Source organism: Poromitra crassiceps (assembly GCF_964638095.1).
Source record: "Poromitra crassiceps genome assembly, chromosome: 12".
Classification (NCBI taxonomy): domain Eukaryota; kingdom Metazoa; phylum Chordata; class Actinopteri; order Beryciformes; family Melamphaidae; genus Poromitra; species Poromitra crassiceps.
Genome location: NC_139632.1, coordinates 26951266 through 27095444, shown reverse-complemented (window position 1 = coordinate 27095444; position 144179 = coordinate 26951266). Strand labels below are relative to the sequence as shown.

Sequence of the window (144179 nt, the reverse complement as noted above, 5' to 3'; positions counted from 1 at the left end):
AATATTGAAATGTTCGACAATTGCAGGTTGTCTTACCATTACACATTATTTTAGATCTACCTTTTATATCTATTTCGGCTCATTTAGTTGCTATTTAGTAGCGAAATGGAGGACCCAATTGCATGCTGGGAGTGGACATTCACAGGCAGTAAACTTACAACTGCTATTTCCTATGGGAAGCTGGGTGCTGCTATGTGTTGTGTCTGTTTGAGCGAGGGAGTCAGAGAGAGAGAGAAAAGGGTGACTCAGAGGCAGAAGAGCACTGGCGCACTGAATAGGCTTGGTTTCAGAGAGAGACAGAGAAGGGTGACAGGGGAGAGGCACAAGTGCACTGGCGCAGTGAATAGGCCTGGTTTTCAAAGGCGCAAAGCGCTAAATTTAAGGCAGGTGCCAAGATATCAGTACGCCGAGATTTAAGGCCGACACGCCCACTTTGGCGCATTCAGGGACTCCGCCACGCCCATTCGGCCTAAAGCGCATTTGGCAGCCTAAAGCCTATTGATATTTTCCCGAAACAGGCGCAAGGCACGTTTTTTTGCGTTTAAGGCCCGTTTTAGCGCCGAAGGCCTGTGGGAGAATAGGGACCCTGGTGCCCTGAGCCACACTGAGGCGACCGGAAGGACAGTCTGCACCCGGGGACAGTCTGCACCAGGAGGACAGTCTGCACCAGGAGGACAGTCTGCCACAGGAGGACAGTCTGCACCTGGAGGACAGTCTGCACCCGGGGACAGTGGTGCCGGGAGGACAGTCTGCACCGGGGGACAGTGGTGCCGGGAGCAGGGGATCAGCTCTCTCCCCCTGGACTGAGTGCTCACTGGCTCTCTCCCTCTCCCCCCCTTTCTCTCTCCCTCTCTCCCCCTCTCTCTCCCTCTCCTCTCTCTCCCCCTCTCTTCCTCTCTCTCCCTCTCTCTCCCCCTCTCTCTCTCTCCCTCTCTCCCGGCCCCTTCCCAGACGCAGGGTCGGTCAGGCTCGGTCCTGGGAAGCGGCGAGGTCCGTCGGGCAAGAGCCTTCCCTATACTGCCCTCATTCCAAATGAAAGACAGGTGGTATGGTACAGGTTGTTAGTCCATATAACACACAGGAAAGTTGCAGCACAACTCCAGAGCAGCCTTCTCCAAAACAACTGAAGTCAGTGTGGGCCAGTTCTTCAGAGTTCCAAATAGATATCTATTTATTACACCATCTAATATTCACAGTATGATTGTTTGGCTGTTTTTGCTTTGGAACTCTGAGCTCCCCATTGACTTCAGTGATTTTGGAGAAGGCTGCTATGATGGTGCTGGCAACCTCCCCGTGTGTTTTCTGGACTAACACATCTCACCTGTGTTTCATTTGGCGTGAGGGGGAGGAGATGCTGATGTGTGGGTGAACTATATCTTTAAGTCAGTCAGTTTGAAAGCTGGACTGTGCTGAAACCTGCGGTGGCGCTGACACACAGAGCTTTTGAAATGTGCAGTGCACACGCAAACAAACAAGTGCACGCATTCACATACAGGTGTGCGTGTATGCACACACACACACACACACACACACACACACACACACACACACACACACACACACACACACACACACACACACGCTGCTGTGCACCTAGGGGGCTGAGAGAGGACGGAGCAGCCCCCAGCCACGCAGATGGACCACCAACACTGTGTGTGTGTGTGTGTGTGTGTGTGTGTGTGTGTGTGTGTGTCAGAGTGTGTATGTTTATCCCAGATACACAGTGGGGGGAAACAGGCAGGTAGCAGCCAGCAAATACAAATGCATGCACACACACACACACTGTCCAAAGCTTCCTTCCCAGTCGAGCCCCACGCAGTGCTGTTGTCTGCCCAGTCCGGTTGGGCTGCTGGGGGTGTGAGGGGGGGTGCGGGGGTGGATCTGGCCCTGGCCTGATAAGACCCCATCCACCCCCTCACCCCCCATCTGTCTGTCTGTCACTTACACACCTCCCTTCACCCACTCACCCACTCACCCACCCGTCCGTCCGTCCATCTCTCCAACCCACAGGCTGCCCAGGCCAGTACAAACACCTGCTCCCTCTATACCCCGAGCCTGCAGCTCTGGCCAGAGCCCCTGAAAGCCTGCAAACTGAAAGTCAAGTGTGCTGCAGCAAAATGGGGAACACTTTGGAGATGTTATTTCCCCACGTAGCACAAATAAATAAAACATTAGTTTTTAACATTAGTACTTTCTTTCTGAATGTCCACCCAAAAAAAATAGGCCAAATATTTCATAACAAATGAGATAAGGAGCAACTGAGGCATGTGAATGGAATTATTCAGATGGAACATTTGAGCTATTTCATTGCATTGATTAAGATGCCCCCCCCCCGCAGCCAATCACCGCAAGCGTGCTTCGATTTAATGTGACGTGTGATTGGCCCACTACTGCAGCAGCTACAACCCATACAGTCTGTGGTGGTGAAGTGGCACGGGGTTGGTGATGGAGTTGTGGTGGTGAAGTGGCACGGGGTAGGTGATGGAGTTGAATGAATTAGAAAATGAATGAATGAAGTTGGTGGAAAAAATTATCGAATGAAGTACTCTATTGGTATCAGTATTATTTTAAGGGTACTGCTATTGGTACTGATTTTTTTTTTTTTAACGACACCCAGCCCTACTCTACGTTTTTTTATTCTGTTTTATTCTCTCTTTTTTTTGTGTGTGTGTGTGTGTGTGTGTGTGTGTGTGTGTGTGTGTGTGTGTGTGTGTGTGTGTGTGTGTGTGTGTGTGTGTGTGTGTGTGTGTGTGTGTGTGTGTGTGTGTGTGTGTGTAATGCACAGCAATGTTATGGCTTTCTGTTCAGGTCAATCAGCTAGAAGTAGCATTTAGTTGTTCAACAGAATTCACTTGATGCAAATGTATGCACAACAACTGTTTTTGGTGCAGGGGCACTGTAGGAACCCCTGAACCCTTGCAATTCAAACAGAGTCAAGTGTGCTGCAGCAAAATGAGGACCACTTTGGACATTTTATTTACCTATGTAGCACTAGAATAAAGCATTAATTTTCTTCCTTTCTGAAAGTCCACAAAAAAGGCCCAACAGTTCATAACAATTGATAAGGAGCATCTGTGACATGTGAATGGGATTATTCAGTTGGAGAATTTGGGCTATTTCATTGCATTGATTGATTAAAAAAAAACTTCAAAATTCTAAAGCATAACTTATTAATGACACAAGAAAATCAAATTCTAAAGCATAACTTATTAATGGCAAAGTTTGAATAAGCCAAATTCAACAAATGTGAGCACACACAATCCAAAAAACTACTTAGGGCCAAGGCCAAAGGAAACTGCAGAACTGCTTTCTAAAGTTTAAATAAGGAAATGCAATGTCTTTACACTTTGCCAAGACCCCAAAAATTTAAATGACTGGCGATGATTGCGGCTCACTGTATTTTCTACCACAACAGACTTCTTTATGAACATTAAAGGACATGTCTTGCTACGTTCAGTGTGTGTGTGTGTTTGTGTGTGTGTGTGTGTGTGTGTGTGTTTGTGTGTGTGTGTGTGTGTGTGTGTGTGTGTGTGTTTGTGTGTGTGTGTGTGTGTGTGTGTGTGTGTGTGTGTGTGTGTGTGTGTGTGTGTGTGTGTGTGTGTGTGTGTGTGTGTGTGTGTGCATGTGTGTGCGTGCATGCACGTTGCGGGTAGAATCCATGTAATTCGCCCATTTGTAGTCAACCGTTGCTCTGTAAATTACCGCTACATAAAGATGCTGCTGTTTGGCTGGTCAGACCTTGCTCTCTGCCCTATACACAGTATGCCTTATACAGTCAGTCAATAACACCTGGATATGAAAGATGGCTCGCATCACAAAACACACACGCACACACACTTTTCTAACCCCCACAGACAATCTTTCGCAAACAAACTTACTGACCGTGACCGTCGGCGGAGAGAGCCCGCTAGGTCCGTACGAGAACAAAATGTACGAGGAGAGATGAAAGGAAGGAGAGAGGAGAGAGAGCTGAAGAAAGCACGGTGTGCGAGCACCATGGCACAGCGCTGAGAACAGGGTGGAACCATTTCTGAAGAAAGTGTGTGTGTGTGTGTGTGTGTGGGGGGGGGGGGGGGGTGGAGAGACAGCAAGAGAACTAACTTTCTATCTAACTGACGATCAGGACAGACAGGAGCAGCGAAAGGAGAGGTTGTGAACCATATGAAGGGCTGAAAACAAGGAAAGAAACGAGAAGGAGAATCCAAAGCAGATGGCGGCAGAAGAAAACGGCTTGTGCACCTTGACACAACGGTGAGGGCGAAGCGATGGAGAGATGGTAGAGGACGGAGAGAAGAGAAGAGACAAGTTAACCTAAACACAAAGCTAGTCTGAAAGTTAAAGATAAACCTTGAGAGACCTAGACACAAAAGTCAGTGCATCACCAACAAAAAGGACAAAGAAATCTGAGGCCGAGAAGAAATGGGAGACAGGGAAATGGTAGCTGGAGGGCCTGGAGGATAAACCATAATAACCAATGGGATTTGATTTGGGGGCTGAGCGCTGCTCGCATGAGAACAGAGAGAACAAGCACTGAGGGACCATACAACTTAGATGACTATGGACAGAGGGACAAAGCACCAAGGTCGGGGAGAGAGAGAGAGAGAACAGGAAGAAGGGAAGGCCGAGAAAGAATGAGACAGCGGTGAATAGAGAGAGAATCAGAGAGACTGAACTCGCTAGAAAAAGACAGAAGTGAGTGAAAGCCAAGCGAGAGAATAGAGAAGAGGTGAATGAGAATGAGGTAAAGAAGAAAGAAAAGTGAGTGAGGTGTGAGTGAGCGTGTGGTCAAAGAAGCCTTGAAACAGACCAGGATGAAAGAAAATAAACAAGCTAAAGGTGTTTGTGTTTGGGAGTAGAGAGCAGCAGCGGATGCGGAGAGGTGGAGGTGTTTGTGAGTGGAGTGGAGAGCAGCAGCGGATGCGGAGAGGTCCTCCTTCCAGGAATGATGTTTTTTCGCCAAGCTCTTCCTGAAGCTAAACAACGCACTGAATCGCTGTCATAACAAAAGCCATCAAACCTTGGCTGGCCTGAATGTGTAACACTGAAGCATGTGTGGGGGTGGAGAGCGTGTCTCTCGTATGTATGGGGGGGGGGGGGGGGGTCAAAACATTGCAAAAAAGTTTTTACGCTTTGTGGAGGTGGAAAAGTTGGTGTATCGATAAAACGTGAATGCAATTTAGTGCAGTGGAAACAGATGAAGCGAATCTTCCGCTGTCTGGTTAACCAAACCCTCAGGTAACCAAACTCCATTCAAAAACCATGCACTGTCAAAAGTTAATAGAACGTGACGAAAGGTTGTTACGAATCAGTACTAGCATGCACGCTACATGTCGGCATACACTAAATACATTTGTAAAGTTTAGACCGCCTGTCGCGCTGTGTTTTAAGTGAAGACTTAACAGGCGACTCACTTCTAGAATTGACATTTTATTCACTTACAGTAACTGCGGTGGATTATATGTATGCCGAATTGAAGAGTGGTGCCTGGTAATCCATTTGATGGTGTAGCTGTGTGGATAATCAAAGAAAACTTTAAATTTACAGGGAGCTCGGACGTATCTGCCTGCAAGGCACTAACGTTCGCATAATAGTAGTGGATGGAAACACACATGATTTCGCATTTTCTTTTGCAGATTTTCTGAAAATCTTTCTAAAATTTGCAATACATTTGGATGGAAACCTAACTAGTGATTTGAGACTTGACTTGAGACTCGTCTTCAAAAGACTTGAGCCTCAACTTGGACTTGAGATTTGGGACTTGTGAACAATCATTTGTTTTATTTTATTTGGCGCATTAACATGAAGGGAATGTCTAATAATAATAATGTCAACTAATCGATGCTGATACTGTACGCTAATAGATAAGGGAGTGATAATACACTAGATGCTTTGAATTCCTTAGTTGTATCTATGCAGTGTTCTAGACCGGATGGCAGACCAAACTGGCATCCAGCAGGTGATAGATTGCTCATCCATAAGAGACTTGAATGGACTTGTGACCAAAGACTTGAGACTTGAGCATCTCTTTTGTCTATCCGTGTCTGTGAGTGTGTGTGTGTGTGTGTGTGTGTGTGTGTGTGTGTGTGTGTGTGTGTGTGTGTGTGTGTGTGTGTGTGTGTGTGCGTGTGCGTGTGTGTGTGTGTGTGTGTGTGTGTGTGTGTGTGTGGACTGCCCACTTACAGAGACATCTCCCCAGAACTTGGCCACATCGTAGTCGTTGGTGCGGAGGAACTCGGTGAACCAGCCGATGGACCGCTTGCTGCCTTTGTCGGCCGTCTCATCCCGCTCAAAGTTCTCGTTGTGTTTGTTGACTGAGTAGTTGGTCAGATGCATGTAGAGCTGGCTCTGTGGACACAAGAGGGAGGGCAATTATCTATTAGACATTGACATCTGTCCATATCTCTGTCTGTCTGTCTAAAGGGCAGTTTGTAGTACAGTGATTTATGATCACCCGATGAGCATCGCTGAACGTTCATTATTATTGTCCAATGGACATCGATGAGAGAATATCATGTCCAATGGACATCAACATCGACGATGGAATATGATCATGGTAGGTCGCAACCATCATAAATCACTGTACGATAAAACTTCCCTTAACGATACCTATCCCTATTCATTTTGACAGCAGTACAACTTCACTGGCTGGCTCTTTGTATATCATGTATAGGAATACAGCAGTGGTGGATGCCATGCTGAAAGCCACACTTGAGTAAAAGTACAGATATCTTACCAGAAAATGTCTTTGGTAGAAGTTTTCTGATATTAAATGTACTTGTACTGTATTGAAAATAAAAGTACAAGTAAATGCTGGGTTAAAAACTAGAAATGCCGCATCACGGTTATATGCCAACTTACGTTGAAGGTTGAGTTCACCCAGGCTACAGAAGACCTACATTGTGCTTATAGCAATGCTACCCATGAAGGTGCTCTCTACTGTCATCTTAGGTGCATCAGTGATGCCCATAATCACAGCAAACAACGCCCCCGTGGGTATTGAGGCTTTTATCCCCTGAGATCACATACTGTACCACCGGATGGGTAACAAGCAATAGTAAACATGTCGTCTCCCAGCAGTGATGTAGTTCCTTGGGTCAGTCAGTATAACCTTGTCGTCTCCCAGCAGTGCTGCTCTCACTGATGATGTCATAGACATTGTGACATCCCAATTTGCTCGAGTGTAACCAAAAACAATTGCTCGAGTGACGTCACTGATGATGACGTAGACGATGATGTCATAGACGATGATGTTACAATGTCTATGACATAATCAGTGATGATGTCACAATGTCTAATTGCCCGAGTGTAATCAAAAACGTGACCAAAATGGCAGAACCCACTTACTCCCTTTTATATAAATAAAGGATGGGGATGTATTTTTAAATAGGCTAAACCTGCAAAATAGGCAGTCCCCCTATAGTTGAAGTTGCTATAGCGCCACCATCTGGTCGACACATGGGGGTCTGGCCTTGCCTGAGGAGTGGGGGGTGATGTGCTTTCTCTGGGACTTTACATTGGCACATTTGGGACATTAGACAGTGTGACGGACGAAAGAACGAACGGACCGAGACCAATCCCCCTTGGTCTCTGACCGGTGGGAGACAATGGATGAAAAGTTTTCTCCCAAAATGTGTAGTTAGAATACAGGCGGATACAGAATACAGGAGAAAGCAAAAAAGTCACTAACTAGAGATGGAGCAGTGAAAACAGAAAGCTGTGATTTATGGGAATAATCAATGTTATGCATTAAAAATTTAGACGTGTAGCTTATCCAGAGCACCTTACGAGTGCAACAGTAGAACAAGCACATTCCTAGATGACCAAACTTTCAAGCATTCAATAGAAAGAAGTGCACGAGGCGTAGTGCCCGGCTTGGCTGGAACACACCATTGACCAGTTGGGCTGAAACCCTCCGTTGTATAATCCTCCATTTGAACACTTGAACATCTTTCACAGTGGAAGACAATAGATCCTTGTCTTTGTCCTTAGCCCACAAGCTAATAACGCTGCCTGTGACCAGGCCACTCAGCCTCTGATGGCTGTCTGGAAGTCACTCTCTGTGGGATTGAGCATCATCTCCATGGCATGACTCACTCCATCATCTGTCATGCACTGGGTAAGACAATACGCACTGTGTCACAGGAGGCAGCCGGTGTGTGTGTGTGTGTGTGTGTGTGTGTGTGTGTGTGTGTTTGTGTGTGTGTGTGTGTGTGTGTGTGTGTGTGTGTGTGTGTGTGCATGTGTTTGTGTGTGCGGGCGTGTACTGTACATACAGTAAATGAGCATCATGCCTGATGTAAGATATGTGATCCCATATGATGTGAGTGTGTGTGTGTGTGTGTGTGTGTGTGTGTGTGTGTGTGTGTGTGTGTGTGTGTGTGTGTGTGTGTGTGTGTGTGTGTGTGTTTGTGTGTGTGTGTGTTTGTGTGTGCGTGCTGTGGTTGAGCAGGTGCAGAACCTCCAGGCAAATATCACCGGCCTGATATTACAGGAGACATCTGGTGTGTGAACGTTTACGCTCAGCTGTGTGCATACGCATATGCATACCGTGCGTGTGTGTGTGTGTGTGTGTGTGTGTGTGCGTGCGTGCGTGCGTGCGTGAGAGAGATTGTGTGTGTATAAGATTGGCCTTGCAGTTGTCTGCGTTGTTGTGTGCGTGGGTGTTTCTGTTATAGGGAGGATAAGGCATGGTGTTTTGCGGTATGTGTGTAATTTGATTCAGGGTTCCTACGTGTCCTTGAAATCGTTGAAAACGTTTGTCAATTAGAGAAATAAATCAAGGCCTTGAAAGTTTTTGAAAATAGATATAAAGCCCAAAAGCCCTTGACTCGACTTCTCACAGAAGAAAATGAGGAGTATCCTAGCAGATAGCTCACAGCCTTTATTCAACCAGTTGGAGCCTCTGAACTCCTGGCGGCGCTAGAGAGTCCCTCTGGCAACTCAAAATGTATTAAGAAGTCCTTCATCCCAAGTGCCATCAGTATTCTTAACTCTACAAAGTGACCGACAAGCTTTAAACCAACAGACATTGAAATGAACTATTTTTAATGTGTAATGTAACCTTGTCTATGTGTTTGTCTTACTAACTGCCTGCAGGCTTCCTGTGTGTGTGTGTGTGTGTGTGTGTGTGTGTGTGTGTGTGTGTGTGTGTGTGTGTGTGTGTGTGTGTGTGTGTGTGTGTGTGTGTGTGTGCGCGTGCGTGCGTGCGCGTGTGTGCGTGTGCGTGTGTGTGTGTGTGTGTGTGTGTGTTTTCCATCCTGGTGGACAATAAGGTTCTATTCTATTCTAATATACACGAGTCATTGACAGTGCTTGAATTTATATATTTTGTGCATGTGCAACATAACATAACATAACAATAGAAATAGAAATTTAAGTTCTTTTGATCTTCTTTTATTTTATCTTCGGCTATTTTCCGCTGTCTGCATGTGCATCCAATTGTTTCACGCGCCACCTGCCTCCAGAAAGTGTGACGGTCGTGTGCGTGCATGAGTGACTGAAGTCGAATGCTGCAGGGTAAACAGCAGCAAGCAAGCGAGAAAGCTAACGTTAAGCAAACCTTCAGCTACGCATGGAAAATATAAAAATGTTCAGTGTTGTAAAATTAACCTTGAGCAGTGTCTCAAACTATGGCGTGTTGAGTCCTTGAATTTGAAGGAATTGGGCCTGGAAAGTCCTTGAAATGGATGTTTAAGAAGGCGTGGGAACCCTGGCGATTAGGTATAGTTGCACATGCCAGTGGTGTCTCTTCCTGGGAGTGCAAGGTGAAGTCTCCCACCTGGACTACTTCAACGTTCTTCTGGCTGGGCTACCTCCCTCTGCCATCAGACCGTTACAGCTCATTCAGAACGCTGCTGCAGCCCGTCTGTGTTCAACCAACCTAAATCCTCTCATGTCACTCCCCTCTTCCAGGCCCTTCACTGGCTTCCCATCTCAGCACGCATCAAATTCAAGACTCTGGTTCTCGCCTACAGGGCAGTACAGTGACCAGACTGCCCCGTACAGGGCAGTACAGTGACCAGACTGCCCCGTACAGGGCAGTACAGTGACCAGGCTGCACCTCCTTATCTGCAATCTACGGTCAGGTTCCAAATCTCGCCTCGTTCCCTCCGCTCCTCCACCCTTGCAGGTGGCCTGGCCCCTCCATCGCTACGCGGGGTCAAAAGTGGCTCATCCCGGTCGCGACTCGTCTCATGCTTGGAACGAGCTCCCCCCTTCTGTCAGCCCATCTTCCAGTGGAGACTAAAAACACACCTCTTCAGGCTACACCTGGACGCTCCTTGAACTAACCACTCTTCTTAAAGAAAAGGCTGCTTACTGTATTTCTTCAAATATTCCTTCAACTATTAACAAATGCTACTTGATCCTTTTTAAAGCTCTTCGCTGATGAAGACTGTGATGCACAGTTGATTGCACTACTGTTGACAAAATGTGCACTAGTGTAAGTCGCTTTGGATAAAAGCATCTGATAAATGATGTAATCTAATGTAATGTGAAGTCAGTGTGTCTGCTTTGTAGCCATGCATGCCCTATATATCTGCAGTGCATGTGATGTGTGTGTGTGTGTGTGTGTGTGTGTGTGTGTGTGTGTGTGTGTGTGTGTGTGTGTGTGTGTGTGTGTGTGTGTGTGTGTGTGTGTGTGTGTGTGATGTGTTGTGTGTGCGCCTCACCAGGTTAGCCTCGCTGGGCGCGTGGTACTTCTCGGTGCCCATGCGCACCAGGCCGTCATTGTACAGGAAGATGCGGAGCGGGTCACAGGAAGTGACCAGGATGTAGATGCGCAGGTCAAACTTGTAGCCCTCCATGAGGAAGGGTTTGTCCAGGTACTCCTGCACAATGAAGTGCTCCTGGGCTGGCAGCTTCTCACAGTTACGGATCAGAGAGATCCTGCATAGACACAAACCTTATTAATCCTCGGGGGGGAAATTGGGGTGTCGTCAGCAGCATAATAAAATATGGCGTAGTAAAGACAAAAAAAGATAATTAAAAAAATGATAGATGGGAGCATAGCAGGAACCATGAGCGTGACTGATGGCGTTTGCCATTGTCTTATAGGTGTTAAGGAAAAGAAACTGACCCAAACAGTATACAGATTTTATGTTTCAATGCCATATTTCATTTTGAAGACATCTCAGAAAGTTGGAGGCATTTGTCTGAGATGCCAAGCCTGCCTCGTCAGGTGATATTTTAGATCTCGTTCAAAGTCCTCACATCCCAAGACTGACTTTTCCAACAGAGCCAACAGAGAATAGGCATGGAGGCATGGTGTTGTCATAGAATTAAAGGGACAGGAGGGTCACTTCAATTACATTCCAAGAGCCCACTTTGTTACATAGAGAATCAATACACTTTCATTTAAATAGTGATCATTTCTAATTGAAAAATCAAAGTGGCCATATGTTTATGTTTTCACCCATTGATACCTGATGCAGCATTTGCGTGTATATCCCTCATTTGTGTGTATCCCTTTAAGACCGCGAACCGCGTCTTAAAGGGATACACACACAAATGCTGCATCAGGTATCAATGGGTTAAAGGGCCACTTGGCCAATTTGTCAACCAGCTTTGTATCATTACAAAATCAATAATATATGCAAAGGAACAATGTTTAACTACCCTCCATGTTGCCTGGACTGAGAGCTCCCTATTCATTCACATAACTTCCTGTTCCAAATGTTGTCATAATTATGTCATTTGGAGCAGTTTTGCCATGGTGTCACTATTACTGTCACTATCACTATTATTGCTCTCTCTACCTTAATTCACAGAACTTCCTGGTCCAAAAGACATCATTGTGACCTCATTTGGATCTGAAAGTTCTACGAATGTACAGTGAGCTCTCGGTCCAGGCAAAATGGAGGCAAGTTCAACATTGTTTTGTTTGCATATACTACAGATTTTTTAATCATACAAAGCTGATTGAAAATCTGCAAAGTGGCCCTTTAAGTTCAATTTGCATTCATTTTGCTCAAATGTTTTAGGCTTTGCATCTTTCTGATATGGCATGTACTTCTTTATGTACCTTATGTACCTGTGGAACGAATACCCATACTGTTCTTGGCCATTAAAGTTCCTCTTTCAGAAAAAATAAGGTATTTAAACATATACAGCTGTATTCTTACTGTACATGTAGTGCATCTTCCATTTAGATGAAGATATTTAGCTCTTGTCCAATAAATTTGAGGAATATTCAATCCCTAAATAACCACCATTACAAGCAATTGTACAGAGTGCAGGGGTCAGAGTCACAATGCTCTGAAATAGTCCTGTGACCTTCCAGTGCATGCAGATCCTTGGAGAACCTTCATTGAAAACATATGTAATGTGAGCTAAGCATGCCTCCAGTCTTTTTCGAGGAGAACAAGTTGTTTGGCTCTGCAGCGCCTCGAACGTTCCAAAATGTTGTTTCTATGTTCATTACCAGGGCTTATTCTAAATAAAACAGTTGAATAAACAAATCTACACACAAAAAAACAGACAGGTACACAAACGCCGGCTTGTCCGAGGCAGCATCTGGAGAACGTTGTGATTTTGTGAAGCCAAACCATTCCGTCAGTACATCACATGCTGTTTGCGGGCTCTGCTGGCTCTGGGCAGGCTAATAGGAGCAGACGTTGTGCTCCGCTTCAACCTCTACTCCAATTCACTTGCTTTGGTCTCATGTCACTGCCACTCAGGCCTTATAGTACGCAGGCCAATGGTAGCTGGACTCAAGGACCAGTGTGTGGGTTAGTTTGTCCATGTGCGTGTGTGTGTGTGTGTGTGTGTGTGTGTGTGTGTGTGTGTGTGTGTGTGTGTGTGTGTGTGCGTGTGTGTAGGGAGGGGGTGAGGGGTGGTGTTTCCCCAAACAATCTGCCACTATGTGCAACCCCCCAACTGCCCAAGTCCGACCTCTAGCACCATCACTCAAAGTTAGGGGCAGACTTGGGCTAAATTGGTTACATGCCCGGCCTGGACGGGGCCCATTATGCACATTGGAGCAGGCACACTCGCACAGGCACAGACAATATCTGGCCGAGATGTAGAGATGTAGAGATGTAGAGATGTAGAGAGTGGATTGTTTCAAAAAGTACAGTCTGAGGCATTGAGGTATGGTGGCACCGAGCCACCGGAGGGAAAACTGCAAAACATTGTTCTGCTCTGTGGCTTCGGTAATCGGCAGCAGATCGTATCTTGGGAGGCGGTGTGTGTGTATAGTCTCTACGTTGTTAGAATTTAACCGAAGCGTTCACCTGCTCGCTCGACGCTAATGAACCACAAACGTTGGGACATTGTCGATGAGCCGCTAAGTAGGCTTCATTTGTCAATTGTCAAGGCAGGAAGAGAGCTAATCTGGAGGAGGATCAGGTATTGCCTTTCAGATCACAATGAAACAGGGTCTTAGATCAGCACTTCTTCCCTCAGAGGCAGATAACAACACAAGTGGTGCACTGTGGGTTGCTACAGCTTTATCAATCACTCACTCCCCATCACCGTTACAGCTAAGACTGCTGTGTCATAGCTAAGACTGCTGTGTCATAGCTAAGACTGCTGTGTCATAGCTAAGACTGCTGTGTCATAGCTAAGACTGCTGTGTCATAGCTAAGACTGCTGTGTCATAGCCCGGCACTTAGCTGGGCCATCTAATCAAAGCACTTGAGCGGAGAAGAACAGGCAGAAGGACGTTGATGGGAGGCTGGCCGATGATGCGAGGGGCCGTCCTAACAGGCAGGCAGCCAGCTGAATGATGAGGACATGGTTAACAGGGTGTTAGTTAGCCGAGGACGAGCAACCAGCTGAACGATGAGGACAGGGTTAACGCTGTTAGTTAGCCGAGGATGCGCTGAACGATGAGGACAGGGCTAATGCTGTTAGTTAGCCGAGGACAAGCATCCTCCTAACAGGCAGGCAGTCAACTGAACGATGAGGACAGGGATAACGCTGTTAGTTAGCCGAGGACGAGCATCCAGCTGAACGATGAGGACAGGGTTAACGCTGTTAGTTAGCCGAGGACGAGCATCCAGCTGAACGATGAGGACAGGGTTAATGCTGTTAGTTAACCGAGGACGAGCATCCAGCTGAACGATGAGGACAGGGTTAACGCTGTTAGTTAACCGAGGACGAGCATCCAGCTGAACGATGAGGACAGGGTTAACACTGAGTGCGTTTACATGCAGACAATAAACAGTTTATTAGCGGATTTCTGGAGTTACCTGATTATTCAAATGGTCATGTAAACAGCATAAACCGATAAGCTTTATCCGTTTATGGCCGTTATCGGGTTATGAATAAACCGATAAACATACCTAGGTTTTTGGCCAATAACCTGTCTTTTGAGTGCATGTATACAGCGTATCAGGTTTCTTGTGGGTTTATACATCTGCGCATGCACAAGTTGCATGTAAAAAGTTGAATTACCGCCGCCTTCTGGAGAGAAATCCGACTAATTGACTGAATCATGTAAACCCGGGTTTTTCCTATTGTCGGATTATTAAAGTGCATGTAAACGCAGAAATCAGATTATTGCCATAAACTGATTACTCACAGTTATCAGTTTATTGGTGTGCATGTAAACGCACTCACTGTTAGTTAGCCGAGGACGAGCAGCCAGCTGAACGATGAGGACAGGGTTAACGCTGTTAGTTAGCTGAGGACGAGCATCCAGCTGAACGATGAGGACAGGGTTAACGCTGTTAGTTAGCCGAGGACGAGCAGCCAGCTGAACGATGAGGACAGGGTTAACGCTGTTAGTTAGCCGAGGACGAGCATCCAGCTGAACGATGAGGACAGGGTTAACGCTGTTAGTTAGCCGAGGACGAGCAGCCAGCTGAACGATGAGGACAGGGTTAACGCTGTTAGTTAGCCGAGGACGAGCATCCAGCTGAACGATAAGGACAGGGTTAATGCTGTTAGTTAACTGAGGACGAGCATCCAGCTGAACGATGAGGACAGGGTTAATGCTGTTAGTTAGCCGAGGACGAGCATCCAGCTGAACGATGAGGACAGGGTTAATGCTGTTAGTTAGCCGAGGACGAGCATCCAGCTGAACGATGAGGACAGGGTTAACGCTGTTAGTTAGCCGAGGACGAGCAGCCAGCTGAACGATGAGGACAGGGTTAACGCTGTTAGTTAGCCGAGGACGAGCAGCCGAGGAGAAGATGACGTGATTGATGAGCCGGGGTGTCAGGTAATCACGGCCCACTCTCCCCTGCCTATTTAATTTTGCACCGGAGGGGATCTCGCCTTTTGAAGCCCTGTGAACACTTTCTTTTTGTTTCCCTTCTAACAAGCTGCGCTTCAGACACAAACAATAACTTCATTTAGTCGGCCGACGGAAGAATACATTAAGGCAAAGGGTGGGGGGATACATATAACTTAATTTCCTGCCGCGTCACGGCATGCAAAAATATAGAGAAAAATCTAATATTGCCGTGGAGCGGTCGAGCTAAACTCATCATCGTTCACTTTCTTAATGTATCGTAATAATTCAGCCTTTGCCGGCGTTTATTCCTTAATAAATAAGAGCTTAGTGAACAGTAGCATGGAGTCATACATGTAAGTAGTGCTCACATTATACCACAAAGGACACATTCAAAGAGAGGGAGAGGGAGAGGCAAAGACCATTTGTACCTCAATACCCCCACCTATTGGTGCTGAAGATGAATACAACCCAAAGTATTTCCTCATACAGCTCATACAACTCTTCAAAGGATAGTGTAAAATGGGATCTTTTTTTATATATATTTCACAATCTGACCAGTTTCCACACCCTGACGTACTCAGGAGAGCCATGTGCAATGTCCAAAGCAAAAACATCATAATTCAGTCAAATCAGAATATTCACAGTTTGGGATGCCTCTTAGTTTTATCTTATAAAAGATACATATTCACACAACCAAAAACACACTTGAATCAGAGTGTCTCAACATCAAAACCACTTGGAGTTTAGTCTCACTTATGAGGCCTGGACTTCCAAACAGGTCAAACAGAAGCTGAAAAGATTCTGTGTTTACGTTAAACTGCTTTGGGAACCAAACGGGTCAGGTTTGCCTCATAGGAAAACACAAGTCAATGCCACTAAGCTTAGATTATTGTACAGACTATTTAGTATAGTGTTCTGTTGGTGACCCCTTTCTAAACGTTATTTGAATAGTTTTAATGCAGAAAACTGACACCGATCTTGTGGTCCATGTAGATTAATAATTAAAAAAGATAAATAAAAGAATGATTTGTTAATATTATTTGAAGCTGGTCAAGGACAACTGGTCAGATTCCATTATAATGAGTTCATTCATTAGAACCCTAGTAGAGTTCAACTTGTCATTGAAGAGCCTGCGTTTATTGTATGTACACATTTTTACAGGAACATGAAATCTTAATTGCCTCATGGCTCTAATTGGCAGTGTGGGGAAAACATGGCAGAAAAACCGGGCAAAGAATTGTGACGCGAGTCGTGAGGTGACATCTCACTCCATGTGATTTCCGCTGTGATATTTGTGCTCAGGCACCAGGCTCACCTTTCGTCTGATGGAGAGACACTATTGAGAGAGCTGGTTCCCTGCAGCAGCCGGTTTGCTCCAATTCCTAGTCTGACGGGGTCTCATAACAGGATCCAATAATCACATGCAGAGACCTTCAGGGAGGGACTGTGTGTGTGTGTGTGTGTGTGTGTGTGTGTGTGTGTGTGTGTGTGTGTGTGTGTGTGTGTGTTTGTGCGCGCGCGCTTGTGTGTGTGTCCTCCACTGGCGGCGATAGCCACTGATTTATGGCGAGGGTGACCATCGAGGAGAATGGGGCCAACAATGAGATTCACTTCACCCTCTCAGCTAAAATACGCAATCTGGTGCCAGCTGTGATGCTATCTCCACAGACGCCCGTGTCAGGGTCGCGTGCCTCTTCGTACTCTGTGGTTTGCTTTGTTTTGTTTTGTTGTGCTTGTCCTCTATTTGGTCTATCGCCAATTTCCTCCTTCACTCCATCACTCCCTCCCTCTCTATCACTCACTCTCTCCTTCTTCCTGCCTCTTCTCCACCCTGCGCCTATCAGTCTCTCGGTCAGCGTGTTAGATTGCTACTAGCCCCTGACCTACCCGTGACCAATGACCTACCCGTGACCCCCTGACCTACCCGTGACCCCTAACCTACCCGTGACCCATGGCTCCGTTGGCGGGTTTGACGATGAACGTCTTCTGCTTGCGTTTCCTGCGCAGCTCTTTGACGTAGTTCTGGAACTGGGTGTACTCGGCAGGGAAGATCCAGGTTTTGGGGCTGAAGCTGTACTCCTGAGGCTGGCACTTGATCATTCTGGAGAGGAAGGAAAAACATTACGGGGGTTTGGTCTCGTACTTACAGTATACAGAAGTACAGTAGCAGCTTCTTCTTGTACTTTAGAGCAGTGACATCTTGTACTTTTGTGGCAGTATAGTGGCATTTTGTGCTTTTATGGGAAGGCTACACATTCTTGTGTACTTTTTGGAGTGCCGACTGCAACACCAAACTTTGACTTACTTTTATTTTTGCACACCCACAGCTGAATCAAAGCTGGAGGTTTTTGTGACTTTTTGTGGCGTTTTTGAAGGGAAGTCAACTTTGTGTAGGAATTAAGGCATGATAAATATGTCTTCCGGTTTCCACAGCAAATTTTGTGTTTCCACCTCTAACAGAAAAAGAAAAGAAAATCTGTGGGCCTTTTCCTTAACATACTAAATACAGTGTTTGGATGTAAATGGGTTAAGACAGATGACTGAAATTCCTTATTTTTCGGTACATATTTTGTATCCTGAGATAATAGCTTATTATGTTAATGTCTTGTCTGGTAAATGGTGAAAAAAATCTCTACAAATAAAGTGTTTAAAAAAGAGAGAGAGAGATGACTAAAAACTTACTTGGACATGTTTCTTGCCAGGCAGTCTTTGCGGCAGATTTCGCCCATGCCAGGGAAATGGTTAATTCTCTGCAGAGGGACAGGCAGACATAATAATGTTGTTAGGGCCATTACGCCAGTCAACTCCACCCCGGCCCCTCCCATTACGCCACTCAGCTCCGCCCCCGCCCCTCCCACTACGCCACTCAGCCCCACCCCCGCCCCTCCGTCAAAATGAGCACATTAAAGGCAGCAACCTGAAGTGTGCGTACAATGTTCTGACATTTATGCCCAATTACAGACTCAAAACAAAAAGGTGAGGCTGAGACCTTTCTTAACCCTTATTTAGGATACCACGTCTTTTTCTTTTTTTTGTGTATTTTAAAGGTTGGGGAGGGAGGAGGGGAGGGGGGGGGGGACGCGATCAATCTCAACTCCGAGGGGCCGAGGTAATTGGTTCTGCATCGCGGGCTCCTGCAGTGACAGTTGAATGAATTGCTTTGAATGCGCCGGAGGGGGGGTTAAGGAAAAACTCTGCGTTTTCTGTATTCTTTGACCAAATGAGCCTGAACAGGGGCGTTAATTAGGCTCGTATGAACTGAAACTTGACAGCGAACTTCCAGCGTAAATCACTAAAAGAAAAGCGGGAGACAAAATGAAAAGAGAGAGAGAGAGAAAGGGGAGAAAAAGAGGAGAAAGCGGAGTGCAAAAGGAATCTGTGATTATTATCCAAACGAGACTGACATAATTAGGGATTCGGAAGAGATCGCACAATTATGCCGATGCCGAGAGCCGGCGTGGCGTGCGAGAGGAAATCAAAACCAATTGTTGAGGGACTTCTTCTTCAGAGAAATAATCTCATGAAATGCCACGGCGGAGCGAGGGAGTGAGTGAAACCAATCGACGGCAAATCAGCAGCTCTCTGTGAAACATTAGCCGCGATGCTACGCGCTTTGAGCCTTCAGAGTATTTGTAATGTCCAATCTATTTAGCTGAACCCCTGCCGCCCCGCTCTCCTCAGAAGCCCTCCTCTCTCTGACTAGCCGGCCATTTAATCGATCATTAGTGTCCAGTCTAATCAAATAGGCACGGCGGAAGATGGATGGCGAACACATGGAGCTGGAGGGGGAACAGCCAAGTTCACTCAGCGGGACAGCGAGGTCAAGCAGAGGTCAGGCAGAGGTCAGGCCACTCTCAGACTAGTACACAGGCCTCAGACAAACCCTTGTTGTTTAGCTGCCTCACATCAACAGCACTAGTCTTTGAACACCCCCACCTCATCCCCTCCTGCTCTCAACTTGTCAGACTAGCTGTCAGTCTTCCCATCTGTCTCTACAGAAGTTCTGTCGTTCCCTCTCCCCCCTCAACTCTCGCCCCCGAACCTCCCTCTCTGTCTGTCTTGCTCGATCTGTCTGCCTCTCTCTTTTTTTCTGAGGGAGGTGGGGTGGGGGAGGTGGGGTGAGGGTGAGGGAGGTGGGGGTGAGGGAGGTGGGGTGAGGGTGAGGGAGGTGGGGTGAGGGTGAGGGAGGTGAGAGTGAGGGAGGGAGGTGGGGTGAGGGTGAGGGAGGTGGGGTGGGGTGAGGGAGGTGGGTTGAGGGAATTTGGGTGAGGGAGGTGGGGGTGAGGGAGGTGGGGGTGAGGGAGGTGGGTTGAGGGAATTGGGGTGAGGGAGGTGGGGTGGGGTGAGGGAGGTGGGGTGAGGGTGAGGGAGGTGGGGTGAGGGAGGTGGGGTGGGGTGAGGGAGGTGGGGGTGAGGGAGGTGGGGTGGGGTGAGGGAGGTGGGGTGAGGGAGGTGGGGTGGGGTGAGGGAGGTGGGGTGGGGTGAGGGAGGTGGGGGTGAGGGAGGTGGGGTGGGGTGAGGGAGGTGGGGTGAGGGAGGTGGGGTGGGGTGAGGGAATTGGGGTGAGGGAGGTGAGGTGGAGGAGGTGGGGTGACAAAGAACAACAACTCGGCTACAACATGCAGGGCACTTGCGGCGTTCCAAAAAAGTTTAGATATTTTTTATCTCAGTGCGTGCACGACGCGTCAGCATCGAGCTCGCCGCGTGTGCATGTGTCTGCCGCGCGACCCACGCCCGCATTAACATGAATTGATTTGAGTGCGCAAAGGTTGCACCATGTGTACCAGCCCTTACAGTGTACATGTACATGTACACCAGCCCTTACAGTGTACATGTACATGTACACCAGCCCTTACAGTATACATGTACATGTACACCAGCCCTTACAGTATACATGCGGTTTTGCACATTGCTTATAATGCACTTCTACACACACCACAAACATTTTCTGTGCATATGGATGGCCATCTGTGGAGTGTGATACAATGCATATTTGCACATAATTTTTTATGCTGTAAATGCACAGTACCATATCCCTGTCATTGATGCTTTTCATAATGGTTCTACCATTTCATGCTGTACACATTGATATTTTTCATATTGTTATATGTTTACATTATATTCATACAAACTTATATTTCTCTCTAGGACGTTTTTCCTATTTAGTAAATCATATTTAAGTGGGAAATTAGTAACAACTGAAAGCAAATCCATACATATAAGTAACTCTTTACCATACTTTGAGTCAGCTGCATGCTTATACAACTCCAATCATATTCTAATGTTTCTTTGCTGTATATATTACTTTTGCTGCCTGTCAGAGGAACAAATGTGCCCACGGGAACAATTAAAATGTGATCTTGAACTTAAAAACTTGCATCTTGTTGTTCTTCTTGTTTTACTTGAACTGTTTAGATATTCAGTTATGATTTCATGCCCATTGTACCCTTAAACCCAATCAAATAGTAGTTTATAATTTTCGAGCAGTTTCCGAGCATCAAAAAATAAGTAATGTTTTATGAAAACTTTCTTTATGCAAGTGCGTGTTTTTGTTTGACAACAGCACTATGCTCAGGCTGAATGAGCTGAATGTGTGGTGGAGAGATCCTGTATGTATAGTATACTGTAGAATGTATGCCTTGTACTGTCCCTCTGCGCTGTATGAGGGCCTGTTTGTCAGCATGTTGTGTGTTACTACTGTAGATACTGTATGTCATCAATGTGTCTCTGTTTCAAGGACACAAACTGTGTACATTTATTGTACTTGTCAAGTAAAGTGACCGTGATTCCGGTGACAGGGATAAATTGATTTTAATTTAATTTATTTTTCAAGGGATGCATTCCATCTATCTATATATCATCATCATCAGTAAATGGGAGCTGGGGCTGGGGCTTTGTTTCTCTGTTTCTCTGTCCCACTGTGATTGTCCCACTGTGATGTCATAAATCCCACTGCGACATCATCCGTGATGTCATAAATCCCACTGTGACATCATCAGTGATGTCATAAATCTGACATCATCAGTGATGCAGGTCTCATTGGCCACACAGCAGCCGAGTTGCGGGCAAGGCTACAACAAGGCCAGCTCGACGAGCTGCAGGGCGGGCGAACCTAGGAATCGAGCGCGCGAGATGCCTAGTATAACTAAAGTGAATAAACACTACAGTTATGATTCAGATTTTCATCACAATTCACCGCACGCAATTAGAAGCTTTGGCGAAGGGTTCACATCACAGTTTCAAGAGGTCTAATAGGATTTTCTCATTGCAAAGGCCGACAATACTTAGCTAGGAATGCTTAAAGTTTGAGCTTTAATAAGTTCAGGGAATCTGCAGGACATCTTGTGGTGTTTATCCAGCCCTAAGCCAAGGAGTATTTGAAGGAAGGGATTTGGCTTTATTCATTTAGAGAAGATTCCATAAGCACAGGGGGTTAAAGCAGCTATTGTGTCGCTTTCATCAGTCAAATCCGTTTCTGCTGGGGCACTGCGCCGCCCGCTTCACCTCACAGGCATCACTTTCACCTTTTCTCTAAAGGAAACAGTGGGGACAATCCCTACCTAGTGATACTGTTACTGTACACCAGGGATGATACTGTTACTGTACACCAGGGATGATACTGTTACTGTACACCAGGGATGATACTGTTACTGTACACCAGGGATGATACTGTTACTGTACACCAGGGATGGGCAACTGGCGGCCTCTGGAGCCAAAAAAACTTTTTTAGGATGGTTAGGGGGGAAAACACAGAAAGCATGTCACATACCTGCCGGCTGCCAACACTCCAAATTTATGCGGTACTCTCCCTATTTTTAACACTTTCTCCCTCTGTGCTCCCATTAAACTCCTGATACAAATCAAATGGCTGTAGTGGGCTTAGTTTTAAAGCCAGAGCATCATGCCATGCTAGCTTGTCAGGAGGGGGGCTAAATAACGCTAGAAAGTTAGGCTAAATTTTGGTGCAGGAAAAACTGGCATGGCCATTTTAGCCTTTCTGATGCTATTGCATAGTTAAATCAGCAAATTTTATTTCATGGGGGGGTGATTTTCTTTTGTATCTGCAGTGGAAGTGGTCGCTTGGAAATTTGGTACATAGTGGTACTTGGTCTAAAAGGTTTTGGAACCCCTGGGGTAGCCCAACCCTTAATAAATGCATTTGAACATAAACTTTGATTCCCAGCATATATTTTGTTCAAATTAGTAGCTATAATTGGGTAATTGAGTGATAGGGCTACAGTAGCCTATCCTACTGGTGGAAGTGCACGGTCACAATCTGGCCCTCTGGTAATGGGGGGCATCGTTGGCCTCTCTCTATCATCAAAGTTGCCCCTCCCTGCTGCCCACTGTTGCAGGCAGGATATTTGTTTATCCACGGAAAGTCAGCTGAGCACATATGTTCAATTTCAGCAACATTCCTCAGTGCTTCACGTTTACATAGTTACACACGTTCACACCTGGGAGCTGCCAAGTACACGTCTTCTACTGTTGGCCGCTGAGCAGCTCTACAGGAGCACTGGGGTTAAGCTGCAGGTTTTCACAGTCAGACCGGGTATTGGATCTGTCGACCTGGCGGCCACAAGCTGTCTTCTCTAACCTCTAGGTCAGTGGTTCTCAAATGGGGGTCCGCGGACCCCCAGGGGTCCGTGGCACTTTGCCAGGGGGTCCGCGAAAAGTTTTCAGGTAAAAAAAAAAAAAAAAATTTAAAAAGTTTTTTTTTTTTTTTTATAAAAAAAAAAAAATGCTAGATGTTACTTATTCCTTCTCAAACTACTTCCTACATGGTGCTAGTCTATCAAAATATCTTGGCTGTCATTGATTGTGTTGCATAGTGGTTTTCTGTACTGTTGACAAATTGTGATATTGTAAGTCGCTTTGGACAAAACAAAAGCGTCTGCTAAATGACGTAATGTAAATGTAATGTAAAAAAAAAATGTATATATATTTTTTTGCAAAATAGTTCAACGAAAATAGTTTATGCTTTAAATCTAAAATGGTTCATGGATTACATTCTAATAACAAACCTATCAAATTAAAAGTCGAGCATGTTACCGTGGAAACAATTAAGCTTAGCCCAAAATCACAAATCAGAATGAGGGGGTCCCCGGTATATTTTCTATCTTGTAAGGGGTCCTTGGCTGAAAAACATTTGAGAACCTCTGCTCTAGGTTACCGCATCCCCAGCAAGGTGTGCTGACGTAAGAGGGAAGCCTCTAACCTCTAGGTTACCACGTCCCCCCAGCAAGGTGTGCTGACGTGAGAGGGAAGCCTCTAACCTCTAGGTTACCGCGTCCCTAGCAAGGTGTGCTGACGTGAGAGGGAAGCCTCTAACCTCTAGGTTACCGCGTCCCTAGCAAGGTGTGCTGACGTGAGAGGGAAGCCTCTAACCTCTAGGTTACCACGTCCCCAGCAAGGTGTGCTGACGTGAGAGGGAAGCCTCTAACCTCTAGGTTACCATGTCCCCAGCAAGGTGTGCTGACGTGAGAGGGAAGCCTCTAACCTCTAGGTTACCACGTCCACAGCAAGGTGTGCTGACGTGAGAGGGAAGCCTCTAACCTCTAGGTTACCGCGTCCCCAGCAAGGTGTGCTGACGTGAGAGGGAAGCCTCTAACCTCTAGGTTACCATGTCCCCAGCAAGGTGTGCTGACGTGAGAGGGAAGCCTCTAACCTCTAGGTTACCACGTCCACAGCAAGGTGTGCTGACGTGAGAGGGAAGCCTCTAACCTCTAGGTTACCATGTCCCCAGCAAGGTGTGCTGACGTGAGAGGGAAGCCTCTAACCTCTAGGTTACCACGTCCACAGCAAGGTGTGCTGACGTGAGAGGGAAGCCTCTAACCTCTAGGTTACCGTGTCCCCAGCAAGGTTTGCTGACGTGAGACTCTAACCTCTAGGTTAGCGCGTCCCCAGGAAGGTGTGCTGACGTGACAGGGAAGCTGTGCTGTGTACCTGGTAGTTCCTGAGCTCAGCTATTTTTTCGTGCTGCACGGCCGAGTCGTTCCAGATGAGGTTGGCAGTCTCGTCTTCATCACGGGTCTTGATAAACTCCGTCTCTCTGATGGCTATACGAACTGGGGGGGGAGACAATAACCACTCACATTAGATTGTATTTTATTGATAGAATAACCCGTTGATTTGAGTGACTTCATACACTGAATTTAGAAAAAAATAAAAAAGGGGCAGTGTTGTAGTACTACTCGAGTAATTTTCAGGACTTGTGACTCGACTTGGACTTGAGGACTGATGACTCTGAGTTGGACTCCAGCATTCATGCGATAAGGACTCCAACTTGGTAATTGATGAAGATTGTTTTTCTGTTTTTGTTTTTCGAATAGGCCCTAATAATTTGGCATAAGATATTGATAGATATATTAATATCGTGACATTATTCAATTTCGTGCATGTTCAGTAACTCCAGACTCGGACTTGGACTAGGACACTGCCAAGTGGACTGCGTAGCCATATTCATGATGAGGAATCAACTGATTGTTGTGAAAGCAAAATGAAAACAAGATCTGACTTGGACCCACTTTCCACATCAATGTTCCCACTTTCCACATCAATGTATCATGGACCCACTTTCCACATCAATGTTCCCACTTTCCACATCAATGTTCCCACTTTCCACATCAATGTTCCCACTTTCCACATCAATGTTCCCACTTTCCACATCAATGTTCCCACTTTCCACATCAATGTTCCCACTTTCCACATCAATGTATCATGGACCCACTTTCCACATCAATGTTTCACTCAAACATTTTTCCAGAGTGAAACTCTGCATACATTAAGAGCCAGATGATCAAAAATCTCACAGCGATATTTACCATTCGTGGAATGGGCTGCAGAGCAGCCAGTCGTAGTGCCGTAGTTCTTCAAAAAGATAAATGAATGGTCTGTAATGCATTCAAATCCCACTGGAAAGCCCAAAGTATGAGAGATAGGTGGCAAGCGCATTTGGACATTAATCCAACGACTATTCATTATTCAGTGACTAATGAAAAATTCATATGCCCTAACGAAACAAGGTATTAATTAATTTCTTGGAAGCCTTCACAAACCTGGAGACGGCTTGCCTAATGTTGCGTGATGGCACTTGAATGGGAAAAAGATGTTTCCGCTGCGACTTCATCCATCTGTTGACGTCAGCGGAGACTAATAGCGTTTTGCTAACTGAAACAGCGAGGGTTTACATCGCAGTAGGCCTATGCTTACATTAGCAGCATGGTCTTAGTCAGGGCTTTAGAGTACACGGCTGCAATCACTCCTGTCTTACACGTCTCACTAAATAGACTTCCTATGGGCCAGAGTTTCCATCCCCTTCTCAGCGGGTGTAAAGCAAATCTTCAACAGCATATTCCCTGACCTTTAACCTTTATCTGTAATACTATAAATCCTGAAAAGGAAAAAAAGACAGGTGCAAAAAAAAGACTAACAACTGAATGTACAGCCCATCTGGCCCTTAGTGTTAATCTTTCCTCAAAACAGCCCCGAGCTGCCCTGAAAATGGCCGCTGTGAGGGTCTCGTCACAGCGAGCGAACCGGCTCACAGCTAGACTCCCATCTACCTCCACGATCCAGACAGCCCTCAACGTCTACACGCTGCTGCTGACGCCATGTTTTCATAGGTTGTAGTTCACCCCTGAGAGCGCTCCCGCCACACAATATACTGAATATCTGAGGAGTGCTTACGTAGTTCTTTTAGCCCAAAAACCCCCTCACTGCCAAGTTAAATCACCTCAATAAAGATTTATTTATCTCCTCGCAAATGGCTCAACTGTCTCCGCGTGTACAACGGTTTGACTGGACTGCAGCTCGAGCCTCTATGAGGTCTCATTGAGGACATTACAGAGCAGTTCATATGATACACCACAGCAAATTAGATTTGATTTGAGAGGATATTGTGGATGGATTTGCAGTGGTTTGAGGGACTGACGGGGCCTTGTTGAGAAGCGTTTCTCACTTTATGGAAAAAGCAGCTACGAGGAACTTTTAACTGGTTATGAAACAAAATGTAATAGTGATGCCTTACCTACATCAGCAAATTAGACCATCAGCGAGGAGATTGGCGATTGCTATATTGTTTTTCTAAATGCCTGTGTGTGTGCGGGTGGTGGAGTCAGTGGGACTTCCTGTGTTCACGTCCGTGTGATAATCGTCATTTTTGTTCCTGGCAGCGAATGAACCAATAACATCAATCTTATGCAGTAAATAAAACAGCGGGGGAGGCTCGATGTTCAGGCATGCTCTGAGAAGAGAGACTCGGTTTTCAGGAAATGCAATCTTCGTTCCGGGAGAACACTACTGCTTTTGTCCACAGGGTTTGCTAAAGTCAACACAAAATGAAAGTTCCTCATAGCTGCTTTAATATACAATGTTGGTCTTTCCCTATTACGATTTTTTTTTAATGAAGAACGCCAAAGCATAAATTCAGAGGCGGAAAATACAGAGGCTTTGGAATAAATACAATGGGGTTGCATCTGACCTGGAGTGATGTGAGAAGTGTTTTCTGACAGTGTACAATAAGAAAAGGCATTAATCATTTACAGTATGCTTATGATATTACTGATCTGAGTACTGTCTTGCTAAAGGAAAATATGCATGAATAAATGAAATAAAATGACTATGACTGCTGACACTACAGTACAACCACTTCAACTACTGACACAATGTTTCATTCTAGACTTGTGTGCACTTACTAGCGTTATGCCAAGAGACGACTTTCTTGTGGTTACTATGATAAGACACATTAATGAAAGGATTTCATCACTGGCCACAAAGGAAGCCTCTTGCCATCCTACACTAGCTTCTCAGCTGAGTCTAACCCTACGATGAAAAGATTTCTCCTCTTTGCAGGCGGACTTATCTCGTACAGTAGCGTTTTCCTTAGCTCCTTTTCAAGCCTGCTTTTAATTTGTGTCTCACATCTTTATTGTTCGTGCTGTTTTATTGTCTGAAAGGTTCTTGTTGCTCTGATCTGAAAAGTTGATTAGCATTAGATTTGTGACGGCTGCCATACCAATCTCGTATTTGGTGCCGGCCACGTTGGCGGTGATGGTGCCTTTCTTCTTCTTGGTGCGCACCTTCCTCTTCCCGCTGCTGTGGTAGGAGGAGCCTGTAGACAGCACGTTCAGGGGGGACGCTCTGCTGTGGTAGGAGGAGCCTGTAGACAGCACGTTCAGGGGGGACGCTCTGCTGTGGTAGGAGGAGCCTGTAGACGGCACATTTAGGGGGGACGCTCTGCTGTGGTAGGAGCCTGTAGACGGCACGTTCACGGGGGACGCTCCTTGATCCTCTGGAGGGGATGACAGCATGCAAGCAGTCTAGATACAGTCACACAGCTCCGGGCTCGGGGGGGTTACAGCTCTTCTAATGCCTTTCTCTGATTTCAGCAGGGGAGTTAGTGCCTTTTGCGTTTGTGGCTAGAGTGTCAATGAATTAGGAGTCTAGTTTCTTGTGTAGCTGCTCTCATGATTTTTTCATCATTATCTGTGTGTGTGTGTATATGTGTGTGTGTGTGTGTGTGTGTGTGTGTGTGTGTGTGTGTGTGTGCGTGCGTGCGTGCGTGCGTGCGTGTGTGTGTGTGTGTGTGTGTGTGTGCGCACACACGTGCGTGCATGTGCGTGCGTGTGCAAGTGTGTGTGTACTGCATCATAGACTGTAAAAAGAAACATGTTTCATATGCATGTACATGTGGGCATGTACTAGAGTTTGGCAATATATATCGATATCGTGATATGAGACTAGATATCGTCTTATATTTTAGTTATGGTGATATGGCCTAAGTCTTATCTTTTCCTGGTTTTAAAGGTTGCATTACAGACAGTGATGTCATTTTCTGAACTTACCTGACTGTTCTAGCTGTTCTATTATTTACATTTCACTTAGTCATTATATCCACATGACATTACTGATGATTATTTATCAAAAATCTCATTGTGTAAATATTTCGTGAAAGCACCAACAATCGGGGAAGGAAACCCTGTCGTTGCATCTTATTTTAATCACAGTCTTGTTTTAATACAATTTTAATAAAATGGCTTGTGACATCTCACATGTGGCTTTGACGTACAACTGAACATTTAGCCCACTTCATAGAAAATACAGAGATATTGTGTATCGCCATTCAGCCTAAAAATACAGAGACATGATGTTTGGTCCATATCGCCCAGCCCTACCATGCACATCTGCGAGCCCGCCAACCATGTAGCAGTGTGACCCGTGTGTGAGTCCCGGGAGAGTGGGACGCCTCCTAACTCACCTCCATCGTTGGGGGGGGAGGGCATCTCCGGGGCCGGGGGGGATGGAGGGGTCGAGCCCAGCTCTCTGCCAGGCTTGGCGGGCGGGCCCTTGCAGCAGCACCCCTCCGGAGGCTCTCTCTCACAATAGTTAGTCTTCCCTGTCCGGGCTGTGTGGACGATGCGGTTCCGGACGCCGGCCCCAATGGATCATCTGAGCCGAGTGGGCTGGGGGGTGGGGGACACGGGGGGTGAAGGGGGGAAGCGAGAGGGCTTCTCGAGGGTCCACACGGCCCCGGCTTATTTACAGCCCCCAGAGGAGAGAGGGAGGGAGGGATGGACAGAGGGATGGATGGGGATGCCTGTGGAGGAGGAGAAAAAGAGAGAAAAAGAGAGAGAGAGAGATTTATTTATTTATTTATATATTTTTTATTATTATTATTATTATTTATTTATTTTTTGCAGCTGCAGAGTAGTAGTAGGAGGCTGATTGCGGTGGATTGCAGTGCATATTGCATACTCTAGTGTGGATCAGTGTGCGTTTTCCCTCACCGGAGTGGATAGATATGTGTTTGATGTAAAGCAGCAGCAGCAGCAGCAGCAGCAGCAGCAGCAGCATCGGCGGCAGGCAGCACATGGGCCCTATCACAGGCTATATCAGTCACTCTGACACTGACCGTAACGCTTCAATAAGAACACTGCAGCGCTCAGGCTAGCAGTAACCCTAATGAAATAATCCAATGCCGTGTGATGTCCACTGGGCTAATTGGTATTCTACAGAGGCGTTGTGAAATATTAATGTGCTTGTCAAGGAAAGGGTTTGCGGCATCTCTTTGTGTCAGCTGTGTTTCCTTTCCTGGCTGGAGCTCCATCCATTCCAACAGATGGCCTTTTCACAGTGATTATGAGCAGAGTGCTTCAGGCTCTTACCAAAAGGGTGGGAAATTAGCACCACTCATCAGCCAAATGCTGCGACTGTTTGGCTGCGGTCAGTTAGTTTGTCTCCTCTTCCAGCCACTTTGGCCAGCAACCAATCATCATTGAAACGTCCCGTTAGAAGATTCTAAAAATACTGTTGGCTGAGGCGCCACAGTGCCTCAGTGGTTAGCACTCTCACCTCACAGCAAGAAGGGGCCTGGGTTTGAATCCCAGCCCTTTTCTGTGCAGGGTTTTGCGTGCTCTCTCTCTGTGTGTGTGGCTTTTCACAAAGGTGCTACAGGTTTCCTCCCATATTCCAAACACATGCAGGTCTTTGGACAATCCAATGCTTCAATTGCCCATACATGTAAGTGTGAGTGAATGTGCGTCTCTGTGTTCGTGCCGGCAACCTCTCCAAGGTGTTTCCCAGCCAGGGTTTCCCCCAGTGTAATGCAAGGCCGGGCCAAAGTTCACCCCCCTCCTAAAGTTGCCTAATTGTGCCTATGGAAGCGGTGCCATAGCTTTTTTTTAATTCTTGATTGCTTCCGTGATTCTGTTATCACAGTTAAGATATGAATTTTGCAGAGCCAACATGAAGCGGTTACGCTACATTTACAGGAGGCTGTTGCAGTGCCTCGCTTGCATTTCATAAAGAGATCAACAGTGGCCTCTAGTGGTGAGAATGTACTGAGAACAGTGAGAAGCCACTTTCACATCTACCATTGTTTACCACACGCACGCGCGCACGCACACGCACACGCACACGCACACACACACACACACACACACACACACACACACACACACACACACTCACACACACTCACAAACACACACACACACACTCCTGTACATGTACATATAGACGTCGTATACACACAAGACGACTTGAAAAGCAACGGCATCGATTTGATCAACATGGGCTGGACAAAATGAGAATGGGAAAAGAATGCGATGGCATTAGTGGATCAGTGTGTATTAGGGATGCACCGATATGAAAATTTTGGCCGATGCCGATAACCGATATTAACATTGCTGTTATGGCCGATAACCGATATTTACCGATGTCGATATGATCTGTATAAAACCACATTTTTATGATCATCACATTTTGTACATACTGAAAAACACATGTTAACACTGAATTTGAAAAAGTTATGCATTTCTTTATTTGCAAAGCCTTTGGAAAAGCCCATAAATCATAGATTTACTGCATTATTTCATATCAATGTGAAGAATTTGGCTGATAATGATAACCGATATTAACATTGCAACATCTGACCGATACCGATATGACCGATATGTTAAAAAATGACTAACATCGGCCGATACCGATATGATTGCCGATATATCGTGCATCCCTAGTGTGTATCCTGCCTGTCAGCGCCTGTTGGGCTGCCTGTGGTAAGCAGAACACATTGATCCCGGCCGGGGAAGACAGAGGCTGGACTGAGTTGTGGGGAGAGGAGAGGGAGAGAGTGATGAAGTGGGCCAAGCTGTGCTGCTGACACCGCCAGCCCCCCACCCCCGGGTGGTGTACCAGCTCTCACACTATCTCTGTTGAAACACTGGACGTTGGTGTCATACAAACCCTGAGGAGCAACGGATCTGAAAGGCACAAATGATGCGCCTAAACACCTACTGTAGCCTATATGCACACAATTGGAACACATGAGCACTTTCATGCGAGCAAGCTGTGAACAACACACCATGCACCACAGAGTAGGGCTGCACAATTATGGCTGAGAGGATAATCCTGATCTTTTTTCCTCGATATTACGATCACAATTATGAATCTTGATCATTAATTTGTGGAACAAATTTAGGGTGTGTTATACAGTGGATATTCTAAACTATTATTTTTTATATATATTTCTGATATACTTAACCCATTGATACCTGATGCAGCATTTGCGTGTATATCCCTCATTTGTGTGTGTACCCCTTTAAGACCGCGAACCGCGTGACGCGGTTCGCGGTCTTAAAGGGATACACACACAAATGCTGCATCAGGTATCAATGGGTTAATTATACAATTATTAATTGTGGAAACTACAATGTTTTTAGATTTTGCACAGTGCAAATATTTTGCATTGAGTTTAGGCTCAAAAATTAAAGTCATGCTACCGTGATACGTGAAATAAAAGCACTTTTGAAACTAGAGATTCAAAGTTAGAGAGGAACATTTTCAATTACTTTCACAGATAATGTTCTTTCCTTGTGCCTTCTTAGAATAAAACGTCACCACATCATGTGCTTGTGTGCTCGGCTACCATTCGCCTATTTCACTTCTCACCCAATTCACTCATTGTGTGTCTAAAAGGCAGGAAGTAATACAGGTGCAAGCAAGACATTAATTTGGGCCTCGGCACAGGAACACCTGAATGGATTGGAAGTTGGAAGCCCTCATTAGTGTCTTGCTTGCACCTGTGTTACTTCCTGCCTTTTAGACACAAAATGGGTGAATTGGGTGGGAAGTGAAATAGGCGAATGTGAGGTCACAGCTGAAGCTCTGATGGCACACTGACTGATGGATGGTCCAAACAAACAGAGGTTCTCTCAAGTTCTCTTCATTTGTCTTAGTGGTAATGGTGGTTCTCAACCACAAGATGGCCTACTTCCGCTTGCATTGAGAATGAAAGAGGTGAGCTTTCAATGTAATGAAACCTCACACACAGATCAGTTGCACCTCCACCACAGACATACATCACTGACTGACTGGTAGAAGTCAAATTCGGGACATCCTGGTGGCAGACTGGGCAATGAAACATACCATGAGTTTGTGACATCACAAGATTGAATTCAGCTCAATGACGTCACATTAGTCACGTGTAAACCTCTCTATCTTTTTGTAAACTGCCCTATCGAATGAAGAAGTAATGCTCTAAAATATTTAAATTAAATCTATATTTAAGACAGACTTTTCAAAGTATGCATTGCCTGTAGGCTGTAAAGAAAAGGGTGATATTGACCATTAGTATACTTCTATAGGCCATATCTATGAGTTGCTTTCTTCAGACATATTTTGATGATTTTCCCTCCTTGCAGCTTTTAATATATAATTTCCGGATCTAGAAGAGTTGCTTAAGATCCTGCGTGGAATTCAGCCTGAGATTCTGAGAGTCTAATTGTAAAGATTACTCACCATGGGGCACCCAAGTGGCTCACCTGGTAGAACGCGTACCATAAAGGCTTAAGTCCTTCCTGCGGCTGGCCCAGGTTTGAATCTGACTCCTGGCCCTTTGCCGCATGTCATCCCCCTCTCTATCACTATCTTTCCTATCTAAATACTGTACTGTCGTGTCCAATAGAGACAAAAAGAAAAATGTTAAAAAAATATATAATAAAAAACTCACCGTCCCATTTTACTGCTAGCATTAGAAAATGCCATCACAATTAATTCCACCGTGATTTACTGTACCACAAGCCTTTCTGATGAGGAGAGTATAATCCGATAATCCTCTGGTGCAGTGGCAGTTTGTCTACAGCAGAGGGAGCCAGAGTGCTAGCAGTGAGTGTGGCTGGGTGGCTGCTGAGCTCAGCCTCTCCTCCCTGCCACACAGTAAAGAAAGGCCTCTTTGTGGAGAGTCAGCTCATCTGCATCCCTCTCTATGTTACAGCCCGTCAACTCATGACAAATGGACAACTGTCTTTCAGGGTAAAGTGCTATGCTGAGTTTCCCCCCTGCCTATCCTGCACGTGCAGACAGTGTGTATGTCACATAGTGTCACGGACTGTTGTCAATCTACTTGGGTCACTATCAGAAATGTTAACTGAAACACTACATCACATTCAATTAATGAAAAAATTACCTGTATAGGGATCTTAATGATTAAATGATTGATTCATTAAGTTATGAATTTGATCGATCGATCAAACATACATTAACCGATTAATCGCCAATGTAGGCTATATGCTATTTTCTCATGTTTTGCTGAAATGCTTCAACAGTGGGGGGCGAAACATTGTGTACAATGTTGAAATACAGCATGTCTACAAGCACAATGGCAGCTAATGCAGGAAGTTTGGTCCGTTGATTAAAACTTGTTGAGTAGCCCTGAAGACAGGTGTAAAACCCCACATTTTGTATTTTCTCATTTGTATGTAAAAAGGTGTAATTGATTGTTAACATGACCAATTAATCAATTAAGGGGAAAAAATGCATCCCTACCTGGAAGTATAGGAAGTAGAGTGATGGTTCAAAACACAGCCAATAAATTAATCTTCACATAGACAGATATTACCCTCTTATTACATGGCAAAACCACTAAAAAAAACAGCTCTCTCTTATTTCAAAGGCAAAAGCACAAACGGCACAAATAGATTTGCAAGAGACGTGCCAAAGGATGAGTTGAACTGAAGCAGCAGACTCTATTCATGCACGACAAGCAGTGACACACCTGTGAGACGAGTCCCTTCAACCGCCAGCGGTACGTCCCCGGGGGACTTGTTTTATGCTCGTCTCCCCGCCTTACAGGAAAGTGCGTCTTCAAAGCAGACGTCAAACATAGAATCAATAGTGAGGCTCGTGGAAGCACCGCTTAGCATTGCATCACGCTGAGTCAGTTAGAGTTACAGTCCCTTCTGTACATGGTACACTCTGGTCAGAGTCCTTTCTGTACATGGTACACTCTGGTCAGAGTCCTTTCTGTACATGGTACACTCTGGTCTGAATGAGCAGGGTTTGCAGTCGGAGTCCTTTCTGTACATGGTACACTCTGGTCTTTACTCTTTACAGCAGTGCCGTGACCTGCAGGTATCTATAGCCATTAGAGAGCGGAGACACGGGCTAACTACAGAGGCATGCTGGAGTACTGCACTTCCCTGACAGAAGCAAATGTAAACAAAAGCATCTTCAGGGAGAAAGGGGCCCTGGGTTCTTTTGTAATATGGATCGTCTAATGGCCTTAGTTGCCGCTGGGCTTTTTCCTGCATTTAAACCAAGCTGGGCAAGAAACGTAATACTTGCATTTAAAGCACAAGGGGCCAGAAACAGATATGCTACTTGCAGGGTTTCTTATGTAAACACTGGCTCTCCTTCTATCTCTATCTATCTGACCACTACAGTCACATTGTCTACTCAGGAAAAAATGATAGCTGAGTTTGCTGAATACTCTGACAAGAGAGTAAGTTGGTTGGTTTAGAATTGCCAGTAGATCTAAAATTAGCCCAAAAGCGGTGACCCGACTCTGGCCTGGTGCTATCTTCCAGTTATGAGGAGGAGTACGTGTGGGCAGTGTCAGCCCACGGGTACTGAAATGCACCAACAAACAGCTGAACGCCAAACTGAACTTTATCAGCAAGAATCTACAGTGAGACAGGCTAAAGATGGGCAAATGCAAAATTCAGCCAGTGCCTTTAACACTTCAAACTTAAACTTTTATTATATAACACATTAGTGACATTCTCGTCTGACCTTGTTTTCTATAAGACAAAGTGGGGCAGAAATGTTTCAGTGAACAAAAACTGTGCTTGTGTCTGTTAAAAACCACGGCACTATTACAACAAAGTACGCTTTGTACACATTGGTGGATTATCAGCACAGATGAATATGGACTCAAGCTGTTAATCAAACGCTTATCTTAGCTTAGCTCTAACTGCTTATCTAATCCTGCATGATTATTGTCAGATTGGATTGGGTTTCAGCAGGGGCCTACAGTCAGATCATCTTGCGAGGGTCTAAATCAACTGGAAAAGTCACTGATATTAAATATGGAAGGTCCAGGTCCTAATGAGTAAAACCTACATTAGGCTACCTACCTGGCAAAGCAATCCACTGGTAAACACATATAGTACCTGCTGCTGGAACTGCTGGCTTTACAGTCATGCATTTACTATTTCCCCATATCATATTTTGCCAAGTACAAAGCAGAGAAATGTAGTGCTTATGGCATGTAATTTCAGCATGTAAATCTGATAAATGATGGCATATAAAATCATGAATTAGGCTTACTCGCGGAGTACCCATGCAGTGTATTGGGCTGCGCAGCCATTGTTAGCTCACTCACTCACTCACTCACTCACTCACTCACTCACAGACAGATTTTGCAATCTTATAATTCTCATTCTGATACCCGTTGGAGCACACAATCACTGGCCATTTAGTCAGGCCTCGCTCACAGAGTTGGCATGCAGGCTCTTCTCTCTCCCCCCAGATTGTTTTCATAGTCCACTTCCATGGCTGATTCCAACTCCGCTCAGCTGTGCTCCTCCACTTAACTGAGCTCCATCATTAGCTAACGAATGGAGCTCTCAATGGTGCTGAACCTGTGTTGACTGATTTTGGCCACTAATTAGACATTTTTGCCCATTTAGTCAGCCCTATAGTAATTACCTAATTCAAAAATCTGGTTAGGTCACCCACAAGGGTGCTCTTTAGTCTTTACACTTCCTGAAAGATTGAGTGCGATTACATGTAAAATGGCATAGCTGTGCCTGTGGCCGAACATAATTTGCTCACTCACTCACTCACTCACTCACTCACTCACTCACTCACTCACTCACGCACTCACACACAGACACTTTGCATTCTTATTATAGGATTTAGATAAAGTAGAAGCCCAGCCCGGCTTCATTCACCTCCACAAACAAATAGGCCTAAGCGAAGCCTGACTGCAATCATGATTTTCTCTGGCATCAAGGATGCCAGAGAAAATCAACAACAAAACCTTGCTTCTATTTCAGAGTGCCCCCCCCCCCCCCTCCCCCACATGTATAACTGCAATGCTGACTGCATCAGTGCATGCATGTCTGATAATGATCCTAAAACTTCAGGAGGCCAACTGTAGCCTGAATAAAGTCACAGATTAGTCATATCATATCACCCTTGATAGCCTTATCTCTTATCTGGGATATGTCCAGGAAGTGGGATGCCATCCAGAAACCTCATGTCACGCTGTTATGATTATGTAATCCATCTGCCATGCTGGGAATGGTCATCTCCAGATGGGCTGCTATATCATAGTGTGTGGTCTGTTAAGTAATGGCACGGTAGCCTACAAACGGGTCATCCTAAATCAAATAAAAAATACAATGTTTGCAAATACCACATCCTCCATGCAGATACAGTATAGTAACCAGGTTCAGGTCACTATTGGAAAGGATCTAGTCTGCGATCTTGAAAGAACTAGAACTGAGCAGGAAAGCCTGGCAGGCAAGAGAGATCTCTGAAGGATCCTTACAAAACTACCCTGAGCTAAGAAGCTATGCTACTAGAGCAGCAAGGGGAACTGTCACAGAAAAGCATCCAATGGTATCTTCCAGATCACTGGAAGGGTAGGCCATCCCCTTTTAGAAATGTATTTTAGGATTAACGCGCTTGGTTTCACAAATCCTGCATGTAATTCATGGGAATGGCACTTTCAGGAAATTGGTTGCGCTTCTAAATTTGATGACACAAAGCCGGCCTGATTGATATAATTTTGCGGCTAGCGAACAGTAGCTAACATTAGGTCGCTAGCCACTTATATAGCCCATACTATATAGCTAGGTCAGGTGGAAGGATGACAGACAGGGGAAGAATCTGGCAATGTGTTAGCAACAATCACAGCTAAGGCTAACGTTACTGCAACGTTAACCTGCCGATCAAACACCAAGGTAACGCTAAGGGTCTAGTACAAAATGAACAAAGCAAACAACAAATTCGTGAATGAGAGTCTATCTAATAATTCAAAGAAAACAGAAAGACACTGCATGCTGCTAGCTTAGCCAAGCTAACTAGCTAGGATGGAGAGGCGAGAGCAAAGTAGCCCAGTTAACTTACCTTACAGTATTTCCAGCACTGCCCCGGTGCAGTGCTTGCTTGTCTGCGCCCGAACGACACAAATCCTAAACTCCGATATTATGACAGACGCTTAGGAAGGTATTGGGTGCCCATTCCAAGCAGTATGTTCAATACTGTTTCATTGTTTTAACGGCGTTATAGCGACAGCTGACGTTGGCTCATTTACAGAGTACAGACAGAAAATCAGTATCTTGTAGTCGTATGCTATCCGGATCAAACCATTCAGTCCACGGGGGGCGGAGTGAAGTGCTGAAGTTTGCATTCTCATCAGTCTTATACAACCCGTGGCGTTTTTTAACCTTCGGGCTTACATTTTATGACAGCACATACTTTCAACTTTCGCTATTTCTTAGAGCAAAATACATTTTCCCACATTTATATTTGTACACCTATAGGCCAGCATTTAGGTTTCAGTGCTGCTCTTCACAACACGCTGATACAAACACAGGGACTACCTAGCAACTGTGTCGCTGACCATGGTGCTAGAAACCAGCCCAACCTGCCACACACTTCTTATTACCTGCTTTATCAGACACTACTATACACACAGATGTTAATTTGTTTTATATTTGGACAAAGCCTCTCTCACACTTTTTGAAGTATTTATCTTTCATCTGTTCTTTTTTCAAACAGGTTTATGGGCTAATTTGGATTATTCTTATTTATATTCTTATTGTTGATGGTGGTGTTTTGCATTGAAATAAATACCAAAATTAATAAGAATGGTTTTCATTCTGTGAGACTAGGAGCAAGAGGATGCTTTTGTTTACATCTTTTTTCTTTCTTTCTTTCTTTCTTGTACCTAGGTCTATCTATTATGTAGCCTATTTATTTCAACACTATAAGTGTACGCATTCATTTCGTCAACACAACCATCTCACATATTTATACATTTGCATAGATTAACAGGGATTTAGAATGTAATAACTCAATTAAACAGAGTAGGCTATGGAATGTAATGCAAAATATTGATCCAAGGAGAGTTGGCATGACAGTTTGTAAGAGTAAATTCTGGTTTTAGTCGTATGTTATGAAAACAATCACTTCATTATGTAATAACACCCACATGTTTTTTTAATAATCTGCCACATTTTGTAATACACAGCTTGAACACAATATGTAATAAATGTCCCCACATGTTATAGGCTAATACATTATTATTAGTATTGTATTACAACATGCGTTGCACCTTTTTATTATGGTTATTTTTGTAATAACCACTGCAATTGGCTATGTAATAATTCATTACAAAATGTGGTAAATATGCATTTTCCCGCATTTTGTAGGCTAATAAACAGCAATAGGCTGTCATTTATTGCATTCAGATTGTTTATTACAAAATGCGGCAGATTATTACAAGGTTGTTATTACATGAGGTCTGCATCAGAGGTGGGTGGGGGGGGGTAGTCCATCGACAGCTATGGGGTCTCTGAGCGTCACCGCCACCTAATGGGCAATTCGTAACAATGACCTTTATGCATCCTACTACAGCAATGTAGGTGAGATAGGGAGCCCAGGCATCAGTCCTTGTTAAATTAATGTGACACTTCATTGATCCCTGCAGGGGTCAGCAGCACAACACACCTGGAGCTGATGGATACAGTGAATTGCTCAAATACACCATATGGGAGATTTTGCTGACATGGGACTTGAACCTGGGTTGATGGGTTGAAGGACAGTCTTGTGAAGCAGAATGCCACCCTGTGGCCTTATTGCAGAAGAATGCACAACTTGCTAAATCACAGGGATCAAACGGTGGAAGCAAGGTCAGGCTCATATGGAGGACCCTGTGCATGTCCTGAACAAAATAATCCCTTTGTCATGTCAGCTATTGTTCCAAATATGGATTCTTTGTAAAAAATGTTTTACAACAGATTAATTTGGCAGCCTGCTCCTGCTTCTGCTCAGTCAGGGCTACTTGCTGAGGTGCGGTCCTTCGTGAAGTCATTGCTTTTGTTGTGTTCATGGACTGTCGGAATTTGGGAATGTTATAATCTCCAATCTCCATTATGAACGTTATGAACATAGCTACATAACCTATACTGAATAAGTTAATAACAGTAATATATAGGCTACAGTCAATGTGAATAACCTAATAAAGTTGTAGATAGGCTACGACCATGGAAGTTATATTACGCTATGACTTGACTTGGAAATTTTCTACGAGTTGCTGAGATGTGACATTTAGGGGGCATGGCATAAAGACAAACATAGATAGATGAAAGCTTTGCCAACAATTGATGGTAAAACATTTTTTTTCATTAAGTTAATTATTGCAACAACTTTGGGGAAATAACTTGTTTAAAGTATGTTGTGTCTGATGTGAAGTAAGTACAAACCCTCACCTGTCACTGCATAAATAAAAAGTCAGTGCAGCTTGATGTGTAGATAGAATAGTAGGCTATTAGAAGCCATCAAACAGCTACTTTCAGGGGATGTCTCGTTATTGTTTCCGTCCAAATAGACTTGGATGTGTGACAAGTATGATTTACGTAGTAAGTAGAGTATTTACGACTACCAGTCTCAAATCAAAGAGTTTACGAGGAGCGCATGAAGGCAGCATTTCAGCCAAGTCGTTCCTACGGGTATTCCCATATGACGTGAACGCAGCACAGAACGACAGGGACAGGGACAGGCAGGCGAAAAGTCTGGATAATGTTGTCATTCCAGCGGAGGCTGATTTGAACGACAAGGAGAGGAGAACTGTCGACAGGGGGGGTTAGCAGAGCACGTCGAGGTTCTGTTCACAACAAGACATTGATGTTGTTGTTAGCCAACCAGCTAACACAAGCTGAAATTTGTTAGCTAGCTACAGAGGACCCTGTTAATCTCCACCATCATCGCTCCTAGCCAGCTGTGTGTGTATCGCCCTGTCTTCCTACGATGGGAAACGCAGCGACTGCCAAGAAAGGCAACGAGCAAGAAAGCGGTGAGCACCTGCAAATCATCTAGCTGGCGAGTTAGCTAGCGATTTTACAACACTAGCGTTAGCTTACTAAACATAGTGGAGAGCAGCCTTTAGCTGTTGTTAGCCAACGTTAGCTGGAACATAGGCTGCAGAGAACCATGTTTGGTATGGCAGCTCGCACGGTGCTAGCTCACTAGCGACGGATTGTCGATGCTTAGCCAACTTGGAAAGATTAACGTTACTGACATTACTAAATGTATGTGACATCAGTAAAGACAAGTGACAGAGTGGGCTGTGTCGTCTGTTTCTCAGCAGTACATTCAAAGAGAGCTCCATTGTTCAAATGAAATGAAATGATGTATAGTTACGTTAAATATGTTAAAGCTTGTTAGAGGTTAAGTTAGCAAGGTACATCGCTCGTGTTTGCTTGCTTGCTATGCAAAGAGGTCGCTGGCTCCAGCCAGATAACATCAGCAAACATGGGGTTCTACTAGCTGCAGTGGAAGGCCTGGTCATTGCTAACAACAGGTACTTGATAACGACAGACAGCCAAGTTGGCTAGAAGGCTGCTTTTGATGTGGCTAAACCAGGATTATTGTAGTACAACGCTTTCAATATTGCTTAAATGCTTCATATTCAAAACAAGGGCTGCAATATAGCTTAGCTAGCTTTCTGGAAAAAAAAACTATTTTCAAGTGAGCTGTCAACAAGTTTACTGTGAATCAAAATGTCATGCCTAGATCATGGTTTTCTTCCATTCACATTAGCCTCTTGTGTTGTAGTTGTGTTGATGCTAAATAGTACATCAAGGAATGGTAGCTCCCCTCCTAGTTAAATAGTGCACCTGTTGAAAAGCAAGCTTGCAATTCAAATTGCTCAGTCCCTTGAAAGCAGTAGACAGAGGTCACTCTGTTATTTTTTTGTCTGCATTTGCCAGTAATGCCCAAGTTAATCCACTAAAGGTGACATGCTTAGTAGTCTATCTGGAGAGGACTGATCTTGACCTGTTTTCTGATTGGCAGTTGTCCGTATAGACACACAGACCTGTGACACCAGCCACCTGTAGCTTTTACAGGGAGGGGCTGAGGGTTGTCTACAGTAACACCAACTGCAATGCAAACAGTAAGCTAATCCAAACACTTTAAGGTGGCATTGGATGACAGAGGACAGATTCCAACTCACTGTGCTCAATTCAAATTTTTGTCATTTACATTTTAGGCATTTATCAGACACTCTTATCCAGAGTGACCTACACTAAACAACAGAATACACAACAATCAAATAAACCTAACTTCCTAGATTGCCAGCGTTCAAAGCATGTAAGGGTCAGTTGATAAGGGTGACTTTAAGCACAGTGGGAAGTTCTCTGAAGAACTGCATTGTTAAGCTTTTACCACCAGAGAGCATGATCACCTGAAGATAACTTGTCTGCAGGCTAGTTAGTGTGGGTGTTACAGGGCCTGCCATTTCCTCATCAGTACCCTGTTTATTTTATGCGCCCTAGCTGTGGTGTTTTGACATTAGACACACAGTCCCTTAATGTGCTTCGCTTGTTTTGCGTGCTCAAAGCTAATTTGTGCATGGTAAAGCTACAGATGCAGTCGACTGACACAGCATAGTGAGAGTAAAGTAGACATGCAGTTGGCCACTCAAACTGAAGCACAATACTTGAACAGGAAGCTCAACTGTGTGTGGTTAGCCAAGCATTGCAGTGAGTGTACTCCGCTGCATACCGGAAGCTTATATCCTTCCATAGCCTTCAGTCAGAAAACTGCCATTTGTGTGTAAACGGCAGGGAATTGAACTCAAAATGGCTCAAGGAAACAAACTGGATGATTTGGCTAGTCGGCTGTTCAGCAGATATCGCAAAGGCAACCAAGAGCCGAAAGGACAAGAGTGCGAGGTGCCTCATGTCTCTGAATTCACCATCATTTGGGATAATTTGAGTAAGTGTAGTGTTGCTGTTGCTGTTGCTGTTGCTTTCACATTTAGCAGGTGTCAGCTACCCTCTGGAGCTGGATGTATTTTTTTACTACAATTCGTTTAGGGTTTGTCGTTTTCTGTTTGTGGACAAATTGTGTTTAATACAGTAGTTTCCAAAAAGCTTTCGAAATAACTTGATTTCATTTGGCCTCATTTGCTTCATCGGGTCTTTAAACTGCAAGAGGCAAGCCTGCTTTCACCGCCCTTCTTGTTTTTAGAAAAATGCCATTGAGTCTGATGTTGCTGCACTAATTATGGATCAACCAGAGAGATCCATATCTATGTAGCTTAGACATAGCTAGTGATCTTTGTCATTATCTACTGCAATAATTGTAAAACAACCGCTTTTTGGTGCGTCAGTTGTTCACCTCATCTTAATATCTATGTCCTGTGACTCCTGTCATTTTCTATGTACTATCTTCCAAATATGAAATCTGTTTTCTTTGTTAAAATGTCTTTTCAATCACTGTTGTTTTTTGCTTCTTTGTCTCAGATGTTTTAGTTTTCAACAATATTTTGGGCATCCGGGTAGTGCAGCGCAGCGGTAGATAGATTCCCTGCCTACCAACACGAGGGTCGCAGGTTCGAGCCCCCGCGTTACCTCTGGCTTGGTCGGGCGTCCATATAGGAAGTCGGATTAAGGGTGCACTAGCGCCTCCTCTGGTTGGTCTGGGCACCTGTTCGGGGGGAAGGGGACCTGGGGGGAATTGCGTGATCCTTCCACACTGACTACTTCCTGTCGGTGAAACTCCTCACTGTCAGGTGAAAAGAAGCGGCTGGAGACTGCACATGTATTAGAGGAAGCATGTGCTAGTCTACAACTCTCCCCAGATCAGCAGAGGGGGTGATGCAATGACCGGGACAGCGGGGGGAATTGGCCAAGTACAGTTCGGGGGAAATGGGGGAAAATCTGAAAAAATTTCATTAAGTAAAGAAAGAAAAAGTTTTAACAATATTTTATTGTATAAATATGTAAAGCCACCTTTTAACACTGGTAGGCTTACATTTTAAAGACTACATGCAGAACTGACAAAAATGTCCACTTGTTGTGTAGCCTAACTGTAAAGAAGTAAAATATTAGTCTAAATTAAATTGTCTAATGATGATAGCAATAGTTTCCTGGATTATTGTCTGTAGACTTTTTTTTAAATGGGCATAGGAACTTTAGAAATAAATATACACAGTTGTTCTTGCAAACTAAAATGATCTTATTGTTCAAATCCAGAATAATTTGGCCAGGCTTTTATTTCAGTCAAGTGGTAGAGCTGCCTTGTGTTGTCTTCTCAATGTCATTTTGTTGTGTGTTACATTTAATCCACTTGACTCTCTAATGTTCTTGTTTGTAGCACTTCATAAACGTTTCTTCTTCCCTCTCTTTCTCTTCTCCATCATTTCCATCCATGTGGGTGAATGTTCCTGCAAACCCTTGGTGAACTGTAGAGACTTTTGGTATGCTCATTTCTCCATAAGCTGTCCAAAGTCACAGAGAGAGAACGTTATGTTTACTTCAAATTAGGGCTGCACAATTAATCGAATATTAATCATGATCAAGATTTTGGCTTCCCAGAAGTTTCCACAATCATGAAAACAAGAAAATCAAGATAAAATGTGCCGCATTCCGTTTAGCAATATTGATCTCCTTTTGTCTTGTGTTGTAAAATCCAGAGCACCCCTTCTCCTCGCAGTGGTGCGCTCCGCCCCCCTCCAAAGCCCAAACACGCTGTGGTGCGTGTAGTTTCAGCTCACGTCAAGCCTTCCTTGGTCGAAGTTGACAGTTCAAACTAAGAAATCAAGTTTTATTTTATTTTTTAAGTTCAATAAATCAATTATGTCCCCAAAGTCAAAGAGTAATCGTGTTAAATAATCGTGATCTCAATATTGATCAATAATCGTGATTATCATTTTGACCATAATCGTGCAGCCCTACTTCAAATGATCCTACAGTTTAGGTCTACCAAATGTTCAAAACGTTATCACAATTTAGAATAATTGGGCTGTTTGTCAACATATAGCCTGCTAGCTTCCACACATACAGCGGTGCTCCATTGCTAGGTATTCATTAGTCTCGCTTGCCAGACTTCCCTCCCTTCCAGGAGAGAAGTCTGGCTGCATGGAAACAGGCTGCTGGTATAAGCTCTGCCATTGGTGGCGACCATTTCAGTCGCCAGCGGAAGAAAATCCCTTCTGCGCCCTGTAAGCTCTGCCATTGGCTGTGACCCGCTCTGACTGACTGGCGCGACCATATATGGATTTTTTTCCCGCTCGCTCAGTGACAAATCTGTCCATCTCAAATGCATCTGCCGCTGTGCAAAGTGTGCGTGTCGAATCTGTCGATCTCAAATGCACTGCGCCGCTGTGAAACATCAACAATGCTAGCTTGTTGCTATACGCTGAAAACGATTGGATCCCCCGTTGTAGGGAGAGAGCCTGGTAAGCATTTTCCCCCCAGCAAGTCCAGAGTGGAGATCTGCGCTGGCAGACTCCTCTCCTGGAAGGGAGGGAAGTCTGGCAAGCGAGACTACTAGGTATTCATATAAACCAACTTGGTCTGAACCCCTGCATGCCTCTGTGACTATGGACAGCTCGTGTCTGCTGTGACTTTCAGAATGCACTGTCGTGTCTTTCTAAATGCCTGCCCTGCACTGTAGACTCAGTTCTGTTCTGCCTTTTGCCCTTCCTGTCTGCCTATGTGTCATTGCCGTTGCCCTCCACCTCCCCTACTACTTCAGAAAGGGATGCAGAACAGCTTCTCTTTGAATTGGCCACTTCTGTAAAGTGTACGAGAGCTCTTTGCATCTCTTTTATTAATTAAACTTGCCTTTAGGTGTTTGGTTTTGGATTTTGTGATGGACTTTTCCCCCCTTTTCTGTCAAGTACACTACTGCCTCCCCACTTGACAGTAGCCTGACCTATAAATGCATTTGTTTGGCTCGTGTACCGAATCCCTTCCCTGAACATGTGAACTGGCCTTTGTTTCTGTACCAAAATGCTAATTGTTGTCTATCCTTTTTATTCCATTTTGTAGTGAAAGAGTTCCTAGCCAAAGCCAAAGAAGATTTCCTTAAAAAATGGGAGTGTCCACCACAGGTAAAGAGTTAATTTAAATCAAGTTGTTGTCTGAACAGTTTGCAAGAGTGAAGTCACGAGTTTCATTTCCTTAACACGCAGGGCTTTGATGTGTGGAACAAAATTATTAATCATGTCAGTTGTGTGATAGGGATCTGTCTAAATGATTAGACATGTCAGTTGTGCGATAGGAGCTAGCCACTTCCTTCCCTGTGCAAAATGGCTCTTGTCGATTTAGGGGCTAGAAGTTGATTGCGCAATTGCACTGTTTCCATAACAAGCAAAAAGAACATCATCATCAACTAGGCATAGCAGGCTATGTGTTTTCATTGTGAGTTACTGTATGTGTTACTTGGACAAAATGTTATACTGATTCCAATGGTGAGCATGGTCTGCACATAGGCCAAACTAACTGACACAATTGAGACATCCACTCTTAACATTTTGCTGTCTCACTCTCACTGATCATGTGTTTCCTCAGAGCACAACTGGCCTGGACGACTTTGATAGGTTCAAGACTCTGGGCACCGGCTCGTTCGGGCGAGTTATGCTGGTCAAGCATAAAGGAAGCAACCAGTTCTACGCCATGAAGATCTTGGACAAACAGAAAGTGGGTGATGGTTTGGAAACAAATGGCTTAAGCCGTGTCTTAAGAAGCGGTGCAGAATAGCCTACGCTATAGTGTGTCATAGGCAACCTCTTGCATGGTGCACAAATGCTGGAGCTAAATGTTTTGCGTCTCACAAAAGGAAATGGAAAGTTTCCTCTCATGTAGCCTACTGTCAGACGTGGTGTCAATTTGCAAACCTCAAACGCACTTCGCATGAGGCTTTCACAGTCTGTAATAAATACTCATGTGAAAGTCGTAGTGGGTTAGCCCCTAACCCAATAAAGTTCATTTTGCATGTTGAATCATGCTGTCCCCTCATTACCTCAGATTTTATTAATAATAATAATACATTCAACTTTTATAGCGCTTTTCTAGATATTCAAAGTCACTTTACACACAGAATAAAATAATTTAATAAGTACATTTGTAGTGGAAACAACATAAATAGAATATAAATAATGGGGTTAGCAGGTGAATTTTGACCTCTTAGTTTTTTAAGAACTAGACTGATCTGAATTTCACACACATCTCTGTCTCTCTCTCACACACACACACACACACACACACACACACACACACACACACACACACACACACACACACACACACACACACACACACAGACACAGAGTATGCTGACTGTTATCAGTCCATCACAGATGTCTCAAGCACGCAACACTTTCAGATGTCACACAACCGTTTTAAAACGCCCTTTAGGTCCTGATGTCTTTGCGTTTCTAAATTCATAGCACACACACACACATCAAGGATTGATCATGCACAATATGCCCTGATGATCAGTGTTGACTTTGCCTTGTTTTGCCAGGTGGTGAAGCTGAAGCAGATAGAACACACACTAAATGAAAAGAGAATACTACAGGCTGTCTCCTTCCCCTTCCTTGTCAGATTGGAATACTCCTTCAAGGTACATGCACACATCTGGCACCCAGTTGATTAAAGAGGGTGGCATTATTACCAGTGGCCATGTTTGTTTTACCAAGGGAACCTAGAGCAGGAAGCCATTCTTTCCCCTTTTGTCCTCCTGACACAGTGGCTGGTACAGCTCAAAATGAGCAGCTAACTAAATGTTTACAGTGAAGGAGGACCTCGACAGTAGACGCATTTAACACACAGCCTAAATGTACCAGCATTTAGGCTTACAGTAGCTGCTGGCTGCTGTTAAAAGCATTTAGGCTTACAGTAGCTGCTGGCTGCTGTTAAAAGCATTTAGGCTTTACAGTAGCTGCTGGCTGCTGTTAAAAGCATTTAGGCTTTACAGTAGCTGCTGGCTGCTGTTAAAAGCATTTAGGCTTACAGTAGCTGCTGGCTGCTGTTAAAAGCATTTAGGCTTACAGTAGCTGCTGGCTGCTGTTAAAAGCATTTAGGCTTACAGTAGCTGCTGGCTGCTGTTAAAACCATTTAGGCTTACAGTAGCTGCTGGCTGCTGTTAAAACCATTTAGGCTTACAGTAGCTGCTGGCTGCTGTTAAAACCATTTAGGCTTACAGTAGCTGCTGGCTGCTGTTAAAAGCATTTTGGCTTACAGTAGCTGCTGGCTGCTGTTAAAAGCAGTTCGCACATGTTCAGTGAGTCATGATCACTGTCTTGCTTTAACAGGACAACTCAAACCTCTACATGGTGATGGAATATGTTCCCGGTGGAGAGATGTTCTCGCACCTCAGACGCATTGGGAGGTTCAGGTAATGGTCTACATGCACAAAAGTTTCTTTTGTTTTTATCTACTTTTGATGCTATCATCAACTACTGGATCTCTCTCACTAGGGTGTTAATTGTTTTAAAGTTTTAAAATGTCTTATATTAAATTCTCCAACCTCATGGATTAAATGCAGGTTTCCTATGCACAATCTGGAAAAGCATGGAAAATTTGTTTGATTATTTACAGCTTTGAATAGTTTACAAATTCCTGGAAAGCTATATAAACATATTGTTCTAATATCAGTTTGCATGTAAACCCATTATCTTTCAACATATCTTTAAATCCTGTCAAGAAATGAAGCCGTTGAAAAGTCATGGACTTTTGAAATTGAAATTATAGTGGAACACTGTAAAAGCTGCTAAGTTAAAACTGTTTTTAACAGACATTGAAGTTGTATATATAGGTTCTGTCAGTGCTGTGGTCTAGTCTCAAATAGTGACCATATTCTCAGTTTATCTAGGATCCACACACACACTGATGAGTGTGTTGGGTGGGGCATTACTGTACTAAACAGTCTATTTTCAAGTTGATGCTGACATGGGTGATTAAGTGACTGAGATGATTTTTCAGAACATAATTTGAGTGCAGTTGAACTACTTTCAAAGTAGTGTTAGTTTGACACACACTACTTTTGTTTAGTTTAGTGGTACAGTATAGTGTTGGTTTGTTTCATTGTGTTTTCTTTGTAAATAAATTCTACTTGACAAGCTGCACATATGATGAACAGTATTATAGAATCATACTTCTTTCTTTGTATACAATAGAATCCCCCCAGCATCCCCTTCCCTGCTCATAGATCAGAGTTAATTTAACACTTTTAGAGTGTTTTGAACATCCACCCCAAAGCCATACAACAGCTCTACAAGTGAACGAACAACACCCCTATCTACACCCGTCAACTCAAAATAGCCTAGTTGTCACTGAAAACACTGGACAATCCGCTTGACATATGTTCTCTATGCAGAGTGGACAGTGTGTCTTTTCTGAAGTTGAAAATCACCATCCAGGTCAAACATCAGAGAACTTGAACATGAAAGTAACAGAACAGTATCTCCATTTTTACCTGCTCTTGATGCCCTAACAATTTCTCATAAGCCCAGATGTAGCTTTCATGGGCACTGACAGTGAGCGGTACATGAATCATGATCTGTTCATCTATTGATCAATACCTTATGTATTCCGGGTCCTTCGATTTTTCTGCCTGAGAGGCCAACCACTTGCCTGACCTTATATGCAATAGAGGACACTTTGTTTCTGATAGAGGTAACTAAAGAGAGCAATATAGATATACAGTATAGACAGAGAGGAAGATCTTTCTGATAGAGATAACTGGAGAGAGCAATATAGATACAGTATATAGACAGAGAGGAAGATGTTTCTGATAGAGATAACTAGAGAGAGCAATATAGATATATAGACAGAGAGGAAGATGGAGAGCAAGGTAAGTTATTTGGAGATAGATTCCTGTTTGAAAGAAGGCTGGTCGGTCCTGAGGCTTCCAGGGACTCCTGGCTTTCACCACACCACCTCATAATTCTTCAAGCTGAAGAACTTTTCTCTCCTAGGACTAAGTTCTCTTCTTTTTCCCTTCATTTCTGTAGCAGGGGTTGTTTTTTTACGGTTTGGGGTTGCTAGCCCCAAGCCCAACCTTCCACCATTTCTGGCTTCTGGTGAGTTTTGGAGTTGACTTGTTAGTCCCCTCTCCTAGCCTATTGTCTTCCAGGTAACAGGTTACAGTCTCATACCACATGAGAGCAGACAGACCTATCAGGGTTGTGTGCAAGCTGTCTCAGCACGTCAAGCTCAGCCAACTCCTGCTACTGTGTAATGAAAGCTGCACCCGGTACATGTAGTGGACCTAGTGCAAGCATTTCATACCAGCAGCACCAGACAGACACCAGCAGCACAAGTCATGAGACAGATACCAGCAACACCAGACAGTTAGAGATAGATTATGCTGTGATAAATGACAGCAGCGTTATCGAGCAAAATCATTAAAAGGATATGTTGCGTATCACAGCTCATTGCTAAAGGGGCATGTTGTATATCTCAGAAGGTATTATGGAATTTCCCTGCTTATCAGTCAGACTAAACCACTGGTTTCAATGATGTTGAAATTGTTGTGCTTTCTTGGTGAGCTACTTTATTAGGGAGAATTCAACTCAATCATGCAGGCTTCTTCTCCACTTGGCGTTTGTTTCTTCTGATGCAGTTTGTGTTAAATGTCATGTGACTGGCATCAATGTGCTTTGTGTATAATTTTTAAACATCAATATATATCATTATGAAATAAATTGTACGTTGGTACATTGGACCCGGACTGCTGCAGCACCCGAAACGGGATGGCCAAGAAATGTCTCAGGGGCTGACTGACTGACTGGCTGACTGACTGACTGACTGACTGACTGGCTGACTGACATTGTTGAAACACATGCGTGAGTCAGTCAGACAGACAGTCAGTCAGTCAGACAGACAGTCAGTGAGACAGACAGGCAGTCACTCAGACAGACAGTCAGACAGACAGTCAGTCAGACAGACAGTCAGTCAGTCAGTCAGACAGACAGTCAGTCAGACAGACAGGCAGTCAGTCAGACAGACAGACAGACATGGCAGTCACTCAGACAGACAGAGAGTCAGTCAGTCCCTGAGACATTTCTTGGCCGGCCCATTCCGGCTCCGGCAAAAATGAGACCAGGGTGAAAACATTTGGTATCCTCTATCTCACCCCAGTCATGTTGTGAGAGCAAGGGTTTCTTCAAATAAAGAACACATTTCCCATGAACCCTGCTGTTTCCTGTCACAAAGAGGATGTTGCTACATGCCCCGCCCCCCCTGGAGTTGCTCCACATGCATTTGTTTTCTCTTTGGATTTTCTTTCATTCGTTCCACCATCTGCCATTGCAAGAAACTGAGAGATTTCGCTCGTTTGTGTTAATTAATGTGGTAATGATTTATTTAAAGATGTTACACATAGCATCTTTTTTATGCTTTACTAATTCTCAAATTTAACTTGAAATCAAAATGTGAAACCTGCACACCCACATGTAATGCAGTGCAATGACTAATCTTTTGCTATGCCTTGTTCCTAATGTAGAGAGCTGTCTTCATGTATTAGGCCTATGTCTGACTATCTGTTTACTCCTCCCTCTTTCAGTGAACACCATGCACGATTTTATGCAGCTCAGATAGTGCTCACCTTTGAGTACCTCCACTCACTAGACCTCATCTACAGAGACCTGAAGCCTGAGAACCTGCTCATAGATCAACATGGGTATATCCAGGTACATTACATTGTCATTTAATTTGAATGTACTCTTTGAAAAGCCTGCTCTTCAACATAATATGGTCTTTCATCTACACAATCACTCATGTAAATCAAAAATATTTTAATACTTGAAATGAGATCATCCCCTCATCATATTTATTGTCTCCTGGCGTCTCACACAAGACACAGAGAGGACCGCGGAGTGGACCGGAGCTGGATTGACTGACATGGGCCCCGAAATGAAAAGGGCCATTTTTCTGTTGAGCTCCGCTCCACTCGGCGTCATGAGGGTGACCATCTGTTCTCAGCGCTCTGAAAGTGCTTGAAAAGTGGTGCAAGTTTACTGTTAAAAAGCTGTACAAACCCTGCTTACAATAAGACAGTTTCTTAATTCTTAAAGGTGGAGTGCATAACTTTTGCAGTGTAGAAGCTTTGTCTCCCCCTTCTGGCAGTGAAGGAACGTGGGCTGCATTCATGTGGCGTTGGGAAAACAAACGAGCCCCCCCCACTGCCTCCTTTACTCTTTGTTGTCACGCAAAAACTGGAAACAGCTCTCAATGTGTTATAAAAGAGCAATAAAAGACAACACATGAAGCAAAGTACCAATGGCACAAGGTAGCACCTACAAAACTTCAGGACAAAGGAGCTCTCGATTTCACCAATTTATTTGGCCATGTCACAACTAATGCCAACGTTTCGGCCTCTCTGCCTTCTTCCTCCATGCCCTGAAGAAGCCCGAGAGGCCGAAACGTTGGCATTAGTTGTGACATGGCCAAATAAATTGGTGAAATCGAGAGCTCCTTTGTCCTGAAGTTTTGTGAGTGCTACCTTGTGCCATTGGTACTTTGCTTCAAACTTGATGTTGGTTTAGCACCACCAAAAACCACCGGGAAGGCGCATCCTTTCAAGATCCAAAAGACAACACATCTTCTTTGTAGCATCCATATTGTTTCCACATTACCATTTAAAAGCTCATGAACACACCGTGGAAGAACGACTTCCCAACTCGGGAAATGGGACAATCCGAGCAGCACGTGAATGCAGCATTTGTCATTGGCTACTGCTACGCCATGCCTTACTCTGTCAGGGCTATAAAATAGTGGGAAATAGTGACTGGTTCCACTTCAGAATGTGATCCATTTGGAAGGTTTAGAAGAGCCACACGACTGAATTATTTACCCCCATTCAAGTTAGCAGAAGGCTAACCAGAAATTAGCTGGCTAGGCGCATGCTCCAGGCCAACGCGAGAATGTCCCCAGATGACAACAGATTGACAGACTGTAGAATACAGAGGGTGTTATCTGGTGGTGATAGGCTTAATCAGCATTGTGGGAACTTGTTTGGTAAAGGCTTGAATGTAACAGACTTTCATGTAAAAGTTACGCACTCCAGCTTTAAAGATCAGTAAAAAGTCATCTGTTTTCCCAGGATAAAAAAAAGTTATCTTTGTAAGCTATTAGTCGTGGCCATTGCCTAGATGAAGAAAGTGAATGAAAAACACTCCTCTCACTCAACAATTGCCAGCAGAAGCAAGCCACGGGGAGTCAGTGTGTGAAACTACAGTATTTGAATGTGAAGCCCTGTAGTGCTGAAAAAGGGCATCCCTGGCTGATTAAAGATCAATAAAATCAACTGACACTCAGTCTCTGCAAACAGTCATAGCTCAGAGAAGTTCAGTACATGTTAACAGTCATAGCTCAGAGACGTTCAGTACATGTTAACAGTCATAGCTCAGACACGTTCAGTACATGTTAACAGTCATAGCTCAGACACGTTCAGTACATGTTAACAGTCATAGCTCAGAGACGTTCAGTACATGTTAACAGTCATAGCTCAGACACGTTCAGTACATGTTAACAGTCATAGCTCAGAGACGTTCAGTACATGTTAACAGTCATAGCTCAGAGACGTTCAGTACATGTTAACAGTCATAGCTCAGACACGTTCAGTACATGTTAACAGTCATAGCTCAGACACGTTCAGTACATGTTAACAGTCATAGCTCAGAGACGTTCAGTACATGTTAACAGTCATAGCTCAGACACGTTCAGTACATGTTAACAGTCATAGCTCAGAGACGGTCAGTACATGTTAACAGTCATAGCTCAGACACGTTCAGTACATGTTAACAGTCATAGCTCAGAGACGGTCAGTACATGTTAACAGTCATAGCTCAGACACGTTCAGTACATGTTAACAGTCATAGCTCAGAGACGGTCAGTACATGTTAACAGTACATGTTAACTGCATCCTTACTTGGAATGCTTAGATTGTGTTGCTGTTGCTCTTGTTTCAGGTCACAGACTTTGGCTTTGCCAAAAGAGTAAAAGGCAGGACCTGGACATTGTGTGGAACCCCTGAGTACCTGGCTCCAGAGATCATCCTCAGCAAGGTGGGTGCTTCATATCTAACAGAGCCTGCCCTGTATACAGACTTGTTACTGTGTCTCAAGGTCTCATGTGCCCTTTGCATCCAAAGTTTTGCATGGTTAAATTCCCCATGAAATTAACTAAAATTATTTTACTTAGTGGAAAACATGGTGGCCTCATGCTACACTAGTAGGTATAAATATACTGTACATATAGATTTTTTTAAACAATTCAGCCGTCCCATCAAATACACCTGCCCTTCTCTCCCTGACTCATATTCTATTGGTTTAGACTTTTGCATGATCACTCACTGCATTATGTCGAGCCCAAACATCCTGTTGTAACAGGAAATCAAGGAAGTAAAGATCTAATTTTATGGGATTTTAATGGATTTCTTTCTGTTCCCAACTCTTTCCAGGGCTACAACAAAGCTGTGGACTGGTGGGCGCTTGGAGTCCTTATCTATGAGATGGCTGCTGGTTACCCTCCATTTTTTGCTGATCAGCCTATCCAGATCTACGAAAAGATTGTGTCTGGCAAGGTGCACAGAGATAGCCATGGGCGAACTCCTAAGACTTTTAATTACTTTTTCAATATTTAAATAGTCAGCCATTTCTACAGAGTTGAATTTAAATGATAAACACAATGACCAGGCTGACATTGTTTCTGCAAGGGTATTTTACGGCATACTTTTTTGTTTTCAGACTGATGGATTACATGCATTTATGTCATTCATGCTTAATAATCCAAAATTCCTTTCTTTTTCAATCCCGTAGGTACGATTCCCCTCTCACTTTAGCTCCGACCTGAAGGATCTGCTGAGGAACCTGCTCCAGGTAGACCTGACCAAAAGATTTGGCAACCTGAAGAATGGCGTGAATGACATCAAAAATCACAAGTGGTTCTCCACAACAGACTGGATTGCCATCTACGAGAGGAAGGTAGGTCTCGATTATTTATTGTTAAAGAGCGTACTAACTAGACGTATTTTGTTAGTTTCTGTTCAACCACCTGATGAGCATTTATTGTCATTTTTCAGAATTTAGTAATATGAAGTTTTGTTACAAAATTGTATTTGGCCAATTCCCCCTGCTGTCCTGTTCGTTGCTGTTCATTCCCGATCCTGGAAGAGTTGTAGAATAGCACATGCTTCCTCCGATACATGTGCAGTCGCCAGCCTCTTCTTTTCACCTGACGGCGAGGCAATTCACCGGCAGGACGTAATGCTTGGGAGGATCATGCTATTTCCCCCAATTTCCCCTCACCCTCAAACAGCCACCCCGACCAACCAGAGGAGGCGCTAGTGCAGTGACCAGGACTCATACCCCACCGGCTTCCCACCCGCAGACACAGCCAATTGTGTCTGCAGGAACATCTGACCAAGCCGGAAGTACCGCTACTGGGAATTGAACCCGGGTCTCCGCGGTGGTAGGCGAAAATAATCCTTGAAATATTGTTATATCATTTTTAATTTCCTCAATTTTCCTTGATATTCTCAGGTTGAAGCCCCCTTCACGCCAAAGTGCAGAGGACCAGGAGACACGAGCAACTTTGACGATTATGAAGAGGAGGACATTCGCGTCTCGCAAACAGAAAAGTGTGCAAAAGAGTTTGCTGATTTCTAGTGAGTGGGCACGGGCTCACACGCTTTGGAATACTTTTGCACTCTTTTGAAGGGTGAAGGTGGAAGGTGGAGCTGAGACCGTCACGTGTTCAAAACAATTGCCTGGTTCCTTCATTCCACAAGGCTGAATGAGGTCCTTCTTGCCATGATCCTTCTCGCGTGCAGTTAGCACTAACGTATACACAGGCACATTATGCAGACACCCCTCGTGCTGCAACACAAATACTAGACCACGTTCCCTTATCTCGTTTTCCTCTTATATTTTTCCTTCTTTTGTTTTCCATGTTTGCCACTTTATAGAATTCCCTCCTTCCTCTCCTGATTCCAATTCAAGTGATTATTCGCAAAGCAAGATGAAAAGTAATTATATGCCCGTTTTTACAGTGGCACAAAGAGTTGATTGATTGTATTAGCCGGTGTTGCACATTTTGTGATTTACCTTTCGGGGAAATAGAAGGGATTTTTTTCGTTCCAGTTCCTGCCAGTGAGTTCCGCCAGTTACTGTCTGTTACATGCCTGAGTGCGTTCTAGGATTCAAATCAAGTTTATTATTCATTTTAACATTTTAACATGAGCAATTATTCCACATTTTGCTGTCCTTAAGAAGTAGAACCTTGTCTATGTGCATATAGAAATATACATATATCAGACATAAGATTTTAAAACACTTGTGTGTGTTTTTAAAGCATGACCAAAACTTAAATGGCAGTCAGTGAAGGAAAGGGTACAGAGACACTGGATGACCTCTTGAATTTTCAGTGTGTCAGGCTAACACACTCTGTTAGCACTCGGGCATTCATTTCTTGAACAGAGGTTAGCACAGCGCGGCAGGCCTAATAATGAAGCGTAGACAAGTCAGTGCTGTATTAGTTTATCAATTGTAGCATTGTTTCCATATCTGTTCACGGGACATTTCCTTTTACCTCAGAGTAGGTATGGTATTCAAATGAAAAGAGGATATATTTTTCAGGTACAACTCTGGTAGATAGGAGACTGGTGTGCTGTAAATCATGTTGCGCCATACAGTAGGTCATCGTCTTTGGCACGTCCAAAATATATGAAGTGTATTGAAAGGTCAGTTTGTTATGTTTTTCCAGAGGGTACGTACAGTAGTTGTGGCTGTGAAGCAAGCGTTGGGTCACATGTTTTGCCCATTTGGGGTCATTTCTCAATTTATTTTTTTATGCTAAAAGCTCTTTAGCATAGCACTCAGATGACATTGTGTAACTGCCATTTTTGTTTTATTTCCATTTTTACTCCTGCATGTTTGTCTTTGTTACATTTGTACAAGTGTTAAACCAAGCTAATAGTGCCCCGAAAAAGTATTCGGCTCTGATTCCATCCCCTTTTATGTTTTTGTTTGTACATGAAATGGTCTCACATCCTGGTACTTTGCTGCATTAGATTGGCAGTCTTGATGTGTGAGTGACATATTCCTCTGCAGACTCCTCCCCCTTAGAAAGAAACTCAATGAAAAATTACACATCACCTATCACCTTTAAGTATTCATTCCTCCAGGTAACTAGTTTGTTGAAGCACCGACCTACAGCAGTTATAGCCCGTATTCTCCACCCACTTTGCACACTGTGATGGAGCAATATTTGCTCATTCTTCCTTGCAAAATTGCTCAGGCTACGTCAGGTCAGCTGGGGGAACGATAACGAACCGAAGTGTTGTGGTGCTGCCACAGGTTTTCAAAGGGAATAAGGTCAGGAAACCGACTGGGCTCTTGAAGAACATCCATTTTCTTCATTGTAAACCGCTCCTCTGTTGAGTTATTTGTCTTGTTGAAATACACATTTGTTCCCCAGTTTTCTTTTGTTTGTTTTGTGTCAGTGTAAGAGAGGTTTATAGCAAGGATTTTTCTGCACTGGGCGCTATTCATTTCCCCATCAGTTCTGACACGTTGCCAGTTGTTACTGCAAAAATGCAGTTCCTGCCTCTGCAAATTCTTCACCAGCGTGGCAGGTTGACATGGCGGTTAAAGAGGTCATCGTGTAACCAACATGTCACAGGTTCGATCCCCACAAATGCCAAGGTGTCCATTCTTGTTGAAGCCCTAATTGCTCCTGCTTTTCTGATACTTTGATTCCTGAGGGGGACGTTAGTCTCTTTCTGCAGGTCGGACACTCAGGGTTGTGAGGGGAATCCAATCTTTTTTAACCCAAGTTTGTCATGTTACACGTGCTTGAACAACAGTGCATTGTTGGATTTTTTTTCATTTACTTTCTTCTTTTTCTTCCTTATTTGACATGGTGCTCAAGGCTTTGTAGATGAGTCGAAAAAAATGCAATTTAATCTAGTTAAAAATTACTTCCGAATCTGAGACAACCAAATGTGAAGAAAGTTTGGGGACTGAATGCTTTTTTATGGTACTGTATGGATATTGGCAATGCCTGAATTTGAACTTGTAATGTCACGTTCTTTGTTTTGTTTTGTTTTTCTTCAAAGATTGAGCACATGACCTGACATGTAATTTGGCCCGTATATCAGTTCAAAAGGCACAACCTTTTCTTATGCTATTTTTTTATTTATATTTTAGAGATGTCTAAATTTACCTTTTAAATGTTTAAACTTGCATAGTTCTCGGTATGTATGAAGATTCCAAATGTTTTATTCACAAAGTGTTACAGACAGTGAAAATATTGGATTATTTATTTGTAAAACTTTTTTCCCCATTTACCCTTATAGAAATAAATATTCATATTTACCACAGTTAATAGACATTGATGCCTCTTATGCCTATTTAAGATCGTAACCCTTTTTTGGTTAATTTTTCACCTACAGTATAGGGAATTAAGCTCATGCTTTAATTGGTATCCAAATTTGTTTGGCCAGAGTTTGGTAATGAGGGTGAACAGAATGTAATGGTGGAGCCTTTGGAAGAATCCAAGATCGTTTTTTATTTGGACGTAGACTAGTCCATGCCCTCCCCTGGGAATTCAGCATGTTTCAATCCAAACAGCCTGTGTAAATCTTCCCAGAATATGTGCATTACCCCCCCATGTGTGTAATGTTTGTCAAAGTTATTTGATGTAAACGATGGCACTTTTTTCCTGAGCCACCTCACACTCCTTACTAAAGAAAATCAGTTTAATTTCAGAGTTCTTTAGAGTCACACATGCCAGTATGGGATACATAATATGAAATATGTCTATTTAGTTTGTTGGATATTTTGCACAATATCATTTAGAAGGCTGACACGTTTTCCCACCCATATTTACTTGTATTTGCAAGGGAAATATAACATACTTTGCTGTAGCAGATTTTATGTAACAAGGATATGTCACTGTAATAAATTAAATTCTTTGTATAAAAAAAGAATCGTTTGTATTTCATCTGAAGAAATATTGCTGTAGACAAATGTTATAGCAATAACTATACATGCCATTGCCCTTTTTATTTCAGATACAATATTCTTTGCAGGCAGTGGCACCTGTAAAAGGGTGAAAAACTTCACTTCCCATGAATCATTAGTGTCATGTGGGCGAAGGAAGCTTAAACCGATGAAGAGGCTAGTTTGCAGCACTTTATCAATTCCTAATTTTATTGCGTGAATATATGCATTTCCTTTGTGGAAAAATATCTCAGTTATTAGAAAACTTCTTATCTATCCAAAGTGCGTTTATACATTGGGTGAAGTCGTATTGTCAAGCAGGAATAGTCTAAAATAAGGTAAGATTTGTGTTAGCTGACCGAGCTAACTTATCATCGTTGTTAGCGTAACACTAGAACAGCCAGCTAGCTAATATAGCTATCGCCATTTGGCATAATGTTATTTCTATATCCGTAGTGATTTTCTGTATTTAACATTACCGGCGTATGCGTGACTTTAATGTCATAATGTATCGATTATAACTTATTAGGTTAGCTCTGAGTTTTCTGGTCGTAATTTTTCAGAGATTGCAATTGATGCATCGGTCCAATTCTGTGAAGTAACATCAGCTTTCTATTGTTTTTGGTTCGTTATGTTTCTGTATGTTTGCTTGTTTTATAACGTTACATAACTGTTACCGTGGTGCTGTAGAAGAATCCTCCAGTGAATGACAGACTGGGAGAGAAACGATCATGGTCCTGTTGGAGCTGTCAACCCACTGAGTTCTCCACGAGAAGACATCTAATGAAAAATTACTGCAACATTACAGACTGTAAGTTACATTACAGAAGTTACAATACAGTCTTAAGTTTATTTACAGACTATAGCCACTTTACTGCAACTTCACTGATCACACAAGCAGCTGCAGCTATTGAGGCTGCGGGTCCTACAGGGTTTCTCAGGATGGAAATATAATTGTCAATGTTCCTGCTTACATAAATGCTACTGCAACAGGCCTATTATACCTAATTTTGTAGCCAATTCTGTATTAATCTATTCTTCCAAACTGCATCACAGAACACACAAATAGATGGTGGAGGAAAGAGCAAAACATGACTATATAAGGAATATTGTGGGAGGGGCCCCCTAACAACCCCCCCCCCAACGTCCCCCCAGTGATTATTTTCTGCTTGAAAATCATCACTGCTGTTATCCTAAAGTAGTTCATATTGAGCAGTAGCTTCCTGACCAATTTGTGTAACGTGTTTGCAATAATAACTTTCGTTGTGTATTTGTGTATATATGAAAGTACCACAGTTATGTAATGTGTTGTATTATGATTTGATGACTGTCTTTATAATTACTTTTATCCCTTTTCTCTTAGCTGGCATGGATGACAAGGCGAATGGTTCCGTTGACACCAAAAGGTATCGCATCCGATTCTTTATCGAATGATTTGGAAGAATGTGTTAAATTGTTATTACAATTGTTATTACAGTGCAATGTGCATGCTCATTAAATGTCCCTAACATAACCCCTTTCAACGTGTACCCCCAGCCCTGTGGAGAATGGCCAGCTGCCGGACCCCGCCAACTGGGGGGTCGCAGACGTCGTCAACTACTTCAAAGCAACAGGGTTCGAGGAGCAAGCCTCTGCTTTCCAGGATCAGGTTAGAGTGCTTTCTCACAAAGACAAGAACCCCACAAAAAGGGGTGCTGTCAATTAGGGATGTAATGATATGCAATTTCACATTATCGGTACAGTATGCTATCTACCAAAATATCACGGGATATGGTATAAAGCCCCCCCCCCCCCCCCCCTTTAAATAAACATACTAGTATGGCCGTTTTGGGGTGGGGGGGGGGGTTGACTAACAAGTATTTTGCTAGGTAGAAAAATATTGCTTTATTGAACTGAAACTGAAACGTTTACACAAGGGTCCTCAATTATGAACTTATTTGTAGTGTTGCGTGCGTCACCGAGCATATTGCACAACATCTCGTGGGCATGGTATTACAGGGAAAGCTAACGATAACCGTGGTTGCTTGATATCGCGGTATTACCTTAAAACAGCATAGGTACACATCCCTACTGTCAATCAAACCTTTCTCACGCCACCTGACAGGAAATCGACGGCAAGTCCCTCCTCCTGATGACGCGTAACGACGTGCTGACGGGCCTGTCCATAAAGCTGGGCCCGGCGCTGAAGATCTATGAGTACCACGTGAAGCCGCTGCAGACCCAACACCTGAAAACCAATGCCTCGTAGCAGCACGGGTCGCCCCCCCTACCCGCACATGGGAGAAGTTAGTTAGCCTTGAAGGCTTTATGCCAGAAACGCATATTGCAGAACAGAGGAATTTCCTGGACAACTCTACAAACATGTTTCATTGCGTTTTTCTTTTTGTTTTATTATGTTATGGTTAGGGTTAGGCAAGTAAAGAAAATTGGTTAAAGGTTTTCTTATTTAACCACGACCAATCCCTAACCCTAACCAAATTGTTGTACTTGCCTAACCCTAATAACCAATCTTTGGAATGTAATTTGTGTGGCTTGACCATGAATCGAACCCCAGTCCTCAGATTGGAAGGAAGCACCTTACCCATTAAGCAAGAAGCCCATGCACAACCTGAGCTGAACATTTTCACCCCCTAACCCTAACGTTAACCACATTTTTTACTTGCCTAAACCTAACCATAACAACCAACATCCTTAAAATAAAAATCCAATGGAACCTGTTTGAAGAGTTGTATGGTGATTCCTCTGTTCTGCGTCATCCCTTTATGGCATAAAGCCTTCAAGGCGAACTTCTCCCATGTGCCCTCCTCCACCCCTCAGTGACAATCAACATGTCAGGAGCCCCCGGGTGAGCTGCCACTTCATAAAGACTCCTCCGGCCACAGTGGCACCTTAACGGGATGACAGGAACAATGTGAATGCTGTATGTTTTTATAAGCGTGGACCCTCAAAATCCACTCAACTGTTTACCCTTTCAGCCATTTTTATTTCCGCTGCTTGAAATTATGTATTTTGTGTTTTTGTTTTTTATTTAAAAGAAGACAATTTGGGGAGGATATTGTACTGCTATGATTTTATTTTTTATTTTTGTGTGTGTTGTGCGTGCAAAGTAAATTGACCAATGTTGGTTTTTAAAGTATTTGTATATAAGATCATATTATATCTGTGAAAAATGTGTATGTTCCATCGTATGTGAACACTTTGATACATGCAGAAAGTTATCTGATGCATCCCATTTTGCCCTGAGATCAGTTTTATTTCTCTAAACTGCACAGCTGAGTCTGAGTTGTTCATAGCATGCAACCATGAAGCCTTTTGTTTCCCCACATACTGTACGGCTGCAACGTTTATTGTCATTGTCGATTAATCTGTCGATTATGTTCTTCATTAGTCGTTCGGTCTATAAAATATCAGAAAATGGTGAAAAATGACGATCAGTGTTTCCAAAAGCCCAAGATGACATCCTCAAATGTCTTTTGTATTGTCCACAATCCAAAGATATTCAGTTCAGTTTATTGTCATAGACGAGTAAAGAAACGAGTAAACCCCCCTTTTTAAAAGGTTACTCAAACCAGTTATCAAAATAGTTATCAATTAATTAAATAGTTGACAATTGATTAACTGTTGCAACTCTATTCCCCCACACACGATGCAGACCAAATGCCCCGTTTTCCTGCAATCCTACTGTATCTAGGCTATAGGTTCTTCTTGATATGGAGATATTTATGTGTATAGACAGATTCTCATATATTATGTTCTGATCTGTGGTGCTTTCAGCATTGTCTCAAAGACAAGTGTCTTGAAGTGTGTGCGCGCGTGCGTGTGTATGACCAATGTATATGTCCAACATAACACTGGAGTTTGACTATCTGAATCAAAGATTTGCAATAAATGGTGCTCTTTTCTCACCAAAGAACAACACTGGTTGACACATTTTGTTTGTAGTGGTTTTCTTTTAATCTGCTGTTTTATTGAACATTTAAATGACATGGTCAGAGGCTTTGGTCATGGTTGGGAAATCTTTGCCTTTCATAAGACTTAACCCTCATGATGGGTAAATAAATACTTCACCTATCCCTGGTTGACTTAATAAGTGACCATTTTTGGTCACTTATTATGTTAACGATAAACTGGTGATTTTTTTATTTTATTTGGTGTGCCAAACCTTATACCTTCAGATGACATACATACCCAAATGTTTATTCATTTTCAGAATTTTAATCCTTTATAAGCCAGTTTGTCTTGATTATTAAAAAAAAAACACCCTTCTGTTTGTTTCAGCTTTCCACAATTTCCCATAAAATGAAATGCTAAGGGAATGTTTTTGGGTGGGATTAATACAATAAAAATATTTAACAGCTAGTGATTATTTTCACAATTCAATATACATTTTCTTAGGTTTCAATACTGTCACATTTACTATGATTACATGGAAAACAATAATCCAACTGATGGCCTTATTCCAAATAAGACAATATTCTGATTTAGCTATTTACATGGGTTGCAAGGATTACAACCGCTGGTGGTGTTCTGCTTTTTGCGGCACGGTAACTGCTTTTTAACATCTTCCAGCAGTTGCTTCATTCAGACAGTAACCCTTTTGAAATAAATCCCCCACTGTGATATTTGCACCCATCTAAAAACACTCCATACTCCACATGTCTTAATGCAATTCTGCTTATTCCAGCTATGACCTTATTCAGGTTGAGGTAATCAGAATACACTCTACTATACATGCCGATTTCTTATTCAAACTATTGTCATAAACAGTGTTGGGAGGGTTACTTTCAAAAAGTATTCCACTACAGATTACTGAATACATGTCCTAAAATGTAATTTTGTAATGTATTCCATTACTCAAGTTAAGTAACGTATCTAAATACTTGGGGATTACTTTTGGGATACTTCAAAGTCGTCTAAGAGTGTCCTGGCTGTGTGTCTTCTCCGACATTGCCATTGTGTGTGGCAGGTGCACATTTGTCAAATCTGTTTATGGGAAACGCGTGCCTCATGAATTTTAGAGCAAATAAAACAAAACAAAGTAATCCCTTAAAGTAATGTATTTTAAAGACAATACCTGTATTCATTCATTTTAAATACATGTATTCTGTTACTCCCCAACCCTGGTCATACATGGGTTAGTATTGTATTGATGCTGTCCATGTAAACATAGTCACTGACTATTGTATTGAATAGCTTGTGTCAGGTGGATGGATTACAGCAGCACTTTAAGCAGTGACTGTAAACAGATTGTGGGTAGGTGTCGATGTCTTCACAGCCTGGCTAGTTGCTTCCTGCGCACGGTGCCTGTGATGTTTCCTGACGGGCTGTCCAGTGGCAGGAGAACCTGTGAGGAGATACACGGCAATTACAAACTACACCATGACCCAAGTACTTGGGGAGTAGTTGTAGATTTTGGGATGAGAGGTGTTTGTAGCAGGCTTACTTCATCCTTGTTTGTTAGGCCCATTTTGGTCATGTCTATTGTGAAGTAATGCTGGTTGGGCATGACGATCTCTATCTCCTCCACCTGAAACAGAGCAGACTTACACTTTGTTGTCTGAATGCACTGCAAGCGCACTGGGCCCAGGTGCATCCAATCAGCCTAACCACCCCAACGCCATGCTCCTGCAAGATGGGTGCTAGGGTTGTCATACTTTTAGATGTTTTATTACAGAAAGTGTATGAAACCCATGACCAAAATAGTCATATATGTGTTACTTATGGTTGGAATTCTAGTGAAAATAAATGATTACCCTTTTTGCTGGGGACCCCCTGGAACCCCCTCAAGGACCCCACTTTGAGAACCACTGCTGTAGGCTATTCATCTCCTTAGCACCATTTTCATTTTTTAACAAGTACATTTGAGGTTTTAACATTGTGGAAGAAGCAGTGTTGCTGTGTCCAAGACAAATTTGACATTGGGGATGGATAAAGCTTATCTTATCTCACTTACTGTATGTGAGGAGATTGTGTGGTTACTGTTCTCATGATTCAATGTGCCATTGCCTACCTCAGGAAGTCTGCCCAGGACCAGAACCTGTGTTCTCATGATTCAATGTGCCATTGCCTACCTCAGGAAGTCTGCCCAGGACCAGAACCTGTGTGTCGTAAAGTGTCTTCTGCACAGAAGGTGAGTACTCTCCACGGTCGTAGGGGCCAGCGAACTTCTCAATTACCGTCTCTTTGACACGTTTCCTGTGAGGAGAGTTGTGTGCTGATTGTTAGATTTAGAAAGGATGCTATTTCCCTACTGCTTTCAGGATGTTTGGACATACCTCCCATTCAGTTTGTAACAGAAGAACACTGTTTTCTTAGCTTTTTTCCTTTCTTTTGTGTTCCAGGACCCAATACTGATATTCAATTTGATCAGTTTATGCTTATAAGTGAGTTGTTTCCTACTTTCTTGATCAAACTGCTTGAAATGATGACTTACAACTAAGTCTACAGGTAACTCAGTAATGCAATGTTCCCTTTCACAGGTCATTAACTGATAAATTACCATGCGGTGTCAAAGTTGACGTTCTGAACCCTGTTGTAGCGCCACCTAGCGTAGACAGTGGTGCAGAAGCACCTGTCCGTGGCCTCCTGCAGAGTAGTGAAGCGGTCTCGGAGGAAGCCCACAAACCCAGACTGGGTGGTCTTCAGCACCTTCATGTCCTTCATCCCGCTGTGGACCACTGGGGCACCTGAGCGGGTGAGAGTGCCATCATCACAATTACATGTTTGCACCAAGTAGTACAGTGCATGTCCAGGAATGTATCTGGCTGGCATTTTAAAGAAACATACAGACAGCTTTCACAGCAGCACAGTAGCATATAGCAGTGATTCATACAGACAGCTTTCACAGCAGCACAGTAGCATATAGCAGTGATTCATACAGACAGCTTTCACAGCAGCACAGTAGCATATACCAGAGATTCTCAAACTTTTCCATACCAAGGACCACATTAGAGTCATTCAATTTGATTTTTTGATTTGACCCAAATTTAAGCCTATTTCTATTCTTAGATATGATTTTGTCCAGAAAACTATGTCTATTTGTAGGTAGAGAGATAAATTGTAATTCTTCTTCCATGATTGGAAGTTGGAAACCCTCATTAGTGTTTTGCTTGCACCTGTGTTTTCCCTGCCTTTTCAACACAAAATGGCCCCCGTGAAAAGGGTCTATAGGGCAGGCGAGGCCACGCAGCAGCCGAGCTGCGTATGTGAGGGCCAGGTCGGCGAGCTGCAGAGGAATCAAGCGTAGCGCGCGGGATTCCTAGTGTAACAAATGCACATATATTATGTACAGTATGAGCATAAATTAGCATAAGTAATTTATAGCCTGTCAAGACCATGGTACTATAGATCTTTTCAGTGGAGAAAACGCACACCGTTGAGTCTCAGTGAGATGCAAGATTTATGATTATTAATAAATATTAAATATTTTTTGCATCTAGAGCCAGAGTGTGCGGTTTCATCTTTTTTTTATCACTATAGATTAGCCTATCAGATCATATTTTATTTTATAGAACTGATCCATTCTAGCCTACTGTAATTTGAGTATTTTGAAATGGGGAAAATGCAGCTTCTAAAATAATCTTTTTAAGGGCACCAAAATACAGATGACAGAATATGCAAATAAATGTTCAAATACATGGTGTGTGTGTGTGTGTGTGTGTGTGTGTGTGTGTGTGTGTGTGTGTGTGTGTGTGTGTGTGCGTGCATGCGTGCGTGTGCGCGTGTGTCTGTGTCTGTGTGTCTCTGTGTGCTTATTTGTGTCTGTGTGTGTCTGTGTGTTCTGCTCACCATTAAGGTTCTGTTCGACATCGCAGAAGCGCCAAGCTTCTGGGCTGAAGATAAATGCATGAGCATGTTCTACCCCATTCTGAGAGAAAACAGGAGAGAAATATATAGTTCTGAGTTCTGTATATTCTGCATCTCATCCCATTTAGACTATCATCACACTCATCGATGGCAAACCAAGTTAAAACATGTTTGACCATGAATATGGTTTTGAGGTGCACTGTCACACTGTCTGAATAGAGGGCAAATCACTTTTTTCTTTTTTTTGCATGTTTTTTAGCGGGGGCTTCCTACAGTATCTGGAGGAAACCCCAGGGGAGCACGGGGAGAACATGCAAACTCCACACAGAAAGGCCCTTTTTGATGAGCCCACCTGGGCCGTAGGCACTGAGGACATGGGGATGGGGACACACCCTCAGTGCCCACAGCGTCCCAGGCTGGAATCGAACCAAGGACTTCTTCCTGTGAGGCGACAGCGCTACCACTGCGCAACCGTGCATTATGTCGTCGCTGTTCTTTTTTCAGCTATTCAAAACATATTCAAAGCTTCTGTTCAGGAATCATCACTGAATTATATAGTTGACCTTCTCCAGCCTCCTCCACGGAGCCTCCTCCATGTAGACCTTGGCCCTCAGCACGTGGTGGAAAGAGGTCAGGAAGTGATGACAGATATCCAGGGAAAACTGCTCGATGGTCTTTACCTGGAGAATCACCCAAAAAACACAGTGACAGGTTAGCTTCACTGACACCACAAAACACAGTGACAGGTTAGCTTCACTGACACCACAACGCACAGTGGGAGATGCTGTTTGCTTATTATCTCATCCCAATTCTGTATCCTCCTTAACAATGTTATACATTTCCTGGTTTAGATGTGAATTACTAATCAAAAAACACAACTTAATATATGCATACATCAAGCTTTTAAATTGGTACATACCCGAGTATGGGGTGCCATAGGGGTACCGACTACTGAAGCAGAGGAAGGGCTGCTAAAATGTCTGTATTGAAATGCCTTTTGTGGTTCTCACGTGTATTTGTAGAGATTTTCAGAAAAATTTGGATGAAATCTACAAAATTCCAAAAGGAAACAACTTTATCAAAAAATATGACAAATTGGAACAAGCAGGGATAACAGGTTTTCCTTAGGCAGACTAGAACACAATTGTCATCCCTTGACAGATTTTGAACAGGAGACTACAGGTGAAAGTTTGGTAAAGACTGCCAATTTAGAAAGTTCCTGAAACAAGGGATGTGGTGATATATGGGGGGAGGGGGGGGGCTTTGTCTAGGGCCCCATAATTCCAAGCTACACCCTTGCCTGTTGTTTCTAGCTCCACATTGGATGGACACCTACCCCCTTGAGCTTGGCCAGGGCGTGGACAGTGTTTTTGATGGTGTCGGTCGGGATGATATCAGAGTTGTCTCCGGTCAGGTAGTCTTTGCGGCTCTTGAGAGTGAGCTGCACATCAGCCTTCAGCTCTATGATGTCATGGTGGGTGCCCTCTCTCCTGATGTACAGCACCTTCACCAGGTTCTTGCCGTAGCCCGTCCGCACAAACTCCACATCCTACACACGCACGCGCACACACACACACACACACACACACACACACACACACACACACACACACACACACACACACACACACACACACACACACACACACACACACACACACACACACACACAGCAGTGTCCAGGGATTGCATATCAACATAGCAAGTAATGACTGCTTCTTGATTTTATATTCATATATCCTTGAGATAGTGTCTTGATTCACCCATTATTGTTTTTGTTCTGTATAAATCTTTTGATGGAATTCTAAGCTTTTTGGTGATTTTATAGGATGTATAGCCTACTGTCAATTAGATGATATTTTTTTTTCTCCAGAATCAGAATCACTTTTATTGCCACAATATGCAAATATTACACACGAGGAAGTTGCTTTAGTGTAAGTATGCAGCGTTGTGTAATTTGTACTCAAGATACCGTTAAGTCCAGTTTATTTCTATAACCCTTCATCACAAGCATGTCTCAAAGGACTTTGCAGAGAACGAGACCAGAACAGACCTAACTAATCAACAGTCACGAAGGGCAGATCAGACCTAACTAATCAACAGTCACAAAGAAAAGTGATGCATCTGGTTACCTCCACCAAGGAGCTTATTTATTCTATTTGGTGCCGTTTGTTGTTTGTCAGCAGGATTATGGAAAAACGACTCACGAAACACGCAATTGGCCTTAAGAGGTCTGTGCTCTCTTAGTGCTCTTCTAGTTTAAACATCATCTGGTTTAAACATTACCATATTTTGCAACAAAGTAAAACACCAGGAAACAGTTTTGCCTGTGTTCACGAGTAGCTACTTTTCATTTAGTATTTTCTATTTGATAAAGGTAAATTTGTAGTGAAATGTCATATTTTATATGATGATCTGGTAAAGTTTGGACATTTGACAGTACACTGCGGCTCATAATCCTTCCACACAGTTTAATTGAACTTGGCACCTCTCCCTCTGGTTGTCTGAGCACGATTATTTTCAACAATATTCCATATCCATTCTTGCCCCCAATCTTTTATTGACTGCGGTGTCATTATCAGTAATATGATATCATGGAAGGAAGAATAAGAAATCTGAGAATTTGAATATGGATGATGCAATTTTCTTTAAATGTGCTGACTTCTTCCAAAAGGGTAAAAATGGTCAAAGGGTCCTATTTGATTGAAATAGGAAAATATGTGACAAACCCTTTATTGATAGTTCACTGCATTAAGATTTAGTAATTCAATTTATATTTATTATCATGTGACATGGATTGCCCTCAGATAGACAGACTGTGGCTTGGCTCCATGGTCGTTGACCTCACCAATGACACAAACTCCAGTGCTGAATGATCTAAGTCCATACTTTGTCAAAAATATGTTGTTTTTAGGAAATGTCCTGATTTTTAGAACATAACAAAGTTGTCTTTACCTGAGCTGAAGCACTTGCCATGATATCTTCCTTTCCCAGTCTCTCAATGTCTGCCCTCCAAAGCCCCTGTCCCGAGGTGTCGTTGCAGATGGAGGAGGATTTTGTGGAGGGGGTGGTGCTAACCTGTGGATTTTGTCTTCATGAACCGGTAGGTCTACTTAACAGCCTTTGCATCATGAACCAGTAAATATACTTAACAGCTGCAGGACAACCTCCTGTAGGCTACTGTAGATTGTAATGTAAACCAGCATACTTTACTAAGAAACTGATCTGCATAGAGCCTGTGTTGATATTGTTGGGCCTTTATTTTAAGATAAATATACAAACTTAATTTTGTTTTTTAGACCATCAAAGAATCTAAGGGTGTGTTCACACTTGGACCCTTTCAGCCCTCCAAGTGATCTCAGACTTCTTAGTCAGTATTTTTTGTGCATAGTCTGAAGTGAACTGAACTCAGACCTCCTCGGGAAGTGGTCTGAGTTCGATTTACTTTCAAGTCTTTACCCAGGCTACCTTGCACTGGCTTCCTGTTAACTTGAGGATCCAGTTCAAGGTTCTTGTGATTGTATACAGAGCCCTGCATACAGTATCTGTCCTGTTCCACTCATGTTCCCAGCAGGTCACTGAGGTCTGCTGACCAGGGCCTATTGTTTGTTTATTTATTTATTTTTATTTAACCTTTATTTATACAGGGGAGGCCCTTGAGAGCAAGCTCTCATTTTCAAGGGAGCCCTGTTACAATAAGAACAATTACAGTAGTTACCGTACATGTTAACAGACAACAGGTAAAACAAACAGGATAAGGTAAAAGTACATCAACCAAAACAAGAGCATTCATTGTGCAGGGTACCCTCAAGGAGTACTCAAAAGATTCTAAGGGGACTAATTGGTAGCCTGGGTAAACCCAGCCTCCACTTGACCTGCTCTCAGACCTGTTCTCAGTCACTACTAGTGACTGGGAACTTGAGAGCAGATCACGTGGGGGCTGGGTTTACCTAGGCTAACTAATTGGTCCAGTTTTAAAGTGTTCTGGAGCGTGTTCCATTTGTCAGGGGCGTAAGAGGAAAAGGCAGTCCTTCCTAATTCAGTCCTCACACGTGGTACACGTGGTCTGATATGTGATTGAGAGCGTGTTCGATAACAATTGTCGCTCAGACTGATGAGCGAGGAGAGGTAGTAAGGAAGCTTCCCAATCAAGTCTTTATAAATAAATAAAAGACAATGTTGCTCCCTTCGAGCCGTCAGAGAGGGCCAGCCCACCTTTTCAAATAAAACGATGCGTAAGAAATCTATCACCTGTTATAAAACGCAGGGCACTGTGATACACAGCATCAAGCGGTTTCAGGATGGTAGGTCCTGCATGCATATAAACAATGTCACCATAATCAAAAACAGACATAATTAATGATTGTACAATGGACTTCCTGGTACAAAATGAAAAACAGGACTTATTCCTGTATAAAAAAACAAATTTTCTCCTCAGTTTCTTGGTTTCTTGTTCCCCGCACCAGGTTCAAAACCAAAGGTGACCAAACCTTTGAGTCTGTAGCTCCTAGGTTGTGGAACACTCTTCCTCAGGACTTGAGTGCTGTGGCCTCTGTGGACACTTTTAAAAAGCAGCTAAAAACACTTGATTTTTTGTCCCATGCTGCACCCTTCCACCAAGTTTCATGAAAACTGGCCCAGTAGTTTTTTCTGTAATCCTGCTAACAGACAGACAAACAGACCTGACCTCCTTGGCAGAGGTAAGAAATAGTTTTAAGGTATTTATAAAAAAAAATTAAATATAAGAGGCTGTGAAAACATCATACCATTTGATTTGATAATGTCAGTATGCCTACAGTACATACAAACTCTCCTCTAAATGAAACTAATCGATGTTCCCCTGTCACATCTTGTGACTTCCTGTTTTTGCATATCCAGCCAGCTGTGCTATATTTCACTTTCAAAGTTGCTCAACCATGAACCAAAACCTGACAAAAGATTTCAAAATCCCCTTTTTGTTCATTCCAGCTGAGGCAGTGTTTTAAGATGGCCGCATGGTTCAGGTTATTATGCCTCCATATTGTTGTAGTGTTTTTATGTTGGACAGTGTGTACCACAGACATTTCCTGTCAAAACGAAGCTGGTGAGCCTGTCGATTGGTGAGTTCAATGAGTTTATTTGAAAATTTGAAATGAAATATAAATGACTAACAATCACAATGCTTTGTGGATGAAATGATGTCATATTTTGCTCACTGTGGTGTCCTTAGCTTTTTGGCAGGTAAGAGTACAGGAAATGTTTACCTATTGACTGTACTTTGATCATATATCCTGAAACATGAAATAGAAAGTCTGTGACATATATTACTTATTTTATTGTTTCAACGAATACAAAATCCCCTGAAATGCAAGACATGCTGCACTGCAAAAAGATATAAGTTACTTTTGTATCCAGACTTATCAAGTTTATTATTGTGTGTGTGTGTGTGTGTGTGTGTGTGTGTGTGTGTGTGTGTGTGTGTGTGTGTGTGTGTGTGTGTGTGTGTGTGTGTGTGTGTGTGTGTGTGTGTGTGTGTGTGTGTGTGTGTGTGTGTGTGTTTTCAGGATAATGTAACTAACTTGTTTTAGGGCATTTACTTGGTTTCAGCATTTTAGCATCAAGTATTAAAGTAGTAGTAAAATAAGTAGTAAAATAAGCTATCAAGTGCAATTTTTTGAAACCAGCAGATTATCTGCCAGTGCGGTGAGATGATTTGACCAAAATACGGCTGGTATGGTCTGGAAATGAGATCAAATCAGTGGACAGCTTGTCATTTGCAGTGTGTTCCTTGTACAACACTTCCTTTTTTCTAATTCGTTGCAGGTTTGTCATCTACAAACTGCCCAAGTATAAGATTGGGGAGAAGGGGAGTGGAGTGGAGTACATGTACCTGGACTCCTCAGTGGGGAGCTGGCAGTTGAGTAAATTCCTGGTTAACAGCAGCCAAGGAGCCATAGGGAGCACTCTGAACCAGCTTTACATGGGACAGGCCTACAAGGTGAGATCGTGTCCCCTTTGCTCTTTCCATGTGGGATATACACTCACAGTGGCATGCACAAGGCAATTTAGGTTTACAATAAGGGTCACTAAATTAACGACGACGGTTAATTCATGCTTAATAAGCATTACTACCTAGTTAACATGAACATCATTAGTAAATCATACTATAAAATGAGGAAAACTCTGTCTTTCTGAATCCATTTATCTCCCCAACAGTTTGGCCAATCAATCTGAAACTGCACATAGGCAATGAACATTGGCAGGGAATGACAAAGCCGATTTTCTCATATTCCCAAATGTAACCTGTTTATGAGCATTTCTGGCATTGCAAGGATCCCCGGGTATGGACTAGTGTCTAGTGATTATGATTATTAGACACATTAGTTAATTAAGGTTAATTTAGTGACCCTTATTGTAAAGTGTTACCAGTTTATATATTTCACACACATCAGCAGTGCTTTATATATAAAAGCAAAATAAAGACATGCGTATAAAATTGAAAGTTAAAATCACATTTAAAACGACAGTGCAAGATGATAAAAGATTTTTTTTTTAAGTGAACGTGCATTAAAAAGACAATAAGAAAACATAAAGAATACTTATTCCAGTGCAAATGAGTGTTGCTCTAAATTTCATACAGTTTAGTTTAGTTTAGTTTAGTTTAGTTTAGTTTAGTTTAGTTTAGTTTAGTTTAGTTTAGTTACTACAGTTTACTTCAGGGGGTGTACAGTATGCTACAATAACCGATAGAGATTCTTGTGGGTTTTAGTCACATTAATGGATTGTTCCTGTTTCAGGTTTCTGAATGGATGCAAAGTTGTTTCTATGAGGAACTGTTATAGCAGCAAAGCTGAGGAATGGCAGTGAATAATAAGCTTCCCCCAGCCAAATTAAATTAATAACAAAGTCCTTCCTTGTTATGTTTAATGTGTTCTGCAAATTTAACACACACACGCAAAAAAGTGTGGATATAGGCCTACAGTAAATCTCTGCAGGATCAGGGAAGTGATCAGCAACATAAAAAAATAAATGAATGAGATTTGCATCTCCAAAATAACTGAAATTCTGAAGCAAATCATCCCTTCCATGTATATAACTAGTATTTCCTTCAGTCTAACAGCTTAGTGTACGCCCTCTACAATGATGGTCCACCGGTCCTGGATTACATCAGAGGATATGGCCACACTAAAGGTACATGTTTGTTAACAAGACTAATTAGACAAGACTGGTTTGGGAAATGCTGATAGTGGCGCTATAGTATTCAGCTAGGCCATTAGCACTATGTCGCTAAAGATTATTCTAAACAACAACAAATATCACAATATGTAAAAAGAGAGTGGTTGTATTATATTTGTGTTGCAAATCAATGTAAAAGTATTTTATGAAATTCCCAATGTTGCAGCCCGTTGTCACTCTGAACTCGTACCAGAGCCACGCTTTGTCATGCGTCTTTTGCGTTTGAGGTAACGCACCTCGGAGCCTTGAGCGTTTTAGGGAACGCACCACGGGCGGACCGTTAAAAAGCACTCTGCACCTATGGGTTCAGGCAAAGGTCAAGTACGCCGTCGGGCTCGTCGTCCAGAACGAATTGGAAAAAGGGGACCCTCTCCCTGGTTTTGGGTTAGAGGCTTGGGCTTGGGGCTTGAAGATCCCTGGGTCTCCCCTGAAGACCCTAACCCTAAGCCCAGCACCATATCCAGAACCTAACCCTAACACCACCCACCCAATGCCTAAACATAAAGACCACCTACCCAATGCCTAAACCTAAAGACCACCTAACCTAAAGACCACCTACCCAATGCCTGGGGGCGCTTAGCTCAAACGCAAAAGGTGCGTGACAAAGCGGGTTCTGGTACGGGTTCGGAGTGACGTGTTGAATCTTTTCAAGACTTGGAAATTATTTTCCAGGCTTTCCAGGCCTGTGCAGGACTCATTTTAACTTATCCAGCTCTAGTGTACTCAGTAGGAATATCTCTCATCACAGAGAGAGCATTTGAGGTTATCATAAGAGAGTCACCCTCGTAATGTAATGCACTCAGTGCGCCCTATGTGTATTATGTGTATATGTGTACATCGTATTGCATTCTCAGTTTATTTGCGATGATTTAGCAGAAAAGGTGGATCGATGTGGGAGGAAAGGGTGCAAAGAGCATCGCTCTGATAACTACTGTTGACTCTGGATCACTGACTAACCTGACGTGACTTTGTGCATGCCGCTTTGCGTATGCAGTGTGTACGTGCTGTATATGTTTGGGTGTTTGTACGTGCTGCATACGGTGTATACGTGTTGTACAGTTGTTTGTGTCCATCCTGCAGGGGCGCTGGTCTTTGACCGCTCTCAAGGCTTCTGGCTGTCCCACAGTATCCCCCATTTCCCATCGTTCCCTGAGAGGGGCTACCTGTACCCCTCCTCTGGTAGAGTCAACGGCCAAACAGCTCTATGTGTGACCTACAAGTATGGACAGCTGCCCCTCATAGGTGAGTGAGTGACGGGTCATGAAGGAACGGGCCTTGACCCACTGCAGCTCTGCACACATGCCTGTCTAACTTCCACCTGCAAAATTCTGTATTTGCTGAAAAACACATTTACACACTGAAGGGCTAATCAGGTCTTCAGTGATTTCTATGCATAGTTTTATGTAAAATGGGCAATACGCTGATTCCAAAGGCATACAATCCTACGAAAGGACCAGGCAATTCATTTGTCCAATGTTGTCTTGACTTTTCACTTTTGTATGATGTGCTGCTTAAAATGAAAAACTAATGTTTTTCACTAATGTAATAACTTATGCAATATTTTTCACTTCCATTCACTGAGCCTCCCCTGAAACTGTTTGGAGCCCCCTGGGGAGGCCCGCCTCCCACTATGAAAACCTCTGATTTAGGGCATTTTTAAAGGCAATCTTTTGATGTAGGCTGCCACAAACCAATACTGACAATATTTTGTGCCAACATCAGCCGGATATATCAGTCTAACCCAAGTAAAGTTTGAAATCAGGCCTCGTTTTGTTTCCGGCTGCATGGAATGTCACCCATCTACAGTATGTTGCCCCCTTAAAAAACTGCCTTGTGTATCACCCATAATCATCAAATATATACTTGATATCTCCCTGCTTTCTTTCCCTCCAGCCCAGCAGATGGCGTACCTTTACCCACGTGTGTATAACTGCTCTGTGCCCGCTGCATTCATGGCCGACCTGGCAGTGTTGGCCCAGTTATGTGAGGGCTCCAAACCACCGCTGGCCTCTGATAAGAGAATGGAACAGCTTTTCTCAGCCGGAGGGGAGAAGTTTGTCAGTTTTGTTAAATCGGAACACTTTGTGGATGGTAAGGAATTCCTTGTGTACTGTTGCCCCTTTTAACATTTTAGCCATTTAGGTAGTCGTTCAGTGCCTTAGGTCAGGGGGCCAGAACCAGAACCAGCCCGCCAAAGGGTCCAATCCAGCCCGCAGGATGACTTTTCAAAGTGTGAAAATTGAACTGAGAAATCCTTCAATCCGATCTTTCAAGCTCAGGATGTGACACCTAAAACTGATGCTAAGAGGTACCAGGTTCCAAGAGCAAGTTAGTTACCATATTAAGTACCGGTAGCCTAGAACTATTTTTATTACCCTTGAATATAGAGAAGAATTGCATAGTTGTGGTCACTTGGAATGCACAGTTACAGACAGTAGATTTGATAGGCGTACTGTATGGTAGCTGAGATAACCTATGTAAAACCGTGTTCTTAAAATGTACCTGTAATTCTTTACACTAAAAGAAACTGGAACATTTTGAGATTATGTTATTATTTATAGGTTATTATGCATGAATTTTCTTTGTCTGGCCCACTTGAGACCAAATTGGGTATCATGTGGCCCGTGAACTAAAATGAGTTTGACACCCCTGCCTTAATAAAACATAGTACACAAAGGCAATGTAACAAAAGAACCTCTTAACATGCTTTGGAGAAACCTGTTACACAATCATTGACATATCAAGAGGAAATATTTACTCCACAGAACATTAACAGCGTAACTAAAGAGTTTGATTACAAATGTTTTGCAAAACTGTGGAACTTCTATCTACTGTCTTGTTTGCACATTTAATTAGTGTAACTCTGACAATCATTATCAGGTGCAGACACTATCAGCACAGAACAGTGCTTGAACACATTGAACACACCCCACCTGCCAACCCAGGCCTTCAAATAGTTTCCTTGTAAACTAAAATATGTCAGTATGATGTGCTTCACACTTCTCGGTTTGGAGTGTATGTTCTATCACATAACCCATTTGCAGTGTTTTGGATTGGACTTTAAGTGCATTTCTTCACTGTTATGATAGCTCAATGGCTCAAATGCTCATAGAGCTCGCTCTCTCGATAGACAGACAGACAGACAGACAGACAGACAGACTATCACGCTGGGTTGATTACTATTTAAAAGGAAACCAAACACAGGACTACATTTCAGGTTCGACTGACATCTACTATTTCAATTGCTGATCTCAGTTACCAGTGATTTAGGTCACCTGTTCTGTCAAGGTCTGTCATGGATGAGCCAATAGCAGCAGTCGCTGTGTTTGGTCTAGGCTAGTACTCTAGACTAACTACACCCTAAAACCAAATCTGAGTCAAGCCTGCATCTAATGGTAAAAAGCATGCTGCTAAAATTGCCATTGGCTGCTATTGTGGGATCTTTGCTGCCAGGTGATGTCACCACCTGTTGTACTCAAAGGTCAGTAGAGCAGCCAACAGCAAATGCAAAAGCTTTTGTGAACTGGTTATACAGTAGATTGATCACTATTGTGTTCCATAAATCACCGTTAAGAGAATAGTAAAACGGACATTAATTTATTTATATGACAAATTCACAAATTATCACTTAAAACCATTAACTCAATCTAATCAAATTGAATGCATTCTAATAACCCAATGAGGTTCACATAATGCACCCTGAAAAGGCTTCCACCTCCTGTCTATGCTGTCTTTATAATCATTTTTGAAATGCATCTGAACTAAACCCTCACTGGTCTGCATTCAGATATCTACGCAGGCTGGGTGGCCCAGGTGCTGGAGGCCGACCTGCTGGTGGAGACCTGGCAGAGACAGAACCACGAGCTGCCCTCCAACTGCTCCCTCCCCAAACACGCCCTGAACGTGAGGAGGGTGCGGCTTCCCGGATCGGTCCTGTTCCAGTCCCACTACGACCATTCAAAGTGGTGTGTGTCCTTGGCTTACGAGGACCAGTTGACCTGCCTGGGGGACCTGAACAGGGAGAGGGCCCAGGCATGGCGGGGTGGGGGGCTGCTGTGTACCCACAACCCCGTCATTTACAAGGCCTTCCGACAGGTGGTGGACTGGTACATCGGCTGCTAGGTGAGGGGAACAGAATGATTAAGATTGGGTCACTTTCACATTGAAGGTCTCAAATCTACATGTATGAGAATAAATATGGAACTTTAGGGTGATTTTGAATAATGCTGTGTATGTTGATCCTATCAGCTATTGATCCTTTTCACCAGCACCAGCAGATGCTGGAACCTGTCCCACTTCATCCTCATCATCTGAAAACTATTTGTCTGGGGCTCCCTGAAGAATTTTGAGTAATCTCTCTCCAGTTTAGTCAATGGGGCATGTCCTAAGATCCAGTAGCAAGGCCTACTAGCAAATCAAATTAGCAGCAACTGTGCACTACAAATGTGCATCATGCCATATGAAACTGCAAACCTTATTAATCAAATGTGCATCATGCCATATCAAACTACAAACCTTATTAAGCCTAAATAAACAAGTTTCAGCCATAATATTTGATGAGGCTTTGTACCTTGTCCACGTTTGTCTCTGGATCGGCTGTAGAATGACTTGGTTGTGATCTTGTTTTTACACTGTTTAGTCTGTTGTGCTTTTGCTACCACTAGATGGCACAAAAGGTCTCTTACGAATGAATCTACAGTATCATGTGCTGTTAAGTGAACCAATCTTTTGTCCTCACTTAATCATGCAATTAATAACACCTGTGCTCTTGCAGTTTGTAGCCTACTGTACCCCTGAAGAAGACCAGCATCTGCCGCTACATGTAATGCCATTCATTAACTAATAAAATGTTGAATAAAATGTTGTTTTTTTACTTTTTTCTAAGATAAGAGTGCATTTTGAAAGGTAGAAGACTAAACAACTCAAAACTAACATGAACCACTTTGAACTTGGCGTGAAGATTCTAAACTTGTGATACCTTGTGACCCTGTGGCTCATGGGCGTCATTTGGCGTGGGTATTGGGGGCTGTAGACCCGAATGTTTTATGAATAGCCCCGGATTTTTTCTTTTTCTTTTTGTATGTTATTTAACATGCCCAATAGTAGTAGGCCTACCAGAATCCATTGAAAACCAGTGTCCCCCCCCCCCCCATTGACTGGCCTAATGGGATAGTTTTCTGTAAATTTGCATAGCCTACCTGTATTTAAACATAACATTTCAGAAAACGTGTAATATGCCCCTCTTGGGACACCAATGTCAATGAATAGTTAACTGATCATTTCACTGATTCAGTTGTATTCCTTGAGCCATAAATAACTAAGTAACTGCCTACTTCAGCCTCCCAGTGCTGTGAAACTGCAGGAAACGTGTTTTTGCAATTGTGCGCCCCCCGCTCTCCAATTATAGTGTGGTGAGATCGAGATGTTGGAATAAATCTCCTTCTCTCCCCTCCCCCCCTCTCTCTCCCCTCCACCCCTCTCTCTCCCCTCCACCCCTCTCTCTCCCCTCCCCCTCTCTCTCGCATCCCTTTCTCTCCCCCCGCTCTCTTCTTCTGGCCTTGAGTGAAGTGTCATATGTCACAGGGGCTTGAAACCGCCTTGCCTGACCGACCTCCCATTCACAAAGTGACTACCGTAGTTTATTAGCTTCAGTTCAGGGTTCAAAGAAGGGGCATCCTCTGCCTCTCAAGCAGCACTTAAGGAGAGGGCTTTGGGGGTATCTTGTTGTTCCTGTTTGCGGTCGTTTGGGATTTGTGGAATGGGAAGTGGGGAGTTCCTGGGCAGGATGTGGAGTCATGCAGGACAGCCCCCGTGCGGGGCTATGTGTCTGTCTACTCTGGAGCACTGGAGCCAGTGGAGGAAGCTAATATCTCTCTCTCTCTCCTTCCAGGTGAAACAGGCAAAGCTTTCATTGAACTAGGGTAAGTGACAACGTGTATTACACTTTTGACACTAGCCTATAGGCTAACCTTACAACTTGTATATGCTAAACATGTACATGGAGGCTCAAATATAAACACATTGCTATTATTAGTCCAGTAATGGTTCCACAGTTTCCTCTCTAGCTACATGGGCAACAGTTTTATAAACATCACATTCACAAGTCTCAACTTTTCATTAAATGATTTTGTCTTTAAACCACAAAAAAGTCACTCTAGTTATACTTGGTAAGATAGCGTATGTTCTTTTGTTCAACACAGACAGCCCCCAGGGGGTAAAAGATGGTTAACTTAATAAGAGGGTGCCTTGATCCCTTCACCCAGTGTTGTTTTACATGTCTAGACAAACATGGACTATATGACTGGTGTGACTGTCAGAGACAGCTTACATTACAAATGTCAGCTACGTTTTACTGAACAGTAACTTTCAAATTGCCTAATTGTTGCAGCCAGTGGTGTACTCTGCATATCACGTCGTAGACTACACCACTGGTTGCAGCTATTTGATGCATTAACTCCATAACTTCAGGTGATGCCTGGCCTGTGGACTCTCCTGTCAGCGGTGCTGGTCGCTTCGTCTGCAGCAGAACCTGTGACCAGCCCCCGGGACAATGACAACGAGGTCCTGAAACACCCACACCCACAGCTCAACAACAGCCAGGCGAGTGACAGGGGAATATTACTATTATATGTATGTATAGGTTTTTTGTAGATGTTTGTGGTTCTTGTGTTTTTCTTTCTTGGTTGGAAGATTTAATTCAACAAAAGAATTGTGGGAAAAAAGGAGATGTCTCATTTGGAGATATCTCCAAAACTGTTGTTGAGGGAGGAGGCGATACGGTTGCACCAGTGCCATGAATCATATTATTATTATCAATGTTTAACTTGGGATCAACCACATGCCTGCTGCCAGATTCAAATGGATCATTGAATTTAAGCCTGATTTAAATTATTTTTCAAATCCATTGTATGTTTGTGAGTATAAGATGGGTCTGAGCCTCTCAGTGATAAAATGGAGGGGAGGGAGAGTGTCGCACTGTCACAAGGCTCTTTCACACACAGATCACGCAAAATTGCAGTTTAGGAGTCCTGCAAAGGCCGCAGCCTCGCCACAGAAATTGCTTTCACACAGAGCCAAGCAGCACGGCCACATTCCCGTGCTGCGGTGTACTTTAAGGTGAAATCCCCCGCTCCCGGATTGAAAGGCGAGCGGAGGGATTTCCAGCTCCTCCTAGCCCAAATGAATATTTTCATAGGTTAGTGTAGCCTAGGCTACTGTATGATGAACGAATTCATTCAACAACAAGACTTCCCTCCTTCTCGTAGTCCGTTGAGCAGGGAGGATAGGTGCACTCGCATGGTGGGCGGGCTCGCCTTAATATCAAAAGGGGCTCCGCCGCGGAGTGCATCTGCCGACTTTCTGGCAGCGAAGTGTTGCATTAATTGCATTCAAGGAAAGCCAACTTTATTTATACAACACATTTCATAGAAGTAAATTCACTGACTAAGCAGATCGATATGGTGTCACCTTGTGTAATTCATTCAACAACCAAACATCGCTGATGTATGCCAGCCAAGGAGGTGCAGCTGTGCAGGCGCAGAAAACACGAAAATGAAGCATTCGCACTGTTCCGCCTTGCTGCTCCGACGCTTTCAAGTGAGGCGGGTTGCCTGCTAAACCGGCGCTGTGACAAGCTTTGCTCCCAGGACAGAAGGCGTATAACAATTTACCACCAACGCGCGCGCGTTCATGACTTTCACATCGGAGGAGCGGATCCTATTTTCCGTGCATTTTTCGGCTTTCAAGGCCGGTGTGAAAGAGCCTACAGAAAGAGTGTGCTTTCAATACAGGACCGGGGAAGGGGGGGGGGGGGGGGGGGGGGGGGGGGGGGGCTGGGGGAGGGTGTTGGTGGCATGCTCCAGTGGACAAGGTGCTTGAGGCTAAAGGTGTGATAGTATAACCATAAATTTGGAATGCCCAGGCCACTCTGGTCCACTGGCCTTTGTAGTTTATGTAAATTAAGCCTGGGGTGCTTGCCATTCCAGAGAAAACTGTTACAAATCTGGTCAAATTGTTTGAAGTATTTAAGTGGGAATCTACCTGGAAGTGCCTGGAGAATGTAATTGAACTTGGGTGCGCGGGTCATTTTCAATACATTAGCTTTACCCCACAGTGATAGGAAAAGGGGAGGGTCCATCTTTCAGTGTCTGCTTTAAATTAGTTCAGCAGAGGTTCAGTGTTGACCCTTGCGAGGTCTGCTAATCTAGGGGGGAAGTAACACCCAGGTATTTGATGCAGCTGCTGGGCCAAGAAAGATTTCCCTTGAACATAGTCCTAGGGCAGCATGAGGTTAAGGGGATGGCTTCTGATTTTAGCCAATTAACTTTCTAACCCGACAGATGGGAACATGTGTCTATAATATTAAATAGCGCGGGAAGTGAGTGCTCAGGCTCGGAAACAAAAATAAGGATGTCATCTGCGTACAACATCAACTTGTGAGTTGATTGGACAATTCGTATTCCCGGAATTAAAGGTCCCAAATATATGGCTGTCGCCAGTGGTTTCAGGGCCCGCACTTCCTAGTTTTAGTCCGCACTGACTCCGCTGTGCTGAGCTGATCCCTCTGAGAACATCTTAGCGATGCTATTTGTTGGGCTGCTCTGAACTGAGCGATGTTATTCGCTGGGCACCACACGCCCCCACAGGGGTCTCTGAACATGCCCATGGCCAGAAGAGACCCGACCAGCCAAAACAATGTTAAGGCACGAAAATATAAGCAGGGGCCAGCGTCTCTCTACATAAACACACTGCCACACTATTATATGAGCCAGAAGTGATGGTTTTGAGGGCAAACTTTTGGATAAGTCTATATAATGTTTTTTAATGAAATTGTTGCATGGTTTCAGTATACATGCTACAGCATGCGCTGGGACGCGTCATCAGTGATGTTGACTGGGGTCGTGGGGTGTTTCGGGTCTGACAACATCATACACCCTCGCCCAGTAGACCCGGCCGAGGCCGATTAAGACCCCGACCCGCGTCCCAGAAGCAGCCGCTCTCGGATCAGCCTTCCTACTCTGTCTGCAAGGTTGCCCGCGGAAGGGTTGATCACGCCCAATCCGCTGCAATAGAGTTTAGTGCTACACCGCAGTATTGTAAGACCTTCGGTGCATGGAGGTCTAAGGCCCTGTGGGGTGATTCCAGGCCGGGCACCTCCTTCGTCTCACCAGAACCTCCTGTGGCAAAAGGCAATCCTACCATGCCGTACCATGGGCAGGGAGGATGCCTCAAGGAGGCCTGTGCGCTAAGTTGCATAGTATACCTTTAAGGAAGAAGCGAAATAACGCTACTATATACAAATCCAGAATTTAGCTGCCCGCTTCCAGTTGCATAGGAGTTGCACTCATTTGCATGATCAAAGGAGGGGGGAGTTGCTACGTGAACAATACGGTGCAACTCTGGACATTACAGGCAAAGAACGTGTGCAGCCCAGGCATCAAACTGGAAGCAGTAATGTTACAGTTAGTCTCCGATCATATTACTGTAGGCTACTTGCCCACATAGTTTTCCTAAGCCATTAATAAAGCCAATCATAATATGATTGTAGAAAAGCAGAGAAAGGAGTGCGTCTTTGGTAGGCCGAGTACTAGTATAACGTCAAGGTGCTCTTTGGTCAGGGGTAGGACAGTTGAGACTAAAAAGAAGTAACCAAGGCACTCTTGTAGGTGAAAAAAGTTAAAAAGCCTTTATTGTATGGCTAATGCATAGTAGCAAGAATTAAAAACGCACCATGATAATCATAATAATCATAATATGATTGTGTTGACATTCCTCCTGCGGTACGGCTGCTGTCAGTGACCAAGGCTACTTTTTTTGCTGACGACCAGTCGACTTTGACTCAACTTTATTGGTAGAAAGGTCGACTTGAACAAATCCGGAGTCATGCAACCCCTAGAAAGTACAGAGATTTGTGAAAATGTATGGAGTAAAAGTAAAAAGTTGTCAGAAAAATTACTCAGAAATACTCAGTAAAGTACAAACATGAAAATTCTACTTAAGTACAGTAACAAAGTATTTGTACTTAGTTACTTCCCATCTCTGATCACTATGCAAGAGAATCTGGTGTCCTACTTTGTTTTAATTGTCTACTCTAACATGAATCAAATTCAAATTAGAATCAAATTGTGTCTGCTGTCTTCTATTTCAGGACCATGTGATTGAGAATGCAATTGGAAATCTCCACGAAACCTCTACACCAAGCTACAAACTTACTACACGTGAGTTTCTTTGCCTTTTGTTGCTTGGTCTTTTTACCGCAGTGCCGGGCCAGCGGCCCGCTGGGGTCATAAGATGGAAAAGAGAGGACAGTATGTTATTTAGTTATGTTAGTTAGTCAGTCAGTCAGTCAGTCATGGACGTTTAGTGATTTTAGTGGGAAAATGGCCATAGCTAGAGATAGGAAGGTGGTACTGTAGAATTGGGATTCGAGGGGTAGGTAAGATTAGTGGCTATAGACCCTTTTAGAGTGGACGTCACAGGGTTAGTTGCGCACGCATCGCGGTATCCAAAACTGCGAAATTCAAGCTGAAACAAGAGAGATCGCCGGAATACAGGAAAAATACGTCTTGTGCCGTATGCGTATAGACGCTAGACATTCCCACTAGGAATATGACGATGTCCGGCACTGCAACGTTGCAACGAATTGTACTCGGGCACGGAACGAAAGCAATTTTTCCCAGTGTGAAAATGCCCTTAGTGGCTAGGGGGATATGGGTGGTGTTTGGGGCAGGGAAAAGGAGGTGATTGGAGGGGTGGGTAGGATTAGTGAGGATAAGGTTGGTTTTTTGGGGGGGGACGGGGAGGGGAAAAAGGTGCTGTGGTCTAAAAGGTTTGTGCTTGTTTACTTACCAGGCGTCTTATCTTGACCTCCATCTTTATTCTCTTAAATCAACAGCCCTCCTCACTTCCACAGTTTCCCTGGGTCCCAGTCCTGCCCCTCCCTGTCCAGGGAAGCAGGTGTTGCTGTGGGGCAGCACTGGCTGCAGCTGTCCCCCTGGCATGGTGGAGGATGGAGACAACTGCACCTGCACTGTGGGCTTCATCCTGCAGGGGGTAGAGTGTCATGGTGAGAAAGAGCTCAGCACATTCAGTGCTACATGTAGCATTTTAAAATCTCTACAGCATTAATTACACATTCACTTTCAGACATAGAATGACTGGAAACTAATTATTTATTAAACGGATCCCCATTAGCTGATGCCAGTTACTACTACAGTTATTACAGTTTATATTGAGTACAGTTTATTATAGTTATTATTACAGTTTATACACTTTATTACAGTTATTATTAGTTTATATTGAGTACAGTTAATTCTAGTTATTATTACAGGTTATTGAGTACAGTTTATTACCTTCTTTTATCAGATGTGAATGAGTGTGAAGATGAGGGGGCAGGACCGTGTGGTCTCCACGCCAACTGCACTAATACCCCTGGCTCCTACTCATGTAGCTGTCTCCGTGGGTATCTGTTTGGTGCTGCCGGATGCCAGGGTAAGTTTGTGTGTGTGTGTGTGTGTGTGTGTGTGTGTGTGTGTGTGCACGTGTGTGTGTGTTCATCAGAGTGACTCTGATGAAGACACAGTAGTATCGAAACGTTATCACCTGTTTGCACTAATAGCTGCAAATGTATCCGTGTGCTCCAGTCCCTCCTTTGTTTCCTGGTTCGTGCAGCATATTGTGTAATAAGTCTGGAGCATAAGCATGCCCACTTCAAACCAACATCAGGAACAGTACAACAACTTAAACGGTAATATTTAGGATTTGGATTCAAACTAATGTCTAATACTTTTAGATGCTTACAATTATTCACATACAACACTGAATTACCTATTTAGAAGGTTATTGTGGATTTGGGTTTCCAGGGGCTTTAATTTGTCCACTCTGCATTATAATCCAGTGTGTGTCTTCCTTATCATAATGCATAATAATGCACGTGTGCCTCATGTGTCTGACAGATATAGATGAGTGTGCCCTGGCTGCAGTGACAGGTCTACAGGCCTGTCCGGCTCATGCTGAATGCCTAAACAGCCCTGGCTCCTTCACCTGCTCCTGCGCCAAGGGATATGTCATGGCTCATAATGGACAAGGCTGTGTAGGTGAGGGTCATAAAAAAAAATCTTATTTAACTTTTATTCAACCAGGTGCAGATGTCATTCATTTTAAATTGAGATTTGGCCGAGACAGCAGACATACCGATCAACAACATTTAAAAGTAGCCAACGATAATAGAAGGGAGAATTAGAAGGTGAATGTGGAGGTGGCATTTTCCTTGTGCCACCTCTGAAAATCACTCTGTTATTTTGAATTCTTCTTCTTCCAAATTTAGCTGAACACTTGGCAGCATGGGGAATATGACATATGGCCTGGCCGACATTGCTCGGCTCGCTCCTAGCTGCAGCTTAGTATTCCTACGGCGTTGCAAATGTCTCAAGGTCACTCTTGCCGGTCTCCAGGCCTGAGAGGTAACTAGTTCGTCAACTAGTCCTGCTTCCTCTCTCACTCCAAAATAGATGGAAGGAGGGGAAAGCTGGGAGGTGAGAAGAAACTCTGTGTGTGTGTGTGTGTGTGTGTGTGTGTGTGTGTGTGTGTGTGTGTGTGTGTGTGTGTGTGTGTGTGTGTGTGTGTGTGTGTGTGTGTGTGTGAGAGAAAGAGAGAGAGAGAGAGAGAGAGACACACACACACACACACAGAAACCGTGTGTGTGTGTGTGTGTGTGTGTGTGTGTGTGTGTGTGTGTGTGTGTGTGTGTGTGTGTGGGTGGGGGGGGGTGTGTGTGTGTGAGAGAGACACACACACCCACACACACAGATAGAGTGAAGGAAAGACAACCAAGAGGAGAGGGAGACAGAAAGTTGCAGGTGATTAAGTAGCCTGGGTAAACCCAGCCTCCACGTGACCTGCTCTCAGACCTGCTCTCAGTCACTACCTGAGAGCAGGTCTGAGAGCAGGTCACGTGGAGGCTGGGTTTACCCAGGCTAGTGATTAAGTGCAAATGCATCGCAAGCATCTTACTAATAACATTGGCAATTTCCAAGAGAGGCATGTTCCATTGACCTGAGGCATGTTAAAGGCATGTTCCATAGATCTGAGGTATGTTAAAGGCATGTTCCATAGATCTGAGGCATGTTAAAGGCATGTTCCATAGATCTGAGGTATGTTAAAGGCATGTTCCATAGATCTGAGGCATGTTAAAGGCATGTTCCATAGATCTGAGGCATGTTAAAGGCATGTTCCATAGACCTGAAGTATGTTAAAGGCATGTTCCATAGATCTGAGGCATGTTAAAGGCATGTTCCATAGACCTGAAGTATGTTAAAGGCATGTTCCATAGATCTGAGGCATGTTAAAGGCATGTTCCATAGATCTGAGGCATGTTAAAGGCATGTTCCATAGACCTGAGGCATGTTAAAAGGCATGTTCCATAGATCTGAGGCATGTTAGAGGCATGTTCCATAGACGTGAGGCATGTTAAAGGCATGTTCCATAGATCTGAGGCATGTTAGAGGCATGTTCCATAGACGTGAGGCATGTTAAAGGCATGTTCCATAGATCTGAGGCATGTTCCATAGACGTGAGGCATGTTAAAGGCATGTTCCATAGACGTGAGGCATGTTCCATAGATCTGAGGCATGTTAAAGGCATGTTCCATGGATCTGAGGCATGTTAAAGGCATGTTCCATAGATCTGAGGCATGTTAGAGGCATGTTCCATAGATCTGAGGCATGTTAAAGGCATGTTCCATAGACCTGAAGTATGTTAAAGGAATGTTCCATAGATATGAGGCATGTTCCATAGATATGAGGCATGTTCCATAGATGTGAGGCATGTTAGAGGCATGTTCCATAGATATGAGGCATGTTAAAGGCATGTTCCATAGATCTGAGGCATGTTAGAGGCATGTTCCATAGATCTGAGGCATGTTAAAGGCATGTTCCATAGACCTGAAGTATGTTAAAGGAATGTTCCATAGATATGAGGCATGTTCCATAGATATGAGGCATGTTCCATAGACCTGACAGTATGTTCCATAGACGTGAGGCATGTTACCGGCATGTTCCATAGATCTGAGGCATGTTAGAGGCATGTTCCATAGACCTGACAGCATGTCCCATAGATCTGAGGCATGTTAGAGGCATGTTCCATAGACCTGACAATGACAATGACAATTTAAAAATGGTAAGCATTTTATCTGACACTGATACCAGTTCAATACAACAAAAATGTCAACCCCCCCCCCCAGATGTGGATGAGTGCAGCTTTGAGGAAGAGTGTCGCCGTGAGCTGGGGAACGTGTGTGTCAACACACCTGGTAGCTTTGTCTGCCAGTGCCAGCCGGGCTTCAGAGCAGAGGCCCCTGCCTGTGTTGGTAAGTGTGCCAATACGCTTCACCACACCTGCTTCAGAGATCCTGAGTTGTATCTGTTTCAATGAGTTCCTCATACTTCTGCCTGAGTTGTCCCAGTCCTCAAGTCACAGGGCTGCTGACAGATCCAATGCTTTGCAGGCATCACAAGCTTTAATCTGCTGCTTTCCTGCATCTGTGCTTTGCTTCTCTGTGTGGTTTCTCTCTCCCTGCCCCTGCTACAGTATAGCCAAGCTTTCCCATTTGCCAGTGTTCTTGCTGTGAAAGATAATGTTTGCCGATTTTTCTCTCTGTCAGTTTTGATAATGCTACTCGATGTTCTATTGATAGCTGTCGCTATCAAAGTGGGGGCCTGGGACCTTGAGAGTCCCCACAATATGAGGAATAGTTACATTTTCATAATTTGACCATGTGGATATCTCACTACTATAATAAGGCAGCCCAGTTCCGTGGCGGTTCCGTGGCGGAGCACAATTGCTCAACTTGCATGCAAGTTAAGCAGGGGAGCACGTTCAAATCATAGGTTTCAATACAGAGTCATTACAAAATCCTCAACAACCAAAATCTTCCCATTAGGGCATTGTACTGGCGACAGTTGGTTTCTTTACTGTCAGAATGTTTCATCATGGTCGATCTTCGTTCCTACCCTCACCTCACCTATGGTCATGAAGGATGTAGAAAGGAACCAGTTGAGGTGGTTTGGGCAACTGGTGAAAGTTATAGACACACATACATGTGCAGTCGCCAGCCGCCTCTTTTCACCTGACAGCGAGGAGTTTCAGCAGAAGGACGTAGCACGTGGAAGGATCACGGTATTCCCCCCAGTTCCCCTCCCCCCGGACTGGCGCCAGGACTCATACCCCACCGGCTTCCCACCTGCAGACACTGCCAATTTTGTCTGTAGGAACGTCTGACCAGGCCGCTGCTGGGAATTGAACCCGGGTCGGCGAGTGCTTTTACCTCTACATTACCCAGACGCCCACAAGGTTTCATCACAACTGATTTCACAGCAACAAATAAAAATCCCCCATGTGCCGTTTTTAAAAGTGTTTTAAGTGTGGCCTTTCTTTCCCCTGCTTGCCTCTGTCTGTCTCACTCTGTCCCAGATGTGGATGAGTGTGACGAGAGTGCTGCGGTGTGCAACGGGCAGGGTGTTTGTGTGAACACACTTGGGAGCTACAAGTGTGTGTGCCAGCCAGGTTACCGCGGAAACGGCACACACTGCGAAGGTAAGCAATTATTGTTGCTGTCCCTCTATGGAAAACTGTTTCCTGTACGCTGGTTCAGATACCTTCTGCATTTTAAATCATGCTGTTATGCCTGCCATGAAATTCACCCTGTTAATAGAGAGCCAAAGTGACCGCCTACTTCTTGCTTCAGCTACGAAGCAGCCACGGAAAAAATATGAATGCTGGTGAACGATGAGGGACAATACTTTTTTTTAAAGACTAGGCATCACGCGGTACGCACGCTCGTTTCCTAGGCTCGCCTGCTGCGTGGTCGCCCGCCCTGCAGCTCGCATACGCAGCTCTGCCGCTGCGAGGCCTCTCCCACAGCTCTGCCACTGGGTGGCCTCGCCTGCACTATTGGCATGCGCAGCGCACAATTGCTCAACTTTGCATCACTGATGAAATCACTCACTGATGTCACAATGTCTATGACATCATCAGTGAAGTCACAATTGCCCTGAGTGTAACCAAAAACCACAATTGCTCGAGTGACATCACTGATGATTGATTTTTGAGTCTAGTTTTGAAGATTTCAATAGAACTGGCTTCCCTAAGTGACAGAGGAAGCTGGTTCCAGAGATGTGGAGCACGGTAAGAAAATGCAAACTTGTCAAGCAGACAGACTGACCCACACTGTCATAAAAACATGTCATAAATGTTGTATGCACCTGACAATTTATATAATAAAATATGGCAGTACTTGGCATCCGTGTGATACATATATATATTGCCACACAAAATATTGCGATACTATGCTGTATCGATTTCCCCCCACCCCCCTACTGTGTGCTCTCTCTCTCTCTCTCTCTCTCTCTCCAGATGAAAATGAATGTGCATCAGGTTATCATGGTTGTGACACCAATGCTCGTTGTGGCAATATAATTGGCTCCTATTTCTGCCAGTGCTACCAGGGCTTCAATGGGGACGGCCACTCATGTTTTGGTGGGTGAGCTGTGTGTGTGTGTGTGTGTGTGTGTGTGTGTGTGTGTGTGTGTGTGTGTGTGTGTGTGTGTGTGTGTGTGTGTGTGTGTGTGTGTGTGTGTGTGTGTGTGTGTGTGTGTGTGTGTGTGTGTGTGTGTGTGTGTGTGTGTGTGTTCGCTTGTGTACGCTCACTTGTGCATGTATGTGTTGACTGTCTGCCAACAATCCTTGTGTCAAGCAAATATATAGGTGTGTCAGTAGTACTTTGGTATATGCAACATTTGCCAACAGCTTTTCTTTTGGGATTGTCCTTGGTTCCAGACATTGATGAGTGTGCACTGGGCAATGGCCACTGTGACCACAACTGTACCAATGAGCCAGGACGATACAGCTGCCAGTGTGCCACAGGCTACCAGCTACACCTGGATGGACACAACTGCACAGGTAGGTACAAAGAAAGAAAGAAAGAAAGAAAGAAAGAAAGAAAGAAAGAATGAACTTTTTGCACATTGGCAATGGACCAGAGTTTGCGTGTAAATGAAGATTATTCACTGTCATTGAAGAGTCATCAGCTCCAGGAAGTTGATCAGACAGCCAAGACCAATGGCACCATCAGTTCAAATTGGCCTAGTGGGCTCTGTGGTGGTGGTAACTGTCTGTCTGTGGCGGTGTCAGTCACGATTTGTGATGGAAGTGATGTCATCAGTGATGTCACTTGACCAATAGAGAGGCAAAGTGATATTTTTTAAGTTACTTAACAGAGCATTCACTCATTGGTAATGAAAAACACTTTGTGAACATTTATTTATTCCATAAACTTACAGAATGGACCTTTAATTTGGGGTTATAGGGGTGTGGGTGTCTTGAGGGTAGGCCATTCACCAATAGCTACCCCAGAAAATCTCTCTTTTTTCGCAGCCCAATGTTGGCAGGTATGACCCTGGCGTAGACTTGTTTGTTTTTGTCATGAGTAAATAGTGAAGTGAGCCGCCCTGGGCTCTTCTCTCCAGATGTGGACGAGTGTTTGGTGCTGAATGGGACCTGTGAGCAGCTGTGCACCAACACTCAGGGATCCTTCCAGTGCTCCTGCAGGGCCGGCTACCAGCTGCACATCGACGGCCACAGCTGTGTCGGTCAGTTACTCTCATCCTCTCACCTGTCAGTTACTCACTCTGTCGGTAACTCTCATCCTCTCACCTGTCAGTTACTCACTCTCATCCTCTCACCTGTCAGTTACTCACTCTCATCCTCTCACTTGTCAGTTACTCACTCTCATCCTCTCACCTGTCAGTTACTCACTGTCATCTTCTCACCTGTTAGTTTACTCACTCTGTCGCTCACTGTCATCCTCTCACCTGTCAGTTACTCACTCTCATCCTCTCATCTGTCAGTTACTCAGTCTCATCCTCTCACCTGTCAGTTACTCACTCTCATCCTCTCACCTGTCAGTTACTCACTCTCATCCTCTCACCTGTCAGTTACTCACTGTCATCTTCTCACCTGTTAGTATACTCACTCTGTCGCTCACTGTCATCCTCTCACCTGTCAGTTACTCAGTCTCATCCTCTCACCTGTCAGTTACTCACTCTCATCCTCTCACTTGTCAGTTACCCATAGACATTTTTGTAAAATGCTTATAAAAATAGTTTTACTTCGTCAAGCCAAACGGTTCAGCTATATTTAGAATCGGGAGAGACCACACAACATTTCACCCCCCCCCCCCCCCAAATAATGGTCACTCATTATTGAGTGACCAAATTAAAAATTTATAGAAGGATTTTTAAAAACATCTATGGTGAAAATGAATGGGGAATTCTCTTCTGGACCCGGAACTGTGGAAAAGTGGGTGGTGGTCACTACTGATCTCAATAAGGGACTCAAAAAGAAAGATGTTTACTTCAATGTGTGTGTGTGTGTGTGTGTGTGTGTGTGTGTGTGTGTGTGTGTGTGTGTGTGTGTGTGTGTGTGTGTGTGTGTCTGTGTCTGTGTCTGTGTCTGTGTCTGTGTCTGTCTGTCTGTCTGTCTGTCTGTCTGTCTGTCTGTGCGTGCATGTGTGTTTGTGTGTGCTTAGACATTGATGATTGTAAGCTCCAGAACGGCGGCTGTTCCCATGGCTGTAGCAACACCGCAGGAGGACACACGTGTCACTGTCCCCCTCCACTGCTCCTACACACGGACAACCTCCGCTGCGTCAGTATGTTCCTCAATGTGTGTGTGTGTGTGTGTGTTTTTATCTCCACCAGGAGATCATGTTTTTCGCTCATGTGTAACTGTAATAAACAAATGGTAGGCTACACCAAATGGTAGAATGAAGGGACCTCGCCACCAGCTTTGTGGTTCAGCAAAGAGTCCTTTGGGATAAAATGTCTACAAGGTCTGCTAGTGTCCTGCAGCCGACCTTCCTCTCTCTGACTTCTGTCCCGGGCGACCCTGCCTCCTCTTTGGGCACCACGTCCCACTGGTGCTAGCCTGGGCTTCGGGCATGTGACCTTGGTCTGGGTCTTAAACAGCGGTGATTCAAGTGTTTCAATTTAGTTTGAACAACTGCAACAACGAGAAAATACTAGCGTTACACTATGAATACATCTTGGCCATGTTTTTGTATTAGAAAATGAACAAAAACACCAAAAAGCAATTTACTGTTGCCTTAGTCATAGTAGCTCTAGCGGTGTCCCCAACATTGAATTGAAATCAACCAAATGTTGCTATCTAGAACATGTTTTAGTTTTACACAATGTTTTTGCTAACCTTAGCGTTAGCAGGAGAGCTAGCAGGCTAATCATGATGGAGATCAGTCGGCAGATCCTGCAAATAACGGTAGCCTTGCCAAGCTGAGTAATGTAACATTACTCCAACCAAAGACATAGCCAAGATCCATTCTTGCTTGTTTAGTAGGTCGACACTTGACATTGTTTAGGCTTTCTGCAGTTGTTTATTTAAGGGTAGCGTTGTATCCATGTCTCGTCATTATCTAAGGCTTCCATCAATCGCCCATAAGTTCAATCACCATAACTTAGTCTGTGATAGATATAGTGACTTAACAGACAGAGATTATTAGACCAAGAGATTATCACTTTAAGGCTTCAAAATTATAGTTTTCACTAACCCCCACCAGTTTGAGCCATTTCCTCTTTATTTGAACCATTGATACTATAATAGAACCATCAGATCAAATACATGCAATGTTTTTTGTTCTATAGCCTGTAGTCTATCACTGTCAAAACGTGTCGCCAGCCTGACAAACGAGGAGACTAGTGTTTTAATAACTAACATGGTGTGCTTGTAATTTGTCCTTGTGCATATAGCAAATCTTTTTTTAATGATCACATGTTTCTTTTGCACCTGGTCAGACATTACATCTTGTGAGCTGAGAAATGGTGGCTGCGAGCACACATGCACTGTGAGGGCCGAGGGCCGCCTGTATTGCAGCTGCAGAGCAGGATGGAAGCTGGGTGCCAACCTGAGGAGCTGTCAGGGTGAGACTTTATTTCCACTGCATCAGCTTTTAGAATCCATTCTAGAATCCATTCTCATTCAGGTATCTTGAGGGGAGAGATGGCTATTGTTTTTATCACTGCCTTGGGTCCTTTGGGGGTCCTTTGCTATACCACAATAGGCGGCTAACAATGTGCCTGATGAAAAATTCAGCTAAAAATACGTTCATAGACTAGAGAACGTAATTCATATTAATTTTCCTCATTACTGATACATCATTTCACCCGCCTGTAACCCATCTGCTATTAATCAGAATGTTTATTTTTATGATCCGGATCTCCGCGGTCAGTGTGGTTATAACTGCGGGCCGTGCATCTCGTGTGGAAGCATGGACTAACTGCCCCTCTGTGTCTCTTTTGAAGATGTGGACGAGTGTGGGGACTTCACAAATGGAGGCTGTGAGCAGCTGTGTGTGAACCACCCTGGTGGGTTCAACTGCACCTGTAGGGAAGGGTATAAAGTTCAAACTGATGACCTCACCAAGTGCCAGCGTGAGTCAAACTTTATACATCTACAGTATGTTAATGCACCAATCAGGATGCATTTTTATATATATATATAATGTGTGTGTGTATATCTATATATATAAATATGTGTGGTGTGTGTGTGTGTGTGTGTGTGTGTGTGTGTGTGTGTGTGTGTGTGTGTGTGTGTGTGTGTGTGTGTGTGTGTGTGTGTGTGTTAATATATATATGTATAAATTTGTGTGTGTGTGTGTGTGTGTGTGTGTGTGTGTGTGTGTGTGTGTGTGTGTGTGTGTGTGTGTGTGTGTGTGTGATTTCAGTGGATGACGTATTTTTGTAGGCCAACCAGGAAATTAGCATTGCCTTTTTATTATATTTTATTTGAAGCATTTAAATGCAATTGCCAAAAATTGCAATCTCCAGAAAACACTTCAAAAACCACAAAAGTGGTCCTCATTTGTGAAGATTATCTTGCTGAACACAAAGGTCTCAGTTGTATAAGCTTTTGTGAACCACAGACCTTAGTTCAGGCAATTGACCAAAATCTCTATACTAAAAACCCCATTGACTTAGAGATGAGGGAACCAGGCGGTGCTAACTTCCGGGTTTTAGGACTCATTCCTGCGGCAGAACTGCTCTTGGATGACATCATTTCTGACTTTATTTGGATTTTAGTATCAGCAGTTTATAAAGGAGCAATAACAAGCTTTCCACCTTTCCAGCGGTGTGTGACCCTCCATGTCAAAACTACGGAGTGTGCGTGGCCCCAAACAGCTGTGACTGTCCTCCAGGCTATCCTGGTCTGGGCTGCTCAGGTACAAATCTACACAAACAGCTGTGACTGTCCTCCAGGCTATCCTGGTCTGGGCTGCTCAGGTACAAACCTACACAAACAGCTGTGACTGTCCTCCAGGCTATCCTGGTCTGGGCTGCTCAGGTACAAACCTACACAAACAGCTGTGACTGTCCTCCAGGCTATCCTGGTCTGGGCTGCTCAGGTACAAACCTACACAAACAGCTGTGACTGTCCTCCAGGCTATCCTGGTCTGGGCTGCTCAGGTACAAACCTACACAAACAGCTGTGACTGTCCTCCAGGCTATCCTGGTCTGGGCTGCTCAGGTACAAACCTACACAAACAGCTGTGACTGTCCTCCAGGCTATCCTGGTCTGGGCTGCTCAGGTACAAACCTACACAAACAGCTGTGACTGTCCTCCAGGCTATCCTGGTCTGGGCTGCTCAGGTACAAACCTACAGGTGAATTGCAGCATAATAACATTTGCCATTTGGTGGATGCTTTAAACAGGACATGAAACATTTGATCATATGACTCTAGTTCATTTTCATTTCACTTCACTTCAGACAAGACAGGACACTGCTTTCAAGTCTGAAATTTACCTAGATTTTGCTAGAAAGATGAACAATATTTCACCTTTTCAGCAACTAAGGCACTGCTAGATAATGTCACTAGGTTGACTGTACAGTTCTCTACAGTTTCTGCTGTACACATTGACTGTATATTAGTATTATTACAGTAGCCCGATTGAGGTGTTACATGTATCTGCCCAGATGGCTTTTTTTTTTAGCATGTGCATTATAATGCCCCCTGTTTCTCCATGTTTCTGCCCTGGGGGCATATTTTAATTAAATGTTTGGTTTCTGGGGGTATTTTCATAAGAATCTTGAGCCCAAACTGGAAATTATTATTATTATTATTATTATTATTATTTGACCTGCATCATGCTCTTTAAGGGTTTTCACCAAAATATGGATACAGGCTCTGAATAAGATGTAGCGTGTTATCATGAAATGAGAAATTGAGGAGATTAACTGCAGACATCAGTGAAGATGGTGTCAGGAAAAAAGACGTCACATCATCCAGGGACTTAAATCTTTTTTAAATATCTTCCCTTTTCTTCCAAAGGTCCTAGTCTTGTTTAACAGTCAAGTCTCAAAGGGCTTAACATACCATATACCACCTGGTTGTGTGTTTCAGCCATGTGCTCCCCACCCTGTGCCCATGGAGGGACCTGTATGCGCTGGAACAGCTGCTTGTGTCTGACTGGCTGGACTGGATCTGGCTGCCACACAGGTACGCTGGCTCTGACACATCACACAGTAGAGGCCCATTCGAGAACTTTATTGCATTTTTTTTTTACACTCGATCAAACTAAAGCCCCCCCCCCCCCCCCCAGTGTATTTTGTAATTTTTAAGAAATTCCACGTCGTGCTGTGTTTTTCCCTGCTGTGTTGATTAGCCACAGTGTTCGGCAGTTTATTTTGTTGACAAATAACCTTATTTTGGGCTCAAAGTCCTAAAAATAAGCTGTTGGTAAAAATGGGTGATGATGTCAGACATGATGGTTGTTGATTCCAGTTGAGTAACTGTGTTCACCAGGCTCAAAACGCCGCCCATAATCACTTTGAACCAGTTTGAGTTACGCTCTTTCCATTAAGCCCACCAGCGTTGATGTATATTGGCTAGTTGTTGATATTATAACAATATTGTGACTCAAAAACTGCAAACAATAGCTGCTTTAATGCATCTTCATAGTTTTTATTATTGTGGTTCTTCCTATTTCATCTTTATTTACCATGCTCCCACATTTAATTTGTTTTCCTCTCTCTCCTGTTCATCCCTCTTTCACTCCCCTGCCTCTCTCTCTTCTGTCTCTCCATCTGTCTCTCTCTCTGTCTCCCTCTGTCTCCCTCTGTCTGTCTCTCTCTCTCTCTCTCTCTCTCTCTCTCTCTCTGTCTCTCTCTGTCTCCCTCTGTCCATCTCTGTCTGTCTCCCTCTGTCCATCTCTGTCTGTCTGTGTCTGTCTGTCTGTCTGTCTGTCTGTCTGTCTGTCTGTCTGTCTGTCTGTCTGTCTGTCTGTCTGTCTGTCTGTCTGTGTGTCTGTCTGTCTCTCTGTGTCTCTCTCTGTCCTGCTCTGGCTGTGTGTGTCTCTCTCTGTCTCTCTCTCAGCGGTGTGTGAGTTGCCATGTGCTAATGGTGGTCGCTGTGTGGGGCCTGATTCCTGCCAGTGTCCCTCTGATTACACCGGCCCCCAGTGCCTCTTACGTGAGTAACACAGCTGTCAGCACATCTGGCATACATGCATCAGTTAGTTAGTTTTATTTTTGCACAATTTCAAAAATACACAAAGTGACAAAGATAACATAATGTACAGTGCAGGGAGAGGCAGAAAACCCATTGGGGTTATTTGAAGCCTCACCTGAAAGTTAAAATCTCACAATGTTATAGAGAAGACAAAACAAGTTAAACGACATAATAGAAAAATAATATGACTACATAAAATAGATGGCAAGCTAATAACAGCATATATCAACAAGAACAACAAAAACATCAAAATAAAGGCAAAAAATGTGTCTATCTATCTATCTATCTATCTATATATCTATCTATCTATCTATCTATCTATCTATCTATCTATCTATCTATCTATCTATCTATCTATCTGTCTATCTATTATCTGTCTGCCTGTCTATTATCTATCTGTCCGTCTGTCTATCTGTCTGTCTGTCTATCTATCTATCCATCTATCCAGCCATCCATTATTTATAGCAGTCTAAACTAGGGATGGTCCGATCCGATACTCAGTATCGGTATTGGAACTGATCCGGCCAAAATCACTGGATCGGATATCTGAGGGGAAAAAGAAGTAGAATCCGATCCGATCCATAGCCTAAATTATCACGTAAATGCTTCACTAAACTCTGAGCAATGCGCCGTCACGGTGATTGGTTTTAAATGATCCTGTTTAATGTGTTTGGGCAGAGAGTTCCACATTTTGACCCCCTGAACAGTGAGGGCTGTTTGTCCTAGGGAGGTTGTCTAGAGTGGCGCTTTGCAGTTCCCTGTGACAGCGCCTCTGGTGGCTGTGTCTGAAGCCATATCGCATTTACCATATCGCCGAGAACACGCAGTGCCTGTTCATGTATACATTTATAGATGAGTTTTATCTTAGTGAAACCAATGAAGTCATCAAAACTTAAAATATTAGTTTTTCGATGACTCGGCAGTGGTGGAACCTAATTGGCTTCCTGTCCATAATTTTTATTGCGTGATTGTATAACATCCCAAGAGGTCTGATTACAGTCGGGCCAGCCTGGGACCAAACAGTTGCACAATAACTCAAGTATGATAGAATCATAGAGTGCATATAGATGTTTGCAGCATAAAATGGTACAGTTCCTAATAATTCTGAACGTATATACAGTAGGTCTGCTTTTACAACTCACCATCTGAATATGTTTCTCAAATTTTAGGTGAGTATCTAACATCACCTATACCAGTCTTTTTTAATTCCTACAATTTTATGGGGTTTTGTAGGTGGAGAATTTCACATGGCTAACACCATTACAGAGAAGAAGAAAATAGTTCACTAATCATCTAAAAACCTACAAGCAGCTGATAATTGTGTAACCTGCAAGTATTGTTTTCGTGTGTGTGTGTGTGTGTGTGTGTGTGTGTGTGTGTGTGTGTGTGTGTGTGTGTGTGTGTGTGTGTGTGTGTGTGTGTTTTCCAGCCCTCTGCACACCTGCCTGTCAAAACGGGGGAAGATGTGTTGATGTCAACAAGTGCACATGTGTCAGTGGGTGGCAGGGAGCTCGTTGCCAGATAGGTGAGGTGCTACACTCTGTTACTGTATCTGTCTAGTGTCACAATTTCACAAAACTGAGATATGACCTGTTTCTCTTAGTCGTCCTGTGGTGAAGACAATGGTTGGGTAAACTATGATCTCCTGCTCGTGAGCACCATGATGTGAATGAATATAAAGAAAAACACACTCAGGTTTTTGATTGAAATTTGGCCCAATGACAGATTTGACAGATATTCAAGCCCCTTCGGGGGCAATACCAGACTTGAACCCCTGGTATTGCCGCTTGTGGCTAGATTTCTTATTCTTATTATTTTCCTTCTTCCGGAAAACTGTATACACGTCAGAAACCCAAAGGCCCACAGTAACCAAACTTTGCACATAGGTTGGAAATGTCACCCACTACTCAGAAACAAAAAATTACAACAATCTACCAATCTTTGGCGATATAACAGCCTATTCCACGTTTTGACAATGTTAATGTAATATAGAGACTTGGGTCGAGGACATAAATTTGGGCAAAGAGAGGCTGGGCACCTGATTCAGCCTGGAGCGGCCCCATTCGCTGGACTACCCTGCCTTGGAAAATCACAGAGGGAGAGAATTTGGAGAATGTTCGCTCTCATACAGCAAGACTGGAGACTGAGAGTGTTCTCTGTTCTGTCTGTTCTCTAGATGCCCTAGAACTTTTTCCCATTCTCATACTTTTTAAGTGGTGCAGCCGCTTCTATTCTTGAACCCCTGGTATTGCCGCTTGCCGCTTTTTTCCAGAGTCAGACTACTGTATACAAGATACAAGATACATTACCCACACCAGGGGAAAATGACAATGAATGTGATGACAACTGGCAGGCAATTAGACAGATAAGCTTGGCAAATGATTTTTATGTGAAAAGAAAGGATTCAATTATATTTATTAACACTACACTAAACATAATTATAAAATCTAATAAAAAATATATTCTTTATTTATTATAACTGAATCATTTCCTTCCCAATAAAGATGATTTTTAAGCATTTCCATTCATTTGCTGAGGCCCCCTGGTGGCCCCCAGGGGGTCCCGGCCCTTATTTTGAAAACCACTGGTCTACTCCACTGCTGTTTGGATGTGAATGTTACTCTAGGTCACTGTCTGCTGTACCCTGTAGCTTGTATTGATTTACCAAATCAAACCAAACCCATTTTCCCAAACTAAAACTAAACTAATGTTGCTAACTGTTGGTCCCTCTGTCTCCTCAGAGCCTGTGCAGTGTCACAAACCATGTAAGAATGGTGGTGTGTGTGTGGGCCTCAATAGATGTCGCTGTGCCAGTAGATTTACAGGGAGTCTCTGTGAAACCGGTGAGTGTGTGTGTGTGTGTGTGTGTGTGTGTGTGTGTGTGTGTGTGTGTGTGTGTGTGTGTGTGTGTGTGTGTGTGTGTGTGTGTGTGTGTGTGTGTGTGTGTGTGTGTGTGTGTGTGTGTGTGTGTGTGTGTGTGCTATAAGACCTTTGCCTTGCACTAAGCCAGTTTGTTTGGGTCATAGCGGTGACCACGCCCTGTGTGCCGCCTTGTCAACATGGAGCCACCTGCAGTCCTCACAACACCTGCACCTGTCCAGAAGGCACCACAGGCCTGCGCTGTGAGAGACTGTAAGTAGGAACAACAGAGACTATAAGTGGAGTGTTCCTTTAATAGAGACGAGTAAGCCAGCTAATTTGGAGCCAATATCCAATGGAAACGTCTATTAAAGAGGTATTATAAAACGACTCTCTCAAATCAAGCAATCTCATTGGTTCACAGCTGTGGTATATTTAGCGTATACCACAGCTAGAGATGCATCCCCGAAACACTCCGCCTCTGAGAAAAATGGTAGCTAGCTAGCTAGCTTGCTAGCCTCGCAAACGGGGGCTCCTAAGCAAACCCCGTGTCACCATAATACCCAGAGTGCCTTGCGGTAGTATTTACTGTTGTCTCCTGCTAGTGACGTCATCAGTATGCGAGAGCTGAGATAGCTAGCTAACAGTAACAACGTTCACTAGCTGCTTACCGAAATGGAAACATTTGAGGTTATATTAACTTCGACCTCCGGGGTGGCTTATATATGGACGAGTGGATTGAGCAGTGCCTACTGGACACGTTATCTCCAGAAAAAAAGCCACCTAGCCTCGGACCTAACGTTAACTTAGTTGTTTGTCACCAAGCCTGTCTAGCTGAGTTCAGCAACTGTGTTGGTTGTGTAGCTGGAGCCAGGAGGGACTATTGTATTATGTGGAGAGTATGATTTATGAATAACAGTCATTTAAATTAGAGTTGTTTATTCCTTTCATATTGCCATATATACTTGGTAACCACTTAATAAAAGCAATAGCTCACATCAGGCAGTGATATATGATTATTATACTAAGCTTATACTAATACTATGCTTGGTATAATAAGCATAGGCTATACCACGGCCTGTCGTGAGCTATTGCTTAAATATAGCACAATTGGGGATGGGACAATACAGTATATTGAAATGCAATATATTGTGATGGAAAATTGTGCCAATACATACATAGATACATCTTGGGGGCAGAAAAAAATAATTGCAACATTATCCACATTTTATTCTGCTATAGTAATCCCAAATCAGATGGCTGTCCCATCACAGTTTCACAAGTCCATGGAAATGATATTATTTGCACTTTGTAATGACATTTCTAAATTATTTACATTCTAGCAAGCCTTGCTAAGAATAGCTCATCATTGGTGGAGTCATTAGTAAATTTAGTATTGATCAAGGCAGTGAAGATATTACGTATCACATCTATATTTCTCATCTATTTGCCTCTGTGTGTGTGTGTGTGTGTGTGTGTGTGTGTGTGTGTGTGTGTGTGTGTGTTCCTGTGTGCGTGTGCATGCACTAGGACATGCCCTGTGGTCACCACGGTGGTGAGTATGGCTCGAGCGGTGAGGAAGGGTTTTAGGGAGAGTTATGTTGACCGCTGTGGACCACTGGGAGTTCAGCTGTGCACCAAATACAGGTGAGCAAGCATTCATCATCTCATTTGCTCCACATATTGTTTTAATTTGTCTTGTATCTATATTATTAATGCACTAACCACCCATCTGACACAATAGTCTAAAGCACGTCATAAAATATTTTTATTAAATAGTTCAAGTTCATTATAAACCATGGCATAAAAATACGAAATGAAATTATATACAGTGACGGATCAGTGGTGAGACTAGGCAGTATCCCCTCAACTCAAATAATGATAATGTTAACCTATGTATTTCTGGCTGTTTGATCATTGAATAAGGTTGAATTGCTTGGTGAAATTATGATGCTGTGCCATAAGAAGGCTTGAGAGGGCGACCTTTTCTCTCTTGCTTCCGGAAGGAAGTGGTTCCGGGGTGAGGCGGACAGTGTTCACGAGGAGGACAGAGTAGCAGGAGCTACTTGGATGTTACTTAACTTAATATTTTAGTCTTGCCATTTGGCGAGGGACACCTGACCGAGTAAGGCCTGGACGGCTCTCACTTCTGAAGAAGATGACATTAATGCTGTTCAGCTGAAAGAAGAGAGGCGACCAGATGGTGTCAGACATCCTGCACCAAGACTCAGGTAGTTTCAGCTGAGTTCAATGGTTAAACAGCCTAGCCTTCTTGTAATCTTTGTCAATGCATGTTACAGTAGTCGGTGGTGCCAAGATTCCCTAGACACAAGAGTAATTAAGAAGCTGAAAGCTGACGTTGTAACAATACATAAAAGATTAAGTTAGGTCGCAATAAAACAGCAGAACTTGCAGAATCTCACTACTATAATAAGGTGGCTGGGGGTGCCCGGCTGCGGAGGTGCACAATTGCTCAACTGTTGAGCGCAAAGCGTGCTGCGCTAGAAATGGGCACGTGATATTTCTAGTCATATTAGTTTGTACAAACAGCATCTAGCTTCTAATTCTGCAATTCTTTCAAATACCCGACAGCAATTAAAAGCAACTTGGGCCAACTAACACATTAATACAAATGTATGCGCACACATGCACGTACGTGCGCGCACACACACACACACACACACCTACACACACACACACACACACACACACACACACACACACACACACACACACACACACACACACACACAACACACACACACACACACACACACACACACACACACACACACACACACACACACACACACACATTTAAATTATTTATTTATGTCCACATAAATACAGAGTACAGAAGGACATAAACACTAATAATGCAGTCAGATGCTGGGAGACAGTTAGTTACAAAAGTGTATAGTTGGCGACCACAGTAATGCGTCGCCTGTTTAAATGCAGCATGGATCGTAGAGACCAGGCACATTGTCCAAACCACACTCCACAGCATCATTTTGCATCTACTGCATTAACGACGGCAGGTACGACGGGTGTGTAGCTCAGATGTTCAAATTGTGCTGTGTGCCTTCACCTGCCGCCGCCATGCTCCTCCGCCATGACATACACACACACACACACACACACACACACACACACACACACACACACACACAGAAACACACACACACACACACACACACACAGACACACACACACACACAGAAACACAGACACACACACACACACACACACACGCACACACACACACACACACACACACACACACGCACACACACACAGAAACACAGACACACACACACACACACACACACACACACACACACACACAGACAGACAAATGGAATAGTACTCAATCTGCTGTGTGTGGTTGTGGTTTCAGGATAAACCAGGCGCGTGTTTACCTGCAGGCCTACAGGGTGGGCTACAAAATCCAGTGTCCAAATAAGAAGGGGAGATGACTGGCACTGCTCCTCTAGCCGAGGAACGCAACACAACACTATGGCTGCACCCACCAGGCATGACAAGGCAACATTCCTGCTAATGAAATAAAAATATAACTGAATCGGTGCAAATGTGCTGTGGGGCAACTTGGGCAGTTTTGCCTTTCACTGTTGCCTGAAAAAGTTGAGATGTTTCTTTGTTTTCTTGTCCTCATCAGACATTATGTATGTATCATGTGGGAATGAGATTTTACATCTACCCAACTTCACCTTTTAGGCCCATTCACATCTAGAACAATAACTATACAAAAGGAACTATAAACTATTAATGAGATATTGTTGCACCTGAAAAATCACTGAGATTGTACCAACAATATAATTATAGTTATTGATTTGTATCTTTTTTTAGTAATAGTTATCCCCCTGGGTTCCATTGAGGAATAGTTACGTTTACAGACATTTTATGAAAACTGAGCATTGAAACAGACGAGTCTGCTGAATGTGAAATGTTGAGGCATATAAGACTTGACTGTACCATAAAGGCTGTTTAATTAGTCTGTGACTAAGTGCGGTGACAGACAGAAATTGTGTTTGTAAAGTCTGGGCTGAATATTATCACATAATAGGCTACTTTACTTTTCACAAATTGTTCAATTCATTATTTGTGATGCAATGCAACATTTTTGTATTATCTTTATACAGAATGGTCTCTTAATACTAGATGTGTCATAGTTTTGTAATATCATTCTTTATTATGTTACTTTTTGCATTCAGTTATTCAGTCCTCATTCATTTAGTCTTGTTGTTCATACTGTTCTAACTCTGCTGTCATTCCAGACCCAGCCACTCCCACCTGCCTGTCTTCCCTCAGTAGTTTCACCTGTGTGCCAATCATCCCCACTCACCTGCTCCTCATTCCCTAATCAGCTCCCTAGTATATCTTCATGTCCATTCCACCAGCTCTCTGCCAGATTGTAATTGCCATCCACCGAGAAACAGCTCAGCTCCATAGCATTTGGATTTTTGATCTTGTTCTGTATTTTCTGCCTCAGTTAACCTTTTGGAATCTTGCCTGTTTTGTTTGTTGGAGTTTGTTTTGGAGTAAAGACTTTTGACTTTGGAAACTTGTCTCTTGAGTCGTGCATTTGGGTCCAGGTTTTGTATCTGATCGTGACAAGATGAGGTTCAGTGCCTAATGATGGTACCAGTAAAGTAAGAAAGAGTCAGAATGTTACTGCAAGTTCCTTAAGAGTTAAATTTGGAGAAATATTGAAAATGATAAAGATGAACTGTATTCACACAATTGTCTCATACCTTGGACTCTCAAAACTTTGTGTTAATTGGAATGCCAAACATCATTTGACCATTTTTATTTCCTCAATGTTTTAATGATAATAGAGGAGGAGAGACAGAAGTAGCATGTCGAAGTGACAGCAAAACCATTTTTATTCTTATTTCTATACCCTGAGGGGTACGCTACAATAACATTACCCGCTTGGGCATTTCATTTCCTTGGTAATTTATCTCATGCTAATCTATGATTGGTTGAAAAACATGCAATTCACAGGGAACAGTGAAGCCTCAACCGCCCTCACAATCACTACCAATCAATTGATTTATTCAACCAAATTGGTTGTTGATTGATATATCGGTAAGATTGACATTGTGTTGTCCAATGATGAAGACTATCAACGCTGAATCCAGCTGTTGTCGGGGTGGATGGAGGGTGTAACCACCTGCTTTTCACACCAGAGAGCCGGGTTCAAGTCCTGGTCATGATCACAGTGTTTCCAAAGTCCTCCCTTGTGTTCGAGCTCAGGACCCGCCACTTATATATATATATATGGTGTCTGCTTTAGAAAGAAGGCCCAATTCATAAATGCAATCCCATTAACAATAAATGGAATAAGCCTTGAAAGCACTGCAACAATGATCTCTTGACAGATGTCTTGGAGAAGTTTTGTATTTTCACCACTTGGGGGTGCTGTCTCCCCTGCTTTTGGCTGAAGGGAAAAGAAACTGACATCCAGTGTTTGACTGAAACACAAGTCCTCCCTCATCCTGAATGAACTCACATGGCTGTCGTCCAATCATCACACTTTATTTCATCATTCAGCTCATTCATCCCGCCAGACTGCTTCTCAAGATTTAACAGAGCGTGTGACAGTGAGGGCCACAGTAAAAAATAATACACATAAAACACAAGATTAAAAATAAATAAATACATCAAATCTGACTTCAACATTGTGCTTATTATGCCCTAAAAGGTTTGAAGTTGAAACTCTGTTTCCACTGCTCCTGCTGAAAAAGAGCATATCCCAGCTGGTTGCTAGTTTTAGCTGGTCTTAGCTGGTGGTGTTAGGCTGGTTTAGATGTTTACCAAGCTGGTCAGGCTGGTCTACCAGCTTAGAGTGTGTTTTGGGCACTTTCTTTGCTGGTCTTGCTGTGAACATGACCTGCAGCTCTGACTCCTCTGATGCCACCAACAGGAAGCAGCTGCAGTCCGATGTCACCAACAGGAAGCAGCTGCAGTCCGGTGAGGGAAACATACTGGAGATTCAGAAACCAAAACTCTCCAGAAAACTACAATCATGGAGTCTGGTGGATTCAAACGTGAACGCCGCCAAGCCGTCACACTGTTTCCGTGTGACCTTAAAGCAGCGTTGTGTTTTGTTGCATTCAGGTCACATGGGGAAAAGTGTAAGAGAACAGCAAGAGTCTCGTTGCTTCAACTTGGAAGCGTTCACATGTTTAACTGTTCGAAACCAGAGATTCAACCTCCTGTGTTATTCTGATATGTCAGCTCTGTTTGGGTTCTGTCACTTGACAGCCGGACACTTTCCTCTGAACAGCACTGATACATAAAAGCCTCTAAAGTCAAACTGCTGTCTGAGTGGAGGGAAGTTTCTCCTGTAAAGTTCCAAAAAAAGGAAGCTAGTGTAACAGCGGCCACATTCAGACACACACTCATTAGGGCTTTACACACAGCGCATCCTTAGCCTAGTTATCTTAACCATGGGCTAACAGCTGGCCCAGGTTTAGCTTAAACCCTGTTCACACAGACATTTAACCCATGGCTAACTCGGCCCAGGGCTAATGTCCCCAATGATTCACACAGCATTCCTATTAGCCCAGGGCTTACATGTCTGAATATTCTATGGTAATAACAAACAATGCCATGCATCGTTGCTTAGCAACGTTCAGAAGGAGAAGATTGATTTGATTAGACAACAGACAAATAACAGAAAAGTGTTCTAACCCTGTTCACCCAATCAACAGATAACCCTGGTTTTAAACCATTTTCTGGGGATACCCCTGAAATGTCGGGGTTAACCCTGTTCCGGAGCAGGGCAGCTAGCCCTGGGCTAAAGTCTGGGTTAGCCCACTTTCGAATGTGCCAGGATTATTTGTGCCAGTGTGAAAGCTTTCTTAGCCTGGGGCTAAATGTAGTGTGACTGTGAGAAGCCTGGAGGTTCTGAATGCACATCGCTCACCTTTTGGCAGTAAACTCTTTGATACATTTCAGCAAAAACAATGAAAAACCACATGAAACTGTGTGTGTGTGTGTGTGTGTGTGTGTGTGTGTGTGTGTGTGTGTGTGTGTGTGCGTGTGCGTGTGCGTGTGTGTGTGTGTGTGTGTGTGTGTTGTTTGGGCTGAACCCAGCAGACAGGACGAAGCTGTTTCTCTCTGCGAAGCTTTAGAGAAGGCACAGTGGCAAAGCTGAAAACTCTTTAAAAATGTAAGAAAATACCTGTTTCATGTTAAAGCATGTTTTTGGACTCCAATCATTCAAAGTACAACGAGACACAGATGAAAGATAGAAGAAGTCAGTCTCTGTCTCCATTTTCTTCATCTGTCTGTAGACGGGAAGTTTGTACAGCAGTCATATTGTCCGTGTGGGTCCGGGGGCCGGTGGTGTCCCGGTCGGTGTTCACCCTCCTCGCCTCTCCTCGCTCCTACACACACAGATTTTCCTGGTTTTAAAGGCTGCATTACAGTAAAGTAATGTTATTTTCTGAACTTACCAGACTGTTCTAGCTGTTATATTCAGGGATGGTCTGAAAAAGTCAACGTCAACTTGGTGGCGAGGCAGAAAAACAGGAGGCTAGCTTCGCTCATAACAGAGCTATTTCATAGAAGTTGAATTTACTTGCACACATTGTACTCACAATGAGATGAAAATAGGAAAGAATGTAGGCTATAGTTTCTTCTTTATCAAAGTTTTCACAACATAACCGCTCAGCTCCGCGGCTCAGTAAACTGTCTGCGCACTTCTCATGTGAATATGCGTTTGTTTAAAGTCACTTGGTGTCCTGTTTGAGTGGTGTTTGCCATGTTTATGCACCGTGATTGGCTTGAAGGTCCAAACACCACCCAGCTAGAGGCCATCTCACAAAGCAACACACCTATTACACAATAACAGCACGTTCTCAACCTGGGGGTCGAGACCCCCCCCCCCCCCCCCCCCCCCCAGGAGGTCGCAAGATAATGGGGGGGGGCATACAGAATAGTTTTCCACCTCTCTGTCTCCTCTGATAACGAATCAAATGAAACCAGCTGAAAAGGGAAAATGTGCAGTCTGCAGACCGCGTGGAGACAGTGCTCCTTTTAAGGGATCACGCGACAGAAAGGTTGAGAAGGGCTGTTCTAGACCACGGACCAACAGAGCAACAAGCCAACCAAACATGACAGCAGCCCGACAGGCCAACCAAACATGACAGCAGCTGGTGACACTGAGCAGTCCCTCATGTGTGGAGGGGAGGCTAACCAGGAGCTGAGCTGCTGCAGTGGAGGCTGGACTGTCGGAGCTTCATGGAAACAGTTGCTGCAGAGTGCAGACTTTACTGTACTGTTTTCACTAGGGATGGGCATTTTAAGTCATTTAAATATTCGAGTTTATCACATTAAATCTCACATTAAATGATTATTAGAGTAAAAAAAAAATCGACTGTAGGAATATGGTCCAAAATGAACAAATACTGGCCTACGCACAGGTGCTGAGGACCAAACACTGTGTGGTATAGGCCTACAGTACTCACAGGTGCTGAGGAACAAATGTTTGTGGTAGGCCTACAGTACTCACAGGTGCTGAGGAACAAACACTGTGTGGTATAGGCCTACAGTACTCACAGGTGCTGAGGAACAAACACTGTGTGGTATAGGCCTACAGTACTCACAGGTGCTGAGGAACAAATGTTTGTGGTAGGCCTACAGTACTCACAGGTGCTGAGGAACCAACACTGTGTGGTATAGGCCTACAGTACTCACAGGTGCTGAGGAACAAATGTTTGTGGTAGGCCTACAGTACTCACAGGTGCTGAGGAACAAACACTGTGTGGTATAGGCCTACAGTACTCACAGGTGCTGAGGAACAAATGTTTGTGGTAGGCCTACAGTACTCACAGGTGCTGAGGAACAAATGTTTGTGGTAGGTCTACAGTACTCACAGGTGCTGAGGAACAAATGTTTGTGGTAGGCCTACAGTACTCACAGGTGGTGAGGAACAAATGTTTGTGGTAGGCCTACTCACAGGTGCTGAGGAACAAACACTGTGTGGTAGGCCTACTCACAGGTGCTGAGGAACAAATGATGTGTGGTAGGCCTACTCACAGGTGCTGAGGAACAAATGATGTGTGGTAGGCCTACTCACAAGTGCTGAGACACAGGCTGGTGCACAGCAGCAGCAGCAGGACCGCCGGGACGCTGGCGCGAGGTGCGGCACCGTTTGGTGTCGTATGCTGGGACGCTGTCTGCTTACACTTCATCCTGAGACAGACACAAACAACACAAACAACAACACAAACAACATCACAAACAACATCAGACCTGGACCGGGTTACATTCTGCTTTTCATGGCAGTACACATTTTCAATCAAACAAGTGCAAACATTTAGGCCCACGGCGCCACTCCCCCTACGTCCCCTTCTCCCTCGCCCCCCTTCAAACACCACCCATATACCCCTACTCCCACTCCACCTACCCACCCCTCAAATCCTGACTCTCTATCACCTTCGTATCCCTAGCTACGGCAATTTTTCCACTAAACTCACGAAACGTCCATGACTGATTGTCCTGACTTTTCCATATTATGAGCAAAGACGATGGGATTTCAAGCAAGATGGCCCAACTTCAACTCAGTTCCTGTCATTTTGGCACGCACGTTTTGCTTATGGCTTTCCACGGACATGGCCACTAAGAGATTTTCGGCAGGTCTGAGTCTATTGGAGTCGATGGGAAAAGTCAACGTGATCTCAGGTTATGACAGATCCCTTAGCCCCCATATTCATTAAAGTAAATATTCGGCCCATTCTCCGAAGCCACATATCCTCTGAATATTCTGACACTAAAATGGCATTTTTCAGACAGACTGATCAGGAGAAAATTAAACTTATTCAAGACCTGTCTCTATCTCAGCAACACACTCTCACGAGATTTGGCAACAGGAATGTTAGCAGGGAGCAATTAGCTAAAGCTACATGCGAAGTTCGTTGATGTAGTAGCTAAATCTGTGGCTAGAATTTTAGTTTAGTTTAGTTTCAACTGTATTGAGCTAACAAGGGGCAGCTTTCTGTTTATATGTGTGGTTTGTGCGGAGTTTGGGAACTCACGATCTCCATTTCAAGTTAGCTTGCTAGGTCAGCACTAACCCCCCTTAAAGCCTGCTTGAAGAAGAAAACAAGTGGGGGCGGAGGGGGGAGTAACGAGACTTGAGGAGAGATGACCACGTGACCGTTTGCATTTAACACGTTCACTGCCAATGACGTATTAATCCGTCAAAAAAAATCCAACGGTTGACTGCCAATGACGTATTAATACGTCAAAAAAATGTTTGTTTTTTTTTTGACCGTGGGATGTGCATCTAACCCTTTTACATCTCTTATATAAATATTGGAGCCACCGAACGTTTACAACCCATTCCACCGACCCACTAAGTGGCGACAGTGCTCTCCTGACTAGAGGAAGGCAAGCAAAAAGCAGTGTGAGGAAGCCATTCTCATGAAAATGGATTGGCGAAAACGCTTTCGTTTTCGCGCTGATTGCTGGCGGTGCGGGATTGCAAATTTGCATAATAGATTACGGGTGGAACACACTTTGAAACACGCAGCATAAATATGACCAGAATCGCAAAAGCTTCATCAAAGCTCTCAACCGAAACTCCAAGAAACGAGCGAGTCCATCCAGACTTGGCCAGCGGCCGCCAGCAGACAGGCACAGCAGCAGCAAAGCAGTGAGCCTGGTGACGCGAGGTTACAGCAGCAACAGAAACGAGCTTGTGACACGCCCGCTGCAGCCAAGAAGAACACACACGGAGGGAGGAGTTTGAAGGAGAGGGGTGTTTCCTGCTGTTATGGAGGAAATGACTGTTCAAAACTATTGTTTAGATGTCTGACGTCTTACTGATGCCAAAAATGAATGGTTAAAGTGACTGTTCTATCGAATTTCACAAAAAGCCGTTTATCTCAGAATAAATTTTCAGACGCTGAAACCATGCTGTATTCAACTGCTAATGCTTACATAACTACTAACTCTACAAACTAACTCTTTTAGACAGAGAAAGCACACATTCTATTAGTTCTTTTGAGATATTGTGTGTTCACAAAATCCTAACAGAAACGAATCCTCGGCTCTTGAAAGATGAGCCAGAATCCTCAAAAATAAACCTTGGCAGAAGCTAACTACAGTATTGAAAAACGGCTGGCAGTGAATGTGTTAAGAGACTGATTGTTAGAATTGGCGGAGCCTGCGGTGGCCCATCTAGATAATAATAGAAGACCTATGTTATGACCCCCCGGTGGGGCCACTGGCCCAGCGCCATGGGGAAAATGCTATACTTTTTCCAGACATTAAATTGTTTTAAAGATGTTGTCTGGTGTGTTCAATATGATTTACGCAGAAAGTTATCTTGCCCTGCTAACTAGGTCATATCACTGTATAGAGGAAGACTGTTCTTCACAGCGACAAATGTCTGAATATGTGAGATGACTGGCAGGGCTCCTGCACACTTTCCATTTTAAAATTCCATATTTTTCCAGGCAGACCCTACTGTATATTCTTGACTGGATGTGATTTTGGTGCAGGGTATTTGATATAATGCATGCTGACAGTGACTGGGTAATAAGAGCATCCCTCTATCTGAACATTATTCTTCACCTCAACAAAAACTCTCGCTTCAAAGTGGTTCGAGAACAACATAAACGCTATGATTAGGTGTGTGTCGGACCTGCACCACAACATTTTCCATACTTTTCCAGACTTTTTGCTTTGTTTTGTTTTCAAATTCAAACTATTCAAGGAAATTATCAAAAAAAAAAAATTATATTTTTATAGACTTTCAAGACCTGTGTATAGGAACCCTGTAAAACTAGGTGTAATATGTTTGGTTTAGCACTCACAGCTGCTTGTCCAGATAGTCCTTGGTAGTGAGGCAGGCTTGGGTGGCGCTCTCTGCAGACTCCTTGCTGCTCTGGGCTGCGTTGTTGTCGCTCAGGCACGACTGCCAGTTGTGGAAGTTCACAGTCTTGTTGTGCTTAAGCTCCGCGATGTCAGCTGGACCGGAAACAGAACAGAGTCAAAATTATCTGCTTCCAGCTTCTTACATCTGAACATTTTCTGGTTTATTTACTCCTCTATGACAGTAGACTGAATATCTTTGGGTTGTGGACAAAACAAGACATTTGAGAACATCATCTTGGGCTTTGAGAAACACTGATCAATATTTAATAGACCAAACGACTAAATTGATTGATTAAGAAAATAAGCAACAGATTAATCGATACCAACACACTTCCGGATTTGCAGTATAAGAAGTATAACTTCATGTATATTTTCGAGAAATCAAAACACAACTCTGATTAGGTTTCAAGGCTGTCTCAAACTAGTACATGCATATACCGTAATGTAATAGAATTACCCTTTTCATCAGCAACCGTTTTGAGGTGGTAAAGAAGAAAGTAAAGCAGGTGTAACCAATACTATTGTTGGTGGCTCCATTCCATTTACGTGTTCCAGTGCCAGGGCACTCATTACTGCTATTTGTTACACCTGCTTTACCTCCTGCTTTAGCACCTCAAAATGGTTGCTGTGTAAAGGGCCTACTCTATAGAATTGAATAGAACAGAACAGCTGTAACGTTAGAGTCAGGACTCCATGGACAGTTCTCATGGATGTTCCATCAGTTTTGGTCAGAAATAGAGTGTGGTGGGATTTGAACTTATAAGGTAAAGTCCAGGCGGGGCGGGGCGGGGCGGGGCTTATCTGGCCGCTCCTTGCCATCATTGGAACTATTTCAGGCCTGGTCTGGCATGCGGGCTGAGGAGTCTCACTTATGTGGGCTTGTTTTCTGTCCAGCTGCTGGCAGCAGTGTGTTGGCTCGCTGTGTTGTTGTTGCTCTCTGGGAGATGGAGGAAAGTCACTTCTTCCAGCCTGATGGCGTGATGCTTATCGCGGCTCCCTGTTCACACAATGCCCTTTTCATATCGCCTTCATACAGGAATTCATCATTCCCCCCCAATTGTTCCAGGCCAGGAAATCAGCGTGAGCAAAGTGTTTCTCCTTAAGAGCTCTGCTTCCTATCTGCCGGCCTGCCGTTTCAGCCTCTGCTCATTTGTTATGATTTTATTCAAACTTTGACCATATTAAGTCTGGATGAGTTGGAGATTGGTCCTACACTGGAAAGCACTGGCTCTCCCTCTGGGCTCTTAGCATAGCGCTGTAATCCCTGGCACTCTGCCCTTACCAGCCTGCTCTCATTAGGGAAACCCCACATGCCAACACTGTGTGCTGCTCTGGATGGAATGCCAAAGTCACACCCTCTTCCTAGTTCGGCATGGGACCTAAAATATTTTATTCCCCATTAATTTTCCCATAGACGTTTTGGAAAATCCTTATAAAAAGAGTTTTGGTCAAACCACGAGATTAGGCTATATTCAGAATCAGTAGAGACCATAGAACAGGGGAGATAAAAAATAAATAAATAGAACGACCGCACCGCGGATATATACCTCTGCCAACGAGTGAGCAGTCGACATCCATGTCTGTCCAGACTTTGACATTTGAGCCAAATGTGAAGAAATTCTGTCCAGGTGTTACTGAGATATTGCGTTAATGAGCTTGAAAATGGTGTTCGTGAGGTCACAGTGACCTTGACCTTTGACCACCAAAATGTAATCAGTTCATCCTTGAGTCCAAGTGGACGTTTGAGCAAAGTGTGATGAAATTCCATCAAGGCATTCCTGAGATATCGCATTAACGAGCTAGAAGATGGCGTTCGTGAGGTCACAGTGACCTTGAACTTTGACCTTTGACCACCAACATGTAATCAGTTCATCCTTGAGTCCAAGTGGACATTTGAGGCAAATGTGATGGAATTCAGTCAAGGCGTTCCTGAGATATTGCATTAACGAATGATCCGTACGATGGACGTACGTACGGAAGTACATATGGATGGACAACCCGAAACCATAATGCCTCCGGCTCGGCTAAACAGGGGACAGACAAGTCCGCCTGTCACAAACACCAGACACCGCATGCACACACCTGCACACACCTGTCGGCGGCGGCACACATACACATGCTGAGTGATGCCATGGAATTCAGTCTCTGCATTTATCTCATCGAGGCATGTCCTTCCTCCGGGGGGCAGCCAGGAGCAGTGGGCAGCTTTTCAGTGTACAACGCCCGGGGACCAAATTCAGTTCTTTGTCATCACTGTCCATACCGATGTTGTATGGAGGAAACCCCACACAGAAAAAGGCCCAGTTAGCCCACCTGGCCAGTGAGGAAATGGGGGACACACACCTTCCGCCCACAGTGTCCCTTGTGGGAATAAAACCCAGGACCTTCTAGCTGTGAAGCGACAGCACTACCACTGCACTACCACTTACCGGTAGATCCCAAAATCATTTTTGGATGAGTGTAACTTGTGAAATAGGTTAAATGTTGTCTAAATTTTACATTTTGACTTACAACATAGTATTCCAAACTATTACATGATCAAAAACAAAAAAAAATAGCAAAAAAAGAAAATGAAAAAAAGAATGCTTTGAATGTCTGGGGTCACTAGAGTTTTGTGACATCAAAGTGGGGTCACGAGCCAAAAAAGGTTGGGAACCCCTGCTCCATAGAGTCTGGTGGTAGGGTACAGTGGACAGGACAGGTAGATCTTGTGCTGTTGAAGAATTTAAAAGTAGATGAGGTGTAAAAACGTTGGGCCATAGAACATCTCACTTCTGAATATAGCTGAATCGCTTAGTTTGACCAAGTAAAACTCTTTTTACAGGGAACATCTTTGGAAAAATGAATGGGGAATGAAAAGCCCTTAAGGTCCCATGCCAAACCTGGAAGTGTAGGTGACTTTAGCACTCTATTGTGATTGCTAAATGCTTCCAGCATTATACTCATGTGTCAACTTCTGGAGAGCTGATAAACAAATTACAGCCATCGGCAGTCATCAGTCATCTCTCTCAGCCCAGAGCCAGAACACTGTGTCAACTCTCTCTTTTTTTTCAAAGCAGCAACCAATCACATGTATTTATTTACTCTGAGTCAGAGGTCGCCATGGTTACAGGGGAAAATGCAGCTAAGAATATCGCAGCTAAGAAAGTCTCCTTTCATGGCTCCCTCAGCAGCCCGGCAGTGACGGACATTTTCCTACCGTCCTGCAGGGTGATGTGTGCAGTGATGGACATTTTCCTACCGTCCTGCACGGCGATGTGTGCAGTGAGGTTGGCCTGCGTCTCTCTGAGCTGCTCCAGGGTCTGCTCCAACTCGGTGAGGTTTCCACGCAGAATGACCTGAGGAACACACACACGCACACACACACACGTACGCACGCACGCACGCACGCACACACACACACACACACACACACACACACACACACACACACACACACACACACACACACACACACACACACACACACACACACACACACACACACACACACACACACACACACACACACACACACACACACACAGCTTCAGCACACAAGAAAGCAGGGTTTTCCTGCATAGAGGAATCCCCCCTCCTCCCAAAAAAAGGTTTTAGCCACCCCCCCAAAGGCCTGATATATCACAAGTTCAGGACAACCCTCACTGCGTACTAACTCAAAATCAAGCATTTTGTTATGTATAAATTCAGAGAATTTCAGATATTAGAGGATATTGATAGTATTTTTGGGAGATGGGACCTGTGTGCCATCTGAGGAGGACTTGGCTTTACTTGGGGAGGATGAAAGGGATCACCCAGAGGTTTTGGCTGCGTGCGTGGCTACTGTATCTGTGCCCAGAGAACAGGGGGAGAACAGGCTGTGCTAGCTGAAGCTCAGCGTGAGTGGCTGGAGCAGCTCCAGAGTGAGGCAGTGGTGTTAACAGAAGTAGCTGCAGTGGGAGCAAAGCAGGGAAGAGCTCACTGAGGATGAGAAGGCTGAGGCCGTAACAGTTGATGTGTCAGACATAGCTGAGGGAGTAGTGGTGGAGGTCACAGAGTTACAGGAGCCTCCTGCACAGGAGTTAGCAGTGGGGGAGCTCATTGGCGAGTGCGCTGCAGAAAAGGAGTGGCCATTAGCAACTCTAGAAAGTGACGAATCAGAGAAGGCTAGTGAGGAGCTGTGCACAGTGGCTGACGTCGACTGTGGGATGGAGTATTTTCTCTATCTCTTTACCTACAATACAGACATGGAATTCTGGACAATCTCTTGTGCCCAAATGTGGACAAATTATGGGTCTTTCATATGAAAAGGTTGAGAACCACTCCCCTAAGCTATGGAGAGACCAAAGCCAACTGATACGAGCAACAAGTGAATCCTTAATCTTAAGGAAACCTTGGTCAAGCCATGCCGAGCCATGCCAGGCCAGGCGCTGCCTCCCTGCTATCACATATTTGAGGTGGTGATTGAAAGCAGACGAGCGTCGGCCATCGACTCCACGCTGAGAAGGGCTTTTAAAAACATTCCTTTAACCCGACGCAGCGTTTAAACTTAGAGCCGCCGCCGGCTCGCTGCACTTACAGGGAGACGGCAAACAAACGGCTTCACTCTGTTTTATTCTGAAGCCATTTAGGATGTCCCTGCTATACAAACCCAACCAGACTTCCACTCAACAATTAACCCATTCATGTCCACAGTGGGATCTTCCAATTACAGCACTTAGTACGTAGCTGAGCTCAGCACAAATACATTGACATTTTTCAAATCTGTCAAAGGCTATATATCAGTCACAAGGACATGGATCATAGCAACCTACTGTATATTCACAATAGTGTTTTTGTGAAAAAATGATAAATTGAGTAACCCCATGTGACTAATGACTAAATATAGGATGACACAGAAATGGCTGTATCTCAAAAAGATACAGTACATAAAATGCTTGTTTTTTTTGCGTTTTTAAAAGAAAATTGTATCATCCAATTAAGGCATGATATTATGCGGATATTATTACTTACTAATAATGATGTTGATTGGTAGAGTTCTTTCTCTGCAAAATCCATGCTGTTCCTCATAGTAGCTCGTGAACGTTGGGCAAAAACAAATGCAAGGTCAATGGAGTCACGCTCCTGTACAGTATGTACAAGCTGACTGAGGCCATGTTTAGATGACAACGGTCTCTGCATAAAATGGCAAACTGTCGTTGCGTTCTTGCCTTTGATTTCACATTTATACACAGCGTTTGTGATAAAGATTTGCGTGCAGACTGAAGCCGCAAAAAACACAGGGAAGCAGCCGTGTAAACAGGGCCTGAGGCTCACTAAAATTTCATCCACAGTGCACACAAAGTAAACTTCAGTGAGCTTCACTCAGCTTGTACATACAAGAGCGTGACCCCATTGACAATGCATTCATTTTTGTCCAACTTTCCAGGAACAGCATGGATTGTGCTGAGAAAAAACTCTAGCAATCAACATCATCATTGGTAAGTAGCAAATAGGGCTAGACGTAAAAAAAACCCGTCATCTATCCCTTTAATATACTTAAACGTAACTGAACGTATCATAACTTAAACCAATTCAACTCTTAATAAACAATTATGTCCTTAGTGTCTTGAATGTCCCTTGTAACAAAGTTCAGTTTTTGTCATGGCAGCCCGCTGGGAGCAGCAATTCAAGGTGGCTGCCGCTGTACCTCTCACAGACAACATTCAGTGGGGCTTTTCCTTAACATACTAAATGTAGTCGTTATACCTGGGTTTTCCTTAACATACTAAATATAGTCATTATACCTGCGTTTTCCTTAACATACTAAATATAGGGGGGTATGGTGGTGCAGTGGTAAGCGCTGTCGCCTCACAGCTTGAAGGTCCTGGGTTCGATTCCCACCTGGGACGCTGTGAACGCTGAAGGAATGCGTGCCCATCCGCATGTTGTCAAAAGGGCCTTTCTGTGTGGAGTTTGCATGTTCTCCCCGTGCCTCCCGGGGGTTTCCTTCATATAGGAACCCCTTCAGCAAAACATGCAATATCCTGGTTGCTGATGTGGTGCCTCCTCTGGTCGTGAAGGGCGCCTGTTCGGAGGGAGGGGAACTCGTTGGAATAGCGTGATCCTCCCACATGTCCTACCGGTGAAGCCAGTGGCGTGCCTAACCAAGTTGGTGCCCTAGGCAAGATTTTTTCTGGTGCCCTCCCCCCACCCCAAAGAAAATATAATAAAAATGATATCACAGCTAATTCCACCACTGCAGTGCAGGCTCAGAATCGGCCTTCCCCAGTGGCGCTGGAAGTACTTTTAGGTAGGGGGTTCGCCGCTGCCCGCAAGGGAAAATTTGACGTTTTTTGGACTTTCATCCATATTTAGAAGAATATTTAATTTTAAATTAACATTAGGATTATACTGTTGTGAGGTCATTATTCAGTATCTTCTCCTTTTCTCACTCACTCACTTTCATGTAAGCACCTGCTCTCTCTTTAGTCGTTTTACACTACAACAGACAGCAACACAGGGGGTGGGGTGGTATGGATTAGGGACCATGGTGAAAGTGCTGGAGCCAGAAAGCCAGAATTAGAAAAATTAATTCACTATTATTTAAAGACTTAAGACATTGTTGTGCTTATTTTTTGTCTACTATTGTAAAATAATAGGCCTATTATCATGAAAAAGTATTTGTAAAAATTTTATTTTTTATTTTTATTTTTTTTACCCTCTCTGGCGCCCCTAACGGCACAAGCGCCCCTAGCATTTGCCTAGTTCGCCTAATGGACGGCACGCCACTGGGTGAAGCTTCCCATGTCAGGTGAAAAGAAGCGGCTGGCTAACTGCCCATGTCTCGGAGGAAGCATGGAGCCAGTTTTCGGCTCTCCCCAGATCGGCAGAGGGTGGAGCAGCAACCAGGATCAATATATAAATTAGCACTAATGGGGGATAAAAATGGGATAAAAAATCGGGGAGAAAACAAATATAAAAAAAAAAAACATACTAAATATAGTCATTATACCTGCGTTTTCCTTAACATACTAAATATAGTCATTATACCTGCGTTTTCTCAACATACTGTACTAAATGTAGTCGTTATACCTGCGTTTTCCTTAACATACTAAATGTAGTCGTTATACCTGCGTTTTCCTTAACATACTAAATGTAGTCGTTATACCTGCGTTTTCCTTAACATACTAAATGTAGTCGTTATACCTGTGTTTTCCTTAACATACTAAATGTAGTCGTTATACCTGCGTTTTCCTTAACATACTAAATGTAGTCGTTATACCTGTGTTTTCCTTAACATACTAAATGTAGTCGTTATACCTGCGTTTTCCTTAACATACTAAATGTAGTCGTTATACCTGCGTTTTCCTTAACATACTAAATATAGTCGTTACCCCTTTCGGTTTCCTTAACATACTAAATATAGTCATTATACCTGCGCTTTCCTTAACATACTAAATGTAGTCGTTATACCCGCGTTTTCCTTAACATACTAAATATAGTCGTTACCCCTTTCGGTTTCCTTAACATACTAAATATAGTCATTATACCCGAGGCTCCCCGAGTAGTTTTGAACCCTTGAAGTGAACAGGAAGTGATGGTTTTTCCAGGAAGCGTGAGGCTGATGTGACGTCCGCCCCCAGCTCTTCTGAAGGGAGCCATCAGTTTAATATGCCTGCATTTGCATGGCTGTCTGCAGGCGGGCTGCTCTTTCTGACTGCTCTTATGTAAAACCCTCTGCTGAGATTCTTCCTGCTGTCAGTTGACATGTACAGAGGAAGCCACCGGGTCGAGGCTGGCCGGGTGACGCCAGAGGCTGGCACGGCCGTGTGAGTCCCAGTTCATAGCATGGAGGGGAGGGGGGAGAGTTGAAAAGGTCATAGATGGCATGCACGATGGGGGGATGCGAAACTTCGCCAAACAAACAACAGAAAATGTTTGAGAGTCCCTGAAACCTGAGCTAACGTGTGAACCAAGCAAAGGAATCACTGTGTGCTTTTCAATGGAAGTTGGATGATCTGGATTATGATTTTGTTCATGGCTTTGAGTTTGAAAAGGGTTGAAAAGGGCAGCTGGTGACCATTGCACGGTTCCCACACCTTCTTAAACATCAAGTTCAAAGATTTTCCAGGCCCAATTCTCTCAAATTCAAGGACCCAACATGGCATAGTTTGACACACAGATTAAGGTTACTTAATGAGAACTATAGCAGGCTCGTTAAAACAATGTTTGGGAGTGTGCACCACAAAGGAAATGTTGTGAACTCACACAGATCAAAATGACCTAGGGTAATTCTGGTACTTTCCTGACTGTCTGTTGTAATGCAACGGTGCCAATCTCTACTTTTCCTTTCTATTCTCAGCATCGACATGTGGCTGTACACAACTGAGTTTGCTTTCACTTACAATTCTGTCATTACTTCAGCCTTGAATTCTTCAGCTTTGTTTGTACAACTTTGTGCGATGGCTGTCTTGGAAAGTAGGCTAATATAGAATACACAGAATATGTGTCTGGTGAAGTGATTTTGATGTGTCATGATGTTAGGTGTGCGCTAACAAATGAGACAAACTCACTACTGATCGAGAAGCAATGCAACTCCTTCATGAAGTGTGTCTTCCCTGGCAGGACATTTGTACCCAATGACCCCTAAGACTTCTGCACCCCACAAGGGAAAACCGAAAACAAAGATGAGCAGAGAGAGAGGGAGGAGAGGGGGAGAGAGAGACAGACAGAGGGTGAGATTGAGGGAGAGAGAGACAGACAGACAGACAGACAGACAGGGGGAGAGGGCGATGGAGAGACAGACAGAAAGATAGACAGACAGACAGAGAGAGACAGACAGACAGACAGGGGAAGAGAGAGAGGGAGAGAGACCGAGAGAAAGTGATAGACAGACAGAGAGAGGGAGACAGAGAGAGGGTGGAGAGAGAGGATGGGGAGCAGAGTGTAGTGGAGCAGAGGTGAAGGAAGGGAGGAGCAGGAGGAATGAGTCAGGACCAACCTCAAGGCGAGGGGGGGGGGGGGGGTGGGCAAACACTCACTTTTTCCTACCGACAATATTCAGGGTACAACTGAGAAATGTTCTTTCTAGCAGTAACTCTCCAACTGTTTCATTATGAAAGACTCTCGAGTGTTAGGTATTCCATGGCAAACTGTAATGTAGATAGAGCTGATTCCCATAATCTCATCCTAGACACTCATCCTTCCACATTCTCTAATTGGTTTAACCTCTTGTAAATTAAATAATGGTAATGTTTAGCCTAATAATTCATCAATTTGCTGGGGACCCCCTGGGGAGTGGGGACCCCTCAAGGACCCCAGGTGAGAACCACTGCGAGCAAGTAACAATCTGCGACTTCCCTCCCTACACTGACTGCCGTTCCATGAAAAACAACTACGATAAAAAAAAAAGCTGGCAGTCCAGACAGAGGAGATGGTGAGAATAAAAGGAATACTGACTAGGGTTGTGCGATGTCACCTAAATAACCATCGCGATGGTTCCACAGTGAAACATCGCAATGGATGATGGCATCGTCGTTGACGGGGGGTGGGGTTAATGAATGATTTATGAAGTCCATGCGGTGCCGTTTGGCTGCGCCACTGCAATGTACGTTCAGGTTTACAACAGGACAGCTGAGCTCTACATGTCATGAGAGACCAGCGGGCTTGGATAGGCTACTACTACAGCACAGAGCCAGGCGATTCAAACAGTAGGCTATCACTAGGGGTGTCACGATACACTCAGTTCACGATACGATACGTATCACGATACTGGGTTCACGATAACGATACGATACGATACGATTTTAACAATATTTTTTTTAACTTGAATAATGACAATATATGACTGGAAAAGTAGTATTTTATTTGAAATGCACAAATACAAAACATGCTGTTGTGGGAAATTGTTATTACAATAACAACTAGAAAAAACATGAGATTGGAGATAAGGCTTATCTTGAAATAGAATGAGTTACACCGTCACTTAGATTTACTTTGAACTAAAAGGTTTCTCAGCAGTATAAATTCTCATTATGCATCTTCAGTTTTTCTTCAAACTCAAACAACAAGACTTTTCTTAATCTATTTTTTATGCATCTTCAGTTTTTCCTGTCAAGTAAACAGTTTTGCCAGAAACTCAATTGAATGGTTTCTCTCCTGTATAACTTCTCATGTGTCTCTTCAGAGACTTGTTCAACTGAACTACTTTCCACACATTGAACTTCAACGAACAAAGACGTTTCTTAGTCTATTTTTTGAAAAAAAAAAAAAATAAAAAAAAAAAAAATTCGCGATATGAGATTTCATCTCAACGATACATATCGTGACGTTTTACTATCGCGAAATTTCGTGGGACGATATATTGTGACACCCCTAGCTATCACTACCAGCAATATTGAAAGGCGCAAAATAATCAAACGTTAACGTTACAGATCGTGACCAACAACGTGTGTTTGTTTAATTTAACTAGCTGGCAGAAAAGGGGCAGAATTACTGGCAGCTAACGTTAGATTTGTGTGGGCTCAGTTTTGAACCTAAAATTACAGTAGGTTACTTTAAGGAGAGATAGAAACACAGCAGCAGGCAGCTTACGTAGTATGTAATGGAGAGAGTTCCTGGAAACAGGCGAGTTGAATTCACAGTTGAAGACTTGTAACATTACTCACATTGGGTTGAAAACAAGAAAGAACGTGAAGTTTCTTCTTTCTTAACATTTTCACAACACAACCGACTTCTGCTTATCTTCTCTTCCTCTCCGCTTTACTGCTTCTCTGAACTGGGGATAAGGTACGCTTTGCCGCTTGTTTAATGCCGCTGGAGTTAGCCTTTTTTATTATTAAATCTGCCAAATTTTAATTCGAACAGATAATCACGATGGTCGGATGTAGAAGGGTCAGAGGTCGATGGGGGTCGGCCCATCGACGATGGTCGATGCCATCGTCCATGGTGCCAACCCTAATACTGACATATTCATAATGACTCACAACCCTGCATTAGAATGCAACTAATGATTTATTTTCGCTCTAAAAATGTGTGAAATCACTTTGTCCCCAAAGCCCAAGATGACGTCCTCAAATGTCTTCTTTTGTCCTGACCAAGAGTCCACCACAACCCCAAGATAACCAGTTTACTGTCATAGAAGACTAAAGGAACCAGGAAATATTCACATGTAAGAAGCTGGAACGAGACAATTTTAGTATTTTTTCCCTTAAAGATTAGTCTAAATGATTAATTAGTTATTAAAAAAATTGTTGGTGATTGATCTTCTGGCGATCGAATAATCGAATAATAATCGAATAATCATTGCAGCACTGAAAGGAATGCTGTCCCATGCATAAAGACTCGCATTCACAAAGCTTTCCGGGAAATTCATTTGCTGATCTTGTTGGGAATCATACGAACCATCAGGCTGACAAGAGGAGGAAAAGCCCCAAAATAGGCCTGCATGATATATCATTTCAGGATCGTCATTGCAATGTGTGCATGCGCAATGGTCACATCGCAGGACATGCAATGTCAAGTAAAGCAAATGAACTCAAAAATGTCATGCTACAACACTTGATACAAATGGAAAACTAGCATGGTTGTCATTTTTCATGACTAATCTACAAGACATAACATCATTTACTCCGAGTTAAGGGTTTGTTAAGAGTATGTTAGCTTTCCAGCTTTCGCGGCTCTGAACCATAGTTGGGAAGCCTCTGGAGTTGTGCTAGTCTATTTTAACTTAGCCTGGTCGTAGCTGCTAACAAGCTTCTTTAACAGTCCGGACCAACTCTGCAGCAGTGGAGAACTGGCACTTTTAGTACAGCAGCGAACATACAGTAATGCACGGCCCTCTCAGGAAGTTCTTTTCCCGCGAACTATGCTAACTGAACTCTGGCTGCAGCTAAAAAGACAATCACTTCCTACTACGTCACCCGCACAGGTTATCCACTAGCCCACCTTCTTAAAGGGGCAATGCTTGATAGACGTCATTTGGTGAAAATGCTTGTATTTTTTCAAATCACATCGCAGAAACAAAACATAAACATTGTCCCAAAAACACTCACATTTTTCACCGAGCACTCGTCTAGGGTGGCGTTGATTTTGGCGAGGACCAGCAGCATGTCGCTCTTCTCCTGGCTGCGGGCGTCCCTCTCCGTCCGCACCATGTGCTCCAGGGCCAGCTTGTCCTTGTCCAGTTTGTCCTTCTCCTGTCCCCAGACCACGCGCTCCCCCTCCAGCTTGGCCTTGGCCTCCCGCAGGGCGGCGCTGCACGCCACCGAGCTCTTCATGTCCGGGGAGGTGGCCCAGACCACGATGATGATGAGCGAGATGACCGACCAGAGCGCCAGCACCACGATCACAATGTTCCTCACCGTCTGAGGGGACTTGGAGCCTGTCATGGCTGCCTGAGGAGGAGTTTAGTTTAGTTTAGTTTAGTCAGAGATGGATCATTTAGAGACACTCAAAGTCCACTCCAGGCTCCGCCAATAGTAAGAAATGGTATTCTGCCGGTCTCCTAAATGGGCGTGATCACCTCTCCCCTTGAAGTGTTGTGCTGAGCTAGCAAGCTAACTTGTGCTAGAGATCGTGAGTGCCCAAACTTCACACACAAACACAAACATTGTTAGCTCAATCTAGTTGTAACAATATTCGCTTAAAAAATAAATTTTCCAAGCACAGATTTAGCTACTACATCAACAAACCTGACATGTAGCTTTAGCTAGTCGCTCCCTGCTAACGTGAGCTCCTGTTGCCAAATCTCCTGAGAGTGTGTTGCTGAGGCAGCGACAGGTTTTGAACAAAGTAAATTTTCTCCTGATCTGTCTGTCTGAAAAATGTCATTTTAGTGTCAGAATGTGTGGAAAATTGGTCCAATATTTACTTTGCTGACTATGGGGGTGAAATAATCTGTCATAATGTGAGATCACATTCATGACTGAGTGAGTGAGTGAGTGTTCTAACTTCTCCATTCGCTGACCCCAGCGGGGGCGCTGGCCCAGCGCCTTGGGAAAAAGAAAGCCGTGAACTATGAGGGCAGTGTTAAAAAAGTGTATAAAATAAATAATCGTTCATTAATCGTAATTGAGGTAAAAGTTTTAAATACGGTAATCGTGATATTGATTCAAAGTCATATCGTCCAGCCCTAAGGAGGAGGATGAAGAAGCAGCGAGGGAGGCATGGGCATCATTTTGGTAAGGCAAGGTATGGCACCCTGGCTTCTAGCCAAGTTTTACCTTTGAAATCAATCTGAAATACGTTTTGTCATTTTATGTGATTTTGTCCCTCCACAAAGGTAACTCAGAAGAGAGAACACACCCGAACACACAAGCCCCATTCAACCAACCAACCAGCACACACACACGCACGCACGCACGCACGCACGCACGCACGCACGCACGCACGCACGCCCGCACGCACGCACGCACGCACACACACACACACACACACACACACACACACACACACACACACACACACACACACACACACACACACACACACACACACACACACACACACACACACACACACACAGCTGCCTCTTTCAAATGTCTCTACAGCCAGAGCAGCCAGTCTGTCATCCTTACCTGATGAGGTCCTATACACTGTAGCGCTTAGCACTACATATTAGAGCCACGGATCCCCATTTAGACAGTCCCCCACCCCAAACAAAAATCTACTGACAATATTTGTATTGCTAGATATGATTTTGTCCAGAATTACAGTATTGCAAGAGAGATAACAGATAAATCAAAACAGCCATTCCTCTACATTCTCTAATTGTCTTAACTTCTTGTCAGCGGTGAAATTTAACAATTCATCAATTTGCTGGGGACCCCCTACCCCTTTAAGCACCAGTGGTGGTCCTTGGACCCATGTTGAGAACCACTGGTATAGAAAACAACTCACCAAAATTGAATATTCCACAGCTGATTTGAGAGAAAAAAATCAACCCAGCGGGGGACAAGACAACTCCCCTTCAACCCCCCACCCTACCCCTTGCCATACCTTGTTTTTAGCTGAAGTGAAGGCCCTGGAGGGAGGAGGAGGTGTAGATGGTCGGTGGTGACGATGATGGAGGTGGAGGAGATGTAGATGATCGGTGGTGAGGATGATGGAGGTGGAGGTGGCTAGGACTGAAGCTGCTCTCTCTCAGTGGTGAATGCAGGCAGAGGAGTGGATTTTCACAGCTCCACCTCACAGGGGCAGGAAACAGGGTGTGGCTCACCGGCCCGGGTGATGTTAGGACAGAGAAGCTTAGGCCTCGCCCCTTCTTCTCCATGTCGGTGTCATCATGCCTGCAGAGGACAGAGTGATTCACAGGGAAGTCACAACATCTGATGAATTAACACACAGCACACTTTCATTTACACTTAAATGAAAGTTAAAATTCCACCACTCCTGTGTGACGCAGTTCCCTGGTAGTGTGTGTGTGTGTGTGTGTGTGTGTGTGTGTGTGTGTGTGTGTGTGTGTGTGTGTGTGTGTGTGTGTGTGTGTGCGTGCGCGCATGTGCGTGCGTGTGTGTTTGGGAACTGTGGGTTTCTGTTTCTGTTTGTCGGCCTTGGAAAGACGTTCCTGGCTGAACTCCCAGAGAGAGAGAGGAGGGGAGAGAGAGAGGTGGAAAAATAGAAAGTATGTCGATGCTTTGGCAACACTGTTCTTGACATGCACTGCAATAAATGAAACTCAGAGAGAGAGCGAGAGAGAGAATAACAGAAAAACAGAGAAATTGAGAGACAGGAAGTGACAAGAATCTTGCATATTCTATGGCCAGACGAGTGATGAAAACCAATTTTTACTTGTTACATGATGCAATATATCCATTCTCCACCCATCTACTGGTAGGTTTTGATGTCTAAATGACCAATGAAAACATGTTTTATTGGGTAATCTATTTAACACGTATCACCATTGGATGTTAGAGCTGCCCATCACACCGCGTATGCGACGGGAGAACCTCGAAGCTCCTCCCCTACCACCATCAGACACCCCCCCCTCTGTCCAGACACCCCCTCTCTGTCCAGACACCCCCCCTCTGTCCAGACACCCTCTCTCTGCCCAGACACCCCATCTCTGCCTAGACACCCTCTCTCTGCCTAGACACCCTCTCTCTGCCCAGACACCCTCTCTCTGCCCAGACACCCCATCTCTGCCTAGACACCCTCTCTCTGCCTAGACACCCTGCCTAGACACCCTCTCTCTGCCTATAGACAGCCTCTCTCTGCCTAGACACCCTCTCTCTGTCCAGACACCCCCTCTCTGCCTAGGCACCCTCTCTCTGCCTAGACACCCTCTCTCTGTCCAGACACCCCCTCTCTGTCACCACCTCTCTGCCCAGACACAGCAGACCCACCTCCACTACTCTGCTGCTGCTGTCACCTGCATCTTGTTCAACAACACTACTTTACATCACACACTACCATCAATATCCCCTTCAATTCACAACACACTAATTGAATTACAATCATCAAAAAGGCACAGCTGGACATCACCTGTTCAAACTCCTCCTCTTTGGGCCACAGACTACCGCACACCAAAACAAGCAGACATAAGAACAGTTTCCTCCCACAGACCATCACTCTGATGAACATGTAAACCAGTCACTTGATCACTTCACTCAAACACTTCGGTGTACACTTGAATCACTTGATGCACCTACCTCATGCACATAATCCCCCCGACACACACACACACACACACACACACACACACACACACACACACACACACACACACACACACACACACACACACACACACACACACACACACACACACACACACACACACACACACAAGCTACTCTAAGGGGGCACGTTGGCTCAGTGGTAGAGTTGTCGCCTCGCAGTCAGAAGGTCCTGAGTTCGATTCTCGCCTGGGACACTGTGGGCGCTGTGGTTGTGTTCCCCCCCATATCTTCAGTGCCTACTGCCCAGGTGGGGTATCTCGTCGACGTCGTAAGGGCCTTTCTGTCTGTGTGGAGTTTGCATGTTCTCCCCGTGCTCCCCCAGGGGGGTTCCTCCGTATATAACCCCCCCCCCCCCATTAAAAACATGCAGAAGATCAGATCGTCATGTCATCCGACCAGTGACGACAACATCCGAAGTCGGTCCCCGGGCGCTGTACGAGAAAGCGACCACTGCTCCTGGCCTGCCCCCCGGAGGAAAGGACAAAGACAGGATGGGTTAAATGCAGAGGACAAATTTCACCGGCCACCGTCATGTGTGTGTTGTGGCCGTCCGTGCATGTGTTGATGTGTAATCGTGTGACAATAAAGACGGGCTTGTCCGTCTGAAATCGTGTTAAACGTGTTAAACTGTGCAATAACTGTGTAATAACTGTCCCAACACTGTGGTGTCTCAATAACAATTCTGTCCCAATTAGCTCATATAGATGGATAAACTGTGCAATATCTGACTTACAGACTTGTTTACAATCCAATGTGTACATAGGTATACAATTATTTATTTAATTTTATTCCTTCTTATGCGGTCACAACTTGCTTTATATACCTTTGATCGCTGTCCTTGTTTGTTCATTTTAGCTTGCACCTTTTCTTTTTTCCTTTATAAGTACATTGAGAGCAACATACCAGAATCAAATTCCCTGTATGTCTACATACTTGGGCAATAAAGCTGATTCTTATTCTGATTTAAGTCTATTCCAGATAAGTAGTGGTACAGTAAATACAAAGGAGGGTAAACTCTGAAATCTCCATGCAGGAGCCCATGGGCTCCTGTCCTCATCAGTTGATGAATCCCCATCCTGCCTAGAAGAGACAGTGACTCTGCCCTCTAGTGGTTAGAGCGGAGATGAATCCTGCACTAATACAAATGTAGTTGAGGTATGAGAGATTAACATAAAAACTAGAAATCTCATCTCCTGTGCACGCTCGATTTCCATGGTGGAGACTCTGGGGACGATGCACCATTGATGCACTTTTTGTTGATGTGACTAAAATGTCAACTCCTGCCATGCCATCCACAGCATCAGTGGGTATGAAATCACTTGACAATTGTAGGGCAGGACATGACACCATCATTGGTTATGACATGATCCTTAAAGCAGGACTAACCCCTATAACACTTTTTTCAGCTTACCCAATATGGCTTTTGGGGTGGTGTGTGAAGAATTCTGGTCAAAATCTCAAAATCTGAGACTAAACTGTTACAATTGTATAAACTCTATGGGTTCGAACCTGCTTTTTTTTTGCCCTCCAAAATGCCCAAAATGTGGTTGCATGTTACGTCACGGCGAACTCCCGCCTTTCCCACTCATGTGAAAAATGCTTTTTTTCATGTGATCATTACTGTAGTTCAAGCAATGAGTTCAAGCCAGAGCCATAATAGGAGAGTTGCAACATCTCCATTCACTCCCAGTGTTGGGCAAGTTACTTTCAAAATTTAATATACTACATTATTACTAGTTACTTTCATTTGAAAGTAATACGTTACTTTACAATATTACTGTCTCTGTAGAGTAACTCATTACTTATTACACTACTTTTGCATTACTTTTACCAAAACAACAGCAGCAGCAGAATGACATCGCCGCCCCGGAACCATCCCGAAAAATAATTTCAACCACCTTGAAGTCAGTGTAAACAATCCAAAATTCTAAATGATATTCTTTTCCTTTGTTATTGTCATCTATAGTGGTTATTTGCATAAAAACACACAGTTTGATTAGGAAATGATTGTATCTTTTTTAAATGTGTGCTTTGATTTAATCAAATGTAACTAAATTTGTAACTTGAGTTAGGCTACTTGACAAAGTAACTGGTATAATATGACTGAAATCCTATAAGTAGCTAATAAGTTATAGTACTGAGTTACTGCTAAAAGTAATATATTACATGTAATATGTTACTTTTGTAATGAGTTACCCCCAACGCTGTGTAATCGGCTACTGTAGCTAATGTTAGTTATGTTACATGGCACTAAAACGCCACTGAATGACCAAATTGATATAACTTTTAACCATTTCGAGTAACACTGTTTGCAGACGGACAACCAGCTTTGGTTAGTTGTTTATAACGTGGCTATATTTAGTACTCTATCTCTGATACACTCTGATATAACGTTTTTCCTCTATGCAGGGAAAAGTGTCATGGCGGCCGTTTCCGGTTTATTTTTCCTGTTTGAACCAATCAACGGTCTGAACCGGTCTGAACCATGCATGGTCTGAACACAGCCAGAGTGTAGTGAGACGATTTTCTGTATGTTAGCTTCTTTCACCTGTTAGCTGTTAACTTTCTGTCGTTAGCTCCTCTCACCTGTTAGCTGTTAACTTTCTGTCATTAGCTCCTCTCACCTCTCACCTGTTAGCTGTTAACTTTCTGTCGTTAGCTCCTCTCACCTGTTAGCTGTTAACCTTCTGCTCCACCTGTTAGCTGTTCAGTTGTTGGCAGTTAGCTTCAGGGGCCTCTTCATGCTCTGCTGGGTTTGTGAGCAACAGTAGTTTCAGTCTGCAGCGCAACAGCACAGTGAAGGACAGCCTACAGCTGGCCTCCACAGCTCTCTCAGTAACATGGACTCAGTCTTCATCTGCTTGTTAATGGCCGTGACTGGTAAGTCTGTTTTAAAGTCTGCTTGGATTGACTGACTATTTCTTACTATGCATGTTGCAGTAATGTTAGGCTACATTTTAACACAGTCTTAAAAACAGACTGATGTTTTAGGCAACATTGTAGGTTGGTTATAAAATGATGCAATGACTATGATGTTAAAGTGCATCCTCAGCTTTAATTTAAGGGCAATTTGAGGGATTTCAGGCAGAGAATACATTAAAAAAAGTCTGCACTGTCTCAGTACAGTAGCCTATGGGATTTCATATTCATTTTGTGCTGGGACCATGTCATTTTTTAACACATTACATGCCACGTAATGCAGTGTTTAACACTGTTAAGAGGTTGTGGTCATTTCATGTACTGTATTTAGCCTATATGAGATTAGGTTGGGCAGAGTACCTAGCGTTACTTCAATCCAGACGTTCAGAGTGTGTGGGAATGGAGCCTGCATCCAGTCAGTGTCAGCAGTGCCTTGCTCTGCCTCACTCCATCTGTACTGTTGCTGTGTTGTTGTTGTTGAGGTTCCAGGTGGGTGGGAGCATCACGGCACCGCCGTCCCGACACAGACGGTCTGGGTGCGAGTGGGAGGTGACGCCGCCCTGCGCTGCCCCTTGCTGGCCGGCTGGGCCGACAACGCGCTGAGCTGGTACCAGCAGGCAGAGGGGCGGAGTCTGAGCTGGTACCAGCAGGCAGAGGGGCGGAGTCCCCGGCTCGTCCTGAACCTCCGGTCGACACGCGGGCCCACGGTGACCTACGGCTTGGGCTTCAGCCCCGACAGGTTCCGTGCCGGGGGAGACGGGTCACTGCTGCTCCACGGTGCCGAGGAGAGCGACACTGCGGTGTATTACTGTGGAATCAGCCAGTTCACAGAGAGCAAAACAGAGACATCCAGAGAAATCCTAGCCTGATATTCAGACTGAATCATCAACTCATCAACTCATTTCCTCTTCTAGTCTCAGATTGCAGTCACTTCAGAGCATTTCTATGAGGGGTCGGGCTTAACATAGCTAATGCTAGCTGTTTCTCACCAAATTATGGTTTTTGTTGCATTTGTTTTTGTAACCTTGTTGGGGGGAAAAACAGCGACAAGTTTTAAACAGCTAAACAGCCTAATGGCTACAGTATCTGCTTCAGGCTATCTCTACTTTGGCCACTGCTGTCTATTTCTGTTGGGCATGACTGACAACAGCATCAGCCAATCAGCGCTCGTGATTGGATTTTCAACCGGAGAAAAAGCTTTTGCACATGACATGACAATGCCAGACCAAGAACCTGCTTATTTTTTTTAGATACTTTGTATTCATATTTGAATAAACACACGGTGGTGGATATTGTTGTGTTGTTGTGGTTCCTGGTTCAATCCCTGAGCAGCCCTCCATCCTGCTAAAGTGCCGCTGAGCAAGGCAGGGAGACTGAAGAGAGTGGTGGCTGCAGGCCTGCCTAGGAGTCTCTAGATCAGGGGTTTTAAAGTGGGAGTCGGGCCTTCCCAGGGGGGCTTCAATCAGTTTCAGGGGAGGCTCAGTGAATGGAAGTGAAAAAAATATCAAAATTAGATCACATAGAATAGCCTAAATGTATGTGATTTGGTTAAAGATAGTTCAGAGATACAGTAGTTTGGAGAAAGTTTACTATTTTTCCCACTTTCCCAGGGTCAGAAACAAATAGTCATCAGACAGAACTTCTTTATAGCCTGAAGTATGTCAAACAGCAATGCAATATCAGGTTATCTTGGCACAATTGTTGAGTGTCTACTATGGGATCAAATATCATAATCATGATCCCATAGTCAAGTATTGTCTGATGAGGCCCGCCGCCCACAGTCTCAGACTTTGAAAACCCCTGCTCTAGAGGCTTCAGCTAGTTTCGATTATGGAGAAAACATGTGGCTCCTTGTGTGATATTTCATAATAAGCAAGTTAGTTCATGCTTATTAAAGGAATACTCCGCCCATTTTCAACCAGCTTTGTATCATTAGAACATCAGTAGTATATCAGAAAACTGTAAACTGTTTTGAAGTCTGTCATTTAATTTGACAGTTATTGAGTGTTAAAGTGTGGACCAGTGACATCACTGGTCCACACTAACTCAAATTAATAACTCATTAACTCAAATCAACTCTCAATAACTGTCAAACTAGATGAATGATGAATAGTTTGACAGTTATTGAGAGTTGATTTGACTTAATGAGTTATTAATTTGAGTTAGTGTGGACCAGTGATGTCACTGGTCCACACTTTAACACTCAATAACTGTCAAATTAAATGACAGACTTCAAAACCGTTTACAGTTTTCTGATATACTACTGATGTTCTAATGATACAAAGCTGGTTGAAAATGGGCGGAGTGTTCCTTTAAGTATTAGAGTAACTGTAAGCTTGCTCTAACCTTAACCTCAGTGACCCTCTTTATCTTAGCCACTGATACGCTCATAAATACTGTAGATGAACTACCTCCCTGTTGGTGTTCTGTGGGTTGAGTTTTGAACCTCACACAAATGTGTTTGAATGTGTTGTCTGAAGGAGTGATCTTCCCCTCAGAAAGCAGAGGGGGGGAGCATCTGGTGCAGGGGGAGCAGAACCAACCGTCCTTTCCTGTTGTTTTGCCTGTTTTTTCTTTCCTCCGCCAACCGTCCTCTCTCTCCTCTCTCAATTCAATTCAAACAGGGTTTATTGGCATGACCACAGTGAATAACAGTATTGCCAAAGCACATTGTACCTGCTAGTACAGACAGAGGGAAAATACAGTTTGTAACATACAAACTGTAACATACAGGTAGTTCAAACAACAACCATGTCGACAAAATTGTGTAATAAAATATATACTGATATATATTTTATTACACAATTTTGTCGACATGGTTGATTGCTTGCGCTTGAAATAGAGAGAGGGACGGGGAAGAGTGTGTGTGTGTGTGTGTGTGTGTGTGTGTGTGTGTGTGTGTGTGTGTGTGTGTGTGTGCGTGTGCGTGCACGTGTGGGTGTGGGTGGGTGGGATGCTCACTCACTGTCCCTCAGATTATGACATTATATATTTAGCTGCTGTGTTGCAGCTTATCATCTCCTCCCCCAGAGGACAGCTAGTTTGCTGATGTCAGAGAGGCTTCTGAAGCCTGGATAGATCTGTTATCTCTCTCTCTCTCTCTCTCTCTCTCTCTCTCTCTCTCTCTCTCTCTCTCTCTCTCTCTCCCCATCTCTCCCATCTCTCTAATTTGCTCCTCTCTCCCTCCTCTGGGAAAAGTTGTCATTCTGCTCAGAGATGATTTTCATATCCTTCTAGAAACTCTCTGCAGGCTGCAGACTTCCAGCAGGTGTCTCCAGGTCCAGATTGCATTGAGCGAGCGAGTGGGACGGGACCGTGATGAAAACAGGACTGCCGTTTGCCCTGCTGCTGCTGGGGTGAGACTCAAACTGATGGGGGGGAATGAAAATTATCAAATGGAGAGCTGCTGTTTGTGTATGAAGCTGTAAAAAAAAGTTGCACACACAACCTTTAATTTAAATACCAAAAATCATCAGTTATTGTGGTATCAGAGCAAAGTGGCTTGGCAGAATTATTATTATTATCATTATCATGTAAACATAAAGAAAATACTACTAATACTACTATTACTATTACTGCTGCTTGCGGCTATAATTTATTGTTGTTGTTGATTAGCTTTCATGTATGAATTATTAAGTCACAAAGTAACATTTTTTATGTTTATTTACTTTAGTGGTATAAAATAATTATTCAATGGAACCCAATGTACTGTAGGTAAAAATGGGGGGCATTAAAAGAAAAAGTAAAACAAGAGCAAATGGTATGACATATTGAGTTCCATTGAATCACTTTTTATACTGTTGATGCAAGGTGTCCACTGTAGTGGACATATTTTCATTCACAGGAAAAAATGTACAAAGAAAAATATAATAAAAATGTTAACATTTTGGCCTCACCTGCCCTATTGGCATGCACAATTGCCCAACTGCGCGTTTAGTGACATCGCAACTGCCTGACTGACATCACAACTCTCCCCCTCCCTCCCTCTCTCTCCCCCCTCTCACATTGTGAGCATGCACACACAGCAATCTTGTGTACCTAAAAAGTCCGATAACAACTTTAGTATGCCGGTCCTACTTACAGCCTCAGCCTGGAAGAATCTATGACATCAGTAATGACATCACAACTGCTCGAGTGACATCACTTATGACATCACAGTTGCTCGAGTGACATTACTGTTATGATTCATGAATGAGTTCAGAGTGACATGTAGTATTGTGTGTGTACTGTTCTACTGAGCTCACCATCTTGTGTGTTGGTAGAATTGTGTGTTCTTGGTTCTCGTCCCGCAGGTGTTCTGCTGCCCGGCCGCTCGGCGCACAGTCCGGCTCTGTGACGGGACAGTCTGTCTCTGTGACGGGACAGTCTGTCTCTGGGATGGGACAGTCTGTCTCTCTGACAGGGATGGTTTTCAGTGGAGGCACACAGCTGCTTGTAGAGGGTGAGGAAGACCGGGACACTTCACTTTATCATTTCCTTATTCCACTGTGTCAACCTATAGCCTGGTTTGATAACATGACCTCACATTTTGCTTCGATCTACGTATCAATCTGGACGTCCAGCTAATCACTCCTGAAATTATAATGTAACCAGGACAGGGCCAATCAGGGGCTGCATCGTAGTTGATGACGTAACCGAGACAATCAGAGGGCAAAACAGTAATGGCGTCTCCAAAAGCAACGAGTTGTAATGTTAACGTTATTAGAGTAAACACAGAAATAGACTCAATAACAACAATTAAATTATAGCTGCTGCGCAGCAATGAGTCGTGGCCGGGCAAGTCTCAAGGCTTTGAGCTATTATGACATCAAAATTGCTCGAGTGACATCAGTGATGGCATCACAATTGCTTGAGTGACTGATGACATCACAAATACAACCTAATTGCCCTAGGTAATTAAGGCAATTAGGCTATACATGGGGGCAGAATTAAACGTTTTGATGCACTGTGGGCTCAATTTTTGACCAATCGAAAATCTGTTTCATACTTTTGTGTAGGACAGTCTAACGATGCAGATGCTGAAGTTTGGTGTCGTTTGAAGTAAAAATGTGGGAGGAGTAGGGTTTAATTTGTTTTACAGTTTTTGCAGTTTTGCGGTCTTTAGACTTCATAATTGGCCATAGGTTGCATTGTACAAAAGTTTCTCCTCATTTGGGCCCACATTTCGGTGAAAGTTGCAAAGCTGTAGCACGTATGCCTGATTTTTTATGAATTTTAAAAGTTTGAAACTTTAGACGGTCGCTGTAGTGCCGCTGTTAGGACTATTGGCGCCAAATTTGTGTCAAAGACGTTTGGCATGGGACTGGACCTTTGTGCAAAGTTTGGTTAGTTTTCATGCATGGGAAGTTGAACTTCCCGGGAGAAGAATAATAATACAGGCAAATACAATAAGTGGCCCTGCCGCTTCGCTGGCCCGGCCACTAACAAGAACATGCACCAACAGAGTTTCTATGCCTAAAATATGTTTTTGCCATTCTTTCGAGTGGCTTTGGCGACGCTGATTGGCTGAAGGACTTGTCTGTCAGGCACGTAGAATGAAACAGAAAGTGAGGTCACGTTATCAGGATGGTTTTCACCAGGTATTAACGTGAGGAGACAGGCAGTCAGACACAGACAGACAGGCAGTCAGACAGACAGACAGACAGACAGACAGACAGACAGACAGTCAGACAGACAGGCAGACACACAGTAGACAGGCAGTCAGACAGACAGACAGACAGACAGACAGACAGACAGACAGACAGACAGACAGACAGACAGACAGACAGACAGACAGACAGACGGACAGACAGACAGAGACACAGACAGACAGTAGACAGGCAGACAATAGACAATCAGACAGTAGACAGGCAGGGAAACAGACAGGCAGGCAGGCAGGCAGACAGTAGACAGGCAGACAGACAGTAGACAGGCAGTCAGACAGGCAGGCAGGCAGGCAGACAGACAGATAGTAGACAGGCAGTCAGACAGACAGACAGATGGAACGGGGCAAAAACAAAACCTGAGGTGACAGAGGTAAAAATTATTTTAAAAAGAGTGAACTCCTGCTGTGATCTGAAGTTCAGGTTCCCGTGTCATTCTGTGTGTAGGTTCGACTCCCTCCGGGCCGTCGGTGCAGCTCCTCTCATCTGTCCCAACTGGTGGGGAGGGTCCGCCCCTCCTGGTGTGCGTCCTGAGTAATCTGAGCTCTCCGCTGCCCCCTGCAGGCGTGCTGTGGTGGGTCAACCACACGGCGGTGAGGCCCCCGGGGGCAAGGGTGCTGTGGGCGGGGCTTCAGCCTGGAGGGGCCTACGGCGCCGCGGCCGTCTGGGAGCCTCCTGCCGCGGCGGACCACAGTGCCACCTACGGGTGCGGGACGATCCAGCAGGGCAAAGTCCACAGACAGAAGACCGACTCTCTCTGCTGGAGCGGCTGACCCCGGTCTCCTCACCTTCTGACTTGAATCCGTTCATATTCACCTCCAGATTCAGGTCAGGGAGGCCAGCCAGCTTGCCTCAGGCCTTGTCCACACGTATATGGATATTTTCTCAGAATTTTGGCCTCCCATCCACACAAAAACGGAAGAAAACAGAGTTTTAGTTCACTGAAAACTGAGCTTTTGCAATAGATAATTGCTTTTCTTTTTGAATTCATAGTCAGAGCCCAGATCATGTGTGTAGAAAAAATCTGAATCTGAATCTGACAATTAACGTTGATCAGACTTTAGAGCATTTATACAGTATTCCTATGGGAATTCCAAAATCAATAAAATGTCTATTTAAACATTAATTTGTGTGTGTGTGAATCTATATTGTTCAAGCCCAGATCATGTGTGTAAAAAAACTTATGAAGAGCTGAAATTCCTAACTTAATTTCAAAGAAGTGTGTTGTATTGAAAACCAAAATAATTACAATATCAAATGTATGTGTGGAGCTTTTTTCCTCGTGATTTCTCCCTGAAAACACATTGACCATGGGAACCTATCCTATGTTTACACTACTTCTTTGTGAAAACTGCTAAAATCAGAGGCCAGGGAGACCCCTAAAAAAGTAGGCTATAAGAAGGAAACTTGTGCTGTGGCCTCATAGCCTACCTGTATTTGAAAAATGTCTTGTATTTTAAGTGCCGTAAATGAAATGATAAAATTCCACTGTGGACATTAATGGGTTAAGGGGAGAAATAAGGACAAACACTGAGTGTGATTTCTATCAACTATCCTTTACTGTACAGATGAAGTGAGTCGTGCTGCAGAGAGCCAGAGGCGGTGTGGAGAGCACCTCCACCGGCTCTCTGCTGCCCCCTGCATGCCATTATTCTGATATGATCAAACATAAATAAAATAATATAAGTATGCATGCAACAATAGATTACCCTTTGTTAAATGTGACTGTTACACTGTCAGCATAATTACCGTATGTCATCTATATTATATGTTGTCCTGAAAAATAAAATAAAAAAGGTACAAGTTTACTCAACCAAACACAAAACAAACACTGTTTACAGTGGTTAATCCCCAAAATATTCCTCATAGGCTGTGATAAATAGAAACAAAATATTACCAATATTTTTCACAATTTCATAGATGTAAATTAAATATATACATGCTTTAACATGACAGCAAGTTATCCAATGTAGTATACTATTTGGCAAGAAGTTATTGTGAGAAGGTTAATGTAGCGTATGCCTGTAACAGATAAAGTTGATAGAAGACATGCAAAACCTGACGTTTCACCAATTATTCAAGTTCCTAAGAGAAAAGCCCTTTGGCGTGTTCCTCTATAGCTCCAGACCGAGCCCAGGATCTCGGATTAAAGGACTAGTTCACTCAAAAGTGAAAATGATGTCATCATCTACTCACCCTCATGCCAAATAAAACACAGGGGAAATGTGTTAGTTCAGTGCAGGTGGGCCATGAGTGTTTTTTCCACATCCCCAACCCCCCCTGCTCAACCCACATACAGTACTGTTCAATGTTAGCATTTACAGTAACGCAATTGTAACAAACATTACCAATGTGATTAATAAGAAATATTTGGCTGATGCACCCAAGCCTGCCAGCTTTGCCAGGTGAATTCAAGCTAAAAGCAAATACAAGTGTAGTGCGTTGTTTGGAGAGTGGTAGGAAGTGAAATGCTTGTGAATTTTCTTTTCAAAATCATCAAATCCAACTTTAACCCCTGTGCATGGAAACATTTGATGAGTAAGGAGGAGAACATGTTGGCAATCTGGCTTTTGGGTATTTTGCTTACATTTTTTGTATATGGATGGATTATTAATTTGCCGTATGCAAAAATTCATAGCTAATCTGCTAATGAAATAAAAAAATATGTATACAGTATAAAGGGAAATACATCATCTTAGTCACGTGTGGATTAGAGTTGTGATTAAAGGGTTGTGTGGGCCCCGGACGATTTTCAGATTTCAAAATGGGCCACGGTATTCTTAAATTTGGGAATCCCTGTGTTAGTCCATATAACACACAGGGAGGTTGCCTTCTCCAAAACAACTGAAGTCAATGGAGAGCAGTTTGTTAGAGTTCCAAAACAAAAACAGCCAAACAATCACGCTATGAATAGACAGACCTACACACCATTATTTGTTGCAAACCAACCAGCTGTAGTTCAGATTGCTACTAAATGATGGTCTACGGGGGGGCCAGATTAGATCATGTGAAAATACCGGGGGCCAGCTGCTTCTCACATCACATGGGTTATAAAAAAAAAGAAGTACAATTGTACTCTAAGGATTTTCTTTAAACATCTGAAAACATTCGTTCCGCCTGCGTAGGTCCTACTTATTTGGTGCTTGTCTACAAACTGTATGATAATGCTATCATCGTTAGATGAACGGAAAAAACGCAAAGTGAACTTGCTTGATTAACCAATACTGTGTGGAGGGCAGTGTTGGGCAAGTTACTTAAAAAATGTAATATACTACATATTACTAGTTACTTTCATTTGAAAGTAATAAGTTACTTTACAATATTACTTTCTGTGTAAAGTAACTCGTTACTTATTACACTACTTTTGCATTACTTTTGCCAAAACAACAGCAGCAGCAGAATGACATCGCCGCCCCGGAACCATCCCGAAAAAATTATTTCAACCACCTTGAAGTCAGTGTAAACAATCCAAAATTCTAAATTTTATTATTTTCCTTTGTTATTGTCATCTGTAGTGGTTATTTGCATAAAAACACACAATTTGATTAGAAAATTATTGTATCTTTTTTAAATATGTGCTTTGATTTAATAAAATGTAACTCAATTTGTAACTTGAGTTACTTGACAAAGTAACTGGTATAATATTACTGAAATCCTATAAGTAATAAGTTATATTACTGAGTTACTGCTAAAAGTAATATATTACATGTAATAAGTTACTTTTGTAATTAGTTACCCCCAACACTGGTGGAGGGTCACATATAGTATATTTTGAGAAATATTCTGAAGTCATTGGCCGCTTAAAATCGGTTCGTGGGCCGTAATTGGCCCCCGGGCCAGACGGTACGGTCTTTTTGGAACTCTGAAGAACTGGTCCCCACTGACTTCAGTTGTTTTAGAGAAGGCTGCTATGGAGTTGTGCTGCCAACCTCCCTGCCTGTTACAGTATATGGACTAACTTCACCTGTGTTTCAACTGGCATGAGGGGGAGGAGATGATGACAGCATTTACATCTTTGGGTGAAAATTTCTTTAAGTGAGGGATTTCATTTTGTTTGCTCTCGTCTCGTGGAGCGGCCTCAGGTCTGTCTGCTCAGCTCAGACATATTTTCTTTACAGAATGTTCTCTGACATTTTTGGAAGCCCCTGTACAAAAAGAGGTAGAGAGTGCACATTCAGATCAGATGAAAGGGTTTGATTTTTCCCCCAAGAAAGGTCAACAGGATTTCTACACATTTTAAATTCAAAAATGCCATACTTTATCCAGAACTTGATTTGTTTTGAAGATCTTGTCTGGTGTTCAATATGATTTACGCAGATACATCTTGCCGCCTGCTAACTAGGTCATATCACTGAAGATGTTCTTCACAGTGACAGATATCAGAATATGTGAGATGAATGGCAGGGTTCCTCCATTTTAAAATTTTATTTTTTTCCTAGACCCTATGTTATTGACTCGATGAGATTTGGTTGGGTATTTGATGCATGCCGACAGCAGCTGGGTAATCCCTGTAACTGAACATTATTCTTCACATCAACAAAAACTGTTGGCTCAAAGTGGCTCAACAACATAAAGGCTATAATTATGTGTATCAGATCTGAACCAGAAGATGTTCTATACTTTTCCAGACCCCCCTAATTGTCAAACTTTTCAAGACCTAGAAATGATCAAATTAATTTGTAATACCTTTCGAGACCTGCGTAGGAACCCTGAAACGTCAATTTGGGATCTGGGCCTGACAACAGAACATTTTTCTGGTCTTTTCTACATAATAAAGAGGCCTGGCTGGCTGGAACAGTGAGGAATTCTGCAATCTATCTCAAATGAAACTTTTTACAGTGCAAACGTTAGATCATCATTGCGGTTAGTGTAAACAATGTTGTACAGCACATCTTTACTAGAAGCTCACAAACACAACATAGCCTAGGCTACTACTCACCTGAAAGCTAGACTACCCAAGGACAGCATGATCTACTCATGTATTTGCATAATAAAGTCAGTGGGTTTCAACAGGAAAGAGTAGAAAGGATTAAAAAAAATCTGAAAGCAGATTGTCTTTTCTGGTCACCTGTAAACCAGTTTCAACCCAATCCAGTAAGATTCAGTGAGGAGGAAGATCCAGAGTCTCCAAGCTAAGAAAAATAAATAAATACAGTAAATAAATAATTATAGCTGCTGCGCAGCAATGGGTCGTGGCCGGGCACTGATGACATCATCAGTGATGTCACAACACTGATGACATGACTGATGACATCATCAGTGATGTAACAATGCACAATTGCTCAAGTGACATCACTGATGAGATCACTTATGACATCATCAGCATCGATGCTCTTTACGAAACATACCATGGGGGCAGAATTCAAAATACTGTAAAAAATTCCGTTTTTGAGATACAATTCTGAAATTTTGCACACTTCAACTACTGTGACAGCAAAATCTTGTCAATTTTTGTGTGTGAAGAAACAAGGTTTATTTAGCAAGAATTTGCAGTAGCTGTTTACAGTACCGTTTACAGTGAACATTTTGATGCACTGTGGGCTCAATTTTTTTTATCAATGGAAAATCAGTTTGAAAATTTTGTGTAGGACAGTCGTTTGAAGAAAAAATGTGGTAGGAGTAGTAGGGTTTAATTAGTTTTACAGTTTTTGCAGTTTTGCAGTCTTTGGACTTCATAATTGGCCATAGGTTGCAGTGTACAAAAGTTTCTAAAGTTGCAACGCACGTATGCCTGATTTGTTATGAATTTTGGGACTGGACCTTTGTGCAAAGTTTGGTTTATTTTCATGCATGGGAAATCCAACTTCCCGGAAGAAGAAGAAGAAGAAGAAGAAGAATATTGGCAAATACAAACAGTGGCCCTGCCGCTTCGCTGGCCCGGCCACTAATAATAATAATAATAATAATAATAATAATAATAATAATAATAATAATAATAATAATAATAATAATAATAATAATAATCTAAATATGAAGGGATGCAAAAGAAGGAGCAGACAGTTTTATCCAGGCAGACAGGAAGCTGCTCTCTCTTCAGTCAATCCAATAAAATACAACAATGTCTCAGAATCCACGTTGTGTAGACCTATAGGTGTACTGTAGGTACCAGATGTGTCGGCCTGCCAGATGTGTTCAGGGGTCTGCACGTACAGATGACGCCATGATGTTACACATTATGATTGGGTGTATGTCAGGCACGTCGGCTTAACATGCCCAAATGTCAAACAGCTTTAGCTTTAGCTAACAAGCTAAGCTACTGATGTTGTCCGATATTTGGGCACGTTAATATAAATAAATAGATTAATCATACAAACATTAAATCATCAGGATTCAAGTATACAGGAGCATTCCCCGTGAACACGAGCCTTGCTTTTTGAAAATGTTGTGAGCTTAAAAATTCACTTTATTTTAACGTACGCTAATAACACATCTCGTAACTGCATAAAACATACTGTACGCACTTTCAAACATTTAAATCAACATCATTATCATAGGCTATTGTGATATTCTATTATGCCTGTGTGCATTAATACCAGTGTATTTACTATGATTGAATGTTTGTATGATTAATATTTTTAGCTGTGACCAGCAGCTCTGTAAAGGGCGTTTCACACTACACTTAGCTGGGGTTAAGTCAGTCTCTTAGCCAGGCTAAGAGACTGACTTAACCCCAGCTTAGAGCTGTTAGCCCAGGGCTACGAAAGCTTTCACACTTGCACAATCCTGGCCCACTCCAAAGTGGGCTAACCCCGACTTCAGCCCCGGCTGGCCCTGTTCTGGAGCAGGGTTATCTCTGACCTTTCGGGGATAACTCTGACTTTCCATCTAAACACAGGGCTAAAAGTTGCCAGTGTGAAACGGGGCCAAGGAAACCATGTGAATCGCATAGCCCTGGTTTTAGGTTAACCTGGGTTAACAATGCATGTGTAAAAAGGGGCTAAGTTAGCCTGGGGATATCTTAGCCCTACTCATAGCCCCGGGCTAAGAGCGTGTAGTGTGAAAAGCGAAGCCCTTAAGTCACTCGTTGGTTGGTTGGTCACTCAGTTGGTCAGTTGGTTGGTCCACAAAAAGTTTCCACCCTAGGAGGCTGAAATTTGGCCTGGAGGTCAAGTGTTTTTGGGAAGGTGTGTGTGTTTGTGTTCATGTGTGTGTGTGTATGAAGGTGTGTGTGTTTGTGTTCATGCCAATTGGCTAAAAGGGGGAAGTGGAGGGCAAATTTCCAAATGCAGAATGGCAGGGGGCAGAGGGCTGAAATTTGGCATGGAGGTCAAGTGTGTGTGTGTGTGTGTGTGTGTGTGTGTGTGTGTGTGTGTGTGTGTGTGTGTGTGTGTTAATGCCAATTGGCTAAAAGGGGACAATGGGAGGGATTTCGAAATGCAGGATAGATGGGGCAGAGGGCAGAAATTCTGCATGTGGTCAAGTGTGTATGTGTTGACAGTTGGCTTAAAGGGGAGGTGGGGCCAAATTTTGAAATGCAGAGTGGCAGAGGCAGAGTAGGGTGGGCTGCTCCTGCCATCCTGCATACAGTATGTGGTCACGGCTATTGCGAATTTGTGCTTGTTTATCTATTAACATGCAAATGTTTGGCAGCATCAGTAGCTTAGCTTGTTAGCTAAAGCTAAATGGTACATCAAGATAAACTACTGATGTTGTCGGACATTTGCACGTTAAGTGGCCAACGTACAGCCAATCATAAAGTGTAACGTCGTGGCATCATCTGTATGCGCAGGACCCCAAACACATCTGGTACCTTCACCAGAAAAGAAAAAAGCAGAGAGGAATGAAGCTATGAAGCCTATATGTCTCTGTAACTCCCAGTCTCACCATGTAAACCAATAGAAGCTCAAAGACCTTCAATGTTCAGAAGAGAACCCACTCTGTAGTGCAGTCTGCGTTTGTTAACTCCCAGCTTGAAGCCGTTTACAGAAGCCCTGAGATGCAGGTGAAAAAAAAGAAAAAATCTGCTGATCCATTTTCTAAGTCAGAATCGAAAGTGTTTTCTCTCCTGTGTTTATGACAAAGGGCTACTTTGCCCATCTTCAACTATAGCTTTGTATCATTATGTCAGGAGTATGAAAATGATCAATGCAGGGCTAAAAGCTTCCATGTTTTCTTCTAGTTGACTAGTCGATTAGTATTGTTTTCACCAATGAAATGGTCAATTCTCAAGAAAGGTCTCAAATGGTCAACTAATGTAGGCGGGACCAACCTGGGGGTATGTGAAATAGCAGAGTCCTGATTGGCTCTGAGAAGCTGTTTATAAATGAGCCGCTAAACCCCAGCAACTTGTCTGAGCTGGAGATCCCGCCTGTTTGACTGCGGTAACAACAGAGACGGGAGTCTTTCCATCTCTAAATACCTTCAATTCTGTTAACATGGCATCATGTAGAAAATGATTTTTCAAACAAAACTATGGTCAATTTATTTATTTATTTACATAGTTTATTCCTGAAACCACAGATGAACGGTTAGTCAACAGCGTCGACTAGTGGTTTTGATAGTCGACTAGTCGATTAGTCTGTGAATGCCCTAAGACACAGCAGAGAAAAGTATTTAGACCAGACTTGGAAAATGGATCACGAGATGTATTTTTTCTCCCTTGCCTCTCAGGGCTTC

The 144179-nt window shown here is 43.6% G+C and overlaps 7 protein-coding genes across 9 annotated transcripts in view; 4 read left to right on the top strand and 3 right to left on the bottom strand.

Moving 5' to 3' along the window:
- ttll7 (tubulin tyrosine ligase-like family, member 7) overlaps positions 1 to 28464 on the bottom strand; it is a gene marked incomplete at both ends in the record, with an annotated part of 108096 nt that extends 79632 nt beyond the window's left edge. The window contains 8 exons of the mRNA XM_083647301.1: positions 6181 to 6345; positions 10671 to 10887; positions 17124 to 17282; positions 17864 to 17931; positions 24128 to 24249; positions 27198 to 27277; positions 27416 to 27473; positions 28440 to 28464. Coding sequence (XP_083503427.1) covers positions 6181 to 6345; positions 10671 to 10887; positions 17124 to 17282; positions 17864 to 17931; positions 24128 to 24249; positions 27198 to 27277; positions 27416 to 27473; positions 28440 to 28464 — 894 coding nt within the window. The remainder of the gene's footprint in view (positions 1 to 6180; positions 6346 to 10670; positions 10888 to 17123; positions 17283 to 17863; positions 17932 to 24127; positions 24250 to 27197; positions 27278 to 27415; positions 27474 to 28439) is intronic.
- Positions 28465 to 39755: 11291 nt separating this feature from the next.
- On the top strand, positions 39756 to 57942 carry prkacba (protein kinase, cAMP-dependent, catalytic, beta a). Of its 2 annotated transcripts, none has more exons than XM_083648034.1 (10): positions 39756 to 40046; positions 45034 to 45095; positions 45556 to 45684; positions 46511 to 46609; positions 47301 to 47383; positions 50555 to 50681; positions 52962 to 53057; positions 53453 to 53575; positions 53811 to 53975; positions 54534 to 57942. In XM_083648034.1, the coding sequence occupies exons 1-10, from the start codon at positions 40001 to 40003 to the stop codon at positions 54657 to 54659; spliced, it is 1056 nt and encodes a 351-aa protein (XP_083504160.1). In that variant the 5' UTR covers positions 39756 to 40000; the 3' UTR covers positions 54660 to 57942. The 2 variants fall into 2 exon arrangements, with proteins under 2 accessions (XP_083504160.1, XP_083504159.1); XM_083648033.1 differs by lacking the exon at positions 39756 to 40046 and adding an exon at positions 41823 to 41971.
- Positions 57943 to 58156: 214 nt separating this feature from the next.
- Positions 58157 to 61891, top strand: samd13 (sterile alpha motif domain containing 13). 2 transcript variants are annotated; one of them, XM_083647178.1, is made up of 5 exons: positions 58157 to 58333; positions 58689 to 58806; positions 59359 to 59401; positions 59532 to 59643; positions 60100 to 61891. In XM_083647178.1, exons 2-5 carry the CDS (start codon positions 58779 to 58781, stop codon positions 60241 to 60243), a joined length of 327 nt encoding a protein of 108 aa, XP_083503304.1. In that variant the 5' UTR covers positions 58157 to 58333; positions 58689 to 58778; the 3' UTR covers positions 60244 to 61891. The 2 variants fall into 2 exon arrangements, with proteins under 2 accessions (XP_083503304.1, XP_083503303.1); XM_083647177.1 differs by having other exon boundaries at positions 58686 to 58806.
- Positions 61892 to 63264: 1373 nt separating this feature from the next.
- On the bottom strand, positions 63265 to 68777 carry uox (urate oxidase; the record flags this gene model as incomplete). Its single annotated transcript, XM_083647180.1, has 8 exons — positions 63265 to 63339; positions 63439 to 63522; positions 64067 to 64190; positions 64495 to 64681; positions 65784 to 65862; positions 66365 to 66481; positions 67138 to 67350; positions 68757 to 68777. 8 exons carry the CDS (start codon positions 68775 to 68777, stop codon positions 63265 to 63267), a joined length of 900 nt encoding a protein of 299 aa, XP_083503306.1.
- Positions 68778 to 70793: 2016 nt separating this feature from the next.
- dnase2b (deoxyribonuclease II beta) lies at positions 70794 to 77840 on the top strand. The gene is made up of 6 exons (XM_083647747.1): positions 70794 to 70900; positions 71604 to 71778; positions 72893 to 72971; positions 74097 to 74258; positions 74910 to 75107; positions 76804 to 77840. Exons 2-6 carry the CDS (start codon positions 71665 to 71667, stop codon positions 77136 to 77138), a joined length of 888 nt encoding a protein of 295 aa, XP_083503873.1. The 5' UTR covers positions 70794 to 70900; positions 71604 to 71664; the 3' UTR covers positions 77139 to 77840.
- A 1647-nt stretch (positions 77841 to 79487) lies between these two features.
- Positions 79488 to 103623, top strand: LOC310786123 (uncharacterized protein; the record flags this gene model as incomplete). The annotated part of the gene is made up of 19 exons (XM_083647300.1): positions 79488 to 79620; positions 83929 to 84081; positions 84971 to 85111; positions 87256 to 87381; positions 88485 to 88607; positions 89427 to 89549; positions 89850 to 89972; positions 90539 to 90661; positions 91600 to 91722; positions 92879 to 93004; positions 93386 to 93514; positions 94210 to 94302; positions 95483 to 95578; positions 96455 to 96550; positions 98019 to 98114; positions 99331 to 99432; positions 99616 to 99721; positions 100979 to 101095; positions 102846 to 103623. 19 exons carry the CDS (start codon positions 79488 to 79490, stop codon positions 102922 to 102924), a joined length of 2208 nt encoding a protein of 735 aa, XP_083503426.1. The 3' UTR covers positions 102925 to 103623.
- Positions 103624 to 104891: 1268 nt separating this feature from the next.
- LOC310786436 (uncharacterized protein) lies at positions 104892 to 125449 on the bottom strand. Its single transcript, XM_083647640.1, has 6 exons — positions 125321 to 125449; positions 123376 to 123717; positions 114603 to 114699; positions 111301 to 111454; positions 108558 to 108673; positions 104892 to 106863 (listed from the first exon to the last, which is right to left on the bottom strand). Coding segments are annotated over exons 2-6 (705 nt in total). The 5' UTR covers positions 123712 to 123717; positions 125321 to 125449; the 3' UTR covers positions 104892 to 106861.
- Between the last annotated feature and the right edge of the window lie 18730 nt (positions 125450 to 144179).

Coding starts and splice junctions, on each gene's coding strand:
- prkacba (XM_083648033.1), top strand. CDS start 41,836: ATGGCTCAAGGAAACAAACTGGATGATTTGGCTAGTCGGCTGTTCAGC. Junction 53,058..53,452: donor CAGAGATCATCCTCAGCAAG/GTGGGTGCTTCA, acceptor AACTCTTTCCAG/GGCTACAACAAAGCTGTGGA. Junction 53,576..53,810: donor AAAAGATTGTGTCTGGCAAG/GTGCACAGAGAT, acceptor TCAATCCCGTAG/GTACGATTCCCCTCTCACTT.
- LOC310786436 (XM_083647640.1), bottom strand. CDS start 123,711: ATGACAGGCTCCAAGTCCCCTCAGACGGTGAGGAACATTGTGATCGTG. Junction 114,700..123,375: donor ACGAGTGCTCGGTGAAAAAT/GTGAGTGTTTTT, acceptor TGTGTTCCTCAG/GTCATTCTGCGTGGAAACCT. Junction 111,455..114,602: donor ACACATCGCCGTGCAGGACG/GTAGGAAAATGT, acceptor TTTCCGGTCCAG/CTGACATCGCGGAGCTTAAG.
- dnase2b (XM_083647747.1), top strand. CDS start 71,665: ATGTACCTGGACTCCTCAGTGGGGAGCTGGCAGTTGAGTAAATTCCTG. Junction 74,259..74,909: donor TGGACAGCTGCCCCTCATAG/GTGAGTGAGTGA, acceptor CTTTCCCTCCAG/CCCAGCAGATGGCGTACCTT. Junction 75,108..76,803: donor ATCGGAACACTTTGTGGATG/GTAAGGAATTCC, acceptor GTCTGCATTCAG/ATATCTACGCAGGCTGGGTG.
- samd13 (XM_083647178.1), top strand. CDS start 58,779: ATGAAAAATTACTGCAACATTACAGACT. Junction 58,807..59,358: donor TTACTGCAACATTACAGACT/GTAAGTTACATT, acceptor CTTTTCTCTTAG/CTGGCATGGATGACAAGGCG. Junction 59,644..60,099: donor CCTCTGCTTTCCAGGATCAG/GTTAGAGTGCTT, acceptor GCCACCTGACAG/GAAATCGACGGCAAGTCCCT.